The 105,159-nt window shown below is 41.8% G+C and overlaps 3 protein-coding genes across 4 annotated transcripts; 2 read left to right on the top strand and 1 right to left on the bottom strand.

The window, feature by feature from the left end:
* Positions 1-6,564: 6,564 nt before the first annotated feature.
* On the top strand, positions 6,565-55,672 carry LOC119652517 (sodium-independent sulfate anion transporter-like). The gene is made up of 7 exons (XM_038056713.1): positions 6,565-7,229; positions 23,545-23,715; positions 41,604-41,824; positions 41,881-42,217; positions 51,025-51,186; positions 51,246-51,532; positions 55,143-55,672. Exons 1-7 carry the CDS (start codon positions 6,974-6,976, stop codon positions 55,548-55,550), a joined length of 1,842 nt encoding a protein of 613 aa, XP_037912641.1. The 5' UTR covers positions 6,565-6,973; the 3' UTR covers positions 55,551-55,672.
* A 19,631-nt stretch (positions 55,673-75,303) lies between these two features.
* Positions 75,304-104,564, top strand: LOC119652480 (sodium-independent sulfate anion transporter-like). 2 transcript variants are annotated; one of them, XM_038056654.1, is made up of 9 exons: positions 75,304-75,440; positions 102,190-102,462; positions 102,525-102,695; positions 102,765-102,985; positions 103,049-103,382; positions 103,446-103,604; positions 103,663-103,763; positions 103,820-104,005; positions 104,071-104,564. In XM_038056654.1, coding segments are annotated over exons 1-9 (1,842 nt in total). In that variant the 5' UTR covers positions 75,304-75,439; the 3' UTR covers positions 104,467-104,564. The 2 variants fall into 2 exon arrangements, with proteins under 2 accessions (XP_037912582.1, XP_037912581.1); XM_038056653.1 differs by lacking the exon at positions 75,304-75,440 and adding an exon at positions 75,515-75,852.
* Positions 89,781-90,454, bottom strand: LOC119652481. Its single transcript, XM_038056655.1, has one exon. It carries the CDS (start codon positions 90,352-90,354, stop codon positions 89,908-89,910), a length of 447 nt encoding a protein of 148 aa, XP_037912583.1. The 5' UTR covers positions 90,355-90,454; the 3' UTR covers positions 89,781-89,907.
* Positions 104,565-105,159: the final 595 nt, after the last annotated feature.

Here is a 105,159-nt window from a genome sequence, read left to right as displayed (position 1 = left end):
GTTCTATTTGCGTTCTCTTGATCACAGCTCCGTATATGTACTATCAATATGCACTGGAATAGATTCCACGGCACCGATTAATTGGGCTATGCTAATAGCAATTGTTATCTTTTATCATTTCAATTGAAAATGCACTTGAGCAGACCTGTCCAGATAACGCGAGTGCTAACCAGCCACCAAGATACCAAATAAACAAAATGTGACGATATGATAGTTCCGGTAGTTATGCGATAGTTGTTTAAAATTAACTCGTACAGTGAAATTGATAATGATTAATGAATAGATTTTATTTTCTTTGAATGTTTTAATGAAAGGTGTGGAACTCATTTGAAGGCAATTGGCAATTCATAAAATCAAAAGTGGCAAGAATGCTATATCACTTCAAGAAATGAGGAGACGTATTATTTTCTTCCTTTGTCACAATGCTATGTGATACGCTATTGTGTTGTGGACATTGTCGATTTATCATGTAAGGTCATAACAAAACAGTGGTGCCCTCGAGTTTCCATTTCAAGGGGCAAAGAAAATTTCCGACCAACAAGAAGTAAAACAGTTAAAAATGACGCTTGTGCTATCAAAAAATCTATTTTATTTCTTTTTTTTTCTTGTAGTTAAACATTTCAAGTCGATCCAAGTAAAATTCTCAAAGTTATCGAGCAGTTAGCCTTCGGTTTTTCACACACTTTTCGTAAAAAATAGCACTTTTCGCATTAAATGGCCGCCAAAAACTTTAAAATGGAAAAAACGAATATTCAAGAACGTTGGGGGAGCATTTATTACCTTTCCAACCAATCCTGCCGCGTCTCTTGGTGGTTGCACATCCCGCTCCCTCCTCTAGCGTCCCGCAGGGATCTATTTTGAGCTCTTAATTATATTTGTTTTTTTATCAACACCCTTCCTTCCCTCCTTACTTGCCCCTGTTTGCTCTGTGCCGACAACCTTAAGCTGTTTTCCGCTATATCGTCCCCTATGGACGGTCTTTCCCTTGAATCTAACCTAGACATTCTGGTTCGTTGATACTCTGCTAACGGTTTAGCGCTAAACGTCAAAAAGTGTCACTCTATGTGCTACTCGCTTAAATCCTCACCCACTTTATTATTTTACTCTCTTAACGGATATTTCTTATCATACCTAAATTCCATTCAAGGAGTCACTTTCGACAATAAGCTCCACTTTGACACCCACTGCCTCGAAGTCAGCAATTGAGCAGTAAAATTGTCAGTCTTTATACTTCGCTCCTCCTCTGATTTTGACTCCATCCAACCCTTCTAAGCTCTCTTCAATTTCTTCGTAAGGAATACCCTCGAGCACTGCTCCGTGATATTTTCACCTTCCCGTAACTGTATTGTCTTGTTCTTGAAAATGTGCAACAAAAACACCCCGTTCCCTTTTCTTTAAGAAAAACTTCCCCCGTGGTGGACTATTCCTCGAGCCTCCGTTTTCTGAGCCGTGATCGAGAGGGAAGATCAATGTTAACGATCCATAAACAGCTCGAAGAACTGGAGGGACCCTGGTCTAGATAGGGAGCAAAATTTCTATTAGTTTACCAATATACGTGATAGGTTAGTGCAGGGCATTAGCCGGAAGAATTTCTAGCTTTCCTCACTGTGGGAATTACCTACCTTGTCCCTAAGAAATATACTGTGCAAGACCCCGCAAAAGATCTATTACTGGCTTATCCACCCTCTATAAACTCATAAGAGCCACAACATTCTGTCCGAGAAGCAGAAGGGCTGTCGACTTGGATCAAAAGGTTGCAAAGCGCATCTTTTTGTCGACTCAGTAGTTGGAGGACCGACAACCACAGGCCAAAGAAATCTCTTTAGTTGCTATATCGATTACCCCAAGAGTTTTGACAGCGTCACGCACACCTGACTAACCGATGAATGAAACCGTGGAGGTGTGCCAAAAGAGGGAGTAAGTTTTGGTCCGGCCCGACATCAAGTGGATAGGGACTTAGGATCCCTACGTGTTAAGTGCGCTCTGAACATTTTTGCTATCTCTTCACTGGCGTATTCGTTCGGAATATTGCTATGGACGAAGACCGATCTGGGAAACATCCAGCGGCGTGCTTATTTTTTCAGCAAGGTGCAGGCGGGTCGCTTGCATTCAGTTGTTTGTAAGTTAGATGGCGGGCTGGCTCGACTTACCTCTTCAATCCTCTGAGCGGGGCGAAGTCAAACCAAGAACGGATCGATAAATAGAAGTCGAAGGCAAGGCCCGGCAAACACGTAAATTGCATCTGGCAGCCATGTGTCGATTTGTATCTGCCGAGCAGATGGATGTGTGCTGGGAAGTTTTTTGTTAAGATCGAGGGACTTGGGTATGCTATTAAAATCGGTGTGGTCGCTACCTTAGCTTGTAACGAAACATCGGAAGGAGAACGACCAGTGCAGAATGTTTAATTCCGCGTTAGAGACGTTGAACGATCTTACGGCATAATGTTGTATGCAACGTGATTGATCAAAGCCTTGCATACACGGGGTAATCATGGGAATATGTAGCACGTAATATATGCATATATTATGTGAGGGTATCAACTTTCGCGTGATACTGACATTCAAAGTCTTGAACTTGCACAGAAACGGCAACTGTGACCTATTGTAACTGTGTTAGTATCCACCAACTTCGCAAAGTACTAACTGCGACCTTTCATTTGACACCCCACCCGACTATATTTGGTGAAAAAAATGGACACCCCCTTTGCATGTATGGAGACCCCCGACGTAGAATAATGTAACTCACTGTATTCGTGAGCGGTCACAGTTCTCACCTTTCCACCAAATTTGGTGTCAATCACTATAACTATTTCCGAGAAAAATGCTTGTGAGAAACCGACAGACAGACGAAGGCATATCTGTCTAATAATACTGGCAAATTATTTGAACGAATAATCTGTAACAAATTACTTCCAATTGCTAAAAAGGAAGGCGGTCTCTCTGAGAATCATTTCGGTTTTCGAAAGGGGAGATATACGACGGATGCAGTTAGCCTGGTGGCTAACACAGCTAAGGCCGCACTTGACGAAGACAAATGCTATGGAGTGATCACACTCGATGTGAAGAACGCTTTCGATTCCGCGAGAGGAGGAGGAGGAGCAATCGCTAATCAACTTAGGTGAGCCGAAGTACCTGGTGCGTATCTTGCCGACTACCTAATCAATAGGCTTCTGTGCTGCGAATTAAATGAAGAAATGAAATTATATCAAACGACATGTGGAGTTCCACAAGGGTCCGTCCTAGGCTCACTTTTCTGGATTATTATGTATAAGGGAGTGCTGAGGCTAGACCTCCTTAGTGTTGTGGCTTCCACTGGCTTCGCGGACAACATTGGTGTGACGGTTGTTGCACGCCTTCTCGAAGAAGTAGGGATTTATGCTAATGAAACAGTTTATGACATTAAATTCTGGTTAGAGAATGCTGGTCTTCTTTTCGCAGAACATAAGACGGAAGTAATACTTATTACTAAGCGGAGAAAGTGCACTTCCATGAAAATCAAAGTTGTAACAAAAACTATTCATTCCAAGCTTGTGCTCGAGTACTTAGGCATAATGATGGACCAGAGGTTAAACTTCAAATTACATGTGGAGTGTGCAGCAGCCAAGAGCACTGATTGCGAGAATGCTACCATATATAGGTGGCCTAAAGCCGAACCGTCGACTCTTTATTTCGGGGGTGTGGGTAAATGCACTGTAAAATACAACAAATAAGAGAAAGATTGGCACCGCCTATCTCGTAAGTGCACTCCGAACAAGTTGCGCTTACAAAACAATATCCGATGAAGAAGCCTGCGTGATGGCAGGAATGACCCCCATTAAGATTCTAGCGGGAGAAGGAAAACAACTTTACTATTGACAGTATCTCTCCGTAGAATCTCCTGCTCATCGGCGGCAGTTCGCACGAAGTGAATCTATCGGAGAATGGCAGGAGAATTTGGAGGCCGCCTGACCCGCAGGACCCGCAGGACCATTTGATATATATGGAAATGGATCGAGCGAAACCACGGCTAGGTTGGTTTCGACCTAACCCAGTTTTTGAGGGGACACGGAGGTTATCGAGCAAATCTGCATCGATTTGGGCATGATAATAACAATAATCGTTAGCGCAACAATCCAATTAGATCAGGGCTTTGAAGTGTGTTAGAGCACTTCATTCAAGGCCGTAACGGTACATTACAGGATTACAGTGCCCTGTAGAAGACAATGTGGTCAGCATTGCACTCGCCCGGGGGGCTGCATTGGAAGCTACAACCGGGGAGCACTTTATACCCGAAAATATAGTGGAACATATGTTGAAATCAAAGGGAATATGGACTGAAGTCGAAAGAGTGATGCCAGCTACCCATCAAAAGCTTAGGCAGGAAGAAGTCAGCCGGAGAGAGAGAAACACGAATATTAACACGAGTACAGAATAAATTCTGATCCAGTCCCGCGACCTAATACCATATGGGAGTGCCACGGCGAGATTGGAAGGAGAAGGAGGTGGTTTTAGTGGGCAAGAGTCCCACATAACCGTGTGGCAGAAGCAAGCGGTAGCTTTTCAACCTCCATCAACAAAAAAAAAACCAAGTCGGGATATCGGAAGCTGGGCGCTTTGGGTATCTTCTGTGAGAAATTCTCTATGCACGATTTTCCATTCGAACATAGCTAAGTATAAAAAATATTTCATCATATTTTGCCAAACCCCCAGATATCTATATACATACGTACAAATCAACGACATAAACAAACTAAAACATGGTAAAATGCTATTATCAACTTCATTTGCGTAGATATCAGAACGAACAGACGGGCAGACAGACATTGAATCATTTTCAATAAGGTTTTGTTTCACACAACACCTTAAAAACAAGACAGCAAAGAGACAGTAAACTGATTTTAAGAAGATTTCGTTTCACAGTACAGTACTTCCTCTCAATGTGGGTGGATCGGGCGCAGGGGTGTTCTCGGAGAATCCGATTATAGAACTGGCCCGACCCCTCGGAAAAATGACGACCATATTCAAGGCGGAGATATATGCCGTTTCATTGATAGCAGAAGAATGTCTGCGACTAAAGTGGAGGGGTCGCACCATTCGAATCTGTTCCAACAGTCGGGCGGCATTATCAGCATTAAATGGCAATGATATATCAAGCCAGTTGGTGTGGAGCTGTGCTGTGCTGCTGAAACATTCCTGATGTGGGTGTCGGGGCGCTCCAACATCGCTGGTAATGAGGAGGCTGACAGACTGGCTCGCCAAGGGTGTGGATCCAAAATGGTGGGACCAGAACCAGCTCTTGGAATCCGACCATCTACTGTCAAGTCTACTCTGAAGGGTGAATATTACCAGGATTCACGTAGCCGAGTGGAGAAATTTCTACTCTTGCCGGCAAGCGAAAATCCTTGTGAAAGAGTCTAGGGCCACTAGAGCGGTATTTTTTTTGTCCCTTAAGAAGGGGGACATGGAAAGCCTAGTAGAGCTTTTAACGGGACACTTCTCCTTAAACTACCATATGCAAAAGATTGGGGTAGTGGTTTCGGCTATGTGCAGCCAATGTGAGGAGGGCTGCACTTTTTATGCAGTCGCCAGGCATCCTCAGATCTCAGACGAAGACACCTTGGCAAGGTTTTCTTTAACTCTCTGCCTCTGGAGATTCGCTAAAGTCTGCGAACACCGTAGGCGGGAAGTCATTGAATAGGTGATTTACGGGGATAGTACAATGGGCCTCACAATGGCCCGAGCCGCGGCTCTCCCCAGTAAACTAAACTAATTAACGACTCTCAATGTGACGAATGCCTTTAATACTGTAAAATAGAGGAAAATAGTTGATGCTTTAGCCTAATTAGGCACTCCCAAATACCTAGTGTACATAGTTGTAGAATTCGTCCAGGAGAGACCATTGTGTTACGATCCGGACCATGGCCTAAGACGTATAGAAGGATCGGTCCTCAATCCTCGGCTGTGAATAACAATGTATGATGGCATTTTACAGTTGCAGCTGCTCAAAGAAGTGACAGTCATTGGCTTCACAAACGTCCTGTGGGTGAAGCGAAGGAGAAGGAGGTGGCTTTAATGAGTGAAAGTCTCACATTACCGTATGGTTGCCAGCGATTGGTTTTGAACCTTCCCACCTTCCAACAAAAAAGATTGTAGAAAGCTTTTGTTTTCGGCAAAACCTTAAACAATCACTAATGTAACCCAAAAGCAATTAAATCGTTATATGCAATACAATCCGCCAAAAAATTCACAAATGTAGTCTTTTTTTAGACCAAGGGCCGGGAAAATCCTGGAAGCGCGCAGCTCCTGGTTTCCGATTTTCCTATTTTTCCACCAAGAAAATATTCGCACTGGTCTAGTCTTCAAATCGAACGGACGCCTCTGGTATTCATTTCCACATTGTCTTCAGCTAGTATGTCACCAGCCCTTGCTAAATTTGAGCAAATAATTAGATAAATTAAGTTTTAGATCGAATGCGCTCAAGATCAAGGTGATAAGAATTGTATTCGTGGAGATATGTATGTCTGGCGTATATCCACAGTTGTAGATTTCTAGATAACAGGCACTAACTTAGTATTCGGCAGTTGGTCAGTCAGTGATCATCCTCAAATGTGAGCTAAGTGCAGTAAGTGGACGCACATATAAGAGGCCGGTGGTGAAGCAATGAATCAACAGCGTCTAAGTTTACCCTCCCAATCTATTATCATTTATATTGATGCCTGCACATAGTTTGAGTTTATTATTAAATATTAGCACTAGGCCTAATTCGATTATCACGTCTGAAAAAAGTACGTTTGAACGGTGTGGAAAAACAAACTAAATTGTCAATTCTTTCCTCGCGGTTGGACATACACGAATCATTTACTGAAGATATTTGCAACCAATAGTGTGATTTCAGGAAAACGTTCTAATCATAACTCACAGTGCTGGTGTGATGATAGTTACGGATCTCCCAATAATTTTTTAAATCAGTTTTGTCCAGCAAGTGTGTGTGGATAATGGAAAATAGTAATTTGAAAAAACCGAATGTTATCGTCGTTAAAAAGCCCAAATCTGGTCGAAAATCTAAAATTATATCGTGGTTGCGAAATAAGTTTTTTATATCGACCTGGATATGCAATTACAACACCAATTTCGCCATTTCCGATCTGATAGCAGGGATCACTTTGGGACTCACCATCATTCCTGAAAGTATAGCCTGCGCTCTACTTGCAGGTCTGCCGTCCCACTATGGATTATATTCCGCGTTTATAGGTATGTTCCGAAAGTAAATGTTAGTTTATAGTGGTCCGAATGAAGGCCAATTAGATTTAGGTTTAAATTGAAACCTTTTATGCAAAAATTATTAGATATGTATCTAAAAATGAAAGAGATATAAGAATATAAGAAGAATATATATTATGTATTTTCAAAGGGGGAAAATAATGCTTCATATGGTATTGCAGGATATGCGCCAAGCTTGGTTGTTCGGGAAATTAGCAGTTTTCAGACATGTTTTATATTTATTCTAGTTCTTTAATTTGAATTGCGCTGCCCACTGATGAATTTACACAGATGTTAAGGGGATTAGCAAGTCTAGAGCCTATAAAAATGCTTGTTTTCATTTTGAAATTAGAAAACCTTCCAGGATTGAAATTAACATCACTTGGTAAACCCTATGTGTTCGCGGTATTTCTAGCAAAATCTTTAGGAATATACTTCAATACCATCTCCGTCGCTAATAGAATTTTTTTTTATTCAGCAAATATCAATATTTCGGGAACAACTTGCTCCCTCCTTCAGTGAACATCAGCCGGTATATACCGTTGTTCCCGAAATATCGAAATTTGCTGAACAAAAAAATTCTACTAGCAACGGAGACAGTGTTGAATTTTAATTCCTAATCACTTGTTCATCACATTTCATACAATGATCGCTGTAGATCTCAGCACATAATCCACGCCCCGCGGTAAATCTTTTAAAAGCAGCTAGGAAGGCTTCTGTCGTTAAATCACTCATCAGTTCTAAGTGTACCACCTTTGTCACCATACAAATGAACACGCAGACATATCCCTTCAGCGTGGCTGTTGATCGACCCTTTGACATTCGTGCCCTGAAATGCTCGGCGTAGTCCACGCCACAATACAAGAATGGTGGGCTTGGTGTGATCCGGACTGCTGGTAGATCGCCCATTAGCTGCTGCTTCCGTTGATTTGTGTACCTTACGCAGGTAATACACCGATGTGTTTCGTCGCGTATCACTTTCTGATCAGTAGTGCATCCTGCAGTGGCGCTACCATGAAGAGTGTGCTTGTGTGCTTCACGAATAATTAATTGCATAACGTAATGGTCCCGAGGTAGTAAAATCGGATGTTTATGATCTTCGGCGACATTTGCGTTTCTAAGTCTACCTCCGACACTCAACAGGCCCTGCTGATCGACGAATGGATCTAATTTTCTTAGTCTTTTTTGCAGTAGGGCGTTTTTCTTAACCGCATCAATTTCTTCCGTCAAGGTTGATTGTTGGAGAAGCCGTAGAACTCTTCGTCCCCTTTGTTCGTATTCCGCTGCGGTCATCGGTCCTTTTAATCTTGAGGAGAATCGAGTGATATATGCTATCACCCTTACGAGTTTCGGAAAATTTGAATAGCGTTTCAACAGGTCGAATCCATCCGAAATTCCCGTAAAACAAGCAATTTCCGTCCGCTCTCCTCTATCCAAAAGCTGCGGTCCATTCCACCATAAAGGATGTTTGCGTAATTTGCTCGGGGTGATGCCCCGCGAAGCATAATTTGCGGGGTTTTTTTTTGATCTGATATGGCCCCAGGTCTAGGTTCTCTGGCTAATATTCCGAATCTTAGCCACTCGATTTGCTACGTAATTATCTAGTTTCTCCGGTTCCTTTTTTATCCAAGCCAGCACGATCGTCGAGTCACTCCAACAGTACACGGGTGTCTCTAGCAGTTGCAAAGTGGATATTGTTGTCTCCATAACTTCTACTAACAACAATGCCCCATTGAGCTCCAATTTCGGTAATGTCATTTTTGTTTTTAAAGGCTTCACATGGGCTTTAGCTCAGAACAGCGATACCACTACTTCACCATCCAAGTCGGTAGCTTTACCTCCGGTTTCCCAGAACTTCTGCTTAAAAATCTTCGCAGCTATGGTCACTGATGCCAGCCATTCAGAGCATCGAAAATGCCAGCAATATTCGATAATACCTGGCGTTTCGCTGGAAATGTCTCACCATAGGGTCAAAACTCTTACTGTACAACACAATCTTGCCAGTCCTCATGTATTCCTCGGAAACTTAGGTTCTTAGTAAGAAAAATTGCGAACTCTCCGCGGTTGCGTTTAAGAGAGAAAAATCTTCCGACAAATTTTTGGCTCTCTACATGATGAGGATGGACGATTCCGTCGGCTCTATAATGATGAAATTTATGAGCGATGACACGACCACCCGGATGTGAGGATGATTTAGCCCGGAAAGTCTATAGGGGCCATATCTTTCGTAGAAAAAGAAGGCGTGCCAGACCCTGCCTAAGATGAAGTGGTTGCATAGGCCAGGACGCCAGACAGCTTTGAGATATATCGAATTGGTGGACCTCAACGCAAAACCGGGATGTCTGGAGTTCTTTACTAACGCAATCGGGTATATATGCCTCCGATTTGAAATTCGGGTTAATACTCAAATTTCAAAAACTCAATGCGTCCCGATGGAAGATTGCAAGGAGAATCTTTAGAATAGTGCCTAAGAACTATGGATGGCGTATAATTATAATATACAATATAACAATCGAAAATCTCCATCACCATTGAATTTTGAAATGTCTAATAGCATTTTCAAAATTTGTTTCTAGTTTACATTAATTTTCTTGTCTGTAGTATTGGCGGATTGAGTATACTATGCCTTAAATATCTAATTTCTGGTTTTTGAATCATTTTGACTTTTGTAAAAATATATGTATGTAACGCCGCGATCCTTAACGAAGGCAAGTTTGGATATAATTTCGCGAGCTCTTTGAATTGTACAAGGTTAAAGGCCATAAATTCAAACTATTGGTTAATTTAAAATGTGCTGGAATACCCTTTCAGAAAGTCGGGAAACGGTTGGTGAAAGAATAAAACGTTTTCCAGGGTTCACTTGAGTTTCATCCGTTTCTTATATCTGTATCTTTCCTATCGAAGTTACGTTACGTCAAAAATTCAAATTCTATACTAGACATGACAAGGGCTACTTTTCTATTGTGCTTTAATTAAAAAATCTTGAAAGCGATGATCAGTGTTGCTTGATAAAGAAATTTCGAATGACGTAAGTATACATAAACTGAAAATATCTTCCGGATGTATTGAGGAATCTAAAGTGTTTTCCCCATGAATTGGCCATCATAAAAGCTAATATCTAAACAGCACAGAATATGGGTTGGTTTTCTCAAATTTGGGATCTTAACTTGTGTTTTTTTCTTCGGAATATTATTTGGATTATCATATTCTTCCAAATACCAAATCATGCAGCTTGTACGAACCTATCACTCCCTATTGACGAGTTATCTGATGATGGTGATTAAGTATTTATTCTTAAGAACTTGGATTAGAAACATACATCTAAAGGCCTTCTAATTTTTCTAGACGAGTTATTATTGACAAATAAACAATTATTAAGAATAGATTTTTGCTCATCTTTGAGAGGTTTCTATCAATTATATTGTATAAGTTTAAATAATACCATCCTCTTTTATCTTTATCGTATCTACAAAGGTGTTGCATTTTAAACACTAATCAGGTATACCAGGTATCCGGCTTTCTGGTTTGGATTCATGTTTCGAATTCGGTTTCCTTTGAAATTACTGCAAATATGAATTTAATGAGCTCAAGACTGGCATGTAGCAGTATTATTGCATTTTTGCATATATTATACTTAGCATGAACGGCATTCTATGGTACATTCATTTTGTCGAATCAATAAAGAATATTTAACCATTTCCTGATAAGAATATTTGGATGATTTTTCAGTTCTTCCGGATGTTTTTAAGGCGCGTGAAACAAAATCTTATTAAAATCGGTTTCATGTCTGCCTGTCTGTGTTTTTTTTTTTTGAGGAGGTGGAAAAGACTCTGGCCTAGGCCAGAGTGTGGGATTTTTACCCACTAAAACCACCCCCGACTCCCCCTCTACCCCGTGGAACCACCTTTAGGTATTACATCACGGGGCGGGGTTAGCTTACTTTAGCTAGGTCTTCTTTCGTCTACCCGCAGGGTTCGTAGCCGCGTCTTCCTCACTTCTTCTGCCTTTCGCAGTTTATCTTGGATTACAGCGATCATGGAATTGATCGCATCCCAGTCTTCCTGACAGGATACCATTCTCCAGACAAAATTTTCTGGTGATAGCACTTCATCTAGAGTTTCCTCTAGTTTCCTCCTTTCGTGCGCTGGGTCCTCTGGGACCCCGCAGGTTGGACAATTAGGCGAGATGTCCAATCTGTCTGTCTGTCTGTCTACCTGTCTGTCACAGGCACTTTTCTCAGAAACGGCTATGCCGATTGATACAAAATTTGGTGAGAAGGTGGGACCTATGGACCCCCAGACATGCAGTGAGTGATATCCTTCTATGTTGAGATTTACGGGGGTCCCCATACATGTAAAAGGGGGGTGTAAAAATGTTTTTCACCAAATATAGTCATGTGGGGTATCAAATGAAAGGTTTTAATTAGCACTTTTCGAAGTTTTGAGATTTATTAAAAAGGCGGGGGGTGGGAGGGGTGGAAAGTGATGATTTCTTTAACGGACCCATTCTCAGACACTACCCAACCGAAAAATCTGAAAAAAAATCATGAAGCTGCCTCTATACGGTACCCAGGCCTCAAAATACTCTCCATATCGATATCTGTTCAAATTAAGTTAATAATAGTATATTACCGTATTTTTGGGAAAATTGAGTAAAACCCCACTTAAGTTTATGTCAGAGTTATAAAAGTTGGTAGTAGTATAAAATATAATATGAAGCATATTATCTCCAAGTTTGATCAAAATCATACTATTAGTAACAAAGTTACTGTAGCTCAAAGTTGCCTTACCGAAGTACTAAATCTGACATGCTAAATGCATATTCTTAACGGGCTACGTACAAATGGGATAGTTTACTCTCAAATATACTCACACAAGAAGCAAACAGAACCTTTCATACCTGAAGCGTCCAGCTTCCGATTTCCCGAATTGTTTTCAACGTTGGAACAGTTGGACAGTTCAAAACCTACTGCTGGCTCCGGCCATGCAGTTACATGAGTTCTGACTTAATAAAACCACCTTTTTCCCCGGGACTGCTATAAAGCATTCCATCGCGGGGATGGATCAGTTCTTAACTGCGATTCATTACGATTTCCTCCCTTCCTTTCTTGTTTTCTTCGCAATTCTTCCTGCCTAAGCTGTTGGTGAATAGTTTTCAGCTCCTTTACAACTTGGCTTTAAGTTTCCGTTGGTTCGAGCGTGAACTCCACAACATTTTTGGATATCAAGCACTTGTTTGCGACCAACTCCAATCTAGCTGGGTGCACGGTAAACCCGGCGCAATCAAATTCAACAAGCTCCGCATTCTCGGCCATGCTTTTTTTCCCTCCCACTTTCTCCCTTTATGCATACTTGCTCTGCCCTGAATTTCAATACCACCAAAAACTCCTTGGGTCGTACTCTTGATTTCTTCCTTTCCAACCTCCCCGAGCGCCACCTCTCTTTATTTCCTGGCACATCCCCGTATGTAAAAACCGACGTTTACCATCCCGCGGTTGAATTTGAAGCGGAGCTCCCTCGTTCAAAACCCAAAACCAAGCGTAAACCCACTAAGTTCAACTTCAGCAAAGCCAATTTTGACGGTCTGAACTCAGCTTTAGCGTCTTTCAACTGGGTACATATATTAACCAATTCATCGTGTGATCAAGCTCTTAACACCTTCTACAATATCCTCTCTGATCTCCTCTCCTGTTATGTCCCTTCTTCCCCTCCCTGCCTACTTTCGTACCCAACTTGGTTCACAACGGAACTTCATATTAACATTCGCTTGAAACATACACTGCGGAAGAAGTTTCGGGCTTCTAAAAATGACGCCGACCTTGCTCATTTTAAGGCTATACGATCTACTGTGAAGTCAATGGTCAGAAAAGCGCGTAAAAGGTACCTATTGAGCGTCGAAGCCGCCCTTGCCCGCGGTAACTTAAAACACTTTTGGTCTCACGGTCGCAACTCTCGTAATACAACTCAATTTCTCCCTTCTTCTATCAGATTCGCTGATTCCACTGCCAACTCCCCACAACAATCCTGCGACCTTCTCTGCACCTACTTCTCTTCAGTGTTTTCTCCATCGGGCCCTTCACCCTCTACACCTTCTCCTTACGCCTTCCTTGGTTGAGTTCCTCATTGGTAACTTTGACCCCAATGTCGGACCTGGCCCCGATGGGCTTCCTAATCTCTTCCTCCTTAACTGTAGAAAACACATTTCCCTCCCCCTGTGTATAATCTACAACAAAAGTCTAGATGAATGCTACTTTCCGCGCCTCTGGAAAGAGGCCCTTATCATTCCTATCCTCAAGAGCGGAGACCCTTCCCTTGTTGTGAACTACCGCCCCATGTCTCTTCTCTCCTCTTGCTGCAAAATTCTAGAAAGATACGCCAACGACTGGTTGACCGCCACTTCGGTCACCTCATTGTCAAAGAGCAGCATGGTTTCGTGAAACATAGATCAACGGCTTCAAATCTTCTGGTCTTTACCAACTTTGTTGCTAAACGCTTGAATTCACGACAGGAGGTACATGCTGTTTATACTGATTTCTCCAAAGCCTTTGACACCGTTGACCATAACATTCTCCTCTCTAAACTTTCATCGCTAGACTTCCCTACCTCAGTCATCTCCTGACTTTCCTCCTATCTCTCATACCGTTCCTGCAAAGTTTCTTTTCATGGTCACTCATCTGGTTCCTTCTCTCCTTCCTCTGATGTTCCCCAAGGCTCTACACTTGGCTCCCTACTCTTCTTGTTTTTTATCAATGACCTTGCCTCCATTCTCACTGGTCCGTTTTTGCTTTACGCAGACGACCTTAAATTGTTTGCCTCTGTTTCGTCTCCATTGGACTGTACTCTCTTACAATTCAACAACAACAACAACAATTCAACGGTCAACAAGCTAACACTGAATGTCAACAAATGCCACTGGATGCGCTATTCCCTCAAACCCTCCCCATCATCCTTTTCCTATTCTCTCAGTGGTCAACCCCTTTCACTACTGACCTCCTTCAAAGACCTGGGTGTAATATTCGACGATAAACTTCGTTTCAATTCCCACTTCGTTGACATCATCAATAGAGCTTCCAAAATGTCTGGTTTTATCCTACGTTCCTCTTCCGACTTTACCTCAATCCAGCCCTCCTTCAATTCCCTTGTCAGAAACATCCTTGAATATTGTTGTGTAGTCTGGTCCCCCTACCGTATCCGTGACGGCCGCGCTCTTGAAGTGGTACAACGCAAATTCACCCGGGCCCTCTTTTATAAAAAGAACCTTCCACGGGTTGATTATCCATCACGACTCCGCACCCTCAATCTCCCCTCCCTACAGCAACGCCGTATCTTCTTTGATATGTGTACTCTTTTCAAACTCTGCAATGGTCTGATCGACTGCTCCGCCAACTCGGATATTACTTTCCGTATCGCCTCGTCTCATAACACACGTAATGCGGACATTTTTGATGTACCCTTCGCCGAGCTCGAGATTTACTTTCACTCTCCGATCCTGAGGTTTTGCCGGTCCTACAATGCCCTACAGCTTGGTTCCTTTGACTCAATGTCCCTCTTTAGCTTTAAGCGTAAAATATGCCATTTACTTGCTCCTCCCTCTGAGGACAATATGTAATAAGAAATTTGCTTTCTATGTATTGTCCTCGTTAAATAAATAAATAAATAAATAAATAAATGCTATCACATTTTGGGCAGTATATTGACTCATCGTGACCAAATCGATGTAGATAAGCACTATAACCAGTAGTTTAATTCCCCGTGGATTCTTTCAATTTAAATTCGAATGTCGGGAATGATGCGGTATGTCCACTTTGAGATGTATTCCCACCGTGCTAGACTCCCCGGTTGCATACGTTTTGTCGTAGAGATGCCGACCTTCATTCGTCAAGATATCTTGGGGAGCATCCCTGCTAGTACATATACTGCTTCTCCTGATGCTGTCCGATAAGCACTGCATACCTGGAGTGTACTTAGCAGATACGCTATACTTTGTTTTCTGCAGTTTAATTGATTTTCCAGAACAGTTGCCCAAACTGGAACTGCAATTCAAGTAAGAAAACGTCGACTTTGTCTTGGCCCACCATTGTTCGGTAGTATTCTCGAGGTTGTTGTAGCGATGGGAGACTCTTTAGTTGTTGCGCTATCAATGTGTTATTTGAAGTTGGGCCTTTTGTCAAAGATTGCTTTTAAGTATTTGAGCGATGTCCGAATGGCTCAAGTGGTTAGAGCGCTTGGCTCTCGTAGCTGAAGGTCGCGGTTCAAATCTGGCTGATGGCAGAGGGTTTATTCTCGTGGCTGGATGTCGTATACCAGTTGACTCAGCTGTGAATGAGTACCTGAGTCAATTCAGGGTAATGATCATGTTGCATCCTACAGTATACTATAGTGTTTCATTTCCTTAGATCTTGATATTTGAAACTAATGTAATTCCGATATCATCCGCAAAACCAGTGGTTGTCGCGTTCTTCGTATATAATAAACAACCGTAAGGGTCCTAGCACAGAATCCTCTGGTACCCCGCAAGTTATCGGGAAAATTTTAGTCCATCGTCCAAGTCGTAGGACAGCCTTCTCCCAAGAAAGAATTCAACATTTTGACAATGCGTATGATGTAGGACCTGTAGTTTGGCTAGGTTCGGAGGAGAATTCGGTATCCCGACGAAATTGATAAGACTGACTAGGCTGACCCTAACCAATGTGCGAGGCCAGATAAAAGCGGCAGGATCACTCTCAAGACCGTTCAACATCAACAACGGTCTACGACAAAGGGATGCCCTATCATGCGTCCTCTTTAACCTGCCCCCCAAGAAAGTGATCCGTGATGCTGAAGTAAATGCAAGAGGTACGATCCTCTTTAAGTTCACCCAACTACTGGCCTATGCTGACGATATTGACATCATTGGAAGAACCACCCAAGGCGTACAAACTGCCCTCATCCAGATCGAGCAGGCCTCAATTGGCGCGTGATCTTGAGCTGCACATCAATGAAGGCAAAACAAAATATATGGTGGCAACGTCAGCACCGAAAACCAACCAACCAGCAACATCGAACTGCACTGGTCAAACGGGAAGAATAAAGATCGGAGAGTACAACTTTGAGACCGTTGATAATTTCTTCTATCTAGGGTCAAAAATCACAACCGGTAACAACTACGATGATGAAATCCGCGCACTGTTGTTGTCAACCAACTGAGCCTATTTCAGCTTACAAAAACTGTTCTGCTGGAAACGTCTCACCACAGCACAGCATCCGCAAAACCAGTGGTTGTAACGTTGTTAGAAATGGATTGCGTCATCGTGTATAATTAACAACAGTAGGGGTCCTAGCACAGAATCCTCTGACACCCCGCAAATTATCGGGAATAATTTTACTCCATCGTCCAAGTCGCAGAAGGAATTTAACACTTCAACACTTCACTTCAATGCGTACGAGGTATTTCAGGACCTTTAGTTTGGCTAGGTCCATTTTGTCCATTTCGTCCATTTTGTGGTGTTGATGAACAGTCACCATTGCGCTGCATTTGCCGTCTTGTAGTGCAACTCAAATCAGTCACCATCTTGATTGCGTCGATGGTTGATCTCTCGAAATCTGAATTGCTAATCGTGTTGTATATAACTCGTTCAAATAGTTTACCAATCGCATCGACCAGACGTATCAGCTTAGATGAGGAGGGGCCACCTGGCTTCGGAATAAGTATCCACTTTCGTAGTTTTTATTGCTCGGGAAATTCGCCATCTCTAAGGCATGCCATAAAAAACTTGGGTAAACATACCTGGTGCTGTCCTAGCTGCCACTTTCGGGGCGATATCGGTATTCAAGCTGGCCCTGGGGTCTTATTTTCAGCGAATTTTCTTGTTGCATCTAGAACTCTGTTATCTACGACTGCAGGACTTTCGTCAGGATTTACATATACTGAAGGAAGACTGGTGTGCAGCAACTTAGGACAAGTAATCGGTGGGGAGCGTTTGTCTTTCAGTGATGACATTACTGACTTGCATGCGCCACACTATGGATGGATCTGCCTGAAATGTTCGGAATTGCTCTTTGTGATAGCTATTAGAAATTTGTTCCTCGCGTTCTGAATTAAAATAGAAATTGGGATTGCGTCATCGGAAAGTGCTATCCGGAGGCATCGCATACCTACCATAAGTTGTCTCCGCCAGAGTTCACAAGTAGCACATTCAAGCGGGAGAATGTCTCCAACTATGCATTGAAATCGCCGGCTATTACTTTGGGATTGCAGCAGCTTGCATCGAAGGGTAGTTTCTTTAGCACTGAAGTGAATTCCCCTAATGTGAGGCTGGGGCTTCGTAACAGCTATAAATATTTATACTTCCTATCTTGGCACGTATAAATCCAATTCCATAGCTCAACTTTCGTAGCTTAATATGCATTATAAACAGAAAATCTAGAGCTAGAACTACATATCTTTCCGATATCTGCTCAAATAAAGTTAATAATGGCTTATTACGATATTTTAGAAATTAATCAGAAAGTCCTCCTTAAGCTTCTCTAGAAGTATAAAATTTGGCGTCAGTATAGGTGGTAATTTAATCACATATTATACATATATAATTCTGGAAAATTTGAATAAAATCCAACTATTATTAACAAATTTATAGAAGATCAATGTTTTCTATCTTGTGTGAATTGATCCTACTTGTTTAATCTGAATAGATTTCCGCCAATATTATTGTATCTATTAGGTTGTTGCAAATGAAATGTCGGATTTTTCAATGAAGTGAAGTTAGTTATGATTTTAATGTTTAAAACTGCCGCAAGGTGACTCTGGTGGTATGGGATAATTGAGTATAAATAGTCGTTCGTTCGATCAAGGAGTCATTTCAGTTTCAATCGTCATTGAAGTTCCAAGTAAAACTCAAAGAAAAAAGCATGGAAGGGAGTCAAAAACGTCTACTTTTTCTATATGAATTTAAACTTGGTCACAACGCAGCGGAGGCAACCAGAAACATTTGCAGAGCATTTGGAGCTGACGCAGCAAACGAACGAACGACACAGCGGTGGTTCGAAAAATTCCGATCAGGCGACATGACCCTCCAAAGTGAACCTCGTGGACACCCAGGACCATCGATCGACAACGACGAGTTGCGTTTGATAGTGGAATCTGATCCCCGATCATCGATTCGTGACATTGCAGAGAAAATAGGCGTACACTATTCGACAGTATATCGGCACTTACAACAGCTTTGAAAGGTGAAGAAGCTTGATAAGTGGGTTCCGCATGAACTCAACGAGCAAAACATGGCGCTGCGAATGGAAATATCCAGTTCTCTACTCAACCGCAACAGGAACAATCCCTTTTTGCGCAGAATAGTGACATGCGATGAAAAGTGGATATTGTACGACAACCGTCGCAGATCAGCGCAATGGCTAGATGCCGATCAGCCTCCACAACACATGCCAAAACCGAGCCTTCACCCGAAGAAGGTAATGGTAACTGTTTGGTGGTCTGCATCTGGAATTATTCATTATTCGTTTTTGGAGCGTGGTGAAACAATTAATGCAGAGAAATATTGTGCTCAACTTGATGAAATGCACGAGAAATTACGTGTTCAGCGGCCTAGATTGGTCAACAGAGATGGAGTGATACTGCTCCATGATAACGCCCGACCTCATGTTTCCAGAATGACGGTCCAAAAATTAAATGAATTACGATATGAGACTCTTCCTCATCCACCATATTCACCCGACCTCTCGCCAACCGACTACCACTTTTTTAAGCATTTGGATCACTTTTTGGCGGGGAAACAATTCAGCAATGAAGTAGCTGTCAAAAGTGCCTTTGAAGAGTTTCTTAGCTCTAGAAACCCAGACTTTTACGAAACTGGAATAAATGCCCTTGTATCTCGTTGGGAGAAGTGCATTGAAGCTGCTGGTTCTTATTTTGACTAATAAAATTAATTTTCTTAAAAGTTATAGTTTTTTGAAATTTTACTCAAATATCCGACATTTCATTTGCAACAACCTAATACAATAGATCATGATTTTATTCTCCAATCCACCCGGCTTTTTACATAGGTCTTCGGAATATTATGCAAGTTTGCCACCAGAAGTTTTATAATCTTTGTGTCATACCCTATCAAAATCCTATCTTATTTCCGATACAGTACAATGAACTTATTTTGTTCTACCATTGTTTTTTTGCAAACCAAATTGATGGTCAATGATTTGCTAGAAACGACCTAATACTATATTTGATGCTATCATTTTTTCAAACATACTACGTAATTAGTACTGAAGTGGAGATTCGTTTTAACAGACGAGGACAGCATTTCTGATGCTGAGCTTTGTTCATCACTGAATTCGGTGTAAAAACAGTTTTAAGTGAGTAATGAGTGCAACACCGTTTTTAGTCAAATGTGGGTAAATATTAGGCCTCTTACAGTGTATCGTTGCGGTATAGAATGAGGTGCTTTAGCATACTTCAACGGCTCAGATCCAATTGGATTGTCGCATCAAAGATTTATTATTATTATTTCAAATATATTTAAGAATTGATAAAAATAGTTAATTTATAAAAACCTGCTTATACACAGCGATAAGCTGAAATGGATGAGCTTTTTTCAGTTAAATCCGAATTTCCGTCTATTTCAAACTCCCCTAAAATACTTCAGGGTCGAAATCCCCGTCCCCACCCTCGATGGACTTATCTCGGTGTTACAAATGGTAAAACTGTTGGCAATAGCCTATTTGTTTTCCAAAGAGTTTAATTTTTTTTACCCCTCGCCATGCGATAAAACCTACGAAATTCGTTTCTTTATGCATTTGTTTTTTACTTTTAATGGGACTGCGCTTTAGTTTCATCACCATTACACCTAATGCCGTGCAAGTGATAAGCTCATATTAGCGATGCAAGCAAAAAGGTGAACACAAACTTCAAATATGACCGGGGTTCGGGTGAGGGGAACAAAATTGATCCAACTTAACATCTTTGCCTCCATTGCTAAGAGGTGACGTTCATTGTCTTTGGTGGTCTGCCAGCGTTCAGAACTATAGAAGGCAATACGATGCACGACGCTGCGATAGGTTTTTATTTGGGAGGCTCGGTGATACGTCGATAACACAGAGTTACGTGAATCAATTTCATGATGCGAGTTAGGGTTAGAGTACTAATCGGAGTTTCTTAGATTTCTCCGTTCCGGGGCGATCACTGCCACAATCACAAAAATTGTGTTATTCCGGTTCAGTCGGAGACCGTGTTAGATGAGACGATCATTCAACTTTTGCGCGAAACTCTCAAGATTAGCTTTGATGTAAGACTGGCAAACATCATCTGCATAAAGCAATGTGTAGTGCAGTGGGCGTTGGATGTTTTGTGCGCCAGTACCCATGACAGGGTAAGAGGATCTTTTATTGGCAAACACCGACAGAGGCACGCACTTTTGATATACCTGTCACAATTCGGATGGCTGTAGGACAGTTTAACCCAGTGCATGAGTTTATTTGGCACTAAATGCTTTCGAAACATTTATCAGAGGATTTGTGTCATACACAATCAAGGATCAGGAAGGCAATGCAGAAAACAGCATTTCACTTTGAGCAACTGCATAATGTGTATTGCTTCAGTAATGACACAGTTCTTAATAGTTCTTCGGATTGGTTCAAAGTGCCTATGATTTCAACGATGTTGAGAATGTGTTGATCAAGAAAGTATTCAAAAATATTCATGGTATCGGATAACATCCAGCTTGGTGACTTCAAGGATTGTATACACCATTTTGTAAATGCTTATGAATCAATTCCCCGTTTTCCAACGCCCGTGAAATTCGGCAGTCGGGTGAGACGTTATTTGCCTATCTTCTTATGAAATAGTCACCAATCAATGCATGGTACACCCGTGTAATGACTTTGCTGTCAGTGATTTGAGGGGAATTCCGGAGAATCTCAGAAGAATTTGAAGTAAAAATTGCGGTTTGATCTTTTCATCTCTCTCTTTCCAATGTGATTGGAAGAAGATTATGCTTTGTCCTTCTTTAGTGCGTATCATGTGTACGGATAGGCTTCCGCAATACATTTGCAAGTCGGGGCATTTTAGTGTGGGTACTTCCTATTAGATATACTGTGGCCAAGAGTTTACAATTTTTCTTGTTAAGAATCCAAGCTTCTGAGAAATACATGAAAACTGACAAGATTGTTGTCTTGTACAATAAGAACTTTGACCCTATGGTGAGCGGAACAGATTTTCCAAGCCGAAATACGCTTTGTTGGCTGTCAACAACCGTGAGCGGATTTCATTGTTGTGGCTGTTATCGGTTCTGATTTTCGACCCTAGATAGGAGAAATTATCAACGGTCTCAAAGTGGTAGTCTCCTATCTTTATTGTTCTGATTTGAACATTGCGATTTGATGTTGTTGCTGCTTTGTTCTTTAATGGGGACGCTGACACCATGTACTTCATCATGCGCTCATTAATGTACAGCCCAAGATCTCACGCAAATCGGCGCCTGGCTTATCTGGATGAAGGTAGATTGTACATCTTGGGCTGTTTTTCCCATAATGTCAATATCCTTATCATGGGCTAATTGGATGGTGCATCTTACATTTATATCAGCATCGCAGATCGCTTACTTTAACCTGGTTGGAATGCATTGTGGGGCTCTTTATCTTAAACCGTTGTTGATACTGGCCTTGCACATTTTCCATGGCCGTGTACAGTTTTACCCTGGCTATGCTGTCATAGGCGGCTTTAAAGTCAATGAAAGATGATATAACTGATGGCCATATTCCAACAGTTTTTCCATCACTTGACGCACAGAGAAAATTTGATCTGTTGCTGATTTGCCTGCACTGAAGCTTCTTTGGTATGCGCTGATAATTTGCTGGACATATGAGGCTATCTGAATATCTTATAGATAGTAGTCAGCAACGTGATAACTCTATAATTGGTGCACTGCGCGATACTTCCTTTTTTTGCATGGGACCGATAACATCTCGTTGCTATCATTGATTCGCTGACTCACACTTCAGCCATCAGTTGAAGAGCCGTTTGGTGAAATTGATCGCCTTCATATTTAACCAGTTCATTCCATTATGATTTTTAAGCCAATGGATTACACGGGTTGTTTCTTCCATGCTTAGTGGCAGCATTCATCCGTCGTTTTCAGTTGGCGGGACATCCAACTTGCCCGTGTTCTGGTTGTTCAGTAGTTCATCAAAGTACTGAACCCACCTCTCCAATATGCCCATTCTGTCGGAAATCAGATTTCCCTCTTTGTTTCGGCAGGATGAGAACCCAAGTGCATAAGATTATCCTGCTGACTTGTTGCTAAAACGTTCGCGCCTGGTGCTTTTTCCCTGTACTTTAAAAGGACAGAGACTTTTGGTTCTCCCAGGTTGCCTTTTTCTGTCCTTCTGTGAAGTACTTTCTCCACACAACGGAGTTCGCTTCATTTTCAAGACCGTTGTAAGCTGCGATTATTGTGACATCCATTTCCCCCTTGTAGGTGTTACAGAGGACTCTATTATGGATGGCTTCAGTGTTCACTTTCACTTGATTACCAGAAGGGATTCGAGGTGATATTGTTGTTCCATGTCAATGAGATAGTGGCCCGAGTCTACATGAAAGCGGTTCCGTCTGGAAAGGCCCACGTATGTTTATGGACCATTTCTTGCGACACTGCCAGTTGGATATTCCGCAGTTCGTGGTCGTTCATAAATTTGCCTCGCAAGCGTAGAATGCCTAGTCGTTGGTTTATCTTTTTAAAGTCGATAATAGCAGGTTGACTAGGAAACTTACTCCGAGCACATGGTTTTCCGTGTATGGTTGAGCCCTACCCAACCCCCAACCTGGAGGACCAATTGGTACAGTTTGTCTGGCTTTTAAGTGCGGAAGAATACGCCTTCATCTTCAATTCTACCGTTTTTCGTCAAGAAAAAACTCCCAGCGGTCAGCACGTGAAAGTGAAGATAAGGTTTGGTAGTAGAACTATTCGCGTTGGTTCAGCAGGCGCTACCCATATTTTATGCTCCATCATTTGAACCAGTCCACATTTCGCCCTAGGACCTTTGACCGCCAGATATATGTAGATATCCGTAGATGGATTTTTGAGAAGACAGAAATAGCAGTGGGTAGGTCGCACATTGAGAAAATGCAAAAATTCTATGGCGAGCAGGTGTAGTTGACGAGCTTTGCTCTAAGTAGGAGTTATGTCAATTATATAAAGTGCAAAACTTTGTAATTCAGATTGATATAAGGCAACGCCTTCTCTTGTAAGATATGTACCTACATCACAAAATATGTTTTTTTATCGTTGAGAGCTTTGTTAATTTAATGAACTTTATTATTTTTTCAGGTCCGCTTATATATTTAATATTTGGAACGGTGGAGAAGGTACTTATTGGCCCGACAAGTCTTGTTGCACTTGTTACTGTACAGTTTACTATCGGAAAGCCGATGGAGTTTGCATTTGTATTGACTTTATTGGCTGGATTTGTGGAACTTTTCATGGGAATTTTCCAACTAGGTAAGTTATTTTGAATTACATAACACTTCACAGATATTTTAAACTGGTGCGTAAAGATTGCTTTTAAAATTAGGCCTGTCTTAAAAACATGGTAAGGTGCTATATGTAGTAAATGAAAATATCTTAGTGATGACGAACTACTGTTTTGAAGATCCATGAATTTATAAAAAAATATTTGACTTCTTCATCAGCGTTCAATTATTGTCATAATGACTAGTCCTTGGCGCAATTATTTTAATATATGCTAATGAGTGGGTGTTGCAATGGAAAAAATATAGCTTCACTCCAGATTTTCGGTATCCACTATTTGGGTTTTATGTTATCTATGGTGTTGAACTACTTATTGCCATGAATCTTATTAATAACAACATATGTGTAAGAGAGTCTACAGAGGATTATTATTGATTTATAAATTAAAAAGTTATCAGTTGGAGTATATTTCCACCTGGAATATGCTAGTGTACCTACCCATTGGCTCCAAGTACATTTTCCTTGGACCAATGACACCGGCACACACTGCCTCTACTGTAAGGGATTCATGGGTGTACCAAGTAATCAGCTGCTGGTTTACGCCGTATGTCCCAGCCACGCTCTTTCAATTTGCCTTGTTACTCCAATGGGTTTGAAACTTCTTATCGAAGTGAATCCTCGTTGTCATGTTATCCCTTGGTATGACTCATTCGGGATACCGCCTGGAAAGAATATCAACCTTCCATCGATTAAGGCAGCTCCCGGCCTCACTGATACTACCGGCCATCCTGAATATTGCCCTCGTTGCCTGCATCAGTATGTGCAGATGGAGAGGGGTTAATCTCAGAAGGACCTCCAGGGATGTCGTTGGGCATGTCCTCATTGCTCCATTGATACACATGCAAGCCAGCCTTTGGAGTTTGTGTAATTCCTTGACGTGTGTGCTGAGTTCGGTTCTTTCTGCTAAGATTACTTCCCCATAGGTAATCATTGACCTTACTATTGCAGTATATATCCAACGTAGTATCTTCGGGCTGCAACCCCATTTATTTCCTGCTATGGACCTATAAGTCATCAGAACCTTCTGGGCTTTCCGGCAAGTGTTTTCAACATGTGTCTTGCAGAGTTATTTTTGGTCCAGCGTAATTCCCAAATATTTGACCTCTGTTTCTCGTCTCACCTCCATGTCATGCAACTTTATGACTCTCAGGTGATCAAGCTTACGCCTCCTAGTGATTGGTACTATGATGGTATTGGCTGGATTGATCCGCAGTCCCACCTTCCTGCACCAGGCACTAGTAACCCTTAATCCAGTTTGGATTCTATCACATAGGGTATCCTCATATTTGCCCTTACAGATTAAAACAATGTCGTCCACGTAACCCTCGACCTGTTTTTCAGTATTTGTTAGCACGTCCAGGAGTTCTTCCACTACTATATTCCCCATAAGCGGCGATAGTACCAGGCCCAGTGGACAACCTTGAGTAGTATTCATGACAATAGAATTTGTACGTGTCGGTACTTCCATTTGTCTACTTTCTAGCATTTTGCCCATCCAGACAGCCATTCCCCACCCACTCCCTTGTGGCTCAGGGCATCTTCTATTTCTGTATGTCATGAAATGTCGAATGCTCTTTAGATATCCAAAAACGCACCGTTCACCCCGGTAAGCGTGTTGACACTAATGTAGGGGATTACGCTTTAGAACGTTAGTTCTAATATAGTTGTCTATGACCTTCTCCTCCGTTTTGAGTACGAACGATGTTAGGCAAATTGGTTTGAAAGATGTAGGGTGAAAAGCATCCTTTTACCCGCTTTCGGAATAGAGACCACTTTTTTCCGTCTTCATGCCCTTGGGATATATCTCAGTGCTATGCTCCTCCTTACCACCGTCAGGAGAGATTCTAAGATTATTCCTTGGCCTCCCTGGATTACTGCTGGGAAAATGCCATGTACTCCGGGTGATTTCCTGAGCATACCTTTCCAGTTCTCGTTTCTTCCCCTTTTATTCGTTGTTGGGGTGTCAGGCAGAATGAATAAAAAATACCAAACCAGGATTCTAGAAAATTACGGTCAAACTTCTCGCACATCCAAATTATTCCAGTGCATATTCTATTGTATAATAATAAGGCAAGTGTGTTCCAATATAATGGATATCGGGCAACTACTATTCACAGTTTATATGTTGATTTATTTAGTCATCAGTAAATCTTAAAATTTCTCCTCTTACGCAAGAAAAGAATTCAACATTGGAGTCTGTACCTGAAAGCACGTTCGAAGGAAACAAAAATGTCAAAAAATTTAAGTGTCCAATGCAATAAGATCACGAAAACATGTTGCACGTATTATTTAATTTGTAAAATAAATCGCACATCACGAAATCAATATTTGCATTATGTACAAAGATCGATCTACCCGTGTTATATATTGGGCAGTGCAATGGTCGAAACTGACGCATAGTCCCAATGAAAATGAAATATGAAAAAAAGCAATAAGTCAGAAAAGACCGCATGGATGCCTATATTTCAGAAAGGAGTTAGCGAGATTCATATACCCACTAAATAGTTATTAGTTGATGAACGAACATGCTCAACTCGATATAGAGCCAGTTTTAGTGACGCGTACACCACCACCAATATATATTATATATTATTTCAAAACTTTCTATAGTTGCCAGAAACCCCTATTTAGGGTGTAGTATCCAACGTTCCTACGGTCGGCTTTTGCCCTCAAGATTTTCAGATAAACTCGCATTGCTACACTCTCCAAGTAGCTCTAGACAAACGCCTTCGTTCGCCATCTCCGATAGTATATTCCACTGCATGACGTAGTTCGCAACAGAATTGCCATCCTTTCTCATAACACCACCCATCCACTGCCACTTCCGCCTTCTGATCAATACGCCTACGAGGATCTATCTCGTATGACAAAGCAGTCCATTCATATTGTCTCATCTCAAACTACCTCAATGACATGATGTAGATGCAAGCTAGTGAACGCTAGAAACTTTCGAGTTTTCCACGTACTGCTCCCCTACAGCAGCATAAAGAAAGTGTTGATACCAAATAACCTCGACTTGGAACTGATGTTGAAATAGCTACATTTGCGAATTTTAGACAAAACAGTCAAGATACCATCAAACAGCATCAAATTCGATACCGCCTTTAGCAGAAGCAATGCTATAATACCTGCATATTCAAATTGTTCAATGCTTCCATTGTTCTGCCCTTTAATGCAAACAGGAAGAATTCGATTATCCATCAGATTGATAACCTTGGTTTTGTTGGCTTTTATGTTCAGTCCTCCTCTGTCTCTGGTTGCCTCCTTCCCTAAATTTAGAGTTGGTTAAGGCATAAGATTCGGCGAAGTCGAGGAGTTTGAGAAAAGGTTTGATGGACCATCTATTAAACCTCTTCACCTCCTCCAGCCAAAAATTATTCAATTCCTTTCGTCAGGAGTCACGGCAATGAAGCTGTGGAGCGTCGCCTTCATTTTAAATCCTTATATGCATTGAGCCAGATCCACGTTTCCGTTATCGACCAGGTCTTCTGACGTCCTTTTTCGACTTCGTTGAAAACTTCCCAGACGCCAGTCGTAAAGGCAGTTTCGATAACGGTCGTGTGTTCATATCACTGCTAAGAAGCCTCTGCTAAATTGTGTGGAGTTGCTCATGGAAAGCATCTTTTCCTGTTATATCAGAAATCTTGGTGTGTAGCACAATCATAATCCTTCTTAAACCAAAACGGAATATTGTAGTCTAAATCCGGTCAGAACTAGTTTACTGGTCACGTAAGCAAATATTGCAGTTACTGTCGGCATCTAACTGTCACTAGGTTGGGGGAGAGGAGTTGGTAGCCCTAAAGTGTGACCCTGTTTGAGGCATCTTTGGCGTTCTGGGGACAAGATATCTGCAACTTGCTAGCCTTTTCATATCTATCCCTTTCAATTGTCTGCTACGATAAGCATAAAATACTTTCGTTGAATTCTTAAATGCCGGTTCCAAAGGCAAACGAGCTGTAGCAACGTCCCGTGGAGATATTATTATAAGAAACGCCGTCTTCTCTACATTAACTCGATCTGGAGAAAACGTTCTACTGCATGCTATATAAGCTTATATTCACTCAGTAAAGTTTCACTTTCTCCCAAAACCTTAAAAAGACAAGAGCTTGTCCATACGTTTCCATAATGTGGTCGCTACATCAAACCACTCCGGTTTTCTGAGGAAATTCAACAAGGAGACACGTTTTCACCTCTCATTTTCATTTTTATTGTGAACACTTTGGGCCACAAAACGTGCAACATACTACCCTGAGCAAATAATATTATCCCAATGTCTCACAACAGTCTCGACCAGATTGCTAGATTCGGAATGAATATCTCTTATAAGACCCTCGTGGACAAAATGTGGAGCGGAGCGAAGCCCCTGTGTGGTTCCATTTGGCGATCGCGTTTGGCGATGATGACGTCACGTTTTTTTACCGGTTTTGGTTCGGCACAACTCACCTCCGCTGATGGGTCCTCGTGGTCGAAATGTTAATTCGACAGTTCTCTTGTCAGTGGACTGACGAATATTAATTGAAAGTTCGGCGCTATGTAGTTCTGGGAAAGACGAAATTATAGAAGTGATTATAATTTCAAGGAATCTCAACTATAAATTTCCTGTTGCAGTTAATCGCGTTTACTATGATAAAAGCATTTTGAACATGCCATGACAGTTAAATGCTCGCATTGCCCTCAGACCCCTTCCATTTGGAAGTGCGCATGAAACTTTTGTTCTTTTTCTTCAACTTTTGTCCCGTTCACAAACGGTGATACGTCGAACACAAAGGACACTAATTGTGAAACGCTGTTTCATCCAGGTTGCGTTAATGCGTGAAGTAATTTCATAACGTGCTGGTCCATTGGCTGATAGCATTGTTTCATGAGACTTGGTTGTCTAAAATTCACTTTTATTCAGACTCCATCTGAGACCGTGTTGATCAAGGCGATCATTCCATTTTTGGACAAGCTGCTCGACATCATTTTTGCTATTAGACGCTATGAAAACATCATCTGGTTAAAGCAGTATATAGAGCGCTGGACATTGGATGTCCAGTGCCCGGTGTTTCTCTAGCAGCGCAGCGTGTATTTAGAAATTCCGCATTTCTTGACAAATCTGGCTTGATTCACGGTTATTTCAACGATTTCGTCAATACGGTTGTCAAGTACAGGGTGCGGTAGCATAACTTCCTTTTTTCAAAACTCAATTAAAACTATTGTATGCATCGGAAAATATTTATTTATTTTTTATAATGTAGGTACATGTCTAAAGTTTTTATTTACATTGTTTTGAATATCAAAGCTGTTAGGTGACGTCCCCCATTCTCCATACATTGCGTAAACCGATTTCTCGCGTTTGTCATGACTCTTGTTAGCATAGCAGGTGTTATGTTGGCAATTTCTTCTTGGATGTTGGTCTTCAAATCTTGTAGGGTTCTTGGACGGTTCACATAAACACGGAATTTCAAAAAACCCCATAGAAAAAAAATCACAAGGGGACAGATCGGGAGAGCGTGCTGGCCATTCCAAATCGCCTCTAATTGAGATAAGGCGCTCTGGAAAGTGTTCCCTCAAAACAGCCATCGATGCTCTTGAAGTGTGTGCTGTTGCACCGTCTTGTTGGAACCAAGTGTCCCCCAAATCCAAATTTTCTAGCCGTTATAAAACGCACTGCAGCCTGTAGGTGCATCGTGGACTCCACAAAATTTGAAATCACCCTTGCCTTAAGGAAATTATGTTGATAATGTTGCTTGAAATTTAACCTCGCATCGAGAAGACTAAATACAGGAGAAGCAAATCCAGTTTCCTGGGGTCAAGGAATGTCACTGCGGCTCTGTGGAGTAGACACGAAGTAGCTACGTGGGCCGTGATCATGTATTGATGTGCCGACGGCGCCTAGATGGTTTTTTGTGTGTGTTTCCCCATCCGAATTTGCAAGTCATAAGCAGCTGTGCTCGCAGCCGTGTCCTCGCACACCAATGCACTGCATGCCATACAAGGCACTAACCCCACACTTTGTGGGCGAAATTTGGCTTTCAAGTGAAACGGCTCAATTAGTACTTTTCCGAATTAGCCTAACTTTCTGATTAGCTAGAAGATGAGAAGAACAGGCAAGATGCAACAGGTTTCGGTCTCAGAACTTATCCAACCGAAAAATCCAAAAATAAGCACAAAGGCGCATTAATGTAAAATTTAGGCCTCAACATACATCCTATTTCGGCGGATGAATGAGCGGAATGGATTGCTCTATTAACCACTGCGAGTGTGACGCGCTGGAGCTCCGATACCGTGCGAAATCCCATAAAATTCAACGTGGTGTGTATCGTGGCAAATGGGAATTTATTATTGTTCTTGCCAGGAAAGCAGCAACTGTTGCAGATAGTAATAATTTCGGTACCGTACATTGCATCATGAGAAAACTGGCAGGTGGCCGGAGGATTGTCGAGTTTTCACATCCGGGGAAATGCTACGATAATATACAGATACAGACTGTTCCTCTAAACAAAAGTGAAATTATCTCGCCCACCAATGCACTCAACCAGAATAAGTCCGTTGGGTTTGACGATCATCGCTGTTCCTGCAAGTTGTGCAGAACTGCCGTTTAAACTTACACGGAAATACTGGTAGTCCGAAATATTCCGCAGAGAGTAGAAGAAGGGGATTATTGTTAAGATTCCGAAAAAGGGCACCTGTCTTGAGTGGGACAATTTGAGGAGTATTTGCTTGCTACCTGTCGTGGCTAAAATATGAGCTGAAATAATACTGGAACGTATCAAAGAACAACTCGAAGGCATCAACACCTTACGGATCATTTTGGAGCAGCACGCGAAGTTCAGATCTGCACTTCACCTTCTCTTCATTGATTTCAAGAAAGCTTTTGACAACGTCAGCAGCTTCCAACAACATGAACAGGGAGTGTACCCCTAGATATTGCTGGTTACCCCATGAGTGAGTCGCCTAAGAAAGACATGACACAGAACAGTCAAGGAGGAAGGTCTTGGAGTTAGCTGAAACACATGCCAACAAACGGTCAACGATGATTCGTAAGGGTGGTTGACATGTTGTGCCTTTTTAGAGGTGAGGGGTAACCATATAAGTATATATATTTTTTTAAATTAATCAATGAATAAAACTTTGTGGGCATTTGAAAAACTTATCGGTTGACATTTGCGTTTTTTGTCACTTTGGGCGGTTTTCACCCTTTGCTGTTCGCGTAGTTGACTGTTATAACTGGCAAGTCAAGGTTGATTTGCATATTCAAATCGATGAGAAACGATCCCATGATAGACGGAAACACTAGTAGCTTCGCACTTGCAACTGTCATTCAAAAACCTTTCGACTCTACCCGGGCCAACGGGCAGAAGTGGGGAACGTGATCTAGACGGGCTGACCCCAGTCGCAAGCTGGGAAAGGTTAAATTAAACAAGTCGGGAAACCGGAAGCTGGGTGCTTCAGGTATGAAAGGTTTTGTTTGCTTCTTCTCTGAGTATATTTGAGTGTAGAACTATTCCATTTGTACGTAGCCCGTTATGTATATGCATTTAGCATGTCAGAATTAGTACTTCGGGTTGTAAATTTACATGGTGAAGACAATTTGAGTTACTGTAACTTTGTTACTTGGGGATAATATGCTTCATATTGTATTTTATTTTACTACGAAGTTCTGTAACTCTGGGATAAACCTAAGGGGGGTTTCATTCAATTTTCCCAAAAATATTGTAATATACTATTATTAACTTAATTTGAACGGATATCGATAATGAGAGTATTTTGAGGCCTTCATGATTTTTTTCAGATTTTTCGGTTCGGTCGTTTCTGAGAATGGGTCCGTTAAAGAAATCATCCCTTTCCCCCCTCCCACTCCCCGCTTTTCTCACAAATCTCAAAACTAAGACCGGCTTCGAAAAGTATTAATCTAGACCTTTCATTTGATACTCCACATGACTACATTCGGTGAAAAAAATTTGTACACTCCTTTTACATGTATGGGGACCCCCTCCCCTAAATTAAACCTAGAAGGATATCACTCCCTGCATGTCTGGGGGTCTACACTTCCCACCTTCTCACCAACTTTCGTGTCAATCGGTATAGCCGTTTCTGAGAAAAGTGCTTGTGACAGACAGACAGACAGGTCCTGCGAAGCGAGAGGAAATGCTTTAATGAGCTCTGCTCAGAAGCGGACATAAACCCGTGGGGGAGTGCTTATAGAATCGTGATGGGACAATTCAGAGGCCGTTCCTCTCCGCAGATCACGTGTCCCACCCTCTTGCTGAAAATCATCCAGGGGTTATTCCCCCAGCAAGAGGAGAGCACCGACATATTCCAATCACCTCTGAATGTGGCGGCAATTCCCCCAGTCACCGGAGACGAACTGCTGGAGATCTGCGGCAGAATAGGAGACAATAAAGCACCGGGTCTTAAGCTTGCCGTGAAATCCAGGCCGGACATATTCGCTGAGTTGTTCGGGGCGTGCATGTCCGAGGGAATATTTCCAGCGGTATGGAAGCGGCAGAAGTTGGTGCTTCCGCCTAAGCCCGGTAAACCTCCAGATGAACCATCCTCATACCAACCCATATGTCTTTTGGACACGGTGGGGAAGATGTTAGAGCGGGTAATCTATAATAGATTACTCCCGGTTGTTGAGAGCCAAGGCAGTATGGATTCCGTAAAGCCAGATCAACCATTGATGCCATCAAATTGGTTACTGGCTTGGCCGAAGATGCAATGCACGGAAAGGGTAGTACCAGTAAATATTGCGTGGTAGTAACCCTGGACGTGAAAAATGCATTCAATTCAGCCAATTGGAATCTAATACGTAAATCCCTAGCGAAGGTTGGTATTCCCGCCTATCTCGCCGCAATTTTCGATAGTTATTTAATTGAAAGGAGGCTCTGGTACGACACTGATGAAGGACCGCAGGAGTACGTCGTTTCTGCGGGTGTCCCGCAGGGTTCCGTATTGGGCCCACTACTATGGAACATCATGTACAACGATGTACTTAATCTTCGCCTTTCAGAGGAAGCCACAGTGGTGGGTTACACTGACGACATAGCGCTGGTTGTTGTCGCAAAGCATATCAAAGATGCTGAATTATACTCAAGCGAGGCAATCGGTGCTGTTAAAAGTTGGCTAGAGAGCTCTGGTCTGACACTGGCGGAGGAAAAAACAGAAGCGGTCCTCATCACCAAGCGCCGGAAGAGAAAGTACGCCTGTATAAGAATCGGGAATCATATCATCACTTCCAAGCCGACCATCAAATACTTGGGGGTGGGGCGAGGATGATGCCGAACGTCGGAGGGCCACGGCATACCTCTAGGTTGCTTATAGCCAGGGTGGTAGCCTCAATCATTCTCTATGCGACCCCAGTTTGGAGGGAGGCATTGCAAATGTCAGTTAACACTAACAAACTGAGTGCAGTATACAGGAGGACAGCCTTGAGGCTATGCTCTGCCTTCAGGACTGTCTCAGATGATGCAGAATTCGTCATCTCTAGAATGATGCCGATTGACTCCTTGGCAGATGAAATGGCGAACATATACAATGCGAAGTCAATCTCTTCCCAATCTCTTATTGCAGACGAAGAACACTGAGAGGGAGAGATCCATAAATAGATGACAAGAGCGGTGGGAACGCTCGGAAAAGGTCGGTGGGCTCACAGGCTCATTCCTGCCATCAAGGAGTGGTTGGAGAGACGACACGGTGAGATTAATTATAAGCTCACCCAATTTCTCATGGCGCATAGAGGGTATCGGCAATACATGCACAGGTTTAAATTGGAGATCTCACCCGACTGTCCAAATAACGATGGAGTCCCAGAGGACCTAGAGCATGTATTCTTCCACTGCCCGAGATTTGTGGAAGAAAGGAGGAAACTAGAGGACACTCTGGGAGAGGTGTTGGTACTAGAAAATCTGATGCCGAAAATGCTAGCACATCAAGCAAATTGGGATGCGGTCAACTTCATGATCGCATCTATCCAAACCAAACTGCGAAAGGCAGAGGAGAGGAGAAAACCGCGTTCACGTGCGCCGCGTATAGAAAAAAGGTGACTAAGCCAGAATGAGCTGACTCCGCCCCGTGGTGTAATACCTTATGGTGGTTCCGCGAGGGAGTCGGGGTTGGTTTTAGTGGGTAAAAATCCCACACGCTGGTGTGTCCAGACCAGTGTCTTTTGAAGATTTCCACCTCCTGAACAAAAAAAAAGACAGACAGACAGACAGACATTGAACTGATTTGAATAAGGTTTTGTTTTGCAAACAAAAACCTTAAGAAACAACTGATAAAACCTGTTGCCTTTCAGTTAAAACTCACACAATTCGTTTTGCAGTTTTATCCCCTAACATTGTTCCGGAAATGACGTAAAACTTAAAAGTTATTTGCCAATCGAGTGAGGTGTACCAAATCCAATAAGACGCTTTGTAATTGTTTTTAGTCACTCAAACACTTTAGGTAAACTCCATCGGAAAATGTTATATGAGCCTTACTTAAAGCTTAACCGTTTACAGCATTAGTTTCCGCATTTTATCCGAATTTTGAATTATTTCTCTTTACTCAGTCCCACATTTTAGAACTACTGTAATCTACACATTTTGAATGACAAATAAATTGTATATCTACACGCGAAACCTTATAACTATCTTGTTGGAATAATTCATTGTTAATACTTCAAGTTGTGGACAGCGGTAAAATGATAAGAACCCAATTGTCACTACATTTCTTCAAATGGGAATAGATTGAAGTGAATAACTTCCAACAATGATAAATGGCGTCATTGCACTGTTTTAATTCTAATGATAGTGATGAATAATGCAATAGAATGCGCGAAGTATAGGTGATAGTAGTATTACATATCTACTTAGAACACACGAACGTGAAGTTGTTGATTGGTAAATTATATGAATGGTGCAATTCGATGTGCTACATCCATGTCAAGAAACTTCGCGTGGAATAAGTATGATATAGCCTCAGCGGGTTGGAATCATCTGATCAAATTGATACAAATTAGGCCGTTTTTAAGGTTTTGTGTAAAACAGAACCTTATTAAAATCGATTCAATTTTTTTCTGTCCGTCTGCCTGCCGGTCGGTCGCACCCAATTTGTTTGGATATAGCTGAGCCTATTGTCAATAACTTTAGTAATGTGTGATTTGGGAATGCAAAGTATAACTAATCTCCTTTTCAGAACCTGACGCCCATTGAGAGCAAAACCTTTCATACCGAAAGTGAAAAAAGTTGAGCAAGCGAAAATGGAGTTTGTAGTCAATATAGTATAGGCATGTAGAGTATCATCATCATCATCATCATCATCAACAACCGGTATCCGGTATAGGCCTGTCTTAATAAGGAACTCCAGATATCCCGGTTTTACGCCGAGGTGCACCAATTCGATATCCCTAGAAGCTGTCTGGCGTCCTGACCTACGCCATCGCTCCATCTTAGGCAGGGTCTGCCTCGTCTTCTTTTTCCACCATAGATATTGCCCTTATAGCCCCCCGAGCGGGATCATCCTCATCCATACGGATTAAGTGACCCGCCCACCGTAACCTATTGAGCCGGATTTTATCCACAACCGGACGGTCATGGTATCGCTCATAGATATCGTCGTTATGTAGGCTACGGAATCGTCCATCCTCATGTAGGGGGCCAAAAATTCTTCGGAGGATTCTTCTCTCGAACGCGGCCAAGATGTCGCAATTCTTCTTGCTAAGAACCTAAGTGTCCGAGGAATACATGAGGACTGGCAATATCATTGTCTTGCACAGTAAGAACTTTGACCCTATGGTGAGACGTTTCGAGCGGAACAGTTTTTGTAAACTTTCCTCATCGTAGCTGTTATCGGTTATGATTTTCGACCCTGCATAGGAGAAATTATCAACAGTCTCAAAGTTGTATTCTCCTATCCTTATTCTTCCTGTTTGACCAGTGCGGTTTGATGTTTTTAGCTGGTTCGTTTTCGGTGCTGACGTTGCCACCATATATTTTGTCTTGTCTTCATTGATGTGCAGCCCAAGATCTCGCCCCGATTGCCGCGTGCTCGATCTGGATGAAGGCAGTTTGTACGTTTCGGGTGGTTCTTCCCATGATGTCGATATCGTCAGCATAGGCCAGTAGTTGGGTGGACTTAAAGAGGATCGTACCTCTTGCATTTACCTCGGCATCACGGGTCACTTTCTCAAGGACCAGTCTAAAGAGGATGCATGATAGGGCATCTCCATGTCGTAGACCTTTGTTGATGTCGAATGACATGTTGTCGATGTTTGTGGCCGTATCAATGATAACGTTCTTCAGGTGGTTGTGAAGATCATTTGCTGATGATTTATCTCTAGGTCCTCTGTTGACTGCGGTTATTGCGGCTTCCATTTCCCTCTTATAGGGGGTCGCGGAGGGTTGTGTTGTGGATGGATTCTGCGTGGTGTTGTTTTCCGAGCTCGGAACACCATGCCAACGAGATAGTGATCCGAGTCTATATTGACCCCCCTATATGTTCTGACATTCATCAAGGCTGAGAGGTGGCGGCGTTCGACCAACACGTGGTCAATTTGGTTGAAAGTGGTCCCGTCTGGAGAGGCCCACGTATGTTTGTAGACCGCTTTCGATGCAAACCAGCTACTTCCAACAACCATTTCGTGTGACATTGCTAATTGAATAATCCGCAGTCCGTTATATTGGTATTATGTAAGCTATCGGAGCCAGCGTATCGCTTGAATAAGGGCTCTTTCCCTACTTGGCTGTCAAAATCCCCAATTATAATTTTAATATCATATCTGGGACAGGCTTCGAGGATTCGTTCTACTGCCTCGTAGGAGGTATCCTTCTCCAACCCTGCAGTCTCCTCTGTAAGGGCGTGAACGTTAATGAGGCTTATACTTCGAAACTTGCTCGCAAGCGCAGAGTGCATAGCCACTCGCATATGTTTTCAAAGCCGATAACAGCAGGTTTCATTTTTTGGTTGACTAAGAAACCTACGCCGAGCACATGGTTTACTGATGGCCACTATAATATATGGCGTAGCGGCTCTTCTCCAGGTCCCTGTCCAACGCATCTCCTGTAACGCTGTTACATCAGCCCTATATTGGGACAGGGTATCGGCTAGCTGCTCATCAGCTTGATCTCTGTACAGGGAGCGCACGTTCCATGAGAAAATGCTCAAATCGTTATTCCGTTGTCGTTGCCGGGTTCGTCGTTGTGTAATCCGACTAGTCCGAGGCTCCTGTTGTGACTTCGTAATAAGTTGTTTTCCATGTAGGGTTGTCAGCTCTATCCAACCCCCAACTTGGAGGGCTAGTTGGTACAATTTTTCCCGTTTTTAGGCGCGGGAGACTCGCCTTCATCCTTCTCCGTCTGCAGCTTTTCGTTAAGAAAGAGCTCCCAGCGGTCACCACGTGGAGGTGGAGATAGGGTTTGGTAGTAGAGCTGTTGGTGCTGGTTCAGCAGGCATTTCCCAGGTTTTATGCTCCATCGTGGGTAGCAATCCACGTTTCGTCCTAGGACCTATACTACCCTTTGGCCACCATGTAGAGTATGAAAAGAAAAAAGGAACGAGTCGGAAATCGGATGCTGAACGGTTCAGGTATGAGAGGTTTTATGCATTTCTTGTATAAGTATATTTGAGTGGTCATTAGTTCCATTTGTACCTAGGTCATAGTTTGTATGCATTTAACTAGTCAGACTATTGACTTTAGTGAACCGACTTTGCCCTATTACAATATTGTTAGTAATAGTGCCGTTTCCGCCAACATTGGTAGTATTATACTGTATAGTATAACCTAGACGGTACAATGGCCGAAATGGTTGGGCGTCAGTTTTACGATCTCGACATGCGTTGTGCCCCGGGTTCGAATCTCGGCTACAGTCATGGATGTTTGTGATTGTCTAAAAGGGTTAGTATAATGGATCTAGGAAAGACCTGAGTGCTGGACTGTGCTTCCCCCTTAGAAAAAATAGTCTACTACGGAACTTGACGACTCTAGGATAAACTGAAGAGGGGGGGGGGGGGGGGGGTTTCTAGTTAATTTCTAAAAAATATACTAACAATAAATATGGCAAGATACTATTATCAACTTCGACAGATTTTGATATGAAGAGAGTATTTTGAGGCCTAGATACTATGTGCATGGATCAGTATAATTTTTTTCAGATTTTTTGCTTGAGTAGTTTGGAGGAATGAATCCTTGAAGCAATTGATCCCTTTCGGACCCCCGCACTCTTCCCTTTTGCAACTTATTCGGCTTCGGAAAGTAGTAATTGAAATCCTTCCTTTAATACCCTATATGACAATATTTGCTGGAAAAAAATTTTTCACCGGCTTGGCATGTATGGCGACTCTCCATTAAATTCAACGAAAAACAATATCACTCACCGTATGCGAAAGATGTTCACAGTTCCAAACCTTTCACCGAATTTCGTATCAATAAGAGTAAGTAAAATGGGTGTGACAGACAGACAAACGGATGGGCAGACCGAAAGACAATAAACCGATTTTAAATTTTACACAAAACCTTAAAAATGGATTTCTTTCCTTACTGATCACTATAACTTTTCCGGGCCGGAAATTCTAGCACAATAACATCTGATGAGGACATCCAATTGGTTGATTATTTCTTCTACTTCTAATATCATATATTGTTTGTTTGTTTGAATTTGGGGGTGGTTCGCAGCGTCTAGGTGATTTCCATGATCACGTAGAAAGGTCTCGCGAGGCCGGCGCCAGCAATGTCGATAATTTTGATTTTGGTTCAAGTGACTGCTATTAGATTATGTGTGCATATCCCTTTGTGATCATGTGTTTATATTTCGAAAGGGGGATGTTTATTAAATGGAAGGCGATGTTGTCTCGCTTTTGTTTGTATCCAAAAAGCTCTTTCCAGGTTATGGTTGAAGAAAGTGATGTATGCTGTGTGGTATTAGATATCAACATTTGAGTCTTCAATGAAAGACGCTTTAATGTCATGAAACACAATAATTGTAGTGGCCGCGGCTTGGCGACGGGAGCGGAATTTTATTCGCCTTTTTCGGGATTAATTTGATCAAATAATGCATTCTATAGTGTGTAATTACCTTAAATTTCGCCGCATATTGCACATTATTGAATACATTCGGGCGAATTGATCGTGACAGAGTGGAATGATCTGTGGCATCCGTCAACACTGCTGCGCATGTTACTGGCAACATGAACTCTAAAAGTTCAAGGTGATGCTAACGGCAACCAGGACCGGTTCATGCGGACAGCAGGCTAACGGCCGGCGAAATATTAGCTTGATGAGCGATAGAGTAGATGGAGGCATTTGAGGTGAATCGCGATTCAGGGTATACAGAGGAATGGTGCTCGGTGAAGGGCACAGCGGAAAAAGGCAGTGCAGCGAACGGGTATTTTGAATTCTTCTATTTTTGACTTCCGAAGCAAGATAGCTGAGTACCGCTAACAGAGCATGTGTACCGCGGACGATGATAGGAAGGCGAGATTTTTGATTTGGTCAGCTTCGTTACAAGAAAAGGGTGATCAACCAAAACAGTGAGGAAATTGGTCAGGATAAGAAGCCGCAAGAGGGTTTCTGGGTGACGAAAACAGCATAAACTGCAGCAGCAGTTGAGGTATCTGCAGTGGTCACGGACGAAGTGACATCAACAACACAAGGCGGGGAAATTGTTACGAAGCATTTGATTGTGTACAAACCGAAAAGAAATTCCCAAAAAGGATTAGCGGGGCGTGAAGCAGACAGCGAGGAGGTAAGGACGCCGTCTCGGGGGGACAGGCTGGCGGAGACAGCGGTTCGCTGTCGGAAGTGGACCCAAGTATTGAATCGTACTGGCAAACACCTCAAGCTGTGTAAATTTAGAATATCCCATTAGCCCAGTAGTTTTTGTGGAAAGTTTCAAGTGCCGCAGTTGGCGTAGTACTCATTGCTCCAGTAATACTTAGGCAACCAAGTCTGTGAATCTGCGTTAGCAGCTTCCTGCTGTTAGCAAAGTGCAGTCTTGGCCACCAGACGATGCATGCATCCATCAAAATGGGGTCTATTATGGATGTATACATCCAGTATATCCATTTTCATGAAAGTCCCCAGGTCTTACCTATCGCATTCCTGCAGCACCAGAGCAATCTGCAGGATTTCTGATATTGTTCTTGGGTATGGTGCTTCCATGTTAATTTGGAGTCGAAATGTACTCCTTAATACTTGACTGTTTGTGCCAGCTGGATTTCCGCTACTGCTAAGGTGGGTAGCGCATAGCCACCCCACCAGACGTTCGTAGTGAACATAACGAGTCCAATCTTCCTAGCGTTCACCATGAATCCATTGCGGAGGCACCAACTGTGGATTTCATGCTGAGTTGAATTTAAGCGGTTACATACTGTGCTTGCAAACTTGACGGTAATTATTACGGCTTTATCGTCCGCAAATGCTTGCGCTTTTTTGTCCTTCAGGGCCAGGTCTGGCCGACGGATATGTTGATTTTTCTCCACTCTAGCATGTGAAGTATCCAATTGATTAACAGCATCACAAATTGCCGCGAATGAGGCATAATTGAAGGCACCTTTGATGTCCATGAATGTCTAAGGCGTATTCTTTTTCGGACATCGCCTTTTCAATTTTTTCCGTGAGTTCATGGAGTGCTGTCTCCGTGCATTTGCTTTTCTTGTAGCCGTATTGCCTATGGTGAAGTGGCCACTTAGGAATGTGTGTATCCCTTATGAACCGATCAACTAGTCTTTCAAGCCCTAGTAGAAAGGACATAAGACTAGTGGGTCGGAAGCTTTTTGCGCCCATGTAGGAGGTTTTCCCTGGTTTAGGAATAAATATCACCTTCACATCACGCCAATTAAATAGAATATAAGCGTGTGCTAGGCATGCCTGATATATATTCCGAATATGTAGACCCAGGGCATCCATTCCCTCTATTACTAGCGCAGGAATGATGCCATCCAGACCTGCAGACTTGTATCTATCGGACGAGTTAAATGCCCATTTCACTCTCTCCAGTGATACTACTTTGTATGCCAGATTTCCGTCTCTCGGTTGAGGGCGGCTATATGCACCTGTCGGCCACGAGATTAGATTTTGGATGCTGCTTGGGAAAAAGAATCCGCTTCGGCTTTGAGGTTGCCTCAAGAGAGTGAGTCTTTTCGCGAAAGCGTCTCCATTATGATCGTTTAGGCGATTTTATGCTCTTCTTTAGAGCCTTCTGTGCCTCCTCATAGCGATTCCAGCCAGCGGCTGAATCACACTTCAGAGCACGATTGAGGAGCATCATTGTTGTTCTCCTCTGTTTTGCCCAATCCGAGTTCCACCATGGTACTTTACCCTTCTTTGGCGTCTTGAGTGAAAACATTTCTTCGAAAGCTTCTTTCATGCTACTTGTGACCATCTGGGTGTCTTCTCAATTCCAGCAATGGATTTTATTTGTCGCCCAATCTGTCTTCCGCGAATTCCGATATGGAGTAGGTGGAGGTGGATCCATGCCCATTACGAAATCAATGCGTCTGTCATCCGAGAGTGTGATATCGTTTGATACTCTCCACTCTCCGGCCAGAGCCGCGGTGTGAAGAGATGCCACCGTGATGTCGATGACCTCTCGCCTGACCACGTTGAAGAAATCATTATCCAAATTAAGGATCTGCAGATGGATTCCTACTAGATACTCCAGCAGTCTCGATCCTCTTGCATTGATGTTGGAGCTTCCCGAACATATGTGGTGAGCGTTGACATCACATCCTGCTATTATTCCCATGCCTTCACTTTTGGCAGCTCACTGGTTAGGGGAACTTCTTCTGCGTCGTAGGGGAAATATGCAGAGCACCACAGTATGAAGCACCATTTTGAAAAAATTACTGGATTTCAGTTTTATGGAAATTTATTAAATAAATAAATTTTAATATTTCAGGTTTTGTTTTCGACTTTATATCCATGCCGGTAATTAAAGCGTTCACATCAGCAACGGCCATTTTAGTGGTGGAGTCTCAAATAAAAGTAATTTTAGGAATTAAATACTTAGTTCCAGGTTTTGTGAATTCCTTACAGAAATTATTTTTGAACCTGGACCAAGCACGAGTGGGAGATGCCGTGATGGGAGTATGTTCCATTATATTCCTTATTTGCCTTAAGGTAAATATCACACAATATTGAAGTTTATTATTGTACCTCATTGTTTCTATTTGCAGTATATGGTCTATATACCATTTGACAAATCCACAAAACGAGGAAGAGTCATTGACGGAGTCCTCAAGTATATCAGCCTCGCAAGAAACGCATTAATCGTTTTTATAACTGCTACAATAGCGGTCATTTGGACGGCGCGATCGGAAACTGGGCAAGTACCATTTCGTTTGACTGAAAACGTTGTTGCTGGACTGCCGCAATTCTCGTTCCCCCACTTCTATATCGAACACAATAATTCAACATATAATTTCGTACAAATTTGTTCGGAGCTTGGAGTTGGAATATTTGTGGTGCCGCTTGTTTCAATACTCACAAATATTTCTATTGCGAAGGCTTTGAGTAAGTATTTTGCTTTTGAATGATTTAAAAAGTTAGCATCGGTTGACTTGCTCAACTATGAATGCCGAGATTCCATTTTCAGACTGGACTAAAAACCTTTCAAAATCTCTTTCGATATCGGAATCCTTACACGTAATTCTCATGACTCATGCGAATTTTACAAACTATTTCCATGTGTCCAGAAAGGCGCGCAAGTACTATAATAGAAAACTTGTATAATATTGGGTTTTTTTGCTGACATTCTCATCTGAATATTCTCCCTACTTTTGTACAATTTTGTGTCCTGATATTACTATAATTTTAAATATGTAACACATATTTTTCTTCCGTGATTTTTGTCATGCTCTACACCTGCGAGGCAAATTTCGAAACACACGTCTTATTGACGTTCACATTCAATTGATGGTTGGTGAAGTGTGAACCATTACCCGTGTGGTGCCAAGACTATGTCAGATCCCACCTTGGCATTCAAATCGCCCATCACGATCACAACGTCATCTTTAGAAAGCCTCACCAGAACTGCATTTAATTGCTCGGAGAAAGTATTCTTGTCCACTCTATCAGAAGTCTCCGTTAGTGCAGAGCATTGTTCAATTGTGATGCTCCTTAACCTGGACCGGAATCTTGCAGTTAGAAGTCTGTCAGCAAGGGGCTCCCAGGTCGACACCGGTTTCGCATCTGCTTCCACTTGGATTTTCAGAGAACAAAACAAGTAGAGGATTACTCTTCAGAGTCTCACCATCTTACTTTGATTAGCCCAGAATATCCAGCTTATATCATTCGAAATCCCGCTCAAGTTCGAGAAAGCGAGCATTCTAAGGACCCTCGCTACCGTTATCGTGGAGCGTGCACACATTTCAGAAGCCAAACATAGTCCGTTTTCGATATCCTGGGGAAGTCAGGGATGATGCTAGGCGCCAGTAGACAGTCGTTAGCTATGCTAAAGCGGTAAAGACCATTTATCAAGCTATCGCTGCCAAAAGTATATCCGGAGTAAAAACTTGCTCGATAGGAACAGAAAGTAATTGAGTATCTCATCATGCAGATGTATGAGGAATAGGGAGCTCGTATTCACCGATATACGCTTTCGACCAGGTCTTATATTGGTAGACTGCATAACGAAGGACATAGCGGACTTGCTTAGAGCTACATATAGTCCCTAAACTCTCAGGATGGTGCGAACGGAACTATGGATGTCCATAGTGCTATGGATCTTCACCTCACAACAAAGTCCTCCTTAGATACTATGGAATAGGAAGAATGCCTCATACGGTGCAATGCAGTAATCTCAGAGAACCGGGGCACGTACAGAAACTCCGTTGAGCGGAGAAACCAGGAAAGCCAACAGATCTGTGAACCCGAAAAGTACAAGAAGTAACCGCACCAGATGCGCGAACATTACCAATAAGTCAGCAAGATAAAACCATACGCACTTCCATGTTTATCCAGCCGACACAAAGAGGGAAATATGATTTCCGATCGGATGAACATATTGATGCGATGAATTGAGTATTTTGATGGGGTGCTGAACAACCAGAAAATCGATGAGTTTGAGGTCCCGTCAATTAAAGACGACGAACAATTGTTACCAAGCGTTGAAGAAACGGTCCATCCAATGCATCGGCTTAAGAACAACACCGAGTGGTTCATCAACTTATGCCCAAGGTTTGAAATGGAGAATCAATGCCTAATAATTGGCAACGAGCTATTATCTGTCCCATACAGTAAAAAAGCGATATCAGTAATGTAGCAATTATAGAGATATTATGCTGCTGAGTACAATCTACAAGATATTCTCCGCTTCCTTGCTAGCCCGGATAGCGCCAAAACATCATCGGCTAAAACCAAAAAGCTGAACTTTGGGCAAATTACCAACAGATCAGATTTTCGCTCAGCCACAATCATTTCCAAGGCAACTCGTCTCAATGCTTCTTGGACATCTTTCTCCACCCACTCACGATGGGTTCTTGGACCTAAGAATTCTTTTTCAACTGTGTCTGAGTGACTAATAATAAATGGTACTGTGGGATGACCTTCGGATATTTCTAAGCAGTAAACAAGTGTCCTTACCATCCCGCAGGTCCTGATCTAAACAATGTTTTGAGTAGTTCATTGTTCCGTGCTCCAGTCTTGATTTTAATGCATCCTGTCGTCTCGAGTTTCCAATATTCTTCAAATGCATTAAAAGTGAAAGCCGTTCCTCTGTCCTCCTTGGATTCCCGCACAGAGTCGCTGCTAAACCGATCCAGTACCTCCGTAGTATCGGTTGAATATGCATTGTATTTAGCCACACCAACAGCAGAGTCCATTATCGACCCTCCATAGCTTTCATATGTGTCCTTTGGAAAATCTGAGATTGATTTCTCTTTTGTTTGAAAATAATTTTTAAGGTTTTCTGTAAAATCGGTTTACTGTCTGTCTGTTTGCCCGCCCGTCGGCATTCCTGTCTGTCTGTTGCACCCATTTTATCAGAATCGATTACTTCTTTTGATACGAAATACAGTAGGGACCTGTGAATCCTATTGCGTGCAGTGAGTATTTTTTTTTTCATCCAGTATAGTCGTGTGTGGTATCGGATGGAAGGTCTCGATTAGTACTTTCCGAGACCGATTGCGGGGGTCCGAAACGGGTTCAGTTACTTCAAGAACCCGTTTTCAGAAACTGTCCAACCCAATAATCTGAAAAAAAATATGATGGCCCATGCACATATCCTAGAAGCAAGTCATCACAATCAAGTTTTGCAACAATATAGGTTACAATGTAGAGCATAACGCTACCAGGTTTGGTGGAAATCGCACTATCACTTACAGAGGTATAGCAAGTCAAACTTGTCACTTTTGTGCAAATTTATTGCATTCTAAGATTTTGAATACAAAAGTGAATGGTCTTGCAAATTAATTCAATCAACACCGGTTTAAAGCTCTCTTAGCATGCTAGTATTTCTCGTATCAAATTTTCCGGTAATTTACGTAGAATTTCCTCTAGGAATCTCTAGAAAGTACAATAAGACCTACTTTAGATCTTCTTTGCCATTGGGGAGAACAGGTGAAAATACAGATTACCCGTTTTTGTGTTCTTTGTTTATGATTTCAATCAACGAATCATGCACCATTTCCGCACCCTTAAGGGAGCCCTTTTGAAGACTGCACTCCGTTTATGTACTTTGCTTTAGATAGTTAATACCCTTTCCCAAACTAAGACTGCATCGAACATGCTTGTCGATCTCTCCGCTTCAGAGTGATAATGGGGGGGATGCAGAAAGGTTAACAAAACTGGATTAATTTTTAAATTTTAGGCAATCCGGCGCAGTTTCATCGGAGGCCCAGTACTATGTTGTTCGTGTAACCTACAATTTTGCCTAACAGGAGAATCAAGTAGATTATTATACAGCAGTAGATCAGGGAGCCCTTATTAAGTAGCTGTCGACTATAGCAACGGATAGCTTTAATTACCAACTTTTGTCAGAGACGTAATAGGCTCTAATTGGTCGAATTAAATGCATTTCTCAGATCCAAGGTCACCACGGTGCAGAATTTGTTGGCATTACCCTGGTCGTGAATTGCATTATCGGGCGATGAAAACAGTAATGAGTTTGATGGCATCAATGATTCATCTGGCTTTACAAAATGCATAATGTCAATCTGATCTGATCTTTTGCCATCAACAACTAGGAGAAATATAAAATATAGATTATCCGCTCTAACATTTTTTCTAAAGTATCAAAAAGATAAATGAGAGTAGTAAACATTATTTCTGACATCTTGTGCGGGCATCTGATGGAGAGGCATGTCCTTGCTTTCCATCACAACAACAGTAAGAGATTTGTAGATTTCAGAATCGTTCACCCCTTCGCCATTGGCGACACGCAGTTCGAGGACAAGACATTCTATAAGGTCAATTGAGCTTCGAAAGACCGAGATCGTCCACATAGTAATTACTAGTATCAGAGTGAAATTATGCGGTGTTTCCAACGATTAATTAATTGAAGTAATAAAAACTTGTTGTTTCTTTTCCGTTGGTGTGGGTATTTTATTCTTGCACTTGTTTGCACTGATGAAGGGAACAAGTGGTTCCCGAAATATCGGTATTTGCAAGAATAAAATACCCACACCAACGGAAAAGAAACAACAAGTTTTTATTACTTCAATTAATTACTAGTATATTTAGATGCTGTGTTCTAAATTCTCGAGGGAGGCCAAGTTACTTTGTATGTCGCAGCTACATCTGTTTACGGTGGAAAGCTCCAAATTGTCATATACTGATGTCTGCCTTATATAATCGGGTGCTGTAACCCAAGACAATAATAAATGAAGAACTTAGTCGGCATAGGAATCGCAGACGTGGTGATCGGAAGGTGAAAGTGGCATCACACTTTAAGAAAAGACAACATCTCCATTGATGGCAATGCCATGCAATGATGTTCACTATGTCAGAGTGGCCGTCGAATAGCATGCCCATGTCGTTGTCCCATCAGTCTAACTTGTCACCCATAAATTACCTTATAGTGACAATTTCTATCTCCGATTCGTAAGTGGTCTGCGCAAGCAAGTCCTCGGCAGTTCAACAACGGTTGTGGGTTTTTTATGTGGATTTCAATTAACTTCATTTTTAAGGTTTTGTGTAAACACAAAACCTTATTAAAATCGGTTTACTGTCTGTCTGTCCGTCATACACGTTTTTCTTGTAAACGGTTGTAGCGATTGATACCAAATTTGGTAGAAAGTTGGGAACTGTGAACGCTCAGTTACATCCTTTTACGTCGAATTTAAGGTGGATCCCCATACATGCAAAAGGGGGGTGTAAATTTTTTTTTCATTAAATATAGTTATGTAGGATATCAAATTAAAGGTCACGGTTAGTACTTTTCGAAACCAGTTTTAGTTTTAACATTTGTTGGAAGGGTGGGGAGTGCGGGGGGTTGATGAGTGATCATTTCTTTAACGGACCCATTCTCAGAAACTACTTAACCGAAAAATCTGAAAAAAGTCAAGAGGCTACGACTGTATGGTGCCTAGGCTCCAAAATACCCTCCATACCGATACCTGTTCAAATAAAGTTAATAATACCATATTACCATAATTTTTAGAAATTGACAGGAAAACCCCCTTAAGTTCCTCCTAGAATCACGATTCTGTAGCAATGTAGGCTACAGCATAAAGCATGATCCTACCAAATTTGGTGAAAATCGCACTATTACTAACAAAGTTATAATAGGTCAAAGCTGTCGCTTCTGTGCAAATTCAAAACTTTGCATGTCAATATCACCTGAAAGTGGGTATTTTCACATATGATAATATATATTACATACTAATGGGACAAATGCACACTCAAATCTCTTTATAAAGGAAATACACAAAACCTTTCATACCTGTAATGTCTAGGTTCCGGTTTCCCGACTTGTTTTATTGAGGTAAATAGTTTTCTAAGGTTCTAACATTCGACACTTCCAGCTATATCCCTGGTGTATTTGAGTTCCCTGTTGAACTCCATGGTAATGTACTTTCTCTCCACACCTTGTATATTCATCGACAGCATGAAACTCATCCGATTAGAACTTCTCTGGTGGCCAACAACCCCTGTCTTCACTTCACGTACTTTGGCTGTTGGTTGATATGTGTATGGCATTGGTCTACATAATATTGCTTGTATGTTAGAAGCGGCCAAGACGATTGCTGGGGCCGACTATCTACTGCGAACCTGTTCTCTAGTCTGGCTTTGAGGTGAAAAGGTTATTTCAACTTTGTGTGTGATAGGCAAACTTTAATTGTTCGAAGCAAAACTAACTTCTAAGTGAAGTAATGCTCGCACGCAAAAATCATGTCCCCCTGTTTTTCTATGTAAAAAGATTGTATTATTTAAGGTTGGGCGCTAACTTTGTTGCGAAGAGAGTAGGATGTTGCAGCAACTTGGCACATTAGCCATTGGACGAAAGCGTGCACAGTCACCACTTCAACTTCATATCCTTCCACGTAGACCCGGAACTTCTTACTGGCCTGCGCAGCAGCCAGATACTCCTCCTTCGTCACCGTGTAATTGCGTTACGCAGCGTTAAGTTTCTGCGACATTAAAACAATAGGGACCTCGTCTCCTTCAGGTGCTATTTGGTCAACAACTGCGCTTATTCCGTCTTTGCTTGCGTCGCAATGTATAGAAAACGGTTTAGTGAAATCTACACTGTGTAGCACCGGAGCGCCGACTTCAGTCGATGAAACGCTTGGAGCCCATCATCGGTCCATTCGAAACGACGATCCTTACATAGCATATTGGTCAAAGGACTTGTAACAGTTGCGAAGTCGCGGTACCAGACGCAACTGTCTCATCGATTTCGGTAATGGAAACTCCGCAATAGTCTTTATTTTGTCTGAGCCAGTCCGAACTACTTTATGTCCGACTATGTGCCCCAGGTATTTCACCTCCTTCCGTGCGAAATGGCTTATATATCATTGATAGCGTATGTGGTCCTCGAACTTCTCATAAACGACCAACAAATTATCTAGATAGATCAACACTTGATTCTTCAGATGGGATAGAAGTACCTTGTCCATTAACTCATACAATGTTTGTGCAGTATTGCACAAAACACAAAGGCATTGTTCGGAACTGGTACAAAGGTCTACCTGGGATGCTGAAGGCAGTCGTATCCCTTAACGCCTCATTGAGTTGACGATACCAGAGAATGACGCTGTTTGATCGATTTGGCATCTTCTACATCAATGTCATCGACAGTCTCCAAAGCGCTCGAAATTTGCGAAAACAAAATACCGTTTGTTAGAAAAAGTTCAGGTACTAAATTGAAAGCGCGAACAAAATCACCTCCCAAATACAAGTTTTGACTTAGCTGGGGATGATCCAGAATTCCAGGTCAGCTGTAAATCCCCTAAACATGATATAGCAGAAACCTTTCCTAGCGTGCCGTCTTTAAAGTGGCGCGTAATTTTTGGATGGTGACTGATTTTTCACGTCGGACTTGCTCAGCCAGTTGAGCGGAGATACAACTCAACGCAAGTTCGGTGCTCACTAAGCTCAGCACCTCCTTACCCCAAAGGATGATGTTCGTATATGGTCATAAATCTCCCTTTGGCTTGTCCGCTAACACTTCCGCCGAAAGGAATTGATGCGCACTCTTTTGTGCAGCCCAGTAGGACCCGGAGAGTGGAACGTTTGAGCGGGTAGATATCATGCCGCTCCGAGATGCGCATAATTCGCTCTCTTCGCAACACCTTATGGAATACTTATTTGGCGCTGTCGTATACTTTACGTTCTGAATATAACAAACAGGCCAAATTATTCTAGTAATAAGGAATATTTGCCATTATGGGCTGCTGAGTGTTAATATTTGATGTTGAATATGAAATCATATATACGGTTAGAGTACTAAAAAGTGATGTGTGTGATATTACTTTGTAATATCATGTGGAAAAGTGATATGATATCACATTACCAACTAAGGTGATGTTTTGCTCACCTCTAGTACTTAGGCTCAAGCAAAAGGAAAAGAAAAGAACCTCTCTCTCATACAGTACAATAGACAATGATCATTCTCGTGTTTCATCGAAGTGTACTTGGGGTTGCTGTTCTACTGGAAGACAAATGATTGTTTTACACTTAAGGTAGCGTTTTGTAACAAATTAAGGTACAACACATTAAAGTAAACCTCCTTTTCCTGTTCTAGTTTATAAATACCAATCTGCTATTCTTGGCGCTTGGCAGCACCAAGTTAACTAATACCCGCCACCATGTTTGACGGTTGCATGTTCATCGGCACTTTTAAGCTCTGTTCGGGTTTATTCTGTCAAACCCAAATAGGTTGTATTTACTGCAGCTAGGCCACAGAACTGAATATCAAAAGTCTAAGATTTTTACAGCACGCTCTTTTACACAGAGGCTTCTTTTTCACGGTGGTTTTCGGAGTATTGTTGTTGTTGGTTTGTGGTCTTCTGCCAAGACGACTATGGAACTTTGCTACCTAAAATATGCTGCATATTTTTAAAGAGTGACCCTATCTATCCTATCTCTTTCAATGTCATGGCAGAATTGGACAGTCTTCTATGGGAATTTTTTCTGACGTTGCGTTGTTTTCGAACTGCCAGTTTCCACGGCAGGTTGTTCTACTTTATGTCCCAGCTAATGGGTTATTTTTTACTTATTATGATGTAGTAGACTGCATTCGTCGAAACCGTTACTTCGCTTTAGCGATTTTACAGAAATGTTGACCTATTTCACGAAGTTTTCATAGGCGCCGTAGCGTTACCAGTTCAAATTTTTGGTCATTGTTTCAGTTAGCAAAACGTGACGAGTTTCCGGTTTTTTACCACTTAATAATAAAATTAAGTTTGCAACAACGGCATGGGGCGCTGGCCCATATGGGACCATGCCGGGAGGTTTGGCATACCCTGCAATTAGTATTGCCAAAGCTGCGGAGAAGAGGGGTAAAGCCTCAGGCACTTCCTTTGCCCAGCTCTAGCTAGAGTCAGGCCACGGACACTGTGTAAACCATTCTTTGGGCACCTCAGAGAGGTTTCTATCTGGAGGGCGAAAGAACTGCTTTCCTTCGTAAATGCAACAGGATGGCTCAGAAGATCTGAACCGGCTGGACTTTGCCTCTCTGCTCTCATAACAGCAGTCACGGTCTGAGAAGTTTGTGGCATCAAAACGGCAAACGGCAAACACATTTGGCTCCTCGGAGGGGTCGCTGATACCTACCTATTATCATATACTATAGTAAAGACCTCTTACCTATTATCTTATTAAAATAAACTGAATTTTCGATAATTTTTCCACTAATAACTGCATTTTTCAATTCACAGCTCCGAAGGGACTAGTAAATGCTAGCCAAGAGTTGATGACGTTAGGCCTGTGCAATATCATTGGATCCGGAGTTAAATCAATGCCAACCTGTGGAGCATTTTCTCGAGCTGCTATTAGTACTGCGAGTGGTTTGAAGACTTCAGTAGCTGGACTTCATTCAAGTAAACATAAACTTGCTAAATTAAAAACATTTTAGTAATCACCTTTTTTCTCTCCTCAGGTATCCTTGTCATCCTTGCTCTGAGTTTGCTTACGCCTTATTTCCACTACATACCGGAAAGCTGTCTGGCAGCTATTCTGATGTGTGCAATTGTTACTCTTATTGATTTCAAACTTCCAATCCAGCTTTGGCGGGACAGCAAAAGGGATCTGTTCACATGGATATCATGCTTCGCAGTTTGTGTATTCTTCGGCGTTGAGGTTGGTCTCTTCTTCGGAATTGCCATAACAGCTGCGCATTTGTTGTTCTTGTGGGCAAGACCAGAAATCACCGTCAGGCTTGAAGAGGTAAATGATAATGAAAATGTAAATTCAGTAGAATCACCACCGTACCTATGCAAAAAATGGGCATCAACATTTTTCAAAGTCTGTGCATATTTATTCGTTTATACACCATATATGTATTATGTAGGCGAGAACCCTTACCTATTTGAGATATAAATATTCACTGCGTATCAAACAAAGCCTTTTTCAAATCAGTTCACTATCTAGCCTTTTGCCACACGCAATTTATTACTAAGCGGTTCCACCTGTTGATAAAGGTAGAGGTATTGGAACTAAGAAACACCAAATATACTCTGTATGACATCATTTTGTGTCAAATTTAAAGGGAAGTCTCCAGGCATGCAAAAAGGAGGTGTGAAAATTCTTTCATTTTTTTTTAATCTAACCATGTGGCAGCCCAAATAATAGTTCCCGATTAATACTTTTTGAAAAACTATCTCAGTATTGACGCTAGTTTTATAGGAAGTGGTGGAGGATGAAAGGAGCACCCTTTCTTAGGAATCGTTATGGTGTTCTTATATGACATCTGGATCTCAAAATATCCATATTCTGATATCTGCTCAATTAAAATTAATAGAAATTTCTTCGGCTGACTTAGTGGTTAGAGCGCTACGCTGGCACATCGGACCGGCCGCCACACGAGGTGCCCAAAACAACAAAACAACAAAATGATATTATATGATATTATATCATATTATATTATATATATTATATTCTATACGATATATAGAAAGTTGTTTTCAAAGTTTATTTAATTACAGGAACTGTCATGACTTAATCTAAGTTACCGATGACCCTTAGACTATCCTGGGTGGCCGGAGAAGACCAAAGGTGAAAACTATCCCAAAAACTTATAAATTTCTCAAAGTTGACCACTTGCACGGTCAAAAGTACCATCAACTCACACTTGTTCGCTTCTCCAGTCCTCACGTGCCATTTAAAAAAATTGTACGCGTCCGTATACCGATAGCTGCCAATCAGACAAACCTGAGACATCGAAACAAATCCTCAATGGGTGCTTCTTCCGCCTCAGTTGTTCATAAGGCCTTGGTTTCCTCAGGGTACTTCATTGGAGGATCCCCCTTTATTACTGTAAGCTTTGCGGGCTCCCCCTCAAATAAAAGGAATTTATTTGATTATCATTAAAGAAAATGTAAAGGCATCAAAAAAATTCAAGCAGAAGCAACAAAATACTCAATTTGCGGCTCACTGCTTCAAGTTAGACCTCAGATTGGTGGTCAACGTCTGTATGTCTAAACCTATATTCGAGGCGTTCCCTAATTAATTAAATTATAATCTCCAATAATGAATTTATGGGATAACCCTAATATTTATGGGATAACCCTAATATTGTTTTGGCGCGTTTTTATTTTAATGGTCGCATGAGGTTTTTGGGAGGTTATGCGAGGCAGTTTTTAAGAGTACCTCGGCCCTGTCGAAGGAGAATTGATGCCCCGATACTAATTTGTGCTGAAGCGGTTGTGTTTTACATCACTTTCGTGCTCCTTAATCCGTTGTTTTATGGTACTACCTGTCTCCCCTATGTAGGCTTTTCGGTAGGGGCAAGGAATTTTATATATCCCTGGTGTGTGAAGCGGCGCTTTTTTTTCCTTCGGAATTTTAAGCATTTGCCCTATTTTGGCCGAGGGCTTGAGGGTGGTGCAGATTTTGTGTTTCCTGCGGATTCTCCCGATTTGCTACGTGCCTTTTATGTAGGGCAATGCCGCGACTGCTTTTGGTTCGACTTCGTTCTGTGAATGCGTCTTCACTTTGGGAATCCTCTGTTTCTTAATACTCCGATTTATTTGCCTGGATGTATATCCGGTTTTCTGAATACATTATGGCCCAGAGTATTGTCTGGTTTCTTGCATACCAACACGTCAAGAAAGGGTAGCTTTCCATTTTGTTCTTTTCCCAGGAAAATTCTGAAGTTTGCGTGCAGCCCGTTCACGTATACCAAGAATTAATGAAGTTTCTCATGTCCATGCGGCCAACTTAAGAAAACCTCATCGGCATATCTGAGCCAGACTGATGGTTTGTGCGAGACCTCGTTTAACGCTATGGACTCAAAGATATTGGCAATGATGGACAAGATGGGGGATCCCATAGCAGTTCCGGATATTTGTTCGTAGGATTGATTGTTGATCGAAAAGTACTTACTGGTAAAATAATGTCATGGATGAGATGTACTGGCAAGTTCGGTATCTTTTTGATAATCTAAATGGTTTCCGAGATGGGCACCTTCATAAATAAGGATCCGACGTCGAAACTGGTTGGCTAAATCGTTCAATTTCTGGTTTTGTTTATGAAGTCAAACGAGTTCTGAAGGTGATTAATTCCACTGAATGGAGTTAATTGTTCTGTTAAGTAGCCACCCAATTTATATGTTGGAGAATCGATAGCGCTTACAATCGGTCTGAGTGGGACGATTTGTTTATGGGATTTGGACAGGCCATATAATCGTGGGGTCATTGAATTCCCTGGGGTGGAGAGGGGCCTTATTCAGGATTACTGATTTGTTTGCTTTGTTGGCTGGAAGGCTGATGATGTTGAGGTTTCAGTTTAATTCCTGCAGTGAAATTCTGGTTTCGTTAGGTTGAATTTTGGAATGTTGCTTCTGGAAAATATGTTAGCTATTCTTCTTCATCAATAGCTTTTTCGGACGGGAGTGAGTATATTGTTGATTTGACTGGGCTGGCAAAGTTGTATCCTTTCGATGGAGCTCTTGTCAGCATGTCGTCAATGTTTTGATTTGACAAATTTTTGACTTTGAACGTAAGACTTTTTGTTCCTGGTGACAGTGATAATTTGTCGAATTTCCTTTTCTGTATCTCAGTAGATTGTACATGAGCCTGGCCTGCTTGTTCGACTGAAATATAGTCATGTATGGTTGTAGTGTGGTACTTTCCAAAGCCGGTGTACGTTTTAACTTCAGTTATAAAATGGACGGAGGGGGGAGTTTAGGGGCTGGAAACTGGCCACTTATTTGATAGGGCCATTTTCGGAAACTACCCAACTGAAAAATCTAAAAAAATCACGATGTTACCCTTATATGGTGTCCCATATAAGGGTAAGTTTGCATCCACTTGATGTCGGACCGGACCAAATGGGAAGCAGCTTACTCCCCCTTTTGATTGATGCGGACTTAGGACCCCTCCATCCTTAAACAAAATAATAATAATATGTTACTAAATTTTTTGAAAATTGAATGAAGACCCCTCACAAATTCACTCTAGAATCATAATAATATGGGTTATGGTATAAAGTTTGGTGGAAAACGTACTAACTAACAGATGTTACTAGTTATGGTAGGTCAAATTTATTGCTATTGTGTAAATCTCCTGCAGTCTTAGACTGCGGATATCAGAATTCCATTAAAGCGATTAGGCTGACATACTAAATGCATAAACATTACGAACTATGTACAAATGGGGCCGAAATCTTCACAAATATATAAGAAATACACAAAGCCTTTCATACCTGAAGCGCTCAGCTTCCGGTTTCCCGACTTTTTCGTCTAACTTTTCTTTAACAAGCAGTAAACAAACTTGTTTTACCTCATAGATTTAGCTTGTAATTCAATTTTAATTATCTATAATATTTCTATTTGCAGATGGACGGTTTGCAATTCATTAAAGTTTTCCCAAACAATGGATTATACTTTCCTGGAGTCGATTACTTACGGGAGCGAACATTAAAAGCATGCATAGAAGCTGACTTTCAAGTTCCAGTCGTGATTGATTGCAGGAAAATTACTGGCTTAGACTTTAGCGCTGCTCAAGGTATTTCGAAATTAGGCGGTGACCTAGACGAGGGCACTCGAGGTCAAGCTCTTATATTATATCAACTTTCCTTGCCATTCCAAAAACTAATCGATACTGGAAATAACATCCTTTTTTGCGAAACTGAAGAAACCTTAAGAGAGTTCCTCACACAAGAAGGTTTAAGAAATGGCATCATCAGTCTTAAAGACCACGTAAGAGCATCGATCGATTTAGGATATAAGGTCGACTTAGTCTAGGTTAATTATTGATACAAGCTGTAGAAATAAATATATTTAATTTGTTTATATTGTAATATTTGCATTGGTTTAAGAAATTACTTGGTTTATGTTCAAGCCAGGATTATAAATATTACATTTCGAGAGAGTTGGTATTTCTAAGTTGATGTAGTCAGCATTACTTTTATGGGGGGGCTGTACCATATTTACACTGGAACGTCATTTGCATCTTCTATCATCATCAACTATGGGGATTGACGGAAGCGTTTACCTGAGGGCAAAATGTTACAAATAAATTAAAATAAATTGCAGAGTGCAAGCGGGAATTTCGTTTTAAATAAAAAATATATAAATAACATTTGGTGAAAATGCGATAGAATATGACTCCAGTAAATAGTAGCACTTGACAAATTTTCCGATATAAAGAATATGCCATAGTTACCGCAAGGAGAGAAATCAGCAATAAATCGCGAGGAGGATAACATGTAATATATGCTTGTCTATCATTAACGCAACAAGCAAATGTCATCAGCTTAGTCGCAGTGTTTGTACCGCTCTACATCTTCCAAAGAACGTCACTAATAACAAGAAGGAACAATATCGGCGACAAGATTCAACCTTGGTGGCGACCGCATCGTACTTCAAATTCTTTGAGATTTTACTTCGATGCAGTCCCCAACATTTTATTAGACTTCGCCAAATCAATGCTGAGCAGATGAACCACACATCTGAACTCCACACTCTCTAATGATTCGTAGATGTGGTTAGCGCCGGAGTATCAAGTAAGGAACTAACCTGCTTTTTGTCGGTCTAACTCTCGAGCCGCCCCTTGATACGTTCCAGGATAATTTTACCAACTACTTTAGCGACGACAGTGAGCAAACATATACCCCTCTAGCTGTCTCAGGGGTTGTTAGCAATAGTTCCACGGGAAGATCGTCAAGCCCAGCGGCCCTGCGTTGCATTGTTAACAGAAGATTTAATTTCTATTTGTAGGAGTAGTCCGTATCCGCATGTTCCGCTCGCAAATCATTTTATTCATAAGAAGTAGAATTTCACCGAATGTTATACGGTTGAGAACCAAAATGAAGTGTGCTGCACTGGACTTTCCCAGATTCATCACGGAAGCAGAGCGGCTTTCAAACTAGAAACACCCAGTTAGTCATGTTGGGATTTTTCTGAGTATCTAACTCCTCTAGAATTGCAACGCCAGTATTTTGATGATAATTCAGTAATCTTTTTCAAGTGAATACTATAAAATGCATCTTTGATTTAGTAGCAGTTGGCCTCCACCACTGGTTCGTTCTGATATTGGTAAAGTTTAGCGGTAAAATTGTATGGCTTACCTCAACTGACTTCAACTAAAATTTCACGGTTTGTCTAGATACACTTATCATAATTAGGAAAAGTGTAAAGGGTCAAGCGCTTACACGTAGAATATATTGTGTCCCATCATTTCATGTATTTATCTGCCTGCCCAAACCAAATTATAAACGAACTCTATATATACAATATATTATGCCAGAGACGATGAAGCAAACAAACAGTCCAATTGGTAATATACATTATTTAAGTGTGGTCTTCGGACGCGAGAATGTACTGACAATGCCAAAAATGCACTGCTCCCTCGAGGTTTGATCCCAAACAAGGAGCTTCCACTTAAACTGTTCACACTACTGTCATACAAAAACGATTTGATTGAGTTGATGTGTACGTACCGTCAAAAGGTTATTGCCACTTTGGCTTACCTTAGTAGAACTCGAAGGACGCGATTTACTCCTTTGTTTTGCCCGAAAATCAATGCTTTGACCTTAGTAGATTGCATCGATTGCAGCTTTAATTAAATTATGGGTTCCAGTGCCATTGAATTTCTTCCTTGATTCTCAGGATTACCCCCTCGCTCAAAGTTTTATCGAGAGCGGTAATCCATTCGATCAAAATCTGCTTTTGCCGGTTAGTTGAAAATGGAGCGTGGCTAGTACACCAGATTCCATCGTTCACGGCCACATTTTAATTCGTATGACCATATAGTTCGAGGAAGATGGTATCATACCGTGCCTTCAAGAAGACAAGACAACTGCAAAAAGATTTATGCAAAGATTTTTGAACGCCCGTATTTTGTGCTAAACTTAAATATTATCACTTATTGGGATGATACTACCTCTAGTAATAATAATTATGTTTTATAAGTATAGTTCCTTATAATAAATGCCATATAATGTAAATATAAACCGTACTAAAATTTGTTTCCGTTAATTTGCTATATGTCATGTTAATTACATGTCAATTTTCACTCACATTTGCAAATAATTCATTTTGTGTAACACAAAACCTGAATAAAAGCGATTCACTGTCTGTCTATCACACGCACTTTTCTCCAAAATTGCTAAATCGATTCAAACGAAATTTGGTGGACATAAGGGAACTATAAAATCATTCGAATACAACGACGAACCCGGCAACGTCAACGGATTAACGATTTGCGCCTTTTCTCATGGAACGTGCGCTCCCTGTACAAACCGAATGCTGATGAGCAGCTAGCCGATACCCTGTCCCAATATAAGGCTGATGTAACAGCGTTGCAAGAGATAAGATGGACAGGGACCGGTTTCCTGGAGAAGAGCCGCTACACCATATATTATAGTGGCCATCCAGTAAACCATGTGCCCGGAGTAGGTTTCTTAGTCAACCAAAAAATGAAACCTGCTGTTATCGGCTCTGCAAATATAAGCGAAAGTCCATGCACTCTGCGTTTGCGAGGCAAGTTTAGAAATGGAAGCCTCATTAACGTTCACGCTTCTACAAAGGAGACTGCAGAGTTGGAGAAGGATACCTTCTATTAGACAGTTGAGCGGACCCTCGAGCCTACCCCGAGTATGATATCAAAAGCATACTTGGAGATTTCAACAGTCAAATAGGGACAGAGCCCGTATTCAGGCGATACGTTGGCTCCCATAGCCTACATAGGGATACCAAAGATAACGGAATGCGGATTAATCAATTAGCAGTGTCACACGAAATGGTTGTTGGAAGTACTGGGTTTTACGCAAAAACGCGGTCCACAAACATGCGTGGGCCTCTCCAAGCGGGACCACTTTCAACCAAATTAACCACGTCCTGATCGAACGCCACCACCACTCAGCTTTGATGAATGTTAGAACATATAGGGGGCTAATATAGACTCGGATCACTATCTCGTTGGCATGGTGCTCCGAGCACAAATAACAACACCACCCAGAATCCCCTCTGACAATCAGGTGAGAGTTAACACTGAAGCCATTCACAACACAGCCCTCCGCAACACCTATAAGAGGGAAATGGATGCCGCAATAACCGCAGTCAACAGATATCCTGGAGATGAAGCATCAACAAATGATCTTCATAACCACCTGAAGAACGTTATCATTGATACAGCTACAAAGATACTTGGCCCCAGCCTCAAAAAAAGTCGGAACGGCTGGTCTGACGATAAATGCAAGCTAGCTACGAAATGGAAGAATACCGCATACCAAGTAATGTTGCATTCTCAAAGAACGCGGGCACACGCAGAAGCTTATCACGAACTCGTTCGAGCGGAGAAACGACTTCACGGACGGAGAAAGGAAGCCTGAGAGAACCAACAAGTCTGTGAACTAGAAAAGTAAAGGGAGCAACTACACCAGGCGCGCAAGTTTTACAATCAGCAGGATGAAGCCTTACACACCTTGACGCTCATCCTGCCGAGATAAAGAGGGAAATCTAATTTCCGACAGAATGGGCATATTGGAGCGATGGGTTGAGTACTTCAGTGAACTACTGAACAACCAGAACATCGGCGAGTTGGACATCCCGCCAACTGAAGACGATGGACAAATACTGCCACCACCAAGTGTAGGAGAAACTGTCCGTGCAATTCATCGGCTCAGAAATCATAAGTCGGCAGCGGCCGATGGAATTACAGCCGAATTGGTTGAATATGGAGGCGACCAATTACACCAAGTGGTTCATCAACTTGTGCTCAAGGTATGGGACAGCGAATCAATGCCTGACAACTGGCAACCAGGCATAATCTGTCTCATACATAAAAAGGGGATATCACGCAATGCAGCAACTATAGAGGTATCACGTTGCTGAGTACCACCTACAAGATATTCTCCGCTAGCGTGCTAGGCCGCATAGCCCCATACGCCCAGAACATCATTGGCCCATACCAAAGAGGCTTCAATCCAGGCAAATCAGCAATAGATCAGATTTTCTCTCTGAGGCACCATCTATTCATCGACTTTAAAGCCGCTTATGATAGCATAGCCAGGGTAAAACTGTACACGCGATGAGAGAATTCGGTATCCCGACGAAACTAATAAGACTGATTAGGCTGACCCTGACCAATATGCGAGGCCAGATAAAAGCAGCAGGATCACTCTCCAGACCATTCAACATCAACAACGGTCTACGACAAGGGGATCCCCTATCATGTGCCCACTTTAACCTGGTACTCGAGAAAGTGATCCGCGATGCTGAGGTAAATGCGAGGTGTACTATCCTCTGTAAGTCCACCCAACCACTGGGCTATGCTGACGATATTGACATCATAAGAAGGACGACCCGAGACGATCTTGTGCTGCACATTAACGAAGGCAGGACAAAATTTATGGTGGCAACGTCAGCACCGAAAACCAACCAACCAACAAGATCAAACCGCACTAGTCAAACTAGTCAAAACCGATAGCAGCTATGATGATGAAATCCGCGCACGGTTGTGGTCAGCCAACAGAGCTTATTTCAGCTTACAAACACTTTTCCGCTCGAAATGCCTCACCACACGGTCAAAGCTCTTACTGTACAAGACAATGGTCTTGCCAGTCCTCCTGGATTCCTCGGAGACTTGGGTTCTTAGTAAGAAGAATTGCGAAAGGAAGAATCCTCCGAAGAATTTTTGGCCCCCTACATGAGGATGGACGATTCCGTAGCCTACATAACGACGAAATCTTTGAGCGATACCATTATGAAAATCATCAACTTTGGCTGGGCTGAGCATAGGTAACAACCGTTTCGTTTGGGGTTAGGGTGGTCCTGTGTCCACCGTCTCATCATGCCTGATACACTAATTTTGAGGATTTTCAGAACTTACTCCTTCCTCCCAGTGCACGGACCACTCTTTTTCTGGGCAAATAACTAACTTTCCAAAAAATTACTAACGGTTTCGTTGTGGTCGAGTTCAAAAAAGTCAATGCACTAGGAGAAAGGGATAAGTTGCTCCTCAAAATTACTGCGTTAGTTATTAAGTATATGGTGGACTCAGAACCATTCTATCCTCAAGAAAAAAGAGTTATTCGGTATACTCAGATTAGCTAGCTTAAACCAACATGTGGGGTTTTTGAATTAATATTATATATTCGGAGCCTTTGAGTAGACTCCAGGCCCAGAGAAAATTGTTTCTTTTCACTGGTTGGGTAAAGGTTACCTAATTATCAACGACTCATAAAACTGTATCGCAAATCTAAGAGCATGTCAAATATTGAATAATAAAATTTATCCAAGAAAAAGTTGCATTAGTTGGAATTTGTGGTTATTTTTTTTGAACGAACTGTACTTTTGATTGTTATCAAAAAACGTTTTGTTTGAGCAACAACTTACTTGAGATATGTTAATAGTAGCTAATAAAAGATTATACAGTATTGTTAAAGCGGATTGTTTTGCAAGAAGCGTGTTGATTATGTACGAGTATATACATATGTAGTATTGCGTTAATTCTCTTTAATTCCGGAAACAGACATTTTCCTACAGTTGTTTGTGACGAAACAGAGCCGTCACGAAGAAGGAAAGGCAAACAAGGAACTTTTTCATTTACTCATTTTATTTCATTCAATTAGGCATATCGAATCAAGAGCATAGGTTGCGATCCGTGAAAACCGCCCTTCGAAAAGATTTTAGGCGAAACTGTAAGAATGCATGGGTAGAATAACCAGAGAAAAAAGGATTCGTCAATTGAGAAGAGTCTATGTTTGAGAAATGAAAGGAAGAAGGAGCTACATACATAGCCAACTAATAGATACAAAACACATTTTCAAAATCAAAAATAAGTCCCGAGTCGTTGCGCACGGCAAACACGTAACAACTGATTGTATCCTTGCGATTAAATTAATGTAAATACGTTCTAAAAGCTTTTTCTATTTCTCTAGTACTCATTTTGGTGCGCATATACCAGTACTTCGGAAAGAACTGTAAGGCGGGCTTAACTTTATTTGAGTAGATATCGCAATGGAGGCGATTTCGAATTGTCCCCCGTGTTCCTCCCCTTTGCAGCCAATGTCAAAACTAATATTTGCTTCGAAAAATAATAATCAAGACCCTTCAATTTATACTGCACACGGCTATATTCGGTGAAAAAAAATGTTGCGTCCTTCCCTTATTAGGTTGCACTCCTCCTCTACTGTTCTACGCCATGTTTTCCTTTGACAACGTCTCGTCAGCCATTTTCGAAAAGTTGATTCGGCTGTATGGCGAACCCAGCAATGGAGTTGTCGACCCTCCTTAATGTGAGACCTATGCCCGCAGGTAACTGGTTTATGCACCTACAAAGTTCATCGTTCAAAATAGTATCAGGTCAGCGCACCCTGATGATTCTTCGCAAGAAAGGGCTGACGAAGATTTAGAACTTTTGAATAACAGCGGTGGACATTTTGCATGTGGTACTCACATATAGCAACACAGAAACGACATTAGCTCAGATCAGTCTCGACTTGAGCTTGGGATTGAGATAACTGTATTTTCAGATTTTAGACAATACAGTAAAAGCGAATCCAGTTCTGCTGAAGCATCCAGCAATATCCAGTTTTGTGCCGCCGTCGATTTTTAGATGTACAAATTCATCAATGCCTTCGATGCTGTGAGATTATTTCCCTTATACTTGATGAATCAGTCCGTACCCGCGTGTTACAGTGACTAGCCATGTCAAAAGGTGAAACTTCCAAGACATTATTACTGCATGAGGAAAAAACATTTGCAATGACGGCCTAAACTTTATCGAAATTGTCAGGAAAGCCACTCAAGGTATTTATCATCCGATAAGTAAGCTCCTTCTCTATTGCCGAACAACAATGGGATCATGTAAGCGGTCGGTATTAAACTTGGGGGATCCAAGCTCGCCAACAAAGAATCAGGTAATGATCCCTTTCAAAGACGTTGTCGACGCCCATTTTGATACGCATATTCAGAAAACAGCTCCTAAATTTACTGCTGATCACAACATAGACGATTTGGTTGCCAATAAGTCGAAACACAACTGACCTTGTGGTAGGTGCTGCACTTGAACTATTTGCCGCTAATGGTAAGACGGTGGAAGTTATAGAAATTCATAGGACTCTCACCTCAAGACGGTGTACCTGCAAGAAGATGCGGACACAATACGCACGTGAAAGTAAGCGGCCATCAAATAAGGATCTTGTGCTGTTTAGCACATCCAGAACAAAATTCCCGATATAATCAATCTGAATACCGAACATACCTTATGACAGACCCTCTGCTTGAATAATGTGTGGCAAGGGGGTAGAAACCTCAGCAATCCATAAAATACTCACTATTATCTTTGCGATTACCCACACCGTATTGCCCCATCATATTTCTGAGCAAGCTGCTGTCGGAGACCACCTTGGCACCTTGTCCCATAGAAAGCCTCTTTCCACTGTGTACATTCTTAAACCGAGCATTGTAAACAGTATCCTGTGCGAAACCAACTTCCAAACAAAGAGGGTACGTCTTATGGTTGTCGAATCAGCCTCCAGCAAGATCAATGGAAAAGCCCTCCTCCAATCTATAGCTTCGCTTTGACCCAATATGACCATCTTTACCTGATACACGGATAATGTTCCGTTAGTACGTTATGACTAGCATTTTACCCAAAAGCTCGAAGCTTTCGCCAATGCCTGTCTGCATCGTATCATCGGAGTGCGCTAGCCGAAGAACTTGGTCGGCGCACAGGGCCCCCCCCCTCGCACGGACTCTGATCGGAAGACGGAGGTGGCACACTTTAAAGAGGGGCAATAATTGCACCGCGGGCTACACCATGCAGTAGAATCCACGCTCTCAAGATGGTCGACGAGTGGGTTGACCCAAGGGCACTTGCAGGACAGTAGAGGAGGAGTGTGAGCGTCTCGGGAAGCACATTTCGCCTAATCGCGAATGATGGCGCGTAGGTCTGATTGACGCGCTATATCCCCACCAAGGGTTGAATGACAACCATATACATATATTATGACCAGCAGGGAGTACTTTGAATGAAACTCACGTTCGCGGCATTGTTCAGATTGCCTGACATTCCGGTGCACTATACACGGTTCTACTCAGACGATACTGGCGTCTCACAACAAAATTAATATCGAAAAACTGGTTCAAAAGTGGAATGATCGCTTCACGGTCTGAGTATAAATCTGAGTGAAACAAAGTTTTGACAACCGAACCAAATGGAACAGACATTATCGCTGTTAGTAGCAACGCAAGATTAGATGGGTGCCTTCATTAAATGATGAACACTCTGCAAGTGCTTCACGCATCAGTACAATCTGGATTAAATGGCGCTATCCAACTAGCATTCTTTGCAAAACATACATCACTGTCGTTTACATTGTGGCCTTCTATTTAATCCGCACTTTTATTACAAATGCTACCTAGTGGCGTTTCGAGAGACCGCAGTTTCTTCGAATGGACTCGTCTTCCTTCTTTGTTAGCGATGGACTGTCTCAATCACCGAAAGACCTAGAGCGATGATATACACTACTTTATCCGATGTTATCCTATATGTTCTCAGCGCGATTGTCCGGTATATCAGACTAACCTTCTTTTGGTTCACATCGCGTGCTCAGACAGGAGCGATGTCTAGCAGGATAGGTTTCATTGCCCCAACGATAAGAAGCTTGCCACTATATTTTGCTTGTCCAAAATTGAGCGTCATTATGACTAGAGTTGAGCCCTGTGCCTTTTGAAGCTCAGTTTGACATCGATCGTTAACCCATTCGACTTTAGGACTACCTCGTGATCAGCAACCCGTATATTGCCAGCATTTTTGCTGTGAAAACCAGTAGTCGCTGGGAGAATACAGCGGCTCGATGAGCAATTCGAAATGTAATTCCTGCAATTTGACCATTGTTTCCATCGACTTGTGGGGCGTGTATTGTTTTAGTGAAACATAGATTTTCTCCTCTACTAAATCGTTTCAATAATGCAATGTAACATTCGCAATCAATGGGTTTTCCCTTCGAAAGACAGTTGATGTATTTTCATCAACATGCATTCCGAAATACGAACGCAATAACCTCCATAATAATAATATTGTCAAGAAAAGTGGCACATCGTCCTGGAAGAACCATTGATAGTTACAGAATGCCTATTGACTATAGTATGTCGATCAATTCTATAACCGACATGGATCTTAAGATGTTCTCTCTCTTCTAGTTATTTCAGCCTGGCATCTGATACAGTGCCTGCAAATATCCTTACTTTTCCTTACCTTACGCCCAGGTGATTATTTAGAGTGCAATATCCAGTAGGTATTCCTACTATCACACAAAGGCCTTACTCGGTGGACAATCTTTCCAGCACTTGGGTTCTCATCCCCCCATGAGTACCTTGGACTGTTCCATTTCTTGTAAGTTCGTCCAGTATAGTTCCTTCATTCCTCTTCTTTCCTTAGTATCATGACGTCGACTCCTTTGCCCTCTTTGTTCCTTAATATCATGCCATCGCCTCTATGTAATTCCATAAAAAGATTCTGGTTCGAATAGCGTCGTCCCTGCTCTTTCCCTGGCCAGCTCATCCACTCCTTGCTTGCCTGCTAACCTAAATATGACTTGGAATCCAGAATATCCAGACCTTAATATGCGAGCCGAGTGTATTCAATCTATTAAAGCATAAGCCATACCAGTTTAGAGTTCACCTAGGTGGACCTTAGTAACTATGTATTTTTAGTCGCTTACGTTAGAGAATTAGACGTCAGCGTCACCAGAAATCAAATGAATTCGTTAACGTGGTGGTGCCCCCATTGGGTCATTGAGAACTTTTTGGATGATGTGTTCATAAAAACTACCTCCGTCTTTTCATCCGCCGGGCACGGTTTAACCCCTTGATTGATGCATAACTGGTATTACTTCTATAAAATTCTATAAAAGTCCTTGGGATCTGAACTACAACCTCCGCCAGACCCTCCCTCCCCCTCTTAAGTTCAACGTTCAACAATGAAATTGATAGCACGTGTGGGGGATTACAGTCCCCCCTCCTTGGAACAAAAATTTTCTGTAGAAGCCCAGAATAGAGCAATAAATGCAGTGGTAGAAACGGCAATTATAGGCGGGGTTGCTGATCTTTAGAAGAACGCAAGTAAGTTGATTGGGAATACGGTTGTGAATCCAATGTATCAAAGATTTCTGGTATATTTGTAGCTAGTTTTCAAATTTCGCTCTCCCTAGTCCAGATCAGATGTATGTAGCCAGTATTAGCTCATCGGAAAATGGGCTGCCCCAGAAATGAAAAGAGTACTCTACAAAACATAGTTCAACTATTTTACGAAGAATACTGATAACTTGAAATAGGCGATAGTTTGATAGTACTCAATGAAGAACCGCGTTACTTATGCATTTGAACAGTTCTTTATCTGGAAAACAAATATACGTTAAAGCGGTATTAAACATAATTATATCCGAGTTTACCACTTTGCGTTATCTTTCGCTTCCAAGTGCATTACACCATTTACAATTGCCTTCATATTATAAATATGGGGAAACAGATAGAGCTTACGAATCGCGGAATCAAAGCTAAATATTGCTTATCTAGGCAACTATTTTTGTAGAACAGATTCTGAGAATTGTTTCCCTAATTCGAAATTACATTATGTGCTGCACAAGCGTCGTGTTGGTATTTCATAACGTACAATATTTCCTGGGAAATTGAGCGCGATAAAACAGATAAAGTAACTTTCCACTTTTAATTTGGGTACTCACTTAATTACTGAAACGCCCAAGTTTTTGAAATAGACTGTACAAAATATTTTCAGTTCCTACTTCAAGTAGAGCTCCAATAAAAATTAATTTCATACCAAAGATGGGAGCTAACTTAATAGGAATTTCATAAACTACTATAAACTGCATTCACCAACAGCACCTCTTTTCATCTTGATGGAAGATCTTATCTTAGACCCAAACAGTTGATACAGGAATCAGGATAAGGCCACAGAGGTTAAAAAAAATATTAAATTTAGTAATAACTCTGCCAATGCACAAGCTATAGGAGGGTTTCAATGAGCATACATAAGTCCCTGGAAAACTTAATCCAGGGTCTGCAATGAACGATCTCCTCGCTAGAGGCAATAATTTAATCGACATATTTTGAACTTAGCTTCAAGCAGACTAACCATTTGGCATCATCCGCGCAGAAACGGACACCTTGTGACAAGTACCTCTGCAGCCTAGGCCAAAAACGAACTCTTCCATCCCGATTGACGCCTTTTTCACCAGGTCACCTTTGTCTTTCGCCGAAACAGAGCAACACACGCCCTGTCGATCCACATGTATGTTCTAACCAAGTCATCTGAGATCTCGGTCAATTCAGCAGAATAATCATTGAGTTCAACATCAACTCTAAAGTCAGCCGAGCTCGCAAGCTCGAGCTTTAGTATTCTTGAGTGAACATAATCCAAAAGCAATGCTCTGAAATCAGGATGCAATACCGATACAAACCCAGTTTTCCAAACTTCAACCTTTTCCGGGTAGACACACACCATTCTAACCAAAGCTGCTCATACGTTGCCGGAGACGCAGCAATGCTGTTCTCTAATCAATTCCTCACAACACAATTCTTCTCTTCCGTCAATGGCCTTAAATCCCTAGAAGTTACCATTCCCTCCACCAAATCTTTGGTCTGAATGACCAACCCAAATCCTCTTACACAAACCAACTAAATTCAACTGGCAAATCGATACCCTTATTTTAAGGGCCAATTTGAATGCCTCTGCGGCAAGCAATGGAAAAGCTGTTGGAATATGCACGTCAGTTGCACCATCTTTTCATCGACTTTAAAGCCGCCTATGATAGCATAGCCAAGGTAAAACTGTACACGGCCATGAGAGAATTCGGTATTCCGACGAAATTGATAACATTGACTAGGCTGACCCCGACCAATGTGCAAGACCAGATAGAAGCAACAGGATCACTCTCGAGACCATTAAACATCAACAACGTTCCATGACAGGGGGATGCCCTATCATGCGTCCTCTTTAACCTGGCCCTGGAGGCCTACGCTGACGATAGTGACATGGGAATAACAACCCGAGATGTACAGTCTACCTTCATCCAGATCGAGCAGGCGGCTCGAGATCTCAGGGTGCACATAAATGAAGGCAAGACGAAGTACATGATGGCAACGTCAGCACCAAAATCCAAAGAAGGAACAACATTGAATCGCACTGGTCAAACGAAAACAATAAAGAAGACTACAACTTTGAGACCGTTGAAAATTTCTCCTATCTAGGTTCGAAAATCACAACCGATAACAGCAATGATGATGAAATCCGCGCACGGTTACAACAGAGTCTATTTCAGCTTACAAAACCTGTTTTGCTCGAAACTTCTCACCATAGGGTCAAAGTTCTTACTGTACAACACAATGATCTTGTCAGTCTTCATGTATTCTTCGGAGACTTGGGTTCTTAGCAAGAAAAATTGCGAACTCTTGACCGCGTTCGAGAAAAGAATCATCCGAAGAATTGTTGGCCCCCTACATGAGAATGAACGATTCCATAGCCTATATAACGACGAAATCTATGAGCGATATTATGACCGTCTGGTTGAGGATACAATCCGGCTCAACAAGTTGTGGTGGGCGCGTCACTTAATCCGTATGGAGCCCGGAAATTTTATAAGGCCAATATCTATGGTAGAAAAAGAAGAAGAGGCCGAACGGCTGCTCATATCATGCTGTATGCAGTCCCAGCTTGGGGAAAAGCACTGCAGGTTTTAGGCAATACACATAAACTGAGTACGGTTTACAGAAGAACATCCCTAAGGGTGTGTTCTGCCTTCAGGACCGTCTCAGACGATGCAGCGTTCGTCATCTCGGGAATGATGCCGATTGACATCCTGGCAACCGAAATGATGAATATTTATTACACCAGATCCGTCTCTCCCTTATCTCAGGTGAAAAAAGCCAAAAGGGAGAGATTCGTAAGCAGATGGCAACAGCGATGGGACCAGTCAGAAAAGGGTCGTTAGACTTACAGGTTGATCCCTTCCATCGGGGAGTGGCTGGAGAGAAAGCATGGGGAGATCAATTACAATTTCACTCAGTTTCTCACCGGCCATGGAGGATACCGTCAATACCTGTACAGATTTAAATTGCATACCTCGCCTAATTGTCCAAACTGCGACGGGGTCCCAGAGGACCCAGCGCACGTATTATTCCAGTGGCCTAGGTTCGTGGAAGAAAGGAGGAACCTAGAAGACACTCTATGTAACGTGCTGTCACCGGAAAATTTTGTCCGGAGAATGGTAGCCTGTCAGGAAAACTGGGATACGATCAATTCCATGATCGCAGTAATCCAGGACAAACTGCGAAAAGCATAAGAAGCGAGGAAGGCGCAGTTACGAACCCCGCGGGTAGACGGAAGGAAACCTAGCTAAAGTAAGCTAACTCCACCCCGTGATGTAATACCTAAAGGTGATTCCAGAGCGGGGAGGGACCGGTGGTGGTTTTAGTGGGTAAAAATCCCACACCCTGACGTGCCTAGGCCAGAGTTTTTTTTAAGATTTCCACCTCCAAAAAAAAAGAGAGATAGAAGGACAGACAGATAGTAAACCGATTTTAATAAGGGGAATGGAATTTTAATATTTGATTCGAATGTCAATTAATAATAATAATCGTTGGCGCAACAATCCATGTTGGATCAGGTGTGTTAGAGCACTTCATTCAAGACCGTAACGGTGTCAATTATTCTTGTTAATTATGACGTCAGCATATTATTTATATGGCTTAGGATGCGGTAAATTCGCAGAAAATTGATAAGTTTAAACTGCTATAACTTTGACACTAATAGTCGGCTTTCCATTAGATGTGGCATGTGTATGCACGAGACAGTCCTCTATGTCGGTGCAATTTGCACTCCTAAGATGAACTTTAGAAGGGTTTTTCAGTCAATTTCTAAAAGTTGGTAATATACTATTAGTAAGTTTATTTGAGCAGATATCGGAATAGGACATATTTTGAGGCCTAGATTTCATCTAAGCGCACCATCCTGATGTTTTTCGGATTTTTGAGTTGGGTAGTTTCCGAAAATGAGTCCTGTCTCACTTTAAGTGCATACATTTTGACTCCTTACGCACACACTGTGCAATTTACGCCAGTTTCGGAAAGTACTAATCGAAACCTTTCATTTGATACCCTACACGACTATGTCCGATGAAATTTTAAACTCCACCTAAATTTATGTCACTCGCTGTATGCGTGAAATTTCACAGTTCCCATCTATCCACCAAATTTTGTAAGGATCGGTTAAGCCGTTTTGGAGAAAAATGCGTGTGACAGACAAACAGCCAGACAGTGAATCGATTTTAATAAGGTTTTGTTTTACACAAAACCTTAAAACGCATGTGGAAAGGTACGAGAGGAAAATGTAATTTGTTGAATTATAGACGTTTGCAAAAACTGACGGTGGCCTGAACATTTAAGATTGTTGAGAATTCAGAAGCTCCCAGCAGTAGCAGCATGAGCCTCTTTTGCAAAACGTACCTCATTTGGGCAGCACCATATAATCAGTTACCTTTTGAAGATATTTTCCTGTTTAACTTCCTTTAAAAATCACTCAATCGCGCTATTACAAATTCCTGTAGTGGGGCTATTACGCGCGCTATTATTATGGTAGTTGATCCATAAAGGGTCTGCTGGTTTCCGATTTGTATATTTTTGAACTGACTACGTCAACTCTTAGGATCATTATGGGGTTGCTAGTCGTGCACAATAATAAACTATGAATCTATTATACCACGATTACGGAGCATATAATAATAATAATAATAATAAGGAGGAGGAGGAAAAATAGGGTTTTTTTTTATTAAAATCCAATTTGATTTTAATTAATGAGGCCTATTTTCTTACTATTTTGAACTCATATAATCAACGTTCTAACAAATATAAATAAATTCCAGGCACGATTCGTTAGTCCCCGTTTATTATTCCTCAAAATTTCTATATAGGTTACTTACTTTTTTAAATAGAATTATTACCAAGCTAAACTCAATTTTCTGATCACAGCTGTACTCACTAAATTGTTGAAGACACAACAGATCTTTTGGTTAATTTAATCTCTTTTGAAAGGCTTAGTGGGTCACATTTGCCCATAAAACTTTCCGGAAAGCTCAACACCAGGTAGACAAGAAAATAGAACCAAATATCTATTCCAGAACAAAACATATGTCATGACACATAAAGGAAAATTCCGTGCATCGACGACAGTTAATTGTAAAGAATCGATGTTATCAAAGTGTTTACAAAATTCTCGAATTCAAAATCAATTCTTTTGTTCTAATGCCCCGAAGCGGGGTCCTACTTGAAACGACTCCTCGCTAACGTAATTACTATTTTTGTGTCCACTGTTGATTGTGAAGCATGGAGGCCGCCAAAGATATATCATTAGAATCTAGCTGCGCAAAAGCCTCCAAGAGACAATCACCGGCAATGACTTTTGGGTTCCGTCCTTTTGCATCCAGAACCAATCTGTCAGCATATACTCGAATTCGGCCAACGTCAGGCTCGGAGGAGCATAGTAGCTGTAGAGGTATATGCCGACTATTTTTGCCCTTACGAACCCACTTGTGGACTGCCTCATACATTCCTGTATGGCTTGGTCCCCGCATGCCCACATGGCCGCCCCACCTGGTGGATCGGCTACCCATACATTATTGTTAGGGTTTCTATAGGGTTCACTTATTATAGCCACTTGCACCTCTGATTCATGGGTGATCTGCGAGAGCAGATCTTGTGCGACCTTACAGTGATTGAGGTTAATTTGGACCAACTTCGTTTTCTCGCTCCACTTAGCGTCTTTTTGAACTCGGGACACTTACCGCTTCTGACAATATATCCGCTGTCCAAGCCCTCCTTTCCATCACACATCATCGTCGAAGGAGTAGTTTTAGGGCTCGCCTTCAAATCTTTCTTATCTTCCCGCGATTTGTTGTATAGAACCTTGATTGCTTTCACCATATGCTTGTTTGCTTGGTGCACGTTGTTTTTATCTTTGATGAATTCTGACAACTCAACAATTTTCGCTCCAAGCAAAATAAAGGGTGACTCTGTCAGGTTGGACTTCTGTTCCAAAGACTCCATTCTTCTTTCCGTACATTTTCTGGCGTCAACAGGATTCTTGTGGTCCAGATCCTTTTCTCCCTTGCATATGGGGGATCTCATAATCGTTGAGCTTCTTCTAAACGGATTCGGCTCTCAATACTGAGGAGCCTCCCCTAAATCTTTACGCTCGGATGCGGTTGGTGTCACTGCGGCTTTTAACGACCAACGTTGCCCCTTGGCCACATCCTTCTGTGCGTTTGCTATGGGGGGGGGGGGATGTGCTCGGTTTCAACACCTCTTTGCCTAAGGTGCTTGTAGTATTGGATGCCACGGTAGCTAAGCTGTCCACCACCGAGGCACTGCAGTCGAGAGATATCGACGACGCCTGTCTGTCTGTCTGTTTGGCCGTCATACGCATTTTTCTCGGAGAAGGCTATAGCGATTAGCACAAAATTTAGTAGAAAGATCGAAACTGTGAACGCTCACGCATACAGTGAATTACATCCTTCGTCGAATTTAAGGGAGGTCCCTATACATGCAAAAGGAAGGTTAAAAACTTTTTTCACCAATTAGTCATGTGGGGTATCAAATGAAATGTCTTGGTTAGTACTCCCCAAAGCCGGGCCAAGTTTTGACATTAGCTGGAAAGGTGGGGAGTGCGCATCCTCAGAAACTAACCAACCAAAAAATCTGAAAAAAATCAGTAGGCTGCCACTATGTGGTGCCTAGGCTCCGAAATACCCTCCATACAGATATCTGTTCAAATAAAATTAATAATAGTATATTGATATAATGTTTAGTAATTGACTGAGAACCCCCCTTAAGTTCATTCTAGAACCATACAATTTTTCAGTAATGTAGCCATAGCATGAGTATGCCAAGTTTGCTCGAAATCGCACAATTGTTAACAAAATTATAACAGCTCAAAGTTGCCGCGCAAATTTAAGACTTATATATCTTGGGCTGGCATCTAATGCGTGGTAATGATGGATTTGGCATTCTTAGTTTTGTTATGTCTTTGAAGATCGTACTGGCTTCTTTGAGGGCTCGATCTACGCGTTTGACGGAATCAGGCATCGGGCCCTTAAGAAGTTCAAAAAAGGTTCCATTTTTGAGTTTTAACGACACTGCATCGTCGTAGTCGGTTTTATCCATTATAAGGACGTTGCTGCCTTAGTCTTGCTATCGTACGACATTTGCCTGAAATTTTGGAAAGATGAGTATAGGTACATTGAGACTAAATTGAGTTGAGTTTAAGAGGGGGGGGAGTCTATATACATGGAAGAAGGAGGTGTGAAATTTTTTTCATGGAATACAAACATGTGTCAAATGAATGGTCTCAATTGGTGTTTTCCAAAGCTGGTGTGAGTTCTGTCATTCAATGACAAAAAGCGAGAGAATGGAAATTTATCATTTCTTCCACGCACCCATTCTCAAGAGCTACTCAACGAAAAAATCTCAAAAAAAGTAACTATGCGGTACCTAAGGCTCAAAATATTATCGTGCCCCCGTTAAGTTTGTCCTAGAATCATAAAATGCAATAACATAGGCTATGATATAAAGTGGGATACTACCAAGTTTGGTGGAAATTGCAATATTACTAACAGAAGTTACAGCAGGTGAAAGTTGCCGTGGTTTGTGCAAATTAACTGCAATCTAAGACTTTGGTTGTCAGTATCACAATAAAGTGAATAGTCTGACGTAATATATGCATATATATTACGACCTAGGTACAAGTGGGGCAAATGTCGAGTCAAACATTTTTATATAAGAAATACACTTGTTGATAAAGATCATCTCTGTTTGGCAAATTTCAAAGGAATAATTCTGGAAATATAATACTTCGCAGCCTCAATGGAAAAATACGATCCTGAAGGATTAGATCAAGGTTACGTAGAATTCGATAGGTCACGTTCTACATAGAGTGCAGAAATGGAGCTTAACGATTTGGAACGAACAATGGCATAACAGCAGAGCGGTAGAGAAAAATCGGATTATTGTGTACCTATTTATCACGGGCAATTTGTTTGCAAATAATCATTTCACCACCCACTGACAGAAACTTTGGAAATTATTGGGACTGTAAATCGATACCACTTTACCTTGAGTTCAAGGGAGCCCCATACATGAAAAATGGGATGTAAAATTTTTTCCACCGAATAGAGTCGTGTGGGGTAGCAAAATGAAAGATCTCGACTAGTATTTTTTTAAGAAAATATACTAATTTTCACAGTGAAAGTTCCTTTGCATGCAACTCAATCGACAAATCAGGAGAATATGATGATGCAGTATATGTCGTCTTGATCGCAAAATACTCTCCATGACGACCTCTGCTCAAATAAAATTAATAAAAGCATATTCTTTTATTTTGAAAATGTACTGGAACCCCCCTTTAAAACGAAAAAATACATTGGAAGGCTTATTTTATGTACTTTTTAGAATCCCTTTTAGTAGGAAGAATTGATTGGAATTCAATCAAATTTGAACATTGTTTTAGTCATAGTTGGAACAACTTTTGAGAATTCTTTGAAATAATTTAAGCCAAAAATATCAAAGTTACGCTGCATTAATAAACTTAAGGTCATAACTAGAGTTCTCTAACTACGGAACGATTAGCAACATCAATTTTTATCTGAAACCAAAAAGGTTTTAATTTTGTATTACCAACTTATTTTCTAAGAACATAAGTCTCAGTGCAGGTGAAAATAATAAAAAAAGTTCACTAATTTTGCAATACGAAACAGACGGCGTGATGGTTGAGGGGGTAGAGCGTCAGCTTTTCAATCTCGTTGCTATGAGTTCGAACTCGTGTTATAACGCATGAAACTGGAAACTTTGGTAGAAACCATATCATTATTAAGAAAAAATGTTTCTTTCATTAAAATTTGTTAGTTAGTTTATAGTTTGCGGTACTCAATACATAGACACTTCAAACTAGGTACAATTGGGAACGTCGTGCATTCAAATGTGCTTACATAAATCGAGCTCCCAGTTGTTCGGTATGTTCTTTTGTGGTTTTCAGAGAGAGGAGAAAGAGAAATATTTGAAATATTATGCCGGCTGCAAATGAAGATGCGTACTCTCTTTAACATATTAAAATTAACTACACTTTTCGAAAAGATATCTCCATTTTTACTTCTTTTAGGAAGGGTTCCTGTTTGAAATAATTTAATCGCTGGAAAAATACCACGTAATTACACTCGGATTCATCTTGCTTTGATATATGCTAAGGATCAATAAATGGCGAATGCTTGTTATATCACATTATCAGTCCAACTACCCCAATCTCATTTTAATTCAAAAAGTTGGGTACCTCTGTTTTAGGGTGTTGCTGAAAGTTTAAGATGCTGTTTATCACGAATAAATTTGAACAATTATAAAACTGCTTATCCGCATTTAACAATCATAAAAACTATCATCCAGTTTAAATAAGGAGGAATCTTATCAGGCGCTGCTAATTTGAATCACAGTCGGCTAAGACCATTCCAATAATCGTGTCCAAGTGCTGGCAGATTTTAAATGAATTCATTTTAGGCCGGTGACAATTTTTCTGGATATTGTGCAGAAATTCAACCGTTTAGAACATCTGTCCGTCTATTAACATCAGTAAGTGGAAAGCTTAATTGCGTACTAGCTTCTAATAGCTTGTAATGTACCTGCCTCAGAGTCTATCAGTTTATCGAACTGGTGGACGCCAATAGTTATGTTCACAATTGCTATTGTTAGGCGTGAATTGCTAGAAGTGGTATCTTTTTTTGCAGAGGAAAAAAAAAAGTGTGAAGTATCGTTACTAAAAGTGTTTCCCCGAATATGAAGAGCTTTAGAAGCTTTGGAAATAATTCCTTTAAAAAAGATATCAGTTAGGAGATACTCTCCAGTCAAAATTACGAGATGCCATCGAGCAGGGATAAAGGTGATAAAGGAGGAAACAGTGAAAAAGTTATTTGTGAAATGGATCCTTCACGAAATACGGAAGGTGTTGAGTTGCAACCCTGCGGAGTGGATAATAAGTGTTTTGGTATTGATAACTATATATTCATAAACTTATCTAAACATAGTGGTTTTCTCAGAGTAGTCTATTTATTCGACTTAATTTGTATTTCCTTTATATCTATTGAAGAATTGTATCTCATTGTTAGCACTTTCGCAATTTCATTTGAACCATTTTATCTCCGTGTATTGCGGTTGTTTAAACAACTCCGGAAATTCGTGGAATTATCTGCAGCACTTCAAATTTGTCTCCATACAAGGCCAAAATTTATATCGTGTCTCCGGTGAAAGTGTTTACATATAATCAAACTAAGTTAAATCCATGCAAATATTGACTTATCTGGTACACTGGTTCATTATATACTGTGCGTGTTAATGCGGGTGTTGCTTTAGAATGTGATTTGGGCTTCTCACGTGGATATTAATAAGCGCTGCTTGAAAGTTCTAGGTATTCATCTCATCATTATAATTAAACACTGCGGTTATAAAATACTAGGCTTGCTACCATCACTGGTCAACCTCAATGACTCCGCAGGCATCGAAGCTCCGTTGTAACTTTGACTGGTCTATTGACTAATTCAAACTTAGCAGGAGTGAGTTCAAACAATGTTTTAATCTGCACGATCCATCTGACTCTGACGCTCCTAAGCGAGTTCAGATTGGACACAATCGTCAGATACTCCATTTCCCCAGAATAATTCGGCATCACTCAAAGTAATCTAGTTTCTCTATGAAGATCTTTAATTGCGGATGTCTTCATCACTTCATCATAAATTTTTCAAAAGGAAACATGGAACTGATAGCTCCTAGAAGGCTGAAAATAAGGTCGAATCGTTCAACAGAGAAGTCTATAAAATTGAATCTATTTGCATTCGTACTATCCGTGATTGTTCAGAAGCTATTGTGGAGCTAATGGAATTTGCAGATATGAGCGTAAATAGTTGCAATTCTTTCGATTTTTTAAATAGGATACAGAAAAAGATAACATTGTCTGTCTAATTTGAAACATCACGAGCATGCAACTCTTGGTGAGGTATCCGTGATTCTGGATGAACTCGCCAGTTAGGACATTTGTTACTCAACTTTGAACCTGTCTGCCGCTTTTTAAATTCATCCATTCTCTAAATGTGACTGAATCATCATTACCGACCCGCATCATCTTGATCCAAGAATTTTTATTCTTCAATGGCGCTACAGTCTGATGTCGGCCTTTGACCTCCCAAAGTCTTCGTCTCCATTCTCCTCGGTCCAGTGACCGTATCCTTCAATTCTGAAAACCGAGAAGCGTTTTGTCCGCTAACCCATCCCATCTGTTTCAGGGTTTTACTGGTGGTCGTTTTCCTTCAACCTTGACTTTCAGTAGGCGACTGTGACTCCTGCTGATCTCCATATGCTCTACCTGGCCTCCCAGTTGCATCTTTTTGAATTTTAATACCCATCTGCTTTTGGTTCGTCGTATACTAACTCTCCAACCTGGTTTCGTTGATGCTTTTTATGAGAATTGTACCTCAACACATAAAACAATCAACATACTCGAGGATGATATAGTTTAGATACGCGTTTTGCCTGATTGGCGTCCTTCTTCTGGTTTTGTCGTGATTTTGGTATATCATCATTCATATCATATGCCTAGGCCAATTTTTGGGGTGCTTTATAAGGTAGCATTTTATTTAGATCCACTCATATTTTTCGGATTATGAATTCCAGTGATGGTAAATAATATTTTCTGCGCCAAAGCAGCTTGTTAGCTGGTTATCTATCATTATTTGACTGACTCATTGCCATCTAAAAAGTCTAATCAGTTTCGCTGGAACTTCAAAATTGGAAAAAAATTTGTACTCTACCGAGCGCTCGACACTGTTTGAAGTTAACAAAAATTTGATGGACATAAACGTTGTATTCGCAGTCACTTGTCCAGTATCTGCTTTACTGAGAATACTTATCAACCGTTGACTTTCCACGTTGAAATTCTCCTAGTATTCGTCAACAATATCTTTTAAGAAGGATTCGAACCTCCTTTCATAAGTAACGCCCTATCAGTTGGGGCTTAACAACCCAACACTTTCCAAAGATGGCCCACGAGTGGGTCGCCCTAAGGGCACTTGTTGCATAACCGTATAAGAGGAGTGCGAGCGTCTCGGGAAGTCGTGCGAACGATGACGCGTAGAAGTGGTTGACGCGGTATACCCCATAAAGGCAATCATATATGTTTCAGTAATTTCATTTTATATTTTAATAACCAAAAGGAAATGGAAATACTAAACAAAAGACTAAAAAAAGAAAAATAATAAACTAAACAACCTAGGAAAATAATTAGGAAAATATCTCCGTAATCGGTTCCAAGCCCGGTTGTAAAAGGAGGAGGGATGGGTAGCTTAAGTCTGAATGACTATAAGTCACCGCGAGTCTCAGCGGGTCGGCGAGGCAAATGCAGGAATTTTGTGGAATTGCAGGTCACTCAGTGAGCAAACTATTACCACACCTGGTAATTAGGTATTATCAAATTCCGGTTGGGATAACCAGCATGAGAGCATCAGGCTCCCGTAACGCCCCCCCCCCCCCCCCCCACGAATACCAGGACCATGTTTCGCCACAATCTGTAGCGACTCCTTCGAGAGGTTCGCGTCGGTAACGGACGATTTGGACACAGTAGATATGGCTAGGTGCTGAGGTGCTTTATTGAAACGAATACTCAATACACAAACAGGCAGCTTGCCATACACTAGATTTCTATCCGTTACGCCTGAACGGTCCGTCATCGAAAAACCTAGGCATATTCCAAAATCCCAGAATCCAATCATAAACGCTGCCAAAAGCAGTTTGTCCGTAAATTCTGTTGAAGTTTCCGTTTTTTTCTGCATTCTATTTCTCTGGACATTGCCAAATCTGTTGGGGCAGCAACACACGTGTCAGATTGCTCCGTGGGAGAATGTAAGTTTGATGAGGCTTCCAAAATCCGCCCCCGGTCACAACTTGATTGTTGACAGTCGCGGCTGGATTCGAAGTTTTTCACTTCATCCTATTTGCAGAGTCAACATTCATGTTTTGGACACTCTCAGTGTAGTAGTGAACTCTTATAAGTTAACTCACCACGTTAAGGTGCTTTCCGAAGAGAGGACATGTTTCTAGTTACTAAGTCTAAATAATCATTTAAAGGTTAAAAAATGATATATTACTTTCGTTTCTACTTTTTCGTTTCATGTACCTCATCAGCTTTGCCATTGGGCTTCATTTTCCTTTTTGACACTCATACTTGTCCCCTGTTCCTACGTCGATATCAACGGACAGAAGGAGAAATGGTTTCAGATAGAAGGGGAAAAAAGGAGCATTGGAAACTTTCGAAAGAAGTGTACTAGGAAATTAGAGTAAGATGGCACTGGGAACTTTTCAATTACTGCTGCTGTTATCGGTTGTGATTTTCGACCCTAAATAGTTGAAATTATCAACGGTCACAAAGTTCAAGTCTCCTATCTTTATTCCTCCATTTTGACCACTGCGGTTTGATGGTGTTGATTGTTTTGTTTTTGGTACTGACGTTGCCATCATATATTTTGTCTTGCCTTCATTGATGCGTAGCCCAAGATCTCGCGCTAAATGCCGCCTGTTCGATTTGGATGAATGCAGCTTGAACGCCTCGGGTCGTTCTTCCCATGATGTCGACATTGTCAGCATAGGCCAGTAGTTGGGTGGACTAAAAGAGGATCGCACCCCTCGCATTTACCTCAGCATCACGGATCACTTTCTCCAGGGCAGGTTAAAGAGGACCCACGACAGAGCATCCACTTATATTAGACCGTTGGTAATGTCGAATGGTCTTGAAAGTGATCCTGCTGCTTTTATCTGGCCTCACACATTGGTCAGGGTCAGCCTAGTCAGTTTTATCAATTTCGTTAGGATACCGAATTCTCTCTTGGCCCTGTACGGTTTTACCCTAGCTATGCTATCATAGGCGGCTTTTAAGTCGATGAAAAGATGGTGCAACTGATGTCCATATTCCAACAGTTTTTCCATCGCTTGCCGCACAGAGAAAATCTGATCTGTTGCTGATTTGAATGGAGTGAAGCCTCTTTGGTATGGGCCAATGATGTTCTGGGCATTTGGAGCTATCCGGCCTAGGAAGATAGCGGAGAATATCTTATAGATGGTTCTCAGTAACGTGAAACCTCTATAATTGCTGCACTGATACCCCCCTTTTTATGTATGAGACAGATGATGCCTCATTGCCAATCGTCAGGCATTGATTCGCTGTCCCACATCTTGACCACAAGTTGATAAACTGCTTGGTGTAATTGTTCGCCTTCAGATTTAACCAATTCAGCTGTAATTCCATCGGCTCCTGGCAACTTATAATTTTTAAGTCGATGGGTTGCACGGACTGTTTCTTCTACGCTTGGTGGTATCAGTATTTGTTCGTCGTCTTCAGTTGGCGGGACCACCAACACGCTGATGTTCTGCTTGTTCAGTAGTTCATCAAAATACTCAACCCACCGCTCCAATATGCCCATTTTGTCGGAAATCAGATTTCCCTTTTTGTTTCGGCAGGATCAGCATCGAGGTGTGCAACGTTTCATCCTGCCCACATGTTGGTGACACACGAGTTCACAGACTTCTTGGTTCTCCCATTCTTCCTTTTTCCGTCTGTGAAGTCGCTTCTCCACTCGACGGAGTACGTGACAAGTCCGCGTCCTTTGAGAATGCAATATTACTCGGTATGCGGCATTCTTCCGTTCGGTTCCTAGTTTACATTCATCGTCAAACCAGCCGTTCCGACTCTTTTTGCGACTGGGTCCAAGCATGTTTCTGGCCGTATTTATGATAACGTTCTTCAGTTGATTGTGAAGATCATTTGTTGATGCTTCATCTCCAGGACCTCTGTTGACTGCGGTTATTGTGGCATCCATTTCCCCCTTTTAGGTGTTGCGGAGGGCTGTGTTGTGGATGGCTTCAGTGTTAACTCTCACGTGATTATCAGAGGGGATTCTGTGTGGTGTTGTTATTCGAGTTTGGAACACCATGCCAACGAGTTAGTGATCCGAGTCTATATTGTATAAATTGATTTGATATCATATCTGGGACAGGCTTGGAGGGTTCGTTCTACTGCCTCGTAGAAGGTATCCTTCTCCGACTCGGCAGTTTCCTCTGTAGGGGCGTGAACGTTAATGAGGCTTAAATTTCTAAATTTGCCTCGCAAGTCCAGAGCGCATGGCCATTCGCTTATGTTTTCAAAGCCAATAACAGCAGGTTTCATTTTTTGGTTGACTAAGAAACCTACTTCGAGCACATGGTTTACTGGATGGCCGTTATAATATATGGTGTAGCGACTCTTCCCCAGGAAACCGGTCCCTGTCCAACACATCTCTTGCAACGCTGTTACATCAGCCCTATAGTGGGGCAAGGTATCGGCTAGCTGCTTGGTAGCTCCATCTCTGTACAGGGAGCGCACGCTCCATAAGGAAATGCGCAAATGGTTATTCCGTTTTCGTTGCCAGGTTGATCGTTTTGGGATCAATCCAGTCCGAGGCTCCTGTTGTATTTTCGTAACTTCGGTTTTCCGTCTAGGGTTGTCAGTCTTACGCAACCCCCAATTTGGAGGACCACTTGGTACAATTTGTCCCATTTTTAGGCGTGAGAGACTCGACTTCACCCTTCTCCGTTTGCAGCTTTTCGTTAAGAAATAGCTCCCAGCGGTCACCACGTGGAGGTGGAGATAGGGTTTGGTAGTAGAGCTGTTGGTAGCGTTTTCCGGCTTTTATGCTCCATCGTGGATACCAATCCACGTTTCGCCCTGGGACCTATACTACCCTTTGATCACCAAGGGGCAGAATAGCCTTGGAATATATATTAAGTGCATGGAGATGGGCAAGACAAGCGGGCAAAAAAGATCATTTTCACCCTAAATCTGCCTGACATCATTCGTACTTAAAACCGTTAGCCATTAGATTAGCCTAGACCGGATACCGGTTGTTGCGTCGTTGATGATGATGATTAGATTACATGGCATGGAGATGAAACGAGTAACAGAGGTTCAATATTTGGGAATCACACTAAGCCAAAAATTACTCTTCTTCTTTTTCTTCAGCCTTTGTCCCGTTCACAAGCGGGGTCGGCTCGTCGTGATCGGCTTCGCCATTTGGCTCTATCGAATGCCTGATCTGGGTGCAATCTCGAGGCTTTCAAATCCCCATCCAGCGTATCAAGCCACCGTTGCTTAGGTCTGCCTTTTGGTCGTTTACCATCGACTTCGATGTTCAGACCAATCTTGGCAAGTGAATTCTCGTTTGCACGAATTGCGTGACCATACCATCGAAGACGCCTCTCTCGCAACTATTCCACGATCGGTGCAACCCCATAACGATTGCGGATATCCTCATTTCGGATGTGATCTAAGCGTGTGACGCCACTAGTCCAACGTAGCATCTTCGTCTCCATTACCGCGAGACGCCGTTCATTGTCTTTTATGGTCGGCCAACACTCAGAACCATAGAGAGCGACTGGACGGACAACATTGCGGTAAATTTTAGATTTGAGACGTTCGTTGATACGTCGATCACAAAGGACACCCGTTGTGGAACGCCATTTCATCCAGGTTGCGTTAATGCGTGAAGCAATTTCATAACGCAGCTCTCCATTGGCTGATAGCGTTGACCCGAGGTATTTAAATCGCTCAGATCTGGGCAGATCACTGCCGCTGACAGTGATTGTGCCTGTTTCATGGGGATCGGTCGTCAAAAATTCAGTTTTGTTTAAATTCAATCTGAGACCGTGTTGCATGAGGCGATCATTCCATTTTTGAACAAGTTGCTCGAGATCATTTTTGCTATCAGATGCTAGGAAAACATCATCTGCATAAAGCAGTGTATAGGGCGCTGGACGTTGGATATCCCGTGTGACGGTGTCCATAACAAGGACAAAGAGGAGTGGTGAGAGGGCACTTCCTTGATGAACTCCAACAGAGACACGAAGCGGTTTTGATACACCCGCCATACTTCGAACTTTACTTTTCGGATCGTGGTAGAGCAATTGAACCCAGCGCACGAGTTCTTCTGGCACGAAGTGTTATCGTAAAGCATACCAGATGAGTTCGTGTGGTACACGGTCAAACGCTTTCTCTAGATCCAGAAAGGCAATGTAAAGAGGGCGATGCTTCTCACGGTGTTTCTCCATGAGTAACCGCGCAGCGTGTATTGCGTCAGTAGTTCCGCAGTTCTTGACAAATCCGGCTTGATTCACGGTTATTTCAACGATTTCGCGAATACGGTTGTCAAGAATGCATTCAAAAATCTTCATGGTATGGGAAAGTAACCGGATCGGACGGTAATTTGAACATTCTGCTGGGCTACCTTTCTTTTTCCATATTGGAACAGTGGTACTTTCTTGCCAGTCAGATGGTGTTCTTCCTTCCTGAATAACCCGGTTAAAGAATTCACTCAGCCACGGTGTTGGGTCCCAGCTCTTTGCTTTCCAGAGCTCTGATGGGATGTCGTCAGGTCCTGTAGCTTTCCCCGATTTCATTTGTTTTATTGCCTCCTCGACTTCAGTTGCGCTGACTGGTGGAACTGCTCCAAATGTCGGCAATGATTGTGGAAGTGGAGGATGAGCAAATTCTTCAGTTGAAATCTGCTCGAAGTATTCTCGCCATCTATCCGTCGCGGCTCGACGATCAGTAAGCAAAGTACCGTTCTTGTCATTAACACAACAGAATTGTTCGATATCCTGTGTGCGTTCATCACGGCTTTTAGCAAGTCGGTACAGATCTCTCTCGCCATCCCGAGTGTCCAGTTTATCGTAAAGATTTTTGAAATGGTTCGCTCGGGTGACAGCGACCGCTTTCTTTGCTTCCCGGTTGGCATTCTTATAAATTTGCCAATTAGCAGGCGTTTTATCGTCGAGAAATTTGTGGTAGAGGCGTTTCTTCTCACGGACCTTCATTTCAACATCATCATTCCAAAGCCAAGTATCTCGGTTGATGTACCACTTACCCGGCTTGGTGACCCCGAGGGTTGCAGAGGCCGCTTTGTGGATCGTGTCTTTCATTTGGTTCCATGATTCTTCCACATTCGTAATGGTTGGCAATAGTATGAGTGAGACCGTTTCTTCGTTCTTCTCACCAAATCGCCACCATTTAATGCGCGGCGGGCCAGTGCATTCCTCACGCCGTTTTATCGGTGGCTTAATTCGCAGGACAGCAATCAACGGCCGATGTTGAGGTGCGATGGTCTCATAGGGAACGACTTTGCAATCAGTGACAGTGGCAAAATGTTGACGTCTTATGAGAATATAGTCGATTTGCGTTTTATTGTTCCCACTATAAAATGTGGGAAGATGAGACAATCGTTTGATGAAACATGTATTCATAAGTACAAGGTCATGGGTGTCCGCAAAATCGATTATACGCTCGCCACCTTCGTTGCGCGCTCCGAACCCCCTTCCCCCATGGCACCTGTTACCGTCTGCCTTTTCACCCACATGACCATTAAGGTCGCCGGCAATGATTATGTAATCGTCAGCAGGCACGTGACAAGTCTTTTCATCGAGAAGTTGCCAGAAGGCATCTTTCTCGGCATCAGGTCGGCCTGTCTGTGGTGCATACGCGGTGAAGAAGTGAATAGTGCGATCAGCTGATATAATGGTGAGCTTCATCAGCCGATCATCAAATCGTTCGACTTCTTTAATGGCATCACGGAAACCCTCTGAGATGGCAATGCCAACACCATATTGAGTGTGTGGGTTACCGAAATAGAGAAGTTTGTAGCCATTTTTACCGCGTTCGCGTTCAATGTCGCAGCTTTTGGAACCAGACCATCGGGTTTCTTGCAGAGCGCAGATGTCAATGCACCTTTTCCGAAGGGCTCTTGCGAGTTCCTCGGTCTTTCCAGTTAGGGTACCAACATTTAGCGTGCAGACACATATTTGTTTTGTTCGTTGTGTGCGGACTAACTTGCTTACGTCCTGACGCCGTCCATGCATCAAGAACCCTTGCCCATTTCTCGACAGGATCGGGGCCCGTCCTGCCGCGTCGACTGAGGTGGACGCCCTAGCATTTACTCTGGAAGACATATGTTGCAAGCATACATCGAGAAGCCACAACGGGTGATTTGAAGGTCCATAGCAGGGAAAAAATGGGGATGCACCCCGAACATGCCGCACTAGATATACACTACAATAGTAACGCAAATGATTACCTATATGGCGTTAAGCTGGGCAGAAACCACTGAAATCAGCACAACTGCCAGGGAGTTATACAAACTTCAAAGCCTGGCTTGCATGTGAATTAGTAAGGCAATAAGGACCTGTCCAACGGCATCGCTAGAAGTCCTCCTAGCAGTGACTCCTCTCCATCTGCACATGCAGATACTGGCAAGGAGGGCTACCCAAATATAAGAAAAATTGATATTCTTTCTAAGCGGCATCTCGAATTACTGATACCAAGAGATAAAATGACAACCAGGTTTCACATCGATAAGAACAAGAAGAGTGGTCAAAGGGTAGTATAGGTCCCAGGGCGAAACGTGGATTGGTACCCACGATGGAGCATAAAACCTGGGAAATGCCTGCTGAACCAACACCAACAGCTCTACTACCAAACCCTATCTCCACCTCCACGTGGTGACCGCTGGGAGCTCTTTCTTAACGAAAAGCTGCAGACGGAGAAGGATGAAGGCGAGTCTCCCGCGCCTAAAAACGGGACAAATTGTACCAGCTGGTCCTCCAGGTTGGGGGTTGGGTAGCGCTGACAACCCTACACGGAAAACAACTTGTTACGAAGCCACAACAGGAGCCTCGGACAGGACGGATTTTAAAACGACGGACCCCGCAACGAACACGGAATAACGAATTGCGCATTTTCTCATGGAACGTGCGCTCCCTGTACAGAGATCAAGCTGATGAGCAGCTAGCCGATACCCTGTCCCAATATAGGGCTGATATAACAGCGTTGCAAGAGATGCGATGGACAGGGACCGGTTTCCTGGAGAAGAGCCACTACACCATATATTATAGAGATCATCCAGTAAACCATGTGCTCGGAGTAGGTTTCTTAGTCAGCCAAGAAATGAAACCTGCTGTTATCGGCTTTGAAAACATAAGCGAACGGCTATGCACTCTGCGATTGCGAGGCAAGTTTAGAAATATAAGCCTCATAAACGTTCACGCCCCTACAGAGGAGACTGCAGAGTCGGAGAAGGATACCTTCTACGAGGCAGTAGAACGAACCCTCCAAGCCTGTCCCAGATATGATATCAAAATCATACTTGGGGATTTTAACAGCCAAGTAGGGAAGGAGCCAGTATTCAGGCGATACGTTGGCTCCCATAGCTTACCCGAAAAAACAAATGATAACGGACTGCGGACTATTCAATTAGCAGGGTCACACGAAATGGTTGTTGGAAGTACCTGGTTTGCGTGGAAAGCGGTCCACAAACATACGTGGACCTCTCCAGACGGGACCACTTTCAACCAAATTGACCACGTGTTGATCGAACGCCGCCACCTCTCAGCCTTGATGAATGTCAGAACATATAGGGGGGCCAATATAGGCTCGGATCACTATCTCGTTGGCATGGTGCTCCGAGCTCGAATAACAATACCACCTAGAATCCCCTCTGACAATCAGGTGAGAGTGAACACTGAAGCCATCCACAATACAACCCTCCGCGACACCTATAAGAGGGAAATGGATGCCGCAATAACCGCCGTCAACAGAGGACCTAGAGATGAAGCATCAACAAATGATCTCCACAATCACCTGAAGAACGTTATCATGCATACGGCCACAAACATACTTGGCCCCAGCCGCAAAAGGAGTCGGAACGGCTGGTTTGACGATGAATGTAAGCTAGCAACGGAATGGAAGAATGCTGCATACCGAGTAATGTTGCATTCTCAAAGAACGCGGGCACGCGCAGAGACTTATCACGAACTCCGTCGAGTGGAGAAGCGACTTCATCATCATCATCATCAACGGCGCAACAACCGGTATCCGGTCTACGCCTGCCTTAATAAGGAACTCCAGACATCCCGGTTTTGCGCCGAGGTCCACCAATTCGATATCCCTAAAAGCTGTCTGGCATCCTAACCCACTCCATCGCTCCATCTTAGGCAGGGTCTGCCTCGTCTTCTTTTTCTACCATACATATTGCCCTTATAGACTTTCCGGGCGGGATCATCCTCATCCATACGGATTAAGTGACCCGCCCACCGTAACCTATTGAGCCGGATTTTATCCAGAACCGGACGGTCATGGTATCGCTCATAGATTTCGTCATTGTGTAGGCTACGGAATCGTCCATCCTCATGTAGGGGGCCAAAAATTCTTCGGAGGATTCTTCTCTCGAACGCGGCCAAGAGTTCGCAATTTTTCTTGCTAAGAACCCAAGTTTCCGAGGAATACATGAGGACTGGCAAGATCATAGTCTTGTACAGTAAGAGCTTTGACCCTATGGTGAAACGTTTCGAGCGGAACAGTCTTTGTAAGCTAAAATAGGCTCTGTTGGCTGACAACAACCGTGCGCGGATTTCATCATCGTAGTTGTTATCGGTTGTGATTTTCGACCCTAGATAGGAGAAATTGTCAACGGTCTCGCTTTCAGCTTGATATCGTAGCTAATTTTCGGAATATGTGTTAATTTATGCACCCATCTCCAAGAAAAGGTGTTTTTCTGCTGGCACGCTGGAGGGCGCTGTGTTCATCTGAAGAAAAAAAACTAAACGGCGTTTTAATGTAGATAATATTCCACGGTCCGCAAACTAGGATAATTAGAAAATATTAAAAGGTAAATTTTTGGTGGGCCTTTAAACTTAATTTTTTGGATTTTGGTGTTTTTTTACGGCTTTTTTTATGAATAAAAAAAAAACTACCCATCCGATTGCAATTATCCTAGTTTGCGGACCGTAGAAATATGTACTAAAGAAGCTGTGAAAATTTCAAAGAATTTGGTTGGATAGATTTTGAGCTATGGTGGCAGCCGATTTTCAAGATGCAGTTTCGAGGAAAAAACGCATTTGAAAATTTAAATGTGATTATCAATAGAAAAATTTTAGCTCACCATTAATCTGCTATACCTGGTCCATAGAAAGGCCGATTGTTGGTCTCTGGTTTCAATTCTGGCTCTTTTAGCGAGGTCAGTCGATCGTCGTTCGGACCGTCAAATCCGCGCTTCATTACGGCAGTCGCCATAAACCTGACATATGTCACCAACTTGACATCCCATTGTCACTAGGATTTTGAGAATGCCATTGAATCCTTCATTGAAAATAATTACAGCCAGAAAAGTGGCTATTTCTACGACCTTGGCCCCAGAATGAAGGTGTTTAGGAGCGAAAGTCGAGATCAATGCATTTAACGACTCATTGTTATTATGGGTCTCTGCTCCTAAACATGTTCAAGAGATCATCTCGTGACAAATCTTCGTAGATTGGTTTGATGACTGTTTGAACTTCTTCAGTCAAAGGTGCCTTCTCGTGGTGGAAACTATCCAGTTCTCCTTTAGCTTCCGCTTTGCGCCATTTGCACCAACTGTCCTCGCCTGCTGGGCAATTTTGATACTGAGCATTTTCGTCTGTAGAACATTTATGGAAGAAAGTTGCCCAAATTTCTTGCTTCATTCCTTCTATCGAATTTGCGTGTCGACGAATAGCCAGCCCAAAAAATTCAGTGAGGTCCTTATCAGTAAGTTTTCCAGCCCCTTTTCCACCAATGCCTTTGTGATTCTTCTTTGCATTTCTAAGCCGCGTTTCCATTCTTTTCTCGACATGTCCTACGCATTCCTTTTTTACTACTATGTATATTTTATTATTTGCAGAAATTTGCAGAAATACCGGAGAAAACTCCAGCAAAATCCAATATACAATATACAAAACTTGTCGCAATTGGAACATCCATGTTCATGCTTGCTAAAAGTTTCTTTGCTGATGTTGATGCGAAGTCCTTTTTCTTCTCTGATAAGTATCGATTCCCATAAAATACTCGTTTTTTAGTGCGAGGGTGACGTTGAATGTTAAAGCGATCTCCCTTCGTACGATCCATTTAAGAAAATCACTGAACACACAAACAGCACAATACTTACAACAAAATATAACTAAGTATAACTTGAACGCCTTTCAGTGCTCACTCTAGACTAGATTATCCTTTTTATTCCAAACAGCAAATAAGTTTAGACAATTGATTGGTTTTTCATCTCAGGTAAAGGCTCAGGTAAAAAACTAACAGGCAAAAAAAAGATTCAATGCTCTTTCTCAACGAGTACTCTAGCCGCGGCAGCAAACTCCTTACCTGTTTAACCCTGTAATTTCTGAAGGACTCGGAATATCGGAAAATCCCTTTGCCCACATATTCTCCACTATATATAGATACAATTCATGCAAAAAAAAAAATCGATTTCTCCAACCCGACACACGGGATGACCCCCTTAAACGACATACTATTGTTTATAGATATACTGTAACCAGTAAAAGGGCACAATAGTTTTTTTAGGACGCAGTGTGACATTCCTTGATGATATTATTATTATGTAGATCTCCATTTCGAAATAATATTCATTTTCGAGCTCGCCAAAGCAATGCGCACCGTTTATGCATATTGAACCTGCTCCCTCTCTAAATTCTTTACTGCAATTCAGATTGCAGGAATTTTTGTGTTCTTCCTTGAGTGGACTCAAATGATTGACTGCTTTTTCAAACCCACGTGCAGCATGTAATCAGAATGGTGGAAGCTCATATAAATAACCTGAAGATCTATTCAGAAGTGAGATGCGTTAATGCGAGGCCAGGGTTATTATAATGACTACAAACCTCTAGTGAGAACTTTTACTTTTAAAGTCAATTAAGATTAGTCATAATTATTTTTAGATTTCTCTGATTACAGCAGCAATTGCGTAGATAGACAGATGAGATAGAACCCCGGTATTTCCTGTCATACCATAATAGCTGAAGTTGTGCAGAAATATGTGAAGCGGAATGGAAACTTTGACAAATTATATTTGTTCAGTTGCGTACACAAATTCTTTTTAAACCTAACAATGCGTTTTATTATGAAATATTGATAAATTAAATGATGATTACTACTGCTGCTGCTACGCGATGCTATCTAGAACCGATGTCGAAAGTTCAATCCAACTCCAGCATCTGGTCGTCCGGTGCCCATGGGTCCACCGAAATGGCGTTGATAGTAGGCATTAGCATCTAAACTTGACCTTCTATTGTTACCCTCCCAAAGTCTAGCGTTGAGATCAGCTCGTACATCAGTGCCCCGCCTGCTTTCATTATTTACTGTGACACTAGCAGAACCGCGACGTCCATCTTGCGGTGATCGTCTGGCTCGAATTACATCTTCAGGTAAACCTTCTTCCTCTCTCGGCTCTAAAATATCATCTAAGTCCTCTCCACGGATCAAGAACTGACTGCCCGCGTCAATAATTCTCGATGAATACCTTTGCACCTCTTGGAAGTCATCATCGGCAATATTGTTTTGGGGCAGCGAAAACGTAAGCCCCGCAGAGACAACACCGAAAATAATGAGCACTTTGAACAACATACTTGAAGATTTGGTTGATTTAATTAAACTTTACACTTTATTAATTTGTCTTGAGAAGATCTTTTCTTCGAAGCTTTGTTAAGTAGAATAATTGCGAATTGAGCTTCGAGATGGTTTTATAGAACATATTATCAGCAGTTTTTGGAAATCGGATTTTCCCGGACCATTTTTTTCAAATTTAATGATAAGAAACTTGAATTGAGGAATTTACTAGCAAAAACGTTGCTAGCAGATTACTTCCAACAGCAGATGATTGCTTGTAAAACAAAATCTAAAGTTCCGGGGATTTCTCCAGTCCAACTTTCTTATTAGTAAATCAAAACAAGTCGGGAAACCGGGAGCTCAGCGCATCAGGTATGGAAGGTCTTTTTGATTTTCTATGCAAGAATATTTGGGTATACAATGGTTCCATTTTTATACAACTTGTAGTGTATATACTTTGAATATACCCGATATTGAATTCGACATGATACTAACATTTTATCTCCTAAGGAGCAGTAATTTTAAAAATGTGTTAAGATACTATTATTACTGTGACTTTTTCAGATTTTTCGGGTGGATTCTGGGAGGTTCTGATAATGAGACCTATTACACTTTTCGGGACACACATTTTGAGCCTTCACTCCTCTATGTTTCCTTCAGTACCAAAAAAAAATAAGATCAGTTTCGAAAAGTGCCAATCAAGCCCTTTCATTTGATACCCTACATGACTATATTGTGTGAAGAAAATGTACATCTTCCCTTCGCATGTATGCCCCCTCCTTAAACCCAACATAAAATTGCGCCATCGGCCACATGTAAAAGGTTTCACAGACCATATATTCTCACCAAATTTTGTAACAATAGCTTCAGCTGTTTTCGAATAAATCGAGTGTGATAGACAGACAGATAAACAGACGAACATATAGACATTAAATCAATTCTAGTCAAGTTTTGTTTCACATGAAATTTTAACAAATCGGGAAACCGGAAGCTTGACGCTTCAGGTGTAAAAGGTTTTGTGTTTGCCTGTGTGAGGAGCATAACGTAGTTCTCCATTGGCTTATAGCATTGACCCGAGATATTGAAATCGTTCAGTTCTGGGCAGGTTACTGCAATTGCCAGAATTGAGCGATTTAAGTATCTCGAAGGGCAGGTTACTGCCATTGTCAGAACTCAGCGATTTAAAAATCTCGAGTCAACGCTATCAGCCAATGGAGAGCTGCGTAATGAAATTGTTTCACGCATTAATGCAACCTGGATGAAGTGGTTCTTTGTGATCGACGTATCAGCGCACGTCCCAAATCTAAAATTTACTGCAATGTCGTCCGTCTGCCACTCTCTATAGTTCTGAGTGTTGGCCGACTATAAAGGACAATGAACGGCGTCTTGCGGTAATGGGGACGAAGATTTTGCATTGCACTGGTGGCGTGACATGTTTTGATTACGTCTGAAATGAGAATATCCGCGATCGATATGGGTTTTCATCGATCGTGGAAAAACTGCAAGAGAGGCGTTTTCGATGGTGTGATCACGTAATTCACGCTAACGAGAATTCAAGAACCAGTATTGATCAGAACATCGAAAGCAATGGTAAGCAACCAAAAAGCCGGCCTAAACAATGGTGGCTTGATACGCTGGATGGGGATTTAAAGGTCTCGCGATTACATCCTGATCAGGTATTTGATAAAATAAAATGACGAAACCGATCACCACGAGCCGACCCCGCTTGTGAACTGAAGGCTGAAGAAAAAGAAAAAGATGTGAGGAGCGCCGAGTGCACGACAGCTCCGTGTAATATAGCTAAAAACTCCATTGTCCTCTATTTTATAGAAAGCGATTTAAATAAATCATTTGAAGGAAAGCCCTGTGTTGATAATGGTCAACCTCATACGCTTCACGCCCTCAGGTTAATATTATTAGGGAATGAAAACAATTTAACCAACATCAAATATAAAAAATGCGTGTGACAGACAGACAGACATTGAATCGATTTTAATAAGGTTTTGTCTTACACAAAACCTTAAAAAGGGCTAGGGAGAATTAGATTCTTCTTGAATGGAATTTTAATATTTCACTCGAATTTCAATTATTCTCGTTAATTATGACGTCAGCATCTTCTTTGTATGGCTTAGGATGCTGTTAATTAGCACGAAATTGATAAATTTGAACTGCTATAACTTTCCCAATAATAGTTGGATTTTCATGAAACTTGGCATGTGTATGCACGAGGCTGTCCTCTATGTCGGTGAGAAATTTAGCACACTTAGGATGAAGTTAAGGGGAGTTTTTTAGTCAATTTCTAAAAGTTGATAATATGCTCCTCTATGCTGGTACAAAATTCGGAAGTCCTGGGACGAATTTAAGGGGGCTTTTCAGTAAATTTCTAAAAAGTAGTAATATACTATTAGTAAGTTTATTTGAGCAGATATCGGAATGGGACATATTTTGAGGCCTAGATTTCATCTAGGCGCACCACTCCGATTTTTTCCGGATTTTTAGGTTGGGTAGTTTCCGAAAATGAGTCCTGTCTCACTTGAAGTGCGTACATTTTGACTCCTTACTCACGCACTTTGCAATTTATGCCAAAACTAATATCAGTTTCGGAAAGTACAAATCGAGACCTTTCATTTGATACCCTACACAACTATATCCGGTGAAAAAAATTGTTGAATCCCCCCTTTGCATGTATGGGGAGCCCCCCTTTAAACTCCACCTAAATTTATGCCACTCACTGTATGCGTGGGATTTCATAGTTCCCATCTGTCCACCAAATTTCGTTCGGATCGGTTCAGCCGTTTTGGAGAAAAATGAGTGTGACAGACAAACAGACAGACATTGAATCGATTTTAATAAGGTTTTGTTTTACACAAAACCTTAAAATTGGTTCAGGAGAATTCAAGCTTAATAAGCGGTTCATCAACCGAGATACTTGACTTTGGGATGGTAACGTTAAACTAAAGGTCCATGACAAAAAACTCCTCGCTGTCTGATTCCGCTCAGACACCACCTTGTCGTAGTGCGTTTGGTTACTGTGGGTCACTATTACATTAAGGGTGGCTAACGCATGAATATGGAAGCAACTTTCCAAGTGACAAGGAGTCAGAGACCTACCCGCTACTCTGGGAAATCAAGTCGGGGCTGAAGCACGGATTTTGAAGCTCCACGAATAACTCATCTTCCACCAATAAATTTACAGAAGATATTCACTTCGGCGCCTATGACGCGGTCGGGTACTTTGAGATTACAGCAACCTCAATAATTCAAAAAAGGGATGACGGGAAGACTACAGCGGCAGAAAGGACAACTGATCTAATTCCAGTATAGGGAGACAGATCCATGCAGACCCGACACTGCAACCGAAAGCAATGCTTAAGGAGTCGTTTGCGAGGATGGCGCTGATGCATCGCTAGAAGTAATGCTAGGAAGCTGAATTTCAGCCGATGGTGGGGACAAGCCGATAACCTTGGTGAAACCAACATTGCTCGCAGTAGACTTTCCAATTAGCACTAGCTGATCAACACAAATTAGACTACGGTTGTATGTTGTCTACAAACATAAAGGATAGTCAAATTAATTTGATGGGTGGCAAATTTGCTAGTCTTCCCTTGTATCTTTCTAATACAAGAGCAATGTATTTGGTTTAGGAAAATCTTCGGTTTTGGATCAATCAAGGGGGTTGGGAGCTTCAACGATGAAAAATCCTCAAGACTAGCAGTCTGTAACCTGATATCAAATTTAGTAGAAACCATCATGTTGAGAGAAGAGCAAAAGTATCATAGTTGTCGCTGTACACTTATCCTACGATGAATCTGTTTCCTCAAACAACTCATAAGAAAGTCTCGAACACCGAATTGGTTGTGAAACCAAAGTTCGACGTATCTCTTGGGGGAGTAACAAATGAAATTCTAGAAGAGAGAGGATATTTGGTTTCATCACTTCAGCTAGTCTCCTTAGTAGTAACAACTTCGGCCGTTTCCATGCAGAAGGAAATATCTCCTCGGACATGCAGCCTTCCAACAATTCAGCGAACATGCCCAGTCTGGATTTCACGACGAGCTTCACTACTCCACCAGTAGTTGGGTTTGAGGGAATATGTTATCTCGCATGGGGAGCTCTTTCTAGATAAACGCCAGCCTTAGTAGGTTGGTCTAGCTACAAATCTGCCATAGTCTGCCCATTCAAAACTTTTACAAATCATCGTGACTTCTTTCTCGATTTCCGGCATGATGGCTTCTTGCTCTTTGACTCCCTCCTCGCCCTCATTCGCTGATGCGCCACGACATACCACGCACCAGTGCAGAGCTAATAAAAATCAGGTCTACGATTGAAGCATACCCCATTCCGAAAGGTCTTATGTCACCTTCGTTAGCCAGAATTATATCTAACTGCGCACAAGGTTTAAATAGACTGCACCTTCTTGCATTTGCTTCTCTGCTACTGCACTCAAGTGCTCAAGCGTTGAAGTCACCGAAAATTACCTTGGAACTTCTTCTCTCACGTCGAGAACAAGATTGCCAAGCATTTCCTTAAATTCACACAATGCCCAGCTTGGTGGGGCGTAGTAGCTGTAAACGTATACACCATTTTCCGTAGAAAGGAAAAACGGGCCCAAGGTGAAAATTATACGAAAAAATCGGGCTCGAGGTAAAAATCTACCGGTATGGCGTGATAATTATGCAGACCTCCATATTATCCGCGTTTTCATTAAAATTTCTACCTCGCGCCTCCGAAAAAACTCTGAACCTGGCTCTTGCTACATTGGAAAGACAGTCGTCATCCTGGCATTTTCTATAATGATAATTTCCGTCTTAGATTCGTAGATGGTCTGTCCAAGCCACCTTACAATGATTGAGGTTTTTTCGAATAAACCTTATTTTCTCACTGCAGTCATCGATTGAATTCTGGGCATTTACCACTTGCAGCCATATGCGGGCTATCCCGTCCATCTTTTCCTTTCGCGCAATAAGCATTTGAGGTTCCTATTGCACTCCCTGCAAATATGGCCTTTCTCCCCGCACCTTCTGCATCGATCGGATCGCTCACTGCCACTGGCACATACGTTCGCGTGGTTTTCAAACACGACGCGTTTAAAGCACCTCTTTAGTGAGAGCTGCTCTCTTAAACGACAGACTATCCATCCAATCTCAACTTTTCTAGTGTCAAGAACTTCCTGTGGGGGTATCAAATGAAAGGTCTCGCACTTTTCGAAACAGGTGTTAGTTTTGATATTTGTTGGAAAGGTGGGGAGTACGGGCGCTATAAAGAGAGCATTTCTTTCACGGATCCATTCACGGAAACTACCCAACCGAAAAATCTGAAAAAGTCATGAAGGTGGTATAGGTATACGATGTTCAGGCCCCAAAATATTCTCCATACCGATATCTACTAAAAGTAAGTTAATAAAAGCATATTACTATATTTTTGTGGAATTTATTAGAAACCCTCCTTATCCTTTATCCTAGAGTCATTGTAGTAATATAGACAATAGTACGAAGTATAATACCCCCAATTTTGGTGAAAATTCTACTATTCCTGACAAAGTTATAGTAGCTCAAACTTGTCTCATACTGCAACCCAAAACACTAATTATCATTATCACACAAAAATGGGTAGTCTGACTTGATAAATGCATATACATTACAGGCTAAGCATACTTACACAAGAAATGCACAAAACCGTACCGTACCGTACCTGAAGCGCCGAAATTGCGGTTCCCGACTTGTTCATTGGTAACTTTGATTCATTCAATGTTTTCATTCTTCTTGGGTTTGATACAAACCAATGTTCGCACTTTGACCATATGCTTTCCCCTTTCTGAACTCTTAGATTCGTTTTTCTCAACTGCCTGTATATATTTTGGTCTCTTTTCACTTATTTGACCGTAATTCATTGCAGTACGGTGCAACTTGAGTAGATGTGACACTAATGGGGTAGCAGACTTCGGCTTCTTTTTGGCATTTATCTCTTCCTCCTGCGATCTGTTATAGAGGACTCTGATAGCCCTTACCATATTCTTTATGGTTTGGTGCACGCTTGTCCTTGATAAACTCTAACAACTCAAATATTTTTGCCCGAAACTAGGGCTCTGTTATCTATGAGCCCCGAGAAGATCACCCCTTCTATTCGCTCCTTTAGCTTTGACTTGTATTGGCCTTCCCTCCCTGAGTACCTTGCCACCGCAATTAGAAGGAAATGAAATCGCGGATACCTTAGCAAAAAAGGGAGACCGAAATCAGCAAGTGTCAATAGCGTTGGCTAATGCTTTTGTCAAAAACTGGTCTTAAATGCTGGCAGACACACCAAACTTTTCCGTCAGAGCCAGGCAAACATATTGCAAAGTTGATCCTGTCGAAAAGCTGGAAGTTTTGTAATAATTTTATGTTCATAATTGGCAAGGAACGGAAGCTACGGAACATCTCTTATGTGAGAGCCCCGATTATGAACACATCATACATCAGATTTTAGGTGCTGATGTACTCCAGTTGTAGCGGAATAATTAAATCCGGGATATTCCCTTTGACAAAGGCATCGAGTAACCACTGGAGTCGGAGTGCTCATAAACAATGCCTCTCTACCACCTCATATGCACATCTTTTTAAGAATGCGAAACTAAGAAAGTGACCACTATTACCCGAGTGGTCCAATACAAAGGACTTTATGATATTTTGGAAACACGGGAGTGTCCTCCTGTATCGCTTGTCCTCCGCTTCTACAAACACTGCCGACATTTTGAGCAATTCAACGCCACAGAAGTCGTAAGAGCAATCAAAAGAATGAAATCGAGAAAATGAGGAGCTGTGATCCGTGATTCAATGAGTTCTTTAATCGGATTATCGAAGATGGCATGGCGGGAAAGTACGACGGTTCTAATATGGGAAAAGAAAGGCAGTTCACCAGAATGTTCAAATTATTGTCCGATCCGATTGATGTCCTATATCATGAATCATCGTTGCTATAAAAGTGAACCATTTCGGGTCTATCAAGAACTGCGTAACTATTGATGCAATACACGTTACGTGGTTAGTCATGGAGAAACACCATGAGAGCCATTGCCCTTTCTTCATCCATTTATGGATTTAGAAAAGATGTTTGACCGCGTGCCACACAAACTCATCTCGTATGCTCTCAGAACCTGGTGTCAGAGGTACTCGTGCGTTGTGTAAAATTGCTCAATCGGGATCCGAAGGGTAAAGTTCGAAGTGCGACCGGATTATCAAGAGTGCTTCATATCTCTCTGTAGGTGTTCATCAAAGAAACAATCTCTCGCCACTCCACTTTGCCCACTTTCCCCTAATGAAGCAGGCAATATCACTGCCTAGTGTTGAATGATTTGAATATATCCAATCAATGTTATCAGCCGACGGTGAATTGCATTCTGAAATTGTTTCATAAATCAGTATAACTTGGATGCAGTGTGTTTCAAAACTGGCATTGTTTGTGATCGACGTATCAACGAATGTCTCAAATTCAAAATTTACCGCAGTGTCGTCCGTTCTGTCGCCCTCTGTTATTCTGAGCGCCGACTGATTATCAAATCTAATGAACAGCGCCTCGCGGTGATGGGGACGAAGGTTGCCCCGTTGGCGGAAAATTTGCATGAGGGGCGTCTACGACGGTATGGACATGTAACCCGCGCTGAATGGAATTCACTAGTTAAGACTGGTCTTAGCATCAAAGTGGATGGGACACGACCAAATAGTCGTCCGAAACAACGATGACTTAATACGTTAGATAGTGATTTGAAAGCCTTACGACTTCATTGAAATCAGGCCTATGACCGAGCAGAATGGCACAAGCGATCAAGACGAACCGACCCCGCATTTGAACGGAACAAAGGCTGAAGAAGAGCAAGATTTGAAAACCATAGAACTCGCCTGAGAACAATTCATTGTCAGAACATCGATTTACATTTACGGTAATACGTGCATACATGCAACTATAATATAATCATCACTTCTGGTAGTGATCACTAGGTGTTGTATTTTCCCAGCCTATAGATTTATAAAATCTGCATTGTAAGTTATATTTCTATTATGCTAATCTTGAAATCATTGTCGAGATTTTATTTAAACTGAAGATAAACTATCTGCAAAAAGCCAGTATCTTGTAGCGCGATGTATGTAATTTATGAATTTAATTAGTCTTATCATTTCATTTGCGGATAATAATTAAAAAAATTATCTCCAGGAAAAATCTGAATCGATTTACATATCATGTATGCATACCGTCTAAAAACTAATCTATTCGCGAAGCATTACGTTATTGTGTATTTAACGCAATTTGCTTTTGTATCTGCCTTGGTTGGGGCCAAGGTTCTTAGGTTCTGAGGAATTCCAGTAGAACCGATGCTAAACACAATGTAATTTTTTGTGTAGATAAACCTAAATAAGCAATAATGAGTCAACAATTTAAAATTGAAAGAGTTCAATACAAATACCTACAGAAGCACATGATTCACATTATGCTAATTTAGAACTCCCCGAATTCGCTCAAAACCTTCGTTATAGGCCCCGATTTCAAAAAATTGAAATTGTCACATGATTTACATTAATTTATTAATTTAGCAAACAATAATGCTTCCGGAAAATAACTAGAAATACAGTAAAGTTGATTTATAATATTTACTAGTCCATACATAATTTACTGGTCCATGAGTAATTTGATTCGTAATGGACGTTGTGACTCTTCCAAGTTTTCAATTGAAGTTTACATAATTGGTCCACATATATCTGCGATTTTCCGGCAGTAATATTACATATTTCGAAACCAAATAAATCAAAAATAGTTTCGCATGAAATTATATTTAGCCGTTTGAGCCAATTCAAACAAGCAAATTGAATTCTATGATTAAGTTATAAAATTGACAAAGTCTCTCTAAAACTATTTCCAAATAAGTGATTTATGAAAAGAAAAAATAAAGCAGTATTTTCACTTTGGGCCAAACGACGGGAAAATTTGGTAGCAACTATTCTGAAAAATTGGGGTGAGTTATAGCAAAGCAACCTGAATTCACAATTAACTAACACCTGAGTAGTATAATTGGCGATAAGCGTTATTTTGCGTCATTGTGGTGCCATAAACTCTTATGATCATGACTGCTGCGGGAAGGACAAGAGAGAAGAATCTAACTGCCGCAGATCTTCAGAGCCAGGTTGTGGCGTTCCAAGAAATTTGTTGACTAACTTCCGTTTATGCGCCTCTGACCTAACAGCCCCGTGACCGAGTTTTGTTGTAAGAGGGCCAGATCTATTCTGATTTAGCACACCTGCGATCCTTCGCTTCCTGAAATCTGCAACTACCAAGTATTGTAAGTAGATTTCACCCTTCACAGCCACCAGCGCGGCGCCCATTGCGCCCACCGAGAAACTGTCAGCAAGACCGCGCCTGGCCAACTATTATGGTAGTTTGTGGAAGCAATACTTGAAATTTTTTTCTAAGTAGACTGATCCGTCGAACTAGATTACCTTATATAGGCCCTCGTATAGTGGCTGCAGTGTCCTCCGGGTAGCATCAGTCCTTACTTGGACGTGAGTGCAGACTGGGGTGACCTCCTTAAAGACTGTTCGAATGCCAAGGTGGACTATCGGTAGTCGATCAGGCAAGAGATGTTTCGACAGCAAGGCATTGGCGACGACCACAGCTCGTTTGTGTGGTAAAGGGATAGCAAGCAGTCACCTGTAAAATAGGTGTTGCATCCTCTCGACTACAGTGCTGTATAATCTAATAGGCAGTATCCCCACTAAATGGTGCGGACTTGCAAATATATTAGGGGGGCATATCAGTAGGCACTAAACTACAGGTAGATGTTGCTAGATAGTTAGGACTTAGGATGTGTACGGATAAGCTTCCCAATACACTCGGAAGTCCGGACCATCAGTAGGCACTAAACCATATCAGTGGACACTAAACCACTGGTAGATATTGCTAGATGATTAAGGCTTAGGATGTGTACGGATAAGCTTCCCCAATACATTCGGAAGTCCGGACCACTTATATTGTGCCCTGGCGCTGTAGTAGCTTTTTTAATATTGATGTAGATCGCAGGCGAATTATGATTTTCACGCTGGGATGCAGCTTGTAGGTAGGACCTAACGCTTCCGGTTGAAGTTTTGTACAGGATGCAGTCGCGGTTAGGCTCCAATTGTTACAATGTCAACCACTTTTTCCCAAGTAGATAATATGCTTCCCCGTCGCTCGATTGAACTTCGGCGACGACTTCCGCATTAAATGTTGAGGGTGTCTGCTACCTTGTTGTCCGCTCTTTTGCCGAATTTCAAACGGCATATACCAGTGCTCAATGATCGGTAAAAACTATAAAGCAGTGGCCTTCCACAAAGTCCTTAATGACTGCGAACATAGTCAGTAGCTCTCGATCGTAGGCACTGCAATGACTTTCGCTGTTTGATGGTGTCCAGCAGAAGAAATTCAGAGACCCCCAGGTACCATGTGGAAACTCCGCGTTTGGCGGCAAAAACGAAGATGTGATCACTTCGGCGAATGCTGCATGCAGATCCCCTTTAGAATCTCATTCAGTGAAGCTAATATGTAAGCAGCCTTTGGAATTCCTAGAAATCGGCAGAGCTTGACAGCTATCTTTGGGCTTGGAAAACCCTCGATAGCGTGGACTTTGCGTGAAGGAGGCTTCATATCTGAAGAGATGGAACAGCAGAAGCATCCTACTTCGTACCTACCCAGAACAAATTTATTTCACAAGTCTGTCGTACGGAAAGTCACAGTTCAAATCTCATTGGTGGCAGTGGAATTTTTATTGAGTCGACTCAGCTGTGAATGAGTACATTGCCTCCTACAGTGTACTGTAGTGTACCTTTAAAGTCTTGAATGAAGTGTTCTAACACACTTCAAGGCTCTGATCCAATTGGATTGTTGCGCCAATGATTATTATTATTATTAATATATAGTTTCCCAAGAGAAAATATGGAACTGAACTGTTGCAAATGTGGAAGGTGTTGATCGAATACGTTGTCCAAGTAGCACCGGGCAACAGTCCCGTACGAAATGGTCCATGATTGGAGCGACAGGGCTGCATTGACGATCGCCCTCTTTCCTTTTGCAGTACCGTCCCGTGTCGTCAGCTGATAGTCTTTCCTTCCCGCGTGGATTCATTTTAACTTATCGGTATTATACCATTTGTATCCATATCACCAGCTTTCTGTGGCATAGTCGGAGCAGAAGCTTCTGATGAACCACATTCAGCCTATAGTCTCCCTCCTTAATGGCTGAAGTGTTCTTCTGCTACGCCTTTCAGCCCCGTAGTTTGGAAGATTTAGGGAACAATGCCATGGACAAACCGGCTTTAGTCAAGTTTCCAGTTTTTCCCATCATGAGAGGTGCTGTAATCTCTTTTCTAGCTAGACTGACAAACACGGCTTTCCCAGATTTTGCTGTGAGGCAACATGAATTTGGTGAGACTTAAGCTTCAATATAATCAATTATACGCTCGCTACCTCCATTACATATGCTGCAAGTTCTATTTTTGTAACGTTGACTGCCGTCTGCATGCATTTCGTTAATGTTACTATTGAGATCATCCGCCGTCGACAGGCATGTAGGAGATTCTTGTATGGAGCAGCTGTAAGAAAGAGTCGTTCTCTGCCTTTTATCAGGCGCCTTATCACATCGTTGGGCTTCTTTGCAAAACTCAGAAATTGTAATGCCAGCACCATAGTTAGGGTGTAGGCTACCAAAGTAGAGTAGTTTATAGTCGTCGCGGTGATCAGGCTTTATGCGAAAATTCTTAGTAATATTCCATGGAGTTCCATGTAAAGCGCAGATAACGTTGCGTCTCTTCCGGCAAAACGAACTTTAAGATAAATTATAATTTTCTTATTTCAGTGCCTGAAGCCGAGGAATTAAAACAACTCACAAAAATTGCACCGATCAAAGATGACCCCAACCGCATTACGTCACTTCAAAAACCTAAAAGGTATCCATGGATAGTGGAGAAAATCTATATCTTAACATGGATTAGGGATTATAACAGAGAACAAGCTGTTTCTGATTTAATAGCAGGAATAACGCTCGGTTTAACCATAATTCCCCAAAGTTTAGCATATGCTGCCTTAGCAGGACTTCCTTCCCAATATGGTTTATATGCGGCATTTATGGGTATGAGCAGACATCGTTTATTATCTAATAAATATCTAATTCAATCTTTATGGATATTTCAGGATCTTTAATTTACGTGTTCTTCGGTACAGTGAAGGAAGTATCCATTGGACCTACGAGTTTAATGTCGCTTCTAATCCTTCAGTACACATTCCATAAACCGCCTGAGTTTGCTGTCGTGCTGGGATTCATGGCTGGTTTGATGGAGCTGTTGATGGGGCTACTTAAATTAGGTACTTTTTTAATGGGTGTTATCAACATTGCTATAAACATCAAAATATAAATCCGCTTCTATTTACCAGGATTCATTGTGGACTTCATATCAGCTCCGGTTACAAGTGCTTTCACCTCAGCAACTGCAATAATTATCATTGGATCGCAGCTTAAAAATCTCCTGGGGATAAAATATGAGTCAAAAGGGTTTTTTGATTCAATTGTTGAACTTTGCAAGAGGATTGGACGCACTTCGCTTGGCGATAGTACCCTAGGCCTAATTGTCATTCTGTTTCTTCTGGGTTTAAGGGTAAGACCCATTTAAGACAGTCTTGAATTATAGGTTAATACTAACTACTTTATTCTATCTTAGCAAATTACCAGGATTCCAATTAACACAGACAATAAACGAGGAAAGTTAATCAAGCGGGCTATTTGGTACTTGAGTATTTCACGGAACGCCTTGGCGGTTTTGATTACCTCAGTCGTTGCTTACAATTGGGCAGCTCACCCCCACATCAAACTGCCGTTTGTCTTGTCAGCGCATGTGGAACCAGGCATACCCAGTTTTAATCTACCACCATTCCATTTTACTCATGGGAATACGACATATACCTTCTTCCATATTATCGGAGAACTAGGGTCTGGTATTTTTGTAATACCAGTTGTTGCAGTTCTGGCTAATGTTGCAATTGCTAAAGCATTTGGTAGGTTACCAGGGAGCAGTCCAATAAATTGTACGAACTAATGTTAATTTAACTGACTTTCAGCTACTAGCGGAGTTAATGCCACTCAGGAAATGTTAGCTTTAGGATTGTGTAACTTGATTGGCTCCTTCTTCAAATCATCCCCAACTTGTGGAGCTTTTACTAGGTCAGCTGTTAGTCAAGCTAGTGGTGTACGTACCCCACTAGCAGGAGTCTATTCAGGTAAAAGAGCTTTGTCAGCTCATCATATATCTTTTATCAATTCAAAAATATATTACAGGAACAATGGTGTTACTTGCTCTCAGTTTGCTGACGCCTTACTTCCATTTCATTCCAAAGTCAACCTTAGCAGCAGTTTTGATATGTGCAGTCATATTCATGGTATAACGATTATTGATATATTCATCAGAAGAGGCTAACGACATTTATTTCATTAGATCGACCTTCAAATAGTTTGTAAATTATGGCGTGAAAGTAAGAGGGACTTAATTGGGTGGTTCGCATGTATCATACCTTGTTTGGTGCTAGGTGTCGAGATTGGACTACTCTGCGGTGTCATAGTTAACGTTTTCCACCTAGTGCTGCAATGGTCAAGACCAAAAATCGAAGTTCGACTAGAAGAGGTAAATCAGAATATCTTTATCTGTATAATTCCTTACAACACAAATATAATATCCACATTTTACAGACCGAAAATATGCAATATATTTATGTTTTCACCGAAGCGGGCATCTACTTCTCAGGCATAGACTTCTTACGTGAAAAAATTCTCGACGCATGCAACGCAGCTAATTTCAAAATTCCCGTCGTCCTTGATTGTAAGAAAGTTTCAGGGCTTGATTTTACGGCCATTCGCGGTCTTCATATTCTGGCAGAAGATCTACATAAAAAAGATGTCCTGTTGATTTTTACTAATATGGAGGATACCTTACAAAACAATATTGATACCGCAAAACATGTGTCAATCTGCACCAAGGAATTTCCCTTGAAAGAAATTCTCATCCAGGAAAATATACAGAAAGGACGGTATAGTTTCCATTTGGGATACACAAGCGTAGAACCAGAGGTTAAAGTGGAAAGTTGAAATTGAACTAAAAAAGAATTGAAGAAAAGAGAATTTGTAATTACCGTATTAAGGATAGCATTACCACTTGTAAATAAACAAACAGGACTATATATTATTTGAAACTATGATTTTATTATTTAAATGGGAAGTAAAAAGCGTGCAGTTTTCCCTTGGACAAATCGCGCTTCCACTCTTATATTGAGCTAGATACATACATCTGGAAAGTCAACTCTGCCTTCGAAATTACAATTGACAAACACGCTCCAGTTAAAGAATATGGTTACTACAAATACGGGTGCCTTTCACCCTCAAACCTCCTCTTAGTCCGCGATAGAAACAACGCGGGAAACGATTATTTCACCGGTTACGGAACAGATGCATGATGACTACCGTCTCCTCTCCGGGATCATCAAAGACCTATCCAGCAAAATCAATGGAGCTATTGGGCCCGAACTGAATGCCTCCTATAAGAAACTCGTCAAATCCCTCAAACCTGGCCCACAAGTTTTCTCAATAATTAATCGATTGGCTGGAAGAAAAAATCTTCTTTTAACGTCAACTACTACCCGATGAAAATAGGTAACCTCCAGTTTCACTCCCCTGAAGAAAAAATATCCGCTTGCGTAGACTACTTCAGCCACTTATTCAGAACCAAATTGCCAGCGGACCCCATCTGAAACTCGATGGTTGCCACTACTGTCAACGATAAAA

This window comes from Hermetia illucens, chromosome 3, assembly GCF_905115235.1.
Source record: "Hermetia illucens chromosome 3, iHerIll2.2.curated.20191125, whole genome shotgun sequence".
NCBI classification, from domain to species: Eukaryota; Metazoa; Arthropoda; class Insecta; order Diptera; family Stratiomyidae; genus Hermetia; species Hermetia illucens.
The sequence above is the reverse complement of the archived record's forward strand: the minus strand, read 5'-3'. Positions and strand labels throughout refer to the sequence as shown.

Bases quoted from the DNA above. Each gene is read 5' to 3' on its own strand.
- LOC119652517 (XM_038056713.1), top strand. From the start codon at position 6,974: ATGGAAAATAGTAATTTGAAAAAACCGAATGTTATCGTCGTTAAAAAG. The intron at 41,825-41,880 runs GTAAATATCACA...TTCTATTTGCAG, and splicing joins TATTCCTTATTTGCCTTAAG to TATATGGTCTATATACCATT. The intron at 51,187-51,245 runs GTAAACATAAAC...TTCTCTCCTCAG, and splicing joins AGTAGCTGGACTTCATTCAA to GTATCCTTGTCATCCTTGCT.
- LOC119652480 (XM_038056653.1), top strand. From the start codon at position 75,726: ATGCCATCGAGCAGGGATAAAGGTGATAAAGGAGGAAACAGTGAAAAA. The intron at 103,383-103,445 runs GTAGGTTACCAG...ACTGACTTTCAG, and splicing joins TGCAATTGCTAAAGCATTTG to CTACTAGCGGAGTTAATGCC. The intron at 103,605-103,662 runs GTAAAAGAGCTT...AATATATTACAG, and splicing joins ACTAGCAGGAGTCTATTCAG to GAACAATGGTGTTACTTGCT.
- LOC119652481 (XM_038056655.1), bottom strand. From the start codon at position 90,354: ATGTTGTTCAAAGTGCTCATTATTTTCGGTGTTGTCTCTGCGGGGCTT.